Here is a 132,016-nt window from a genome sequence, read left to right as displayed (position 1 = left end):
CCAGACGGACGTGGATTCCTGTAGAAAAACCTGTCCAGTAACCTGGCCGGACATGCTATCTTAATTGTTTCCTGACGAATGTGAGAGCATGTGTTAGTACCTGATATGCAGAGTTGTCTGAATTCCTTTCATATTTTGCGCGCGAAAGTGAGAGAGCGAGCAGACGACAGTGTATCGGCAATATTGGGAACAGACAAGGTGAAAAGGTATTGGGAGGCAAAATTAACCAAAACGCGACAACGCGACATTTCGCCCATTTGCCACATTGTCGCGGTGTCGCATTTTGAATAATATTTTTCTATTCCTCCAAAGGGCGACATAGCGACAATTTTCAAGGTCAAAATATGTCGCGTTGTTGCATTGTCGCCCTATCTAAGATGTGTAGAAAAAGCCTAAAAATTAACTAAAACGCCACATGTCGCGTTGTCGCATTGTCGCGCTTTGGTTTATTTTGCCTCATTTTGCTTGTTTTTGAGAGGGAGACAACGCGACAATGCGACAACGCGACAATGTCCCTTCTCAGAGTCCATAGCTAAGAGACATAACTCAAGGGAAGTCCCCTCAATGATCATCTCTCACCAGTTAACCATGCCAAGGTTACTCACAGAGTGTGGAGTTAATTAACTACCATGTGATAACTATTCAAGGCCGATTTAATTGGTTGTCTGTGCATCTTGTCGATCGCCAAAGAGTGCTGTTAGCTATCTTTGGTAATAGCAGTTATATCTAATCAGCTAATTATATTGTCTATTAGCTCATGATTTTTGTAATCAGCCATCTTGCCAGTGTTGACAGGGGCTGTGATCCCTCAGATTGCTTGTTGTTTTCAGTCACTGTTATCTGTTAATGATAACACTGTTATCTTTTTTACCACGCCACGGCGGTGGGACAGCAGACTGGTTTAAGCGTCCGCTCGTCACGCCGAAGACCCGGGTTTGATTCCCCACATGGGTACACTGTGTAAATCCCATTTCTGGTGTCCCCCGCCGTGATATTGCTGGAATATTGCTAAAACAAGCGCGGAAAAAATAAACGCACTTACTCAGATTTTTGCGACGCCATGATAGTGCTGGAATATTGCTGTAAGCGGCGTATAACCATACTCACACTATCACTCGAGCTGTCAGACACCATCCAAACATCCACAATACGTCATGGGAATGTATACAAAAGGAATTATCACTGATCCAACACTTGAGGTGGGGACAAAGTATCCATAAGGCCCTCGCATTTTATAAGTGATGCCATACCAATCTCTTAGAATTGAATCTTAGAAATGGAATTCAGCAGTGAGGTAAACCTGGAACCTTTATCAACTTATCAATGTCAAAATTACCGATGCAGTAATTAAACATGGCCGTTCTATTTATAGGTGACATAAGGTCACATGATGCCCAAACATGGACAGAAATTATATCCAAGATGGCAACTGCAAACATGACTAAAGGATCTGAAGTCGGTAATAACTTCAATTCCTGTTTCTATGACTTAAAAAATGACTTTTTTAAAGTATCTACTGCTCAAAGTGTGCTGAAGACCACAATTTTAGAGAGTAATACGTCGATCAGACTGTTTGAATCTGTTGAAACAGATGAATATATTACTTGAAGACATGTTTAATAAACAGTGTCCGCACTATGCCACAAAGAACAGCCTCAGTCACATCACCCGTAGACATTAGAGAATCAATATGTAGTAGCCATAAAATTGCCGAGTCCCGTGCTAGGATTCGAACCACGGACCTTCTGATCCAGAGTCGGACGCCTTGCCCACTTGACTAAAGATGTTAAACCCGTCAGCAATCTGTGAAGACTCCACGTCCTGTTACATGAACAAAACTGAAATATGAGAAAATTCTCAAAAGTATCTTAATTATTAAAAAAAAACAACCAAAAAACTACTCTTAGAAACTGGTATGGTGTCGTGAACAGTCATATCGGTTGAAAGCCTGAAATATCTCCCCTTATCAACACTCCACTTGGGCATGACGATCTGCGAGGACTTGACAGTATCTCGCTGCATCAGTGGAGCCCTGTCCGATTGACGTGCATGCCTGCCTGTGATGTCGCGTCCAGGAGATGCGAACGCCCGTTGTTACTGGAGACCAACCTCACTGAGATGATCACTGTCCGAGTAGACACACAAACGTCTCTGGCGTTCCGTATATAAATTCTGAGTGTGCTGGCAGCCATGAATTGATGAAGTCTTGCTGCAATTAGGAAAAGCTTATATTCCCTCTGTGTGGTGGAACGCTTTCGACCACCAGCATATCGTTTGGTAGCATGCAACGTTGACGTTGTGTTCGCCCAGTGTCTTGCAATTCATCGACTGACATTCGACCGCCTGACCCCTCGACGCTGGAGGGTCATAAGTACTTTCAGATAATTCAAATCTCAGCAGAAAATGTGGTTGTGCGTTCTGATAATGATGTGCAGCGATTCTGTCACGATGCATCTAAACACAAGTAGAACATGCTTTTCTTCGTGTCCTTGACTGCAGTCTTCTGTCCGTTCGTCTTTTCAGGAGTATCCATTCATTGTGTACCAGAATATTTCAAGTGATAACCTTTGGGACTATTTTTGATGTCAACAAAACTGGATCATCAGCAATCGTTGAGCAGTATGTGTCATCCCAATACCATACATCATGAAATTTTGTATCCCAGTGATGTTGACCCGTGAAGATCCGGGCTAGAATTGATCTTCAGCAACCCGTGCTTGTCGTATACGTAATAGGCGGCTAACGGGATCGGGTGGTCAGGTTCACCGACTTGGTTGACGTACGTTATCGTATACCATTTGCGTAGATCGATGCTTATGCTGTTGATCACAGGATTGTCTGGTCCAGATTCGATTATTAACAGACCGCCATCATATAGCTGGAATATTGCTGAGTGCGGCGTAAAACAACAAACACCATGATGCTGGAGTGAGTGAGTATTGCTTAACGCCGTATCAGCAGTTCCGCAGCTATTCGCGACGATGTGATGCTGGAATAATGATTAAAATGTATGTGACCTTTATAAAAGGCAAACCTTGATAAAACAGGATCCTGTTACACCAGCGATGTGTCGCCCTGAATATTGTGTTTCCTGATGTCCCGATGGATGTGATCGCTGCTCATGCAGTCTACCACAAGTTTACATCCCCCAAGTTCAATTGACGGAGCGAGGCCTTAGTGCTCGTTGCCACATGTGAAAATGTAGCGTGACATTTCAACTTGGTTCGGGAGCAAGTAAATGTGTACCATTAGCAAAAGAAATCGCTTTTCAAACCAAGAACATTAACCATTCCCCTGAGATGAAACTCTGACGCACTAAAGTCGGAGGAAATCTAACTCACTTATTCAACATCTCGACGGCAGAATTGTATTGACATACAATCACTCTTCCTGAAAATCAGATAAGGAACGACTCCTCTGCCCCTTGGCTAGAATATACCTGCGGCAGGAGGGGACAAGTATAGAAAGTCTCTTTTCTGTCCGCTGAATGTTTCAGTTCAGAAGATGCATGAAGTTGGTTAAATTTGTGTGAATTTCTTCCACTCAGACGTTTCTGGAATCCCCTGAACTATCATTAAAACTACTGAACAGCGCACATGATATTATTGCAATTCTCTCCCATCTACTCTCTGTCTGTCTCAAAGCAATTCTCTCTCTCTCTCTCTCTCTCTCTCTCTCTCTCTCTCTCTCTCTCTCTCTCTCTCTCTGTGCCTCTCTTTCTCTCTCCCCCCGTGTCTCTCTCTCTGTGCGTGCGTGCGTGCGTATATGCAGACAGGAGCAGTTTAAATCCTCCGTTTCTGGTTCAAAAGACATAGCAAGTACCTCCCCCCCCTCTCTATCTCCCTGTGAGAGAGTGTGTGTGTGTGTGTGTGTGTGTGCGCGCGCGTACATGCGTACATGTACTATGTTCATGGTTTAAAAGACGTACCAATTACAATTATCTAATAGTATCTATCCATCCATCCATCCATCCATTCATTCACCCACCCATCCATCCATCCATCAATGTATCTATCAGTCTATCTGTCTGTCTAGCTATCTATCAAACTATTTTTGTCAGTAAGATTGAGATATTATGTTTCACATAAGCAGGGTACAGAGGATTACGATGCACTTGTACAAAGATGCAAGCCCCATCTCCCATGTTATGTTAAGTACTGACCATGACTCTATCTGACTGGAGGAATGTACTAAGTTGGTTGAAAATCAAAATCACACGGTTCACACAGCGTAAATCCGTACACCAATTATCCAACGTGCTTACTTCATCTCATCTTTATCATGAATAACGTCGTACGTGCTGTGTACCGTCTTAATGTCTTTTCTCCATGTCTTTTCTCCACGTAACGTTAAACTTATAAGTTTGCAGACAGACAGATGCATCTATAATAAACACGACAAATCCGATTCGGTTCCGCTCAAGTCTTTGTAGTGTTGTATGACAGATACTTCCGACCGTGAACCGGATACGGTAATCGGATCATCACTGAATGAATGTCACGGAGACACATGGCCATTGCCGCCAGAGGGCCAAGTCATGTGATTGGTGAAGCCTTCGATTCCAATCAGACGGTTTCTTGTGCAATTATAGAGTTCACTGATGATAACTGTATGGATAGAAGTATCGACAGCGCCTTGGTAACCCCGAGAGAAAACCAGGTCATGTCACGTTTTGGTCGACGTAAAAATATAACGGTCACTAAAATAGACATAACGGAACTCTGGTTCGGAAGCTGGCATCCGGTTCTACAGAACAACTGTCTGTGAACTAGAATAAATGCCTATTTTGGATGTGGCGGAATATATTTCTTTACTCGATGTTGATTTATCCTTGACATTCTGTTGTGACGTTACGTCATTCGACATCAGTAGATTTTACTAAGGCCAATGTCTTCATGAAGTTACTTTATCCATGAATCAAACTAGATTTTTTCCACTTAACTTTACAAATTGTATCAATGATATTTATATATTTGTTTGCCAATGGTTATTTTATTGTTGCTTCTTTGAATTCCATGTGTGTATCAACGAATAGAGAAGTGAAAACATTAAAGTTTAAATTTTATTGAAATTTGACAATGGAAGACGTTATCGAGAACAAGGTATGCGGTGTTTATAACCACTGTGCTTGAATGCCTGCAACAGTGAGAACAAACTACATGCGCGTATACTGTGTTAATCCGTGTTACGTTGAATGTTCAGAACGTTGAGATAACAAATACTTGTATTCTTCAGTGATGAGGTGAGGTGAGGTGAAATTTGGTTAACGTCGCGCTGGAGAATATTTCGCTCATATGACGACGTGCATGCGTGTGTATGTGTATGTGGGGCTGCTTGAACTAGCCCAGACTTAAGCTGGTTTTATAGTGCTAGCTCACTGAGATACCATGCCGCAGTGAAGCATGAATACCCGACTCAGACACATTATACTAACTCCGAGCGGACCAGTCCTTGTTGTACCCATTGATGCCGAGCGCCAGGCAGGGACCAACAAGTACCATATTTTAACGTCTTTATGGTATGACGCGGTCGGGGATCGAACCCGCGACCTTCCGCTCTCCGGGCGGACGCTCTAACCCTCTTCAGTGATGACCGTAACATTGAATGGTTGCAATGTTGAAAACAAACGACCCCGATATACTTTGTTAATCACTGTTACAATGAACTTTTGCGCCGTTAGAAAAAAAATACCTTGTTAAACACCGTAACCTGGAAAGCATTCGCTTAATGAACACGATTTCCAAATAACGAATTATGCAGGAACCATGTTCTGGACAATGCTACTACCATTGAGTGAATATGTTTTACGTCGCTTTTGGCATTATACAGCAGCGCCATGAGATTCAAAATCGGGTCTTCGGCGTGACAGGTGACACCACAAATGGGCTTCACACATTGTACCCATGTGGGGAATTGAACCCGGTGTGACGAGCGAACGCTTTAACCACTAGGCTACCCACCGCCCCAAATAGATGAATAGACAGCGTTTTTTCTTCAAGTAAGGTAAATCATCTTCGAATATCTTTGGAATGAGGGGCGTAGGTGGTAAAGGCGTTCGCTCGTCTCGCTGAAGACCCGAGTTCAATTCCACACAATAGATTTAATGTTTGAAGCCCATTTCTGGTTTCCATCGCCGTGATATTGCTGGAATATTACTTAAAGCGGCTTAAAACCCCACTCACTCACTCGTGTTGTCTCTGTCCATCTTCAGTGCAGCGACATGCGTTAGGAACGGATCCACTTGGTCAATGTGCTTATTTCCACGTTGTCGAGTGTCACAAGATGGAGACTTCAAAGTGACTCAACAACCATCCAAGGAGGTCTTGTCTTCTCTTCTTGTCCACACTATATTTGTAGCCATCAAATTAATATCTTTGACCACCACGTACATCCCTAGTTAAATTAATCCTGATTAGCGCAGCTGCCATCTGGCACTGGCTTCAAAATTGTTTCTAAGGATAGTCAAGACTCTTTTGCTCCGACGCTCTGTATTCACAAGCACAAGGAACAAAGAAGGGAAATTAAATACAGGAATGTCCTTATAGTGATAAAGGATTATCTTGTGACAAAGATTAATTCACCGACACAGCAAAAGAGTAGAGGAATCATTCGCTTCAAATTATGTACCGAATTGTGGATCATCAGCTGAGATGAGTGAGATAAGTTATACGCTGCTTTTAGCAAGATTCCACCAATATCACAGCTGGGGACAGCAGAAATGAGCTTCACGCATTATACCCATGTGGGGAATCGAACCCGGGTCTTCGACGTGATGAGCGAACGCTTTAACCACTAGGCTACCCCACCGCCCCCATCTGATATGAGGCCTCGCTGAGGTAACTGTACCAAATATGGCGGAGATTAACACCATTAAGCTTCCAGTGATTCTGCTTTGTTTCCATTCTGGTACCCCACAGTTTGTGTCTTTGGCTGCGCGACCCGTGAAGATCCGGGGTAGAATAGGTCTTCAGCAACCCATGCTTGCCTCAAAAGGCGACTTTGCTTGTCGTAAGAGGCGACTAACGGGATCGGGTGGTCAGGTTCGCTGATTTGGTTGACACATATCATCGGTTCCCAATTGCGCAGATCGATGCTCATGCTGTTGATCAGTGGATTGTCTGGTCCAGACTCGATCTGGTACAGACCGCCGCCATATAGCTGGAATATTGCTGAGTGGGGCGTAAAACTAAACTCACTCACTCACTTTGTCTGCGCTCTGGCAATGTCTAAAATGTCTGACCGACCCCCCAACTCTACCTTACACCTCAAACCAACAAGGTCAGGTCAAGTTGACTGATAACCACATACAGATGACACATGTACAAGTTTCTCGAATGAGAAATTCTAAATCTACTTTCACCGAAGGGCTCTATCCGCCTTCTGTTCAATTTTACAATCATCATCACAGATCTGCCAATCAATAAAGTTAACCTATTTGCGACGAATTCATCACCCAGTTCCAATGATCGCCCATCTTCCGAATATGTGTCATCGTCGTGTGTTGGTAATGTGTCGTTGGAGAAGAAACTTTTACAATACATTAAATACATCGATAGTAAAACTTACATTTTCTTTGGTCTGGCCTCTTCTCTAGTGATTGCGACGCAACGAGATCTCCTCCAAGATGAAGTGAGTGAGTGAGTTGGGTTTACCGCCGCTTTGAAGGGTATTCAAAGCTATCAAACTTAGAAAAATAATCGGCTGCACAGGGATTCAAACCTGTGTGTCGTGCCCAAGAAACTCAACACTTAACAGTGAATTGCGTCCTCGAGAACTACCCGCGCCGCCCTTACCGTTGAATACTTATAGTCAAGTCTTTTGTTTAGTATTTTCACCGTGAGTCCGAGAATGTAAATTAAAGTTCACACTCATCCAAAGTCCAGTGCCATGCACATGTGGTATCATTGACTTACTACAAACAGCAGAGTTTCAGGCTTAGTAGCTTCACACAAAACTGGAATACTGCTGAGTACGGCGGATGCCACAAACACACAATTCACACGAACTAATAAAGATACCTTTGGTCAGCTGTATGTATGGTGAGATGCAAGTCGCACTCCAACTAAGCTAAATGTCAGCTATATATATGGTGAGATGCAAGTCGCTCTCCAACTAAGCTAAATGGCAGCTATATGTATGGTGAGATGCAAGTCGCACTTCAACTGAGCTAAATGTCAGCTATATGTATGGTGAGATGCAAGTCGTTCTCCAACTAAGCTAAATGGCAGCTATATGTATGGTGAGATGCAAGTCGCACTCCAACTAAGCTAAATGTCAGCTATATGTATGGTGAGATGCAAGTCGCTCTCCAACTAAGCTAAATGGCAGCTATATGTATGGTGAGATGCAAGTCGCACTCCAACTGAGCTAAATGTCAGCTATATGTATGGTGAGATGCAAGTCGCTCTCCAACTAAGCTAAATGTCAGCTATATGTATGGTGAGATGCAAGTCGCACTCCAACTGAGCTAAATGTCAGCTATATGTATGGTGAGATGCAAGTCGCTCTCCAACTAAGCTAAATGTCAGCTATATGTATGGTGAGATGCAAGTCGCACTCCAACTGAGCTAAATGTCAGCTATATGTATGGTGAGATGCAAGTCGCTCTCCAACTAAGCTAAATGGCAGCTATATGTATGGTGAGATGCAAGTCGCACTCCAACTGAGCTAAATGTCAGCTATATGTATGGTGAGATGCAAGTCGCTCTCCAACTAAGCTAAATGTCAGCTATATGTATGGTGAGATGCAAGTCGCACTCCAACTGAGCTAAATGTCAGCTATATGTATGGTGAGATGCAAGTCAGCTGAGCTAAACTGTCAGCTAAATGGTGAGATGCAAGTCGCACTCCAATGCTAAATGTCAGCTATATGTATGGTGAGATGCAAGTCGCTAAACTCCAACTGAGCTAAATGTCAGCTATATGTATGGTGAGATGCAAGTCGCACTCCAACTGAGCTAAATGTCAGCTATATGTATGGTGAGATGCAAGTCGCACTCCAACTGAGCTAAATGTCAGCTATATGTATGGTGAGATGCAAGTCGCACTCCAACTGAGCTAAATGTCAGCTATATGTATGGTGAGATGCAAGTCGCACTCCAACTCAGCTAAATGTCAGCTATATGTATGGTGAGATGCAAGTCGCACTCCAACTGAGCTAAATGTCAGCTATATGTATGGTGAGATGCAAGTCGCACTCCAACTGAGCTAAATGTCAGCTATATGTATGGTGAGATGCAAGTCGCACTCCAACTGAGCTAAATGTCAGCTATATGTATGGTGAGATGCAAGTCGCACTCCAACTGAGCTAAATGTCAGCTATATGTATGGTGAGATGCAAGTCGCACTCCAACTGAGCTAAATGTCAGCTAGCTATATGTATGGTGAGATGCAAGTCGCACTCCAACTAAGCTAAATGTCAGCTATATGTATGGTGAGATGCAAGTCGCACTCCAACTGAGCTAAATGTCAGCTATATGTATGGTGAGATGCAAGTCGCACTCCAACTGAGCTAAATGTCAGCTATATGTATGGTGAGATGCAAGTCGCACTCCAACTAAGCTAAATGTCAGCTATATGTATGGTGAGATGCAAGTCGCACTCCAACTGAGCTAAATGTCAGCTATATGTATGGTGAGATGCAAGTCGCACTCCAACTAAGCTAAATGTCAGCTATATGTATGGTGAGATGCAAGTCGCACTCCAACTAAGCTAAATGTCAGCTATATGTATGGTGAGATGCAAGTCGCACTCCAACTGAGCTAAATGTGAGCTATATGTATGGTGAGATGCAAGTCGCACTCCAACTGAGCTAAATGTCAGCTATATGTATGGTGAGATGCAAGTCGCACTCCAACTAAGCTAAATGTCAGCTATATGTATGGTGAGATGCAAGTCGCACTCCAACTGAGCTAAATGTCAGCTATATGTATGGTGAGATGCAAGTCGCACTCCAACTAAGCTAAATGTCAGCTATATGTATGGTGAGATGCAAGTCGCTCTCCAACTAAGCTAAATGTCAGCTATATGTATGGTGAGATGCAAGTCGCACTCCAACTGGGCTAAATGTGAGCTATATATATGGTGAGATGCAAGTCGCTCTCCAACTAAGCTAAATGGCAGCTATATGTATGGTGAGATGCAAGTCGTTCTCCAACTAAGCTAAATGGCAGCTATATGTATGGTGAGATGCAAGTCGCACTCCAACTAAGCTAAATGGCAGCTATATGTGTGGTGAGATACAAGTCGCACTCCAACTAAGCTAAATGGCAGCTATAAGTATGGTGAGATGCAAGTCGCACTCCAACTAAGCTAAATGTCAGCTATATGTATGGTGAGATGCAAGTCGCTCTCCAACTAAGCTAAATGTCAGCTATATGTATGGTGAGATGCAAGTCGCACTCCAGCTGGGCTAAATGTGAGCTATATATATGGTGAGATGCAAGTCGCACTCCAACTAAGCTAAATGGCAGCTATATGTATGGTGAGATGCAAGTCGCACTCCAACTGGGCTAAATGTCAGCTATATGTATGGTGAGATGCAAGTCGCACTCCAGCTGAGCTAAATGTGAGCTATATATATAGTGAGATGCAAGTCGCACTCCAACTGAGCTAAATGTGATGTTTGTTTTACATCTATTTCCAACATAGGCTCATCCCATGGATCATAAAGCTGATCACTGAAACTACCATTTAACGTTCTGCCCAGTGGGTATATAAATATACTGTAACAAGCACCTGCCTCAGTCTCCCTCTCGTCCTTGAGGGTCATGTCTGTTGGATCAGGGAAATTCGTCCAAACGGCCCCCATCATTATATCTTTCGACAATGGCTCCTGTTGTAGAGCTTCCAATTAGGCCTTCCATACATCAAACACAGGGCACAGCAGAGGCCGTAATAAGTCATGTTCGCATCTTCCCGCGAGATAATCCGAGATGTGGCTGGTCGATAGTTAAAGAATCCACTGTTAGGATAAGAGTTCTGCACAGCACGCATGGAACGGGCGAGTAGGGCTGTACTCCTACCATACAAAGGACATCTGAAGAATGGACTGCACATGTTGTACCCATGTTAGGAGTCGTGTATCAGAATGGGAGATCGAACAGAATCAAAGATTTATATATTTGTGGCTGACGTTGACGATCAGACAAATAGCTGGCTGGAAAAACACAGAATGTGGTGTCTTGACAAAATGAAAAAGATAGGTATGTGTGTGTGTGGATTTGTGAATGCGTGTGCGTGGGTGCGTGCGCGCACGTGTGTAAAGGTGTCCTTCAAAAAACGCCTTTCACGCTCCTTCGTCCACGAACTCCACGGCTATTCACACAAGAACCTATTGTTTTCTTTGATCTAGAAAGTAGGGGGTTTTCTTATATAAAGCAACAGTAATGGGTAGTGTCTACCCTAGACTTAAAGAACAAACATATCCGGCATTAATGCAAAAATGAAACAAATTAAAAATTCTCAACTCAAAGTCCTGACCCGCGTTTGTTTCACTGTCTAGCTGTCTGTATTAAACAGCCGTTCTTGGCTTTAAAATATTATTTGAACAGGGCAGGTTTTGAAAATACCAAGATGGCAACTATCTCTGTATCGGTTGAGCTTTTTTGGAAAAAAATAAATGAATTGTGGTATAAACTTGCGATACGCGATCATCAACACACTTCAAAAGAATCAATGCAAAAAATCTGAAGCATAAGCCTCAGGACCAAAGACCAAGGAACTGAGACTAAACAAATTTACATCATCAGCACCAAATTGATGAACCAGATTCACAAGAATCTCCTGTGTAATAGCTTCTTTTTTAGACAGGATCTAGCTTAGAAACGTCAACAAGTTTCAGCGAGAGATTTTAGAATGTGAAAATTACCAGGGTTATCAAACGTTTGGACGTGTGTTGGGAAGACTTGAGCAGCAAATGAAGCGCTCGCGCTCTGTGGCGAGATTTCCCACCGTGGGAACATGGCCACAGGCAAGATGCAGAGTTACCTGCCTTTAGCAACACATCTGACAGATGACATCATTGGAGAAGTTTCTTGCGGTGTCAGTTTCTAAACGGCTCGCTGTACACGTATAAGAACCACACGGAAAACGGTTTGAATTCAAATTTAATGAAATTCCGACTATGTGTCCCAAACTGACGCAGCTCCTGAAAGGGACGTTTTAGACCTTGGTGAAACCAACGAGCAATAGTTATGTGCTGATTTTCCAAGGATCATAAAATGAGCAAATCTGGAATTCATTCATACGAAACCTGGCACAGCTAAGGGACGTAACCCTGTATGGATCAGGCAACTCAGTGGTTAACAGAAAGACAAATGACTCACTCTGTCGGGCAATGGTGACACACACAAAGTGATTCATCCACAAAGTTAAACCCAGGAATCCACTTTACATCCGGGCGGCGGGGTAGCCTAGGGGTTAAAGTGTTGGCTCGTCACCCCGAAGAACCGGATCCGATTTCCCACGTGGGCTCATTTTTTGAAGCCCCTTCTGGTGTTCTCCGCCGTGACATACCATGAATATTGCTGAACGCGGCGAAAAATCATACTCAGTCCTCAATACATCACAGACAGAATACATTTCCGAGATCGTTCCGCCTTAATACAGTGGAACGTGTTTGCTAATTGGCAGTAGTCGTGCATGAAACCAAGCCGCTATCGGTTCAGCAAAGCTGTGTGTGAAAACATGAAGTCTACCTCGAGCAAGTGCTTTGTTGATAAAGTGTTGATAAAGACACGCAAAAAAACAAATAAACATTCTTTTCAACAACAATATGCATTAGACACAGCACTTTTCTAAGTAGTCTGGTTATGCTAGCGAAAACCAACATCGTAAGGTGCCAAAAGATAAACACGCACTGAGCAAAATGAATTGTTAGTATCTGTGGGTGAGTGAAGGAATGTTATCTGGCCACAGATTGTTACCGGCAAAAACTCATCATGTGGGATCTTCGTGGCGTGGTTGTGTCAGGAGGAGAGGCTGTGGTTGTCGTACAGACCCTGAAGCAAATATATCCAAGAAAGCCCACACAAGTCTAGAAAATGTTTCTAGATTTCCTCAGCATGTGAAAATGAAAAAAGTCTCAGGGCTCCTTTTCATTTTTTTTTTACTATGCTTTTCAGTAAAACATGCCAGGGACTAGTTGTTATCTCACGGCATATGGTGCACTGAGGGATTAGAAACCTCCGACCTTTCCATCGAGGAGGAGATAATTCATCTCTATAAGTTTTGCTTCTTTGAGTAAGTAAGTGGAGTGAGTGAGTAAGTATGGTTTTACGCCGCCTTTATCAATATCACGGCGGGGACACCAGAAATGAGCTCCATACATTGTACCCATGTAGGGAATCAAACCCGGGTCTTCGGCGTGACGAGTCAACGCTTTAACCACAAGGCTACCCCACCGCCCCTTGCTTCTGTTGAACCAGCAACGGAGGATTGATCCTGGTACTGTTTTCACATATATACGATTCCCCCACATGGGTACAATGAATACATATTAGGGGCGGTTGGGTAGCCTAGTGGTCACGCCGAATACCCGGATTCGATTATCCACATGGGTACTATGTGTGAAGCCCGTTTCTGGTGTACCCCGCCGTGATATTGCCGAAATATTGCTAAAAGCGCCGTCAAACCACACCCACTCCCATATATATCGTACCTGTTATTGTTGCAAAACCTCTACTTAACAACTGACATTATTCGAGGCACTATTGATTGGCTGTTCGCTTGCATCAGAACAGAACAGAACTTTATTACACACTTATCATCAGCATTCGGGTTTCAGAGGAAGCGTTGAATGAGTAGAAGGACAACGAACAACGAACCTGCTTGGGCTATTTAAACACGCTATTGCGGTTTGTATTATCCTCGGCGGAAGACCACACTTTCTTTGTTCCGGTTTGGATTTAATTATTCTTGTGCTAATATTTATGTATCACACAAATTGTTAAAACACGCGAGGCGTTGCCTTCTCCACATCACTAAATATTTCACATCTTCTTGCACCCTTCCTCCGCTTGTTCCGCTGTCGCTACAGTCCTGTTCCCTGGAGCAAATCTCCCCGTAGTCAACGTCGTCTGCTGACAACAGCAGCACAGCAACAGCAGCACAGCAGGTGGGGATAATAGCTTCCACTCTCCTAAGGGGCAAATGTGTCAGGAACGCATGGCCGGGATAAGTGAACTTGGCCTGACATGGAGGCTCTTCGTTTTCTTCTGAATCCTTGGAGGGATGGAGCGTCACTTGTGATGAGGACCATTTCACGCCAGCAATACTGACTCATCGTTCCCAAGTTTGCAACGTAAGAACTTGGGAGAGGTGAGGTGGATTTGTGCAGAGCTTCGAACCCCAAGAGAGAAATAAGCTTAAGATGCCTGGGTCCATTGACCGCAGGCCTCGACCTAGACTTGCACAAGTCTCTAAGGTAATAAGTAATAGTTTAAATGAACATTTCTAAAAAAAATATAAATAACAGACTGTCCTCTTATCTAGACTTGACAGAATCACTATACATAGGCTTAGCATTAAGTACAGCTTTGGAGCAAGGCTAACCTCGACCAGGTCCAGGATGGAACCTGGAGGTGGATCAGGTGGGCGAGCTTCAGCTCGATGAAAATGTCTGCTCGGGGGTCTGGGAGACTGAGCATCTCTGGATCCATCAGTCTGCTTCAACAGTTGTGACAATAAGTATATGAATTAGTTCCGCAATATTCCAGCAATGTCACGGTGGGGTCTACCACAAATGGGATTATCAAAATGTACATTTGTGGGGAATCGAAACCTTTTGGGGCCCGATTTGTACGACTTCCAAAATAACCGTTGATGTAATTAACTGTCGTGAGCGAGAGAAATTATGTACTTGGTAAGAGATAGGAGACAAAGATTGTGACGTGACTTCCAGAACAAAACAGTGATGGCACGAGTGGTCTAGTTTTCATTATTTATTTCGGTTTATAATATTTCATGTAAGGCAAGTTAAAGTAGGGCAATTCAAATCACTGAAACACGCGGACGTTTGTTCATTAATATGCCGAGTGTAATAAAACTATCATAACAGACTAATTAGAATTCTCTTGCATATTTTTGTGCCCGGTAGCCGGTGGCTAGTAAAAATCCAGTCGGGCCAGTAAATCTCCATAGTCACTGGCCCGAGTGGCTAGTGAATTTTCATGGGGTCATTTTGTAAAAACATGTATATCACTCTCTCCGACTTGTTAAGTTATAATACACTTTTAAATCATGCAAGATTATGGCCTGATTAAAATGTTCATCATATTAGCAGCTTAATGATGAAACCCGTGGTTACATTCAAATTTCGGGCCAGTGAATAATTTTGTGGGCTAGTAACTTTCAGGCATAGCTAGCCCGTATGGCTAGCAAAATGTGGAAACTATTTCGCACACTGTCACAGATTGAAAATATAATGCAGCAGAGAGAGGTTGGGAGGCACAGTGAAGCTGATGAGGGTCATCATCAGCTCCAGAACGCTTCCCCCTCAACATGCAAAACGTTTAGTATTTCAGATTCTTTTATTTGCGGGGATGGTCGGCTAGACTAATGGTCAGATCTTTCGCTCCTCACACCGAAGACCCGAGTTCGATTCCTAAAATGGCTACAATGGGTGAAGCCCATTTCTGGTGTCCACCGCCGTGATATTGTTCAAATATTCCTAGACTGACGCTTAGTCTCTGAATATATATAATTTTGATTGTAACAAATAAATTGAAAAGGAGCTCCATTCGGATGGGAACCTGAGGGAATCTAGACTTGCTTCATTTAGGGCTTTAGCATTACACGGAGGGCTAAACAGTAGAGAGAATAATGTGGTTCACTGACTGAGACAGACTAGAATACTAAAAGCGACGTAAACATAAACTCACTCACTCACACTGCGAACCGTTGAACAGGTACCAACAACCAAAAATAGTGACTATCGACTCCTTTCAAATCCATATTCAACGACAAAAGAACATCACAGCATGATCGGAAACAAAGCTCTTCGAAATCAAGCTAAATGGGCGAAATAAATTCATAGTGCGTCTGGACAACGAGTTGAGAACGATTAGAAGTAATCCACATGTAGCTGATCTCCATACATGATGGCATGTGTTGCGTTGCACAGTATAATTTGTTGTATTGCCAATAGATGTCAGCGGTAGACACAACATCGAGACTGGGGAAACCGTCTCTGGTAACGAGTCATGTGTTCAAATGAATCCCGATTCAAGAACGAAAGTGTGTCTGGTGGCGCCTTATAATGAACGTTAAGCCAATGTAGGTTATGGTGGAATAGCATTGCTGTGACTGAGCCAACCCCACTCCTTATTGTGGGCAGGTCACTGGACAGTACTTCCGGGACACTTCTTTGTACCGTGTGTATGCCATGTGGGTCTGACCTTTTACTCTTAAGACGACAAAGCCCGTGCTCATCGTGCACGAATCGTCAGTGTTCATCTCCAGCTCCACGACCCCAGACCTTTTCCCCAACTGAGACTTTCGGGACAAAATAATGAGATGTGTGCGTCAACGTAATAGATCGCTGACCACATTGACTGGACTTGGCCTGACGCGGTGGGGTAGTTAAGGCTTTCGCTGGTCACGCCGAAGACCCAGGTTCGATTCCCTACATGGACACATTGTGTTAAGCCCATTTCTGGTGTCCCCCGCCGGAATATTGCTGGAATATTGCTGGAATATTGCTAAAAGCGGCGTAAAACTTAACTCACACGTTGAACATGGCCAGGCACTGCAAGAAGAGTGGGATAGCCTATCCCTAATCGTCATTAGGCGACGCACAGGCAAAACGGTACGCACTACTGATCCAAACACACCATCTTTGAAGTGAGTGAGTGAGTATGGTTTAACGCCGCTTTTAGCAATATTCCAACAATATCACGGCGGGGAACACCAAAAATGGGCTTCACACATTGTACCCATGTGGGGAATCGAACCCGGGCCTTCGGCGTGGCGAGCCAACGCTTTAACCACTAGGCTACCCCACAGCCCCTAATCTGTCTCACAGTCCCTGAACCACATTATTTTCCCCAATGCTTAGCCCTCCCTGCAATGCTAAAGCAAGTCTAGGTGGTCTCACTGGGGCTCCTTTTCAATTTAAAAGGGTTTATTGGCTACTATCAAAATTATATGTAGTCAGGGACTAAACGTTAGTCTACACAGCCCCCATCTTCGCCGTTTAAGATAGTTGTAACAGTTCCTGTCATACATCACTGTCGCTGATTATCATCATACAACTATTGTTATAGTATCCTACACTTTTAAAGTATATAATTACCCTGACGTTTGCAAACATTCATGTATGAATGATCTCAGTGCCCGATATGTAGGTGACACACATGAATGGCGAAGTCATATTTAATAACAAAGGTTATATTCGTGGTATAGTTTTTTATTTCCCTAGCTGCTACTCATAGCAAGGTCAAAGTCACAGCTGATAACATCTTTTGCACCCTATACGCATGTAGATGTACCTAATGGCCGCTATGCGTCATCGTGAACAGCACGGGCTACACGGTATCAAGTAGATAGTTGTCGGAAGACAACTATATTCCCTTGTGCATTGTGGAATATCCAAAAACTCTTTTTCTTTCAAAGACAGTGATTTACTGTTATTTGTTTATTGCAGATTGCAGAGATGGAATTAAATCAAATGAACAAAGGGAGATGACAGGTAAAGGATCAACTTGGGATGTTTGGGTAAGTGTCTTACCTGTATGTGGCAACGCGCACGTGAAAGAGTTCATGTGTCATTTTAGGAATGTGTGATCGAGACGTTTTTAGAAGTTTGGTGGTGAATATACGGAATGTGTGTGAGAGCATTTAGTTTCAGTGTGAGAGCACAGGGTTGCATTCCGAGACAGTGTTTGCAATACTTTAATTTGCCCGTTGGCCATCAGGGCCTGCCGCCGCCTGAAGGCCTTAAAATCTACAGGCCCTGAGTGAAATCTGCAGGCCCATTTTGTTAAAATCAAACCAATAAAAACAAAATAGACTACACTGTACACAGTTTCACACTGTTTCAGTTAGAGAAGCCTATGGCGCTGAGAGAAAATTTTATTTGTTAAAGACTGGTGTTGACAAATCGCTGAAATACCAGGAAGTGAAAGTGGAAATATTGTAACATGATGGATCATGCATGATTCCCGAACGTTAATAATGAAAAACAATATGGGAAATATTCCAGTTGAAATCAACAAAACATTGACAGATAATTTACTGAAGGCCACAAGGGCCTGCAAATATTTGAAACTGCTGGCCCGATACAACAACAACCGGCGTTGGGCCTCCGGGCCGGCGATTATTTCGAACGCTGTTCCGAGGGCAGTGTTACAATGTGTGAACATTGTGAGAATATTGTGCTACAGTATGAGAGCATTGTGAGAACATTGTGCTACAGTATGAGAGCATTGTGATAACATTGTGCTACAGTATGAGGGTAGTGTGATAACATTGTGCTACAGTATGAGGGTAGTGTGATAACATTGTGCTACAGTATGAGAGCATTGTGATAACACTGTGCTACAAAATGAGGGCATTGTGAGAACATTGTGCTACAGTATGAGAGCATTGTGATAACACTGTGCTACAATATGAGAGAATCGTGATAACATTGTGCTACAGTATGAGAGCATTGTGAGAACACTGTGCTACAGTATGAGAGCATTGTGATAACATTGTGCTACAGTATAAGAGCATTGTGATAACACTGTGCTACAATATGAGGGTAGTGTGATAACATTGTGCTACAGTATGAGAGCATTGTGATAACACTGTGCTACAATATGAGAGCATTGTGAGAACATTGTGCTACAGTATGAGAGCATTGTGATAACATTGTGCTACAGTATGAGGGTAGTGTGATAACATTGTGCTACAGTATGAGAGCATTGTGATAACACTGTGCTACAATATGAGGGCATTGTGAGAACATTGTGCTACAGTATGAGAGCATTGTGATAACACTGTGCTACAGTATGAGGGTAGTGTGATAACATTGTGCTACAGTATGAGAGCATTGTGATAACACTGTGCTACAATATGAGAGCATTGTGAGAACATTGTGCTACAGTATAAGAGCATTGTGATAACACTGTGCTACAATATGAGAGAATCGTGATAACATTGTGCTACAGTATGAGAGCATTGTGAGAACACTGTGCTACAGTATGAAAGCATTGTGAGAACATTGTGCTACAGTATAAGAGCATTGTGAGAACATTGTGCTACAGTTTGAGGGCATTGTGAGAACACTGTGCTACAATATGAGGGCATTGTTATGTTGTAGAATATTGTATTACAGTGAAAGAGCATTGTGTTACAGTTTAGGAACCTTGTGTTACTGAGTGGTAAAGTAACATGGCGATAAATTCTGGGAGCAACTGGCTTTCAGTGTGAGAACAATGTGTGTAAGAGAACATTATATTATATTATACGGGCAAAGCATTTCTGTAATCCAGGTACTGAGATAATCTACAAATAATTCGAGACTTCAGTTCCATTTATATATATATACTCTGAAAACATGAGGATCGCTGTTTGGTGACATAAGATCCACAGCCTTGCATTGTCTGTTCCACAACACAGATAGACGTCATGAGAAGAGTTTATGGTGCTGTATGGTTGCAGGAATATTGATACTGACGGTGCCAACATCTGTCGCCATTACCAGAACGCTCCAGTATTACTCCTATATTTACAACACATAACATGAGCATGTGTCACAACACGTGGGCAACAGTTCGGGGGATATGTGTCAGTGGGCTGAGTTTTTTGTCGTCTTATTTCCAGAGGTAACACTGGTTTGGCATCAATGATACATCGAGAAAGCCTCCTGCCATCTGGCCATCTTTTTTTATTCCAATATAGCAGAAGCCTTTCTCTAAGTGTTACCCTGCCGATTATTGTTTTGTAAGACACGTTTCTGTGAAGAGTGTGAGTATGTGTGTATGTTATAAATATTTGTTGGTTGAGTTATAGAAGGGAGAAAAGTGTCTCGGGAATTGGTGGACCTTTTGAAAAAAGAATTATTCAGTTGCCGCGTCATATGAAGCACATTCCGTTGTCCATAAGAAGGTCATTGACAGTTGGTACTGTATTACAGGGCTGAGTTGTTTGTTGGTATTTAAGGTGACAAGAATTCCTAAAAACGTATTACCTTGGTATGAACTACATGTACCCACAACATGTTGCGCTACAGTCCGTATTGACCCTTGAAGGTTATACAGTCAACGGATAGTATTATCTCTGACACTGAGGTCTGCAATTACAAGATAACATTCCTCATTTTAACATAAAAGAGCACTCAAATCAACAGTTCTTTATTCGTCAATGCTATGGTCAAATAATGCAATAATATTATAATATTAATGCTAGGTTCATAAATTTTTCGATTTTCATCTCAAGCAATACGTTTTTTTGTGTTTTTTTGGTGTGTGTGTGTGGGGGGAGGTGTTGTGTTGGTGTGTGTTGGTGTGTTTTTTGGGGTTTGTTTGCAACAGTTTGTTTAATCAGGCCAATTCGAATCCAGTCGCAAAAACGTTGGGATGTCCCCTTCAGGCTTATGATAGTGATATAGGGTCAGCTGCTGACTGTGCCACAGATCCACACAGTTATACACCAAGCTAAGACCAAGTACCAAAAGAACAGATAAGAGCACAGAGTCAATAGTGACCTCGAAATGAAAATTGATTTCTTCGAGTGCCAGGAGAATTGTGAACTTAATTCCTGTAACCGGTTCCCCCTTTTTTCTCAAATGCAAACCTGCCACCAGTTCCGTAACCTAATAACCTGTGAGACACTTCGCTTCTTTTTTTATTCGCTACCATCGATCCAAAATCAACGACAATTATCTATGCAGTCTGTCCACGTCTGGTGCCGGGGTGCATTCATGTCTGCTTATTGGGGACCTAGACGAGCCTTCTAGTCACTGGACAGTGATCAAGAGGCTTCTATACCAGGGCCAGGGCTTCAGTGGTATTTACTCAATAGTTTATATGCTCGATAGATTTAGCGAAATTAAGTTATGCAAAGAGGGACGTGCCAAGGTGATCAGCTGAGTGCATTACTATTGACTGAATGATTCTACACCCAGCACAGCGAACCAGTGAGCAAATCAAATCAGCCTTGGGAAAGGGATCAGGAATAATCAAATAAATTTTAAGAGACAGAGATCTGGATTTGTTGCGATCCGGAAGACAAATACAAGACTATTAATGAAGAAATCCAAGACCGCTACTGTTAATTTGTACAGTTAGCCACGGAACAGTGTCAGCGTAAAAGGGAAAACCAAATAGCCAGGAATACGTCAGACAGTGACAAATTAGGCCTTGTGAGGTGAGGTGAGATGTGTGGATGTGTGGTTGGTGAAAGACAGTTGGTACATGGACTCAATTTGAATTTGTTGTTTGAGCCATTACTTTATCCCTAGATCTTCCTGGGAAATCCGGGGCAGTGTTGGAGTGACACATCTCTCTTTCCCCCCCCCCCTCTCTCTCTCTCCCTCCCTCTCTCTCACTCCCTCTCTCTCTCTCCCTCTCTCTCTCACACACACACATTCATACAGACACACACACACACACACACACACACACACACACACACACACACACACACACACACACACACACACACACACACACACACACACACATACATACATACATACATACGTAATTTAAATTGAGCTCAGAACCAATTTTCTCTCAGTCTATGTAGGCTTGCCTAATCAAATCACTCTAGGACTGTTTTGGATTCAGTTTTTATTTATTCATTTGGGTATGGGAGACAGTCTACCACTGATGTGTCAGAAAAGATATTGTTGGATTGTGGTAGAAAGTGGCGTGTATCATTCTTCACTATTTTTTACCAAAATATCCCAGAGTTTTGTGGCTATTAATTGTCTACCGTTACAGAAACAAAATGATCTACTTATAGAAGGTTCTACATGTACAACAGTGAGTCGTGTTTAACGCATGTAAGAACAATGTTGCAGTTACACCACGAGATGTGGCAGGAAAGCACAAGGTGGCAACTGACGCAGGTATGGTGCTTACACAGAGTGAGTTTAGTTGCATCTCACCATACATATAGCTGACATTTAGCTCAGTTGGAGTGAGTGGGTGAGTTGTATTTTCAGCCTTTTTTAGCAATATTCCTGCAATATTCCTGCGGGAGACACTAGAAATGGGCTTCACACATTGTATCCATATGGGGAATTAAACTCGAGTCTACGGCGTGAAAAGCGAGCGCTTTAACCACCAGGCTACCTCCCTACCCCTGAAAACAATAGAGAGGGCGAGTATGGTTATAGCGGTATTTCAGCACTCTCACGGGAGAACACTACAAAAGTTGAACAAGTGAGTGGAATCGAACCCTGACCTCGACCCCGACCTTGACCTCGAACCTGGTCGTGAGGCGACCCCCATACCCGAAAAGTATAGATGACGTCGCACAAGGCTGTAAGTGCTCTATCTTTGGTTTTCATACCAAAATTCTGAATCTATATCAACATTGCATCAGTTTTGACTGGAATATAAGCAAGAACATTAACGAGAAGTCAGGCCACGTAGTACTTGGGAATTTAAATGAAGCACGTTCACAATTTGAATATTCATCCAATGCCGTGCCAAGTTAATATATTCATAAACATGCATCGAATGGTTTAGGACCGTTGTGACTGACTGTCCACGAACCAGAAAAGTTTCCCTTCCGCCCAGCCCCAACTGTAATTCTATTTATCTATAGTCTAGATTTTACATCGCTTCTTCCATCTCAGTGGGGCTCCTTTTCAAATATGTTGACATTGTTTGTTTCAATCAAATACATTTTCAGGGACTGGGCGATAGTCTGGAGTTATTGTCACTTCGGACACGCGCGCCCGTCACGAACCGGTCGGTCAAGGTCAAGAGGTGGTGTCGCCGCTTTCGCCAAGTGAAGCGATGGATGGAAAGGCATTTGAGGAGCTGGGTAAGCTGTTATGAGTACAAAATAGGCCAATACCGGTTAGGGTTGACAGTAGTGGTGAACGCTGTGGATGGATCACTGCTATGTATTGCACTGAAAGAGGGATCGCGTATCGTCGCCCCACGTGGTTGTGTAGTCTAGGTCGCCATTGTCCGTTTTCTCGGTCTTTGGCGATTTAATAAAAAACATCAAATGCATCCCCACGGAAAGCCCATGTATATGCCTCATACATACATCGGAGATATGGACAAAAGCTTTTGATACTTGTGAGACCTCTAAAATACGATATATTCATTGACGTGTGCGTAATTGTCCGGTTTTCGATCATGTCACCGTATTTCAGTGATGAACCTGTATATATTATATAGTAGGGGGTGTTGATACTAAACCGGGGCCTAGTTTATCGATTTTCTGACCCGCAGTGGGGGCCTGTGGGTTCACCAAGGCATGTAGCTGATGATGATGGTGAAGATGATGATGATTTAACTATATATTTAATTATTTATGTACGTATTGGAGGGGGTCTTGTTTATAAAATATGTTTAAAGGAATTTAGGGTCTAACCCAGTTTGACCGAAAACCTTGGATTGATTGGTCTTGTGGTTAACTAGAATCAGTTACTTGCAGGGACCCGCTCTGTCCATATTTACCTGCGTTGTGTGCAATCTAATATAAACAGACGTGTGCCATTTAAATGTGCCTCATCTTCAACTGCACTCGTTTGTATGTGATTGCGACATATGGCCAATTATACATGGAAACTGAGTGAGTTTAGGTTTACGCCGCACTCAGTAACATTCCAGCTTTATGGCGGTCTGTAAATAATCGAGTTTCGACCAGACAAGCCAGTGATCAACAGCATGAGCATCGATCTACGCAATTGGGACACGATGACATGTGTCAACTAAGTCAGTAAGCTTGACCACGTGATCCCTTTAGTCGCCTCTTACGACAAGTATGGGTTACTGGAGATTAATTCTAACCCAGATCTTCAGGGAGAGGATTCCCCGGAGCAAACATGGGTAGGCTTTACAAGGGTTGGTGTTAGTGGGGTTAGTGGTAAGCTTCCAGTTCTGCGCAAAAGAAGAATTGAAAGTTCAAATCCAAATTTTTAAACATTATATTCCACAGTTTGTAAGGAACGGGGTTCGTTGTGTTTAACGGGTTCAAAGGAACTCCTTTTCATGTAGATGTAGATTTTAGGGCCGCCTCCCTCAATGTCATACCGCCGCGACGGAGCCCAGACTAAATGAGTGGCAAAAATCGTTACGTGACGAGGCTATAGTTAGCCATGCTAATTGTTAAACATGTAAATAGCGGTCGTAGAAATTTATGAATTATTGGATTGGTTGGTTTGTTGTTTAACACCACTCAGCAATATTCCAGCTATGTGGAGGTGGTCTATAAGTAATTGAGTCTGGACCAGGCAATCCAGTGATCAACATCATGAGCATCGATCTACGGATGCGATGACACGTGTCGACCAAGTTGAATTATTGGATGAGTGAGATGTGTCCAGCGCCGATTTAAATAGTATTTCTGAACTCTCTCGGTTTCAAGAAATCGTTATTTACTAATTTATTGCTAATTTTATTAATTTATTTATTTTCAAATAAAATATCTATATTTCTGACTAAATGTCAGTCTTATACTTTTATTTCCAAACTGAAACCAGTCTTCCACTGCTACTTTAAACGGCCATGCTTCCCACTAACCATCAAGCTGACCGCCTCCGTGCTGTAGTAGTTAGAGCGTCCCATCGGAGTGCGGAAGGTCGCGGGTTCGATCCCCGAACGCGTCATAACAAAATACGTTAAAATATGGTAATTGTTGGTCCCTGTCTGGCGCTCGGCATTAATGAGTACAACAAGGACTGGTCGGCTCGGAGTCAGTATAATGTGTCTGAGTGGGGCATTCGTGCTTCACTGCGGCATGGTATCTCAGTGGGCTAGCACTATAAGTCTGGGCTAGTACAAGCAGCCGCACATACACACATGCACGTCGTCATATGAGCGAAATACTCTCAAGCACGACGTTAAACCCAATTTCACCTCACCTCTCCTCATCATCAAGCTCTTCCAGCTATACTGAAGTAAACGATATATATATATATATATATATGGCAGTCATGTACTTCCAGCACTCATTTGAATTAGAGTAAGTGTCAGTGACGACATAGGTCAGATAGGTACCCCTCTGCATATGGTGATGATAAGCCAATTACTGAAAATGTGAACTTCATAATATTTCAAATGGCGATGTACTACTGAAAAGAATTACCCGAACATATCACCAGTAATGTGGCTGTGAGGTTTCATATTTTTTTGAGTAGTTTGCCGGTCAGAGAGTAAGTTCGACAGGCTTACAGGCACACACGTCTTTTCGGCAACCAATTTAGGTTGTTCGGCAATGTATGAGATACAAATAGAGAATACTACACGAGGTCTCATTACATACGAATTATACGAAACGAGGGTCCTTCCTATATCTGACCGAGCGAAAGCGAGGTCAGAAACCATAGGAAGGTCACGAGTTTCGTATAATTCGTATGTAATGAGACCGAGTGTGGTATTTTATTTATTACCCACGTCTTACATGCATTAAATTGACAAAATAGCGTAGTTTTGGTATTGTTGTGGTTTCAAACCGAAACCGGTTTCATAAAGAGGTTGCGGAAGAATTTTGTTCTGACGTACACTTTTGCATGACGTCACACTGTATTGACGTCACTACGCCATTCTCGTCGGTCCCCTTGGTAACCGACGTCACGATACATGTCAGTTGTCATCGCCTCTCGTACAACCTCCTTCAGTAAACTACTCCGTAGCACCCCGTTTTTCGGTTTGCAACTGCTTCACTCGGCTAACATCACTGGTGAAACATTGCGTTTATGTTTTTCGACGGATATAATGTCTCAGTTCGACTCACAATTAAACAGCCACTCTCCTACCCAGAGTTCCATGCGGCAAGCCAGCATAGTATCTCTGCCACAGGCCAGAAAAATGTGACGATTCGTCACATCTTGCAATGTCCATTCAATGTACAGATTTCTTTTACTCTTTTATTTTTGACGAGTCTACACGTCTAACTAAACATCTTTAATATAATGGTTTAGTTTCACTGAGAAAATGTCCAAAAACATGTAACACTATTTCGATTTGCGTGGCGATCCTTTGTTTACATAGGTTGTACGGCTCCACGTGCTGTCATCGAAGCTGATGGAGAGCAAACGATGCAGCCAGTTTGATATCTAAATATGTACTGTCATAGACCTTACTGTCGCAGTTGTGGAAGAATATATGTGTAAAAATGTAAAACATTATGAAGAGAGCGCCGAAAAGCTTTCGCGAGTCCAGTCTCTTCTTATTATGAATATGCGCGTTTGATTACAAACAAGAGAAAAGGCAGGTCACGTGATATGCAAATTAGCCCGTGGCAGTGATTCTATGTTAAGTCATCGCTGTGACGGAGTGTGTTAAACAGCGGCACGGCAACGTTCGCAATGTTTACATTCCCACAATGCATCTAAGTTGTAGAATGAATGAATTCACGTGTTTGTTATGAATGAACAAGTAGTTCCGTCACAACGTGACCTAACTGAGAGGTCATGGGTTATCCAATCAAATCGTTAGAATCTCAGGTCAAGTCGTTACGACATAGGTCAACGCGATACGACACTCGTGTGACGTACGAGATTAGTATGCAAGTACCCATACGTTGACCACGTGGGTAATAAAATGTATTGTTAGGCATCAAGCTTGTCAGGTACGATATGGTGAGTTTGGCAGCAAGATTAGCCGGGTACAAGGCAGTTAGTTCGACAACAAGCTGTCACGTGTGGTGAGCTTGGAAACATGCTTTGTCATATACGATGTCGTTCGTTGGGTAACAGGCTTTGACAGACAGGATGTAATCAGTTCCACAAACGTCTTTTTCTGACACCATATTGTCAGTTCACGACAATTGTAATCACGTTATTTCGGCATTCATGAATCAGATACGATGTTGCGAGTTCGGCAACTCGGTTAGTCAGGAACGATACAGTCAGTTCGGTCACAGTTAGATGAGGAGGTAATAATATCCTTGTTTGATTCCAGATGAGAAACTGCAAGAACTGGTGAACGCTGCCTTTGACGTGAAGAGTTTTGCCCACTGCCCGTACAGTAATTTTCATGTTGGATGTGCAGTGTTGACAGAAAGTGGAGAAATATACGCAGGTAACACGGTAAAATATATAACATGGTAACATAGATAACATTGTAACAAAGATAACATGATAACACAGATAACATGGTAACACAGATAACATGGTAACATAGATAACATGGTAACATAGATAACATGGTAACATAGACATCATGGTAACACAGATAACATGGTAACACAGATAACATGGTTACACAGATAACATGGTAACACAGATAACATGGTAACACAGATAACATGGTTACACAGATAACATGGTAACACAGATAACATGGTTACACAGATAACATAGTAACACAGATAACATGGTAACATAGATAACATGGTAACACAGATAACATGGTTACACAGATAACATGGTAACATAGATAACATGGTAACATAGATAACATGGTAACACAGATAACATTGTAACATAGATAACATGGTAACACAGATAACATGGTAACATAGATAACATGGTAACACAGATAACATGGTTACACAGATAACATGGTAACACAGATAACATTGTAACATAGATAACATGGTAACATAGATAACATGGTAACACAGATAACATGGTAACATAGATAACATGGTAACATAGATAACATGGTAACACAGATAACATGGTAACATAGATAACATGGTAACATAGATAACATTGTAACATAGATAACATGGTAACATAGATAACATGGTAACACAGATAACATGGTAACATAGATAACATGGTAACATAGATAACATGGTAACACATAAGATAACATGGTAACATAGATAACATGGTAACACAGATAACATTGTAACACAGATAACATTGTAACATAGATAACATGGTAACATAGATAACATGGTAACATGGTTACACAGATAACATGGTAACATAGATAACATGATAACACATATAACATGGTAACATAGATAACATGGTAACATAGATAACATGGTAACACAGATAACATGGTTACACAGATAACATGGTAACATAGATAACATGGTAACACAGATAACATGGTAACATAGATAACATGGTAACATGGTTACACAGATAACATGGTAACATAGATAACATGGAACACAGATAACATGGTAACATGGTTACACAGATAACATGGTAACATAGATAACATGATAACACAGATAACATGGTAACACAGATAACATGGTAACACAGATAACATGGTAACACAGATAACATGGTAACACAGATAACATGGTAACATAGATGACATGGTTACACAGATAACATGGTAACATAGATAACATGGTAACACAGATAACATGGTAACATAGATAACATGGTAACATAGTTGACATGTTAACATGGTTACACAGATAACATGATAACACAGATAACATGGTAACATAACATGACATGGTAACAACTGATAACATGGTAACATAGATGATAACATGGTTAACACAGATAACATGGTAACACAGATAACATAACACAGATAACAAATAATAGATTGACATAACATACACAGATAACATGGTAACACAGATAACATGGTAACATAGATAACATGGTAACACAGATAACACATGGTAACATAGATAACATGGTAACATAGATAACATGGTAACATAGATAACATGGTAACACAGATAACAGATAACATGGTAACATAGATAACATGGTAACACAGATAACATGGTTATAGACACATAGATAACATGGTAACACAGATAACATGGTAACATAGATAACATTGTAACATAGATAACATGGTAACACAGATAACATGGTAACAGATAAATATGATAACATAGATAACATGGTAACATAGATAACATGGTAACACAGATAACATGGTAACATAGATAACATGGTAACATAGATAACATATGGTAACATAGATAACATGGTAACATAGATAACATGGTAACATAGATAACATGGTAACATAGATAACATAAATATAACATAGATAACATGATATAACAGACAGATAACATGGTAACATAGATAACATGGAAAACACAGATAACATGGTAACATAGATAACATGGTAACATAGATAACATGGTAACACAGATAACATGATAACATAGATAACATGGTAACACAGATACACATGATAACATAGATAGATAACATGGTAACATAGATAACATGATAACACAGATAACATGGTAACATAGATAACATGGTAACATAGATAACATGGTAACACAGATAACATGGTTACACAGATAACATGGTAACACAGATAACAGATAACATGGTAACACAGATAACATGGTAACATAGATAAATATGGTAACACAGATAACATGGTAAACATAGATAATATATAACACAGATAACATGGTAAACATAGATAACATGGTAACATGATAACATGGATAACACAGATAACACAGATAACATGGTAACATAGATAACATGGTAACACAGATAACATGGTAACATAGATAACATGGTAACACAGATAACATGGTAACACAGATAACATGGTAACACAGATAACATGGTAACACAGATAACATGGTAACACAGATAACATGGTAACACAGATAACATAGATAACATGGTAACATAGATAACATGGTAACACAGATAACATAAACATGGTAACATACAGATAACATGGTAACATAGATAACATGGTAACACAGATAACATGGTAACATGATAATATGGTAACACAGATAACATGGTAACATAGATAACATGGTAACACAGATAACACAGATAACATATAGATAATATATTTATAACACAGATAAATATGGATAACAGATAACATGGTAACACAGATAAAGATGGTAACATAGATAACATGATAATATGGATAACATGGTAACATAGATAACATGGTAACACAGATAACATGGTAACACAGATAACATGGTAACATAGATAACATATGGGTTACAAGATAACATGGTAACATAGATAACATGGTAACACAGATAACATGGTAACATAGATAACATGGTAACATAGATAACATGGTAACATAGATAACATGGTAACATAGATAACATGGTAACACAGATAACATGGTAACACAGATAACATGGTAACACAGATAACATGGTAACACAGATAACATGGTAACATAGATAACATGGTAACATGGTTACACAGATAACATGGTAACATAGATAACATGGTAACACAGATAACAGATAACACAGATAACATGGTACATAGATAACATGGTAACATAGATAACATGGTAACACAGATAACATGGTAACTTACAGATAACATGGTAACATAGATCATAGATAACATGGTAACATAGATAACATGGTAACACAGATAACATGGTAACACAGATAACATGGTAACATAGATAACATGGTAACACAGATAACATGGTAACACAGATAACATGGTAACATAGATAACATGGTAACATAGATAACATGGTAACATAGATAACATGGTAACATAGATAACATGGTAACATAGATAACATGGTAACACAGATAACATGGTAACATAACATGGTAACATAGATAACATGGTAACACAGATAACATGGTAACACAGATAACATGGTAACATAGATAACATGGTAACATAGATAACATGGTAACACAGATAACATGGTAACATAGATAACATGGTAACATAGATAACATGGTAACATAGATAACATGGTAACATAGATAACATAGTTGATAACATGGTTAACATAGATAACATGGTAACATAGATAACATGGTAACATAGATAACATGGTAACACAGATAACATGGTAACATAGATAACATTGGTAACATACACAGATAACATGGTAACATAGATAACATGGTAACATAGATAACATGGTAACACAGATAACATGGTAACATGGTAACATAGATAACATGGTAACACAGATAACATGGTAACATAGATAACATGGTAACATAGATAACATGGTAACACAGATAACATGGTAACACAGATAACATGGTAACATAGATAACATGGTAACATAGATAACATGGTAACATAGATAACATGGTAACATAGATAACATGGTAACATAGATAACATGGTAACACAGATAACATGGTAACATAGATAACATGGTAACATAGATAACATGGTAACACAGATAACATGGTAACTTAGATAACATGGTAACATAGATAACATGGTAACATAGATAACATGGTAACATAGATAACATGGTAGATAACAGATAACATAGATAACATGGTAACACAGATAACATGGTAACACAGATAACATGGTAACATAGATAACATTGTAACATAGATAACATGGTAACACAGATAACATGGTAACATAGATAACATGGTAACAGATAACATGGTAACACAGATAACATGGTAACACAGATAACATGGTAACATAGATAACATGGTAACATAGATAACATGGTAACACAGATAACATGGTAACATAGATAACATGGTAACATAGATAACATGGTAACACAGATAACATGGTAACAGATAACATGGTAACACAGATAACATGGTAACATAGATAACATGGTAACACAGATAACATCGTAACATAAATAACATCATAACATAGTTGACATGGTTACATAGAAAACATGGTAACATAGATAACATGGTAACACAGATAACATGGTAACGCAGATAACATGATAACATAGATAACATGGTATCATAGATAACATTGTAACATAGATAACATGGTAACACAGATAACATGGTAACATAAATAACATCGTAACATAGTTGACATGGTAACATAGTTAACAGAGATAACCATGTAACATCGGTATCATGATAACATGGTTACATCGATAACAGACAACATGGTACATATATAACATGGTAATATAGACAACATGGTACATATATAACATGGTTATGTAGTTAACACGGTAACATACTTGACATGGCAACATAGTTAACACGGATAACATTGTAAGATAGATATCATGATACTATGGTAACATAGATAACATTGTAACATAGATAACATGGTAACACAGATAACATGGTAACATAAATAACATGGTAACATAGTTAACACAGATAACATTGTAACATAGCTATCATGATACTATGGTAACCGATAACTTTGTAACATAGATAACATGGTTACACAGATAACATGGTAACATAAATAACATGGTAACATAGTTGACATGGTAACATAGTTAACAGAGATAACCATGTAACATAGGTATCATGATAACATGGTAACATCGCTAACATAGACAACATGGTACATATATAACATGGTAACATATATAACATGGTAACTTAGATAACATGGTAACATAGATAACATGGTAACATAGATATACCAAAGAATCACGATATTTGGACACAAACTGTAAGACAGTTTCACGAATCGTATTTGTTATCCAAGCATCAGATGGTGTGATGGTACTTCATATCGTGATTATATTTAGTTCCGGTTTTCTATTGATTATGACCTGTGAAGATCCGGGTTGCCGGACCTATTGTTAAGGAATCAGTGTTGACAGATCAGAAGATGTGAGGAAGAGGTTGTGCTGATGTAAGACGGGTGGGAGGTACAACTGATCTTCAGCAACCCATGGTTGTCATACGGAATCATTTGGTCAGACTCCCCTGACTTAGTTGACACGTCATCGCGTCCCAATGACGTAGATTGATGATCATGATGTCAATCACTGGATTGTCTGGTTCAGACAGTTATTTCGATTATTAACAGCCCGCCGACATGTAGCTGGAACAGTGCGGCGTTCAACAACACCCAACCAACCAGTGAGTGAGTGAGTGAGTGAGTGAGTCTTACCCCGCTTTTAGCAATATTCTCCCAATATCACGGAGGAGGACACCGGAAACGGGATCCACACATTGTACCCATGTGGGCAATCGAACCCGGATCTTCGGCGTGACGAGCGAACGCTTTAAAATAACCACCTGGCTACCCTACCGGTGCTGTAGGCAGCATGATGATATACAAGGTGTTACTGTATTGAACATGTTCGGTCACTGTTGCAGGCTGCAATATTGAAAATGCCTCCTACGGTCTGAGCATATGCGCTGAAAGAGTAGCCATGACCAACGCTTTATCCAAGGGTCATCGGAAGTTCAGAGCTGCGGTTGTTTCCTGGTGAGGGTATCGTATTTTATACATTCAGTCATTTGTCAATCACCCACCTTATTTTACCTTCAGACGGGCATGAAATATACAATGCCATTCAGACTGGCAGATTTTCATTTTATTGTATTCAATGTACCCTGCCAGGGGCGTAGCTACCATTGTCAAAAAAAGCCCGGGCTTACACATGATTGTTGCTAAAAAGGTTGGGCAAGTCCTCAATATTATCTTAATAAAAAGCTTTGCAATCTATCGGGCTTACACGAAAAATGACCTTGCTACGCGCCTGCCTGCTAACATGTGAAGTTCGTCTGTCTCACAGTCCCTGAGCCACATTATTTTCCCTACTGCTTAGCCCCCCCTGCAATGCCAAAGCCCTAAATGAGCCAATCTAGATTTCGTCAGAATATTAATCTTCCATCTCCCTGGGGCCCCTTTTCAATTTAAATGGGATTATGTGTCACTATCAAAATTACATATATTCAGAGACTAAGCGTTAGTCCAATTTCAAGTGTTTCTCTTTCGAAAAGACAAACTGCTGGCATCACAATTCAACATACCCACTGCTTTTTTTATCTGGAATTAAATGTAACTTTTCCAAATATTTACGATATTTTCTGAATGAAGTCGATCTATAGAAGGGGGAATAATTTATGAAAAGTATTGAAAATCAAAATGAAATTGTAGTTATGGTAAGGTAGATATGGTTTTGTCTTGAAAAAATTCCTACGCTCCTGACCTACTATATATAGTTAGTGTTAAGTATGGCTTTAGGGACTTGCGCGTGTCCAACCACACTTTTCCATTTTGAGGATCAACTTAGTTATCTCCCCTGACAACACATCGATTAGGTTTCTTGTGTATTGTAAACTCCATTTATGTATTTCAGTGATATAGTGGACTCATTCAAAGGACCATGCGGAGCCTGCCGACAGTTTTTTATTGAGGTATAAAAAAACTTATGGTAACAAAACCTTAATGATTTTAAATTAGCTTGTCAGATAATTAAACGAGTTTTGTTAATGAAATTGGGTCTAAAAAACAATGTACCAATTTAAGTGTCAGGTGAAATTGAGCTGTGCCTTTAAAAAGCTGGACGGTGAATTTTTGTCAGTTTAGATCCTGAGAGTTTCCAAAGTTTGGGTTGTGTGTGAATTGGTATGATTTTTCACCGCATTTGGCAATATTCCAGCAATGTTACGACTGACTGACTGAGTTTAGTTTTACGCCGCTTTTAGCAATTTTCCAGCAATATCACGGCGGGGAACACCAGAAATGGGCTTAACACATTGTGCCCATGTGGGGAATCGAACCCGGGCCTTCGGCGTGACGAGCCAACGCTTTAACCACTAGGCTACCCCACCGCCCAGCAATGTTACCAGGACGGAAATGGGCTTCACACATTGTACCCATGTGGGGAATCGTACCAACATTAACCACTAGCCCATCCAATCCTGCAGGACGCTAGGACATGGTAATGTGACTGTCAAACGATGGCTGAGTGGGTTAGATCGCTGATTTAAGCTTTTTTGTGCTGGTAATTAGGTGACTAACTCTGATAACGTAGGTTCGAACCCGGATGGTACTCAACCTGACAAAAGTACAAGAATCTATACTTTACAGAGAAAGTGAAATCCCAAATATAACATTTGTTGCTGTTAAGCTTCTTGTGCCCCACAGGCAGTTTAGTTTGTATACTCCCCAGGGGGTTGAGAATGGCAATCGTGTGCACACTGATCAATGGACCGGTTAAGTAACCAAGCGCTTTGATCAGGCATCAGGACTTTGAGCTTTATTATCATTGTTGTTCGAGTTTTACTTGGGCGGTGGGGTAGCCTAGTGGTTGAAGCGTTAGCCCGTCATGCCGAACACCCGGGTTCGATTCCCCATATGAATACAATGTGTGAAACCTCTTTCTGGTGTCCCCCGCCGTGATATTGCTGGAATATTCCTAAAAGCGGTGTGAAACAATACTCACGCACTCGAGTTTTACGACAATCCACAGTTAATCGGACTTCATCACAGAAAATACAAAAACAGTCATCTAACCACATAACCTTTGATTTCACAGTTCGGGCTGAACTGGGACCTTTACATGGTCAAACCAGACAAGACCTGGAAAAAGGTGCAGATGGGAGAGTTGGTGCCGTTCGCCTTCACCCCGGACTCGTTGGAAGCGCAGAGAGTCTAATTAGAGTCTAATAATTAGCTACTCTGAATATATCGAACAAGTGTTATCTGGAAGCATCGTACTTCAGTTCCATGTGCACACAGAATATCCTAACTTTCACACAACGGTCTCACCCTACGGCTTGCAATATGGCGATAACTATATTTGACTGGTTACAGTAGGGTGCGCCACCATCGACCACAGACGCCCTGTCGTGAACACGTGTAGCAGCAATTCGGTTATAAAACAAATATCGGAACCCCTAACAAGATATGTTCATAATACTAGTATACCGATATACGTTTTTGACTTTGATATTGAAGTTAAATGTGTTTGAATCTTGAAAATAAAACCTGCTGCAGCAACAGTTTCCGTGCTTTGCAAGGTGCGATTGAAGTAGGTATGTATATTGTTAGACTAATGCTTAGTCTCTGAATATAAATAATTTTGATAGTAACAAAACAAGCCCATTTAAATTGAAAAGGAGCCCCAGGGAGACCAGAGATTCAGAACCTGAGGAAATCTAGACTTGCTTTATTTAGGGCTTTAGCACGGCAGAGAGGCTTGGCAGTAGGGAAAATAACGTGGTTCAGGGACTGTGAGACAGACTAGTATATTGTGTGCAGGGACCAGTATCTCTTTTTATTTGCGCAGCATGCTATGCGCACTTGCTGACAACTGTAGACAGGAGCACCGTTGAAGAGTTCGATCTTAGATGACAATCGCTCTAAGATCGGCTTTGTGCAAGTGGATTAGGGCAATTGTACGGTGATTGTAAAGTTGATTGTAGGGGCCTAAGATTGATTGTAACTAAGATTGCTCTGTGCAAGTGGGCCCTGGGTGTGATTTCCCTGGAATGTCCTTTAAAGATGCCTATCATCGAGATTTGGATTCTGGGCAGAACAGATCTTCAACACACGAGGATTGATATTAGAAACATTTAGATTTGGTCAACCCATGCTTGTCGTAAGAGGCGACTAATGGGATCGGGTGGTCAGGTTCGCTGACTTGGTTGACATACGTCATCGTGTCCCACTCGTGTCACTGGATTGTCTGGTCCAGACTCGATTATTGACAGACCGCCGCCATATAGCTCGAATATTGGTGATTGCAGGTTAAACAACAAATAAACATGAGGAGGATTGGATGGTTGCAATGTCTGTCCCCGTCTCCGACGTTGTAGGTGGTTGTCATGCTGCCAACCAGTTTGTGACTATTACTGAAATATTTTAAGGTCGCTGCGACATTGTTGCAATGTGCCGACTTCAGTGTTCGAAATGTCGCATCACTGGATGAGTGTTAAGGTCTGTGTTTGTAACGTGATATATGCATCGAGTTCTCTTGTCATTTTCATCTCCCGTTCGAGCCCCATTTCAATGTAAGCGTTAGGACAATCGTACGTACGACGCCTCTACCTTACCACACTTGCGAATAATGGAGCACTGCGACCTCTTTGTGAAACTGGCTCCGGCTCCATTCTACGGAAAGATAGCCTGGTTTATTGCTTATCCTCGTACTCCGACAGCGAGGATCGATGCTCGTAATAACAATCACGGGTTTGTTTGACCAATAGTCGTTCAGCAGGAAACCTTCGTGTGGCTAGACTAAAGCTGAATCTTGGGTTACAAACAACTGAGCTGAGCATGCTGAGGCGGTGGGGTAGCCTAGTGGTTAAAGCGCTCGCTCGTCACACCGAAGACCCGGGTTCTATTGCCCACATGGGAACGATGTGTGAAGCCCATTTCTGGTTTCCCCCCGCCGTGATATTGCTGGAATATTTCTAAAAGCGGCGTGAAACTAGACTCACTCACTCACCAAGCATGGTAATATTTTACTAACTTTCGCATCCATCAGGATCAACACCGGTAGCTGGAATATTATTTATCATTTAGTGCATCAAGGGTGTCGACACCCGAATGCTATCATCGTTGTTTTCGTTTCTGGAGAAGTGCATAGCAACCATGCTCAAAGACTAACACTTAGTCTCTGATTATATATAATTTTAGGGCGGTGGGGTAGCCTAATGGTTAAAGCGTCCCTTCGTCACGCCGGGTTCGATTCCCCACATGGGTACAATGTGTGAAGCCCATGTCTGGTGGCCCCCGCCGTGATATTGCTGGAATATTGCTAAAAGGGGAGTAAAACCAAACTCACTCACTCATATATATTTTTGACAGTAACAAATAATCCCATTTAAATCGAAATGGATCCCCGGTGAGATGGGAGATGGGATGGCAGCCTGAGTCTGTTTAGGCTTTAGCATTGTAGGCAGTTGGGAAATAATGAGGTTCAGCGACTGTGAGACAGACTATCATGCACACAAAGTCGGCACGAGCAACAGTGCCGTATATGTGTTCTAAACCCAGTCCCGCAAAGTAGCATGAAATATCGCGGTTCTCTTGTTCAGACAACTGGCAGGCGAGCACGCTATCTAACACATTTAACACACTGGTGTATCTGTGATGCAGCCATGTTTCTGTCCTTGAATTCCAGTACGGGAGAATAATTTATATCAAAGTTAGAACACAGTTTTAGATACAATACAGCCGTCCTCGAACGATTTTACCTACACTGAGAGCTCGGATGATTAAATATAGTTCCTGGGTAAGCTGCGCTAGGACTTCTTTGATTATAGACCCGTGAAGGTCGGGGTTAGAATATTGGCCTTCAGTAACCCATGCTTGTAAGAGGCGACTAACGGGATCGGGTGGTCAGGCTCGCTGACTTGGTTGACACATGTCATCGTTTCCCAATTGCGCAGATCGATGCTCATGCTGTTGCTCACTGGATTGTCTGGTCCAGAGTCGATTATTTACAGACCGCCGCCATATAGCTTGAATATTGCTGAGTGCGACGTAAAACTAAACTCACTCACCCTTTGATTATATTTGGAGATTTTACGTGCGCTTTCTGACATGATGCGTATTTCGGACAGTGGCCTTGCTGATTGCATGCCATCACGGTTCGGCGGCTTGGGACGTTGTTAAACCCGTCCAGTCACTGGTTTCGATTATTTTACAGGTCTCCTTAACAGAGTTGTATTATTGTTGACTACCGCGTAAAAGAGAAACCAGTGTTTTGTGGGTAAAGCGTTCGGATGTCACGTTCATGTTTCACAGAACTATTGATGTTTAGTCAATTTCGATGATTCAGTGAAATCAGAAACTTAATGAGCAGTTCTATTCTGCTCGGGGCGGAGGGGTAGTCAAGTGGTTAACGCGTTCGCTCGTCACCTTGAAGACCCGGGTTCGATTCCCTACATGGTTACAATGTGTGAATCCCATTTCTGGTGTCCCACGTCGTGATATTGATGGAATATTGCCAAAAGCGGCGTAAAACCATATTCACTCACTCACTCACTGCATCAGAAATTCTATGTATGACAAATTTCCTATTTTTGAATTTGGTGTTAATATTTGTAATTAATGGTACTGTAATGAAGAAATGTGTATTTTAAGAAATTTTAAACTTTGCATTTAAAATGTACTTGGTCACGTCGCTGTATAGCTGAAATAATGTTGATGCGACTTAAGAGTTTGACTCACTCACCCACCCTCCCAAATCTTGTGACGGCCTCATCACATGACACGACTGGCCAATCAGGACCAAGTATGGTGATCGGGCCGTCCGTGCATCTTGAGCAGATCTGTCGTCTCTTCTGTCGTGTGTGGTGGTTTTTCGTGCCAGTCGGCAGCCATTCTTGTTAACTCTCACATTTGGTGGCTTGGGAGAAGAAAGTACGAATAAACAACGAAGGAAAACCGAAGAGGTGAGTGAAAAAATAATTTTGTATTTCATTTTCGCATCAGATTTTGTGTTGCTCTGGGAACACCGAACCGTGGTTCACTTTCAGAGGAGTTTTGTTCTACCCGAACCGAAATTTCATCACGTTGTCTGCATAGATTGCAAAAACGAAATTGAAGCTTGGGGATATCGTTTGAACCGACTTTAAAATCGGGTTAATGGTTTGTTCCTCTCGTGAAGGTCCGGGTTAGAATATTGATCTTCAGTAACCCATGCTTGTCGTAAGAGGCGACTAACGGGATAGGGTGGTCAGGCTCACTGACTTGGTTGACACATGCCATCGGTTCCCAAATGCGCAGATCGATGCTGGATTCGGATTGTTACATAGAACCAAACAAAGTGAAGGTACCAGACCACAGTTCCTCCTCGTCTTGTGTGATTCCACATCGATGCTAACGATAATGTAATTTATCCTGACAGTCCCACCTCCACCCCTGGACCAGTACCGAAACAACTGTAGGACTGAACTTTTTTACTCTTTGCACTAAGATTTCTACTGAGGAATCAGCCAGAAAATTCTGTCAGGATAATTATTTACTACCCAATAAGAGTAGGTGCAGAAATTGCAAGGCCGATGTCAGTAAAATACAAAGATGGAAATCGAAAAATCACCGATTCCCACAATTTCGATTTCAGTGCAATAAGAAGAAATGTAAACAATCTAACAAAAACACTATTCCCCTGATAAAAAAACCCGCCTGGTTTGAAGGAAGCAATATTTTCTTGAGAAAATGACTCCTTCTCCTTTATTGGGTCAGAGTTCCGCCCGTAACCCCCGCTTGAAATGTATTCTATTTAATATGTTCATTTCAAAGTGATAGGATTTAGGTTTAGGGTTTAGGTTTAGGGTTATATAAGAACCATATATTCTTACTATGAATCTTAGGCATAGAATGGAAAGAAAAACCGGGGGTTACGGGCGGAAATCTTTTCCTTTATTGTTTCGCGACAAAATGATCTTATGAACAGACTGCCAGAGAGACCTCAATTCCCCACGAGGTAGAGGGCTGTGGCGACAAAACCTCAACAGAAACAATATCGGATTACGTCAATTACATTCGTGAGGTATGTGTCGAGGACATCGAACTTGGTGGATGTACCCAAATAGGGGGACCGGTCACCACTGTCGAGATTGACGAGGCCAAATTTGGTAAATGAAAATACAATCGGGGCTGTGTAGTAGACGGGACATGGGTATTCCGTGGGATCTGCCGAGAATCCCGCAAAATTGTCCTTGTGCCAGTAAAAAAACGAGACAGTTCTACTCTACTACCCATCATAGAACATCATGTTCTCCCCCATACAACAATAATCTCCGATGACTGGGCAGCTAACAGAAGCATAAAAGATTTGGGATTCGAACATTTGACTGTGAATCATTCATCACATTTTGTCTGTAAATATTTATGAATATTGTTAATATTGCCCTTATGATTGAATGATTTGTGGTGATTCAGTTATTGATGTTAAAAATGTAACATAGTTTGCATACACTATGTAATATATATGATTGTGTACTTATTACAGATCCAAGCACTAAGGCGTGCACGAACTTAATAGAAAACAGGTGGTGGTGCATGGAGCGCCAAATCCCAAGCACGCACTCGACCAGACGCAACTTCGTCCTCCACCTGTCGGAATACATCTGGCGCACCTGTGTCGTTGGAGACAATCGATCGTTCGAGTATCTGATACATTCGATTGCCCGACTATACCCTTTGTAGGTAGGTACAAATTCTTTTACTTTGGTTTATCAGAGTATTATTAGTTTTGATACTACTAGTAGTTTTTAGTTATGACGTCACATCCGCCATTTTCAGTTTAATGGCTGACGACATGCACTGGGTAAGGCGAGTTCGTATCTCGGTACTTCAAAGTGTGTATGCACAGTGTCCTTTAAAAAACACTTTTTATGGCTTCTAGACCATTGAAAATACAATTTACATGTATTTATTTTTTTGCGCATAATGAAAATAAAGGGGGGATACGGGCGGAAGTCTTACCAACCCTAAACCTAACCCTAACTTAAATTGTGGACTTTTATTAGTCATTTTGTGACTTCTCAAGTAATTGTTTTTGTTAATAATTTTAGTATATTTCAGTACTATTTGTGATGGGGGAACGGGAGGAACACTTACCTTAGGGTTAGGTTTAGAGTTCGGTTTAGGGTTGGGGAACGGAAGGAACTCTTTCCCCGTTTGGCATATTATAGGCCGATCGGTAGGTTCCCCAACTTAATTGCTGGAACATTGCTAGAAGCGGCTTAAAACTGAACTAATTCACACTCCATTATGGGTCGGGAGACATATTGTTTTTTGGTTGAGTTTCCGTCGGCGTCGGCGTTCCCACCGTTTCCGGAATATAAGTCAAAAACTACTTGAACAATCTTTACCAAATTTGGTATACTGCCTCTACATATCATGTAGATGTGCCTTTGGGGGTTTGAGGGTGTGTTTTTGTTCAGTTTTCATGGCAACAATTTGAAGGTAGAGATTTTGAAATTGCAGGAATGAAATGAATTGTTTGAGGCCTCAACGTTGAATTGGGGGAGACATCTGTTTTTCCGAATAAAAACTCTTTCTAGTTTTTATATGGTATTATTGCGGATGAATTATAGTGTTATGATAACACGCTAGTTTCAAGTCTAAATATGTGATGGTCTAGTTAATTTACTGTCCTTTGTCGACAGGTATGTACATGGTGTGATGTATATTTAAAGAATTAGACGTAGTCACGATATGGCTGAAATCAGGCTGATCGGCCATTATATATCACTCACCGTTGTTGAATTTGAGCATCGTTTGATTTTAAAAGAAGGCATTTCCTTTTCCAAACTAAAATAGAAGAGCTGTGTTTTCTTTTTAAGAGGTCTCTTTGCTGGTATATATTTTAATCTGAAAGATCATTTACAAGTTGTTTACCAACAGGCTAAACTGCCAAAACAGTACAGTACAGTACACTACAGTGACAGTATCTTGCAGAAAGGCAGTTAAGAGTGATTCAATACCATTCTGATACATTTCCGGGCGGTAGAGTATTGGTCAAAGCGTTCGCTCGTCACGCCGAAGACCCGGGTTCGATTCCCCACATGGGCACACAATGTGTGAAGACCATTTCTGGTGTTCCCCCGCCGTGATATTGCTAAAAGCGGCGTGAAACTGAACTCACTCACTGATAAATTTGCAGTTTGTAAATGAAGTGTTAATTTGAAAAAGCTTGTAGTCAAGGGTGGTGATTGCTAGTGTTACTTCAGTCAGTAGGGTCACGTGGTGCGGTCGGTTTCCGTGAGATATGCACCATAAGGGTTTACCAAAGATTCTGTCGTAAGGCGTTAATTTTGGACAACCTGTCTGACCATCAAAAAATGTCGAAATTGCTAGGCTTAGCAAGCACGGTGGTGAATTAGCTTCTTGGCGAAGGCTTTTCAAAGTAGTGTCCAACTTGAGGTATTACGGCAACTCATCAGAGGCCATTGGTTCAGTGTGATGCCTGATGGCGTCTTTGGATTGATTTTCCGTCCTGAGAATGTTCTGTTTGGTTGAGATTAAGTGCTTGAATGTTGTGCTTGGTTGGGATTAAGTGCTGAGAATGTTGTGCTTGGTTAAGATTCAGAACTGAGAATGTTCTGTTTGGTTGAGCCTGGTGAAGGTCCGGGTTAGAATATTGGCCTTCAATAACCCATTCTTGTAACAGGCGACCAACGGGATCGGGTGGCCAGGCTCGCTGACTTGCTTGACACATGTCATCGGTTCCCAATTGCGCAGATCGATGCTCATGCTGTTAATCACTCAATTGTCTGGTTCAGACTTGATTATTTACAGACCATGTCGGTCTGGACTATTGCTGAGTGCGGCGTAAAGCTCAATTCACTCACTTTTGGTGGAGGTCCAGTGCTGAGAATGTTTTGCTAGATTGTGATTAAGAACAGAGAATGTTCTGCTTAGTTGTGATTCAGTGTTGGGTAGGACTGCACGGTATATCGCAATGCGCTTTTCAAACGATAGGTATGGCAATACTTTTTTCTGAGAACGGATATATAAGATTAAGAACATATGAAGTTTTTGTGATTAGGCACTGGTGGTGGTGATGACTTGTTTGGCGCATCATGTGAATGACACCACACACACACACACACCCTGCATGCGTACAAAATGATGACCCCACTACCTCAAAAGAACACAATGTGTGGACCCCTCCCACACACCATAAATGAACGGTCCCTTATCTTTATTGTTTAAATTAAAATCTACACTTTCATTATATTGACAGCAATTGTTCTGGTAGCCTAATGGTTAAAGGGTTGGCTCGTCACGCCGAAGACCCGGGTTCGAATCCCCACATGGGTACAATGTGTGAAGCCCATTTCTGGTGTTCCCTGCCGTGATATAGCCCGCCAGTCAGTCAATTATTCATTGACAAAACGGCATACTATAAGTAGAAGCTGATTGCTGTTATCAGCGGCGTAAAACCATACGTTTAGGGACTATTCACTCTTTGACCCTATCAAACAATTAAGTTCCCAATATATCGTAATACCTTACTGATACCTGAATCACAACAGTGCAATACAGTTATTGGCCAATACATGGGTGGAAATAGCCGGGTCCAGTGTTTTTTTTCTGTCGGGCAAGCAAATTTGTATAGCATGCTGTACCGGTGTCCAGTTGACTTTCCAATGTTAATAAGGTTGTTTATTTAAAAAATCAACAAGAAAACGGCCGGTATAGTGGAAAACTTATCAGGGCAAGTGATTTTACCACAGGAGTACACTAGCAATTTTAAAGTTATTTCCACCCCTGTCTTGTTCTGCTTGATTGCGAGTCAGTACTGAGAATGTTTTGTTCAGTTGAGCTTAGGTAGCCAGGTGGTTAAGGTGTTCGCTCTTTATGCTTAAGACCTGGTTTGATGCAATGTATGAAGCTCATTTCTGGTGTTCCCTTAAATCAAGAAAATGTATGTCATTGGTGTCACATGTCTTTTGTTGGCAGGTTGGGTTTCACAAACGTGGAACTCCATTGCAGATGCATTATATGTATTCTATAACTGAGGTGATGCTTTTGAGTGAGTGTAAGAAATCAGATCAACTTGAATTTGTGATGGGAAGTTATGATAGTAGTTATGTGCTTTTTTATTTCAGCTTCTACGACAATCAGAAGGGTCGGGAGTCACAATGACCAGTCCAGATACAAAGCCTGGATCCCTTGGGAACATGGATGCTCTTAGATGGTTTGTTGACAAACGCATTCATCTTATCGATCCCAAAGTGCCAGGTAAATCAAAATTTATCCTTCGAATGGTTAGTTTCTTTTGTTCAGCTTTTTATCTTGGATTTTAAGCATTTTGTCTACAAGAAACCATGGATATTTTCAGCTAACATCAGTTCAATGCCCCACATACATGTTTTCCCACTTTTTCAGCTCTCCAAGCAAGTTGATGAAAACCAGGGGGATAAATAGTGAGTGCCCACTGTCAAGGTAAAATTCTTAATGGCATTTTCAGATCTTTTCGTAGAATTAGACATTCATGAAATAGCGAGTCTACTATGTATCTGTAAACCATGGTTATCAAAGAGGCTGAACAATATTTCCACTGTACAGTGTGTAAAGCCAGTTTCTGGTGTGATATTGCCCCCGGTGTTTTGTAGATTGTTTGCATGGAACACAGAACCAATTCATATGAACATTTGAGTTTATCCAAAAGATGTGTTTCAGAGTTGGATGCAATAAAAACCAAGAGCCGTCTGCATTGTGGGTGACCTTTCCTTGGATACAGTCGATCACTGAATTGTCTAGATTGCCGTCAACCCAGAATAAAAACTTGTAGGACATTCATGTTTTTGTGTTCTTTACATTGTCACCTACCTGGCTCGTATTATGCTGACCCACATTAACATGCTGTAGACCATGTGCCAGCTGCATTTTACTATTTTGAGCCCTTCAACCAATGAAATATGTTTCAAAAGCCTCCTCAAGGAAGGTGCAAGCCACATGGTCTGCAGTAGAATAAGCATGAAAACACCCAGAATGGCATGTTGTAACATTTATGACAAAATCTTGCAGAATGAACAATCTACACAAGGTCAAGACATCGCTTCATGTATAGTGGTGGACTTAAATCTACAGATTAGCAGAAATATATACAAAGACATTCAAAACCTTTTAGTGGAAATCATGTCATCATTTTTGGTTTGGGAGAAACAAAATTCCAATTTATCAATCAACCAGGGTCTAAAGACCTTGAAAATGAGTAATTTCAATAACTTTTATGTACATAATAGGTGAGTGAAATTTACCTCCGCATTTAACAATATTTCAGTTTTATCACAGTATCGTGGGAAGAGAGCTAACAAACAAGTATGGCACTTACAAACCAACATTTGAATCAATTCAAGGATATTGGGATTGAACTGGGCACATACTCTGCAGGCCAGTCTAAATATCAGCAAGAGCGAATGAGTTTGGTTTTACGCCACTTTTAGCAATATCATAGTATTACCCTGGGATGGGAACACCAGAAATAGGCTTCAAACATTGTACCCATGTGGGGAATTTATCCCAGGTCTGACTCTTTAACCACTAGGCTACCCTATGACACACCCCTTTGCCTCAAGAAAATGCCTTCAACATAAGCACTGATGGAATCATGGAGAGGTCATTTCTTATCTTTAACACAATGTTTCAAAATGCAAATTTTGTCAACCAAAGATTCAAAAGTTATCCATGATTATCATTAAGCTGTATGATTTAATGTTTGTTACCTTTTTCATAATGGTTAATTTGGTTGTAAAATATATGACAGTTTAAAAAATGACCCCTGTGACAGATTTGAAGTCAACAAAGTTTGGAAACTTATTTCCTGAACATGTTTCACACAATTCTTTTTCTGAAGAATGAGTTCAGTGATAAAGACGTCCTCAGTGTGGATTTTCTTAATAAACAACTTCACATCTGCCCCTGGAATAACGACTTTTGAATTTAGCCTTCAGATAATTCAGCACTTCACAGCAGACTAAACTCACTAAACGAAGCAACAGTTTGAATGCTGAAAATATTGTAGTGAGATAGATTTCTAATCACATTGGTAGTATTGTAAAGTTTGAAAGCAAATAATCTTGACACTGAACAAATAACCTCATGTCACTGAATTTTGAATTTTAAACATCATAAGTATTACAAACTAACAAAAACAACCTCAAAGATTCACTTCAAGTCATTCCAGTGTTGCAAGTTGTATACCAGGGGATGCGTAAAGCACGGAATCACACACCACGTCTGCAAGGATGTGACTATCCTTGATTTCTCACTTTTAAATCTCTATGTCCCAAGGCCCTATCCCAGGAGTTCAGGATAGCATCATTTCCAAACTTTGCATCACAAGCAGACGACGCTACACCAGAGGTCCAGCAGGGGCTGGACACTGGATTTGTTGAGTTTCTGGGCTCATGTGAAGATGGCTGGGTCGTCAATGCTGAGTGACTTCACTACACTCTGGAACTCTTCCTCCATCCATCTGCTGGCCGAAACTGGAATTGCTGCATGACTGCTGCTGTCTGGGCTGTGTGAGAAAAGTGTCAGTTATAACTTGCTTGTGTTGTAACTTGTGTTGCAACTTGTATTGTAGCTTGGGTTGTAGCATGTATGCTGCTTTTGTGAATGTTTCATGTGTAATGTTTCATGTGTGATGTTTCATGAATGCTGTTTAGTGAATGTTTCATGAATGCTGCTTTGTGAATGTTTCATGAATGTTTTGAGCATGTTTCATGAAAGCTGTTTTTGTTAATGGTTCATGAATGTCACGTTGAGAATGTTTCATGAATGCTGCTTTGAGAATGTTTTATGAATTTTGTTTTGAGAATGTTTCAAGAAAGCTGTTTAGTGAATGCTGCTTTGTGAGTGCATCATGAATGTTGTTTCGTGAATGTGTAATGAAACCTTTATGAATGTTTCATGAATGCTGCTTTGTGAATGTTACATGAATTTCGTTTTGAGAATGTTTCATGAAAGCTGTTTAATGAATAGTCCATGAAAGCTGCTTTGTGAACGCTTCATGAAACCCTTGTGAATGTTTCATGAATGCTGCTTTGTGAATGTTACATGAATTTCGTTTTGAGAATGTTTCATGAAAGCTGCTTTGTGAACGCTTCATGAAACCCTTGTGAATGTTTCATGAATGTTGTTTTGTGAATGTTTTATGAATATCATTTTGAGAATGTTTCATGAAAGCTGTTTAGTGAATATTTTTTAACAGACAGACACATTCCATCTTCATCACATCAAATCAAACATACCAGTGAATGAAGAACTGAACCAATCAACAAGGAACCTAGACTAACCACCCAATCCTTTTCACACGACCTAACATTATTCATCCATGTGTATCACCACATACAACAGACATTGTGGACATCTAATACCCATTTTAATCACTTCCCATTATATGCACAGATCCAGTGAATCTTGCCATGGTGTTGTGAATGCCTGCAGCAAGCAAAGGCTGAACCTGCTTATTCAACTTGTACAGAAAAATTTACTCATTGCTGTAAATATACAACAGACATTGTGGCCATCCAATGCCCAATGGGGTCACCTCCCTGCATTGACCAGATCCACTGAGAGTCATGCTGCTGAGGGTGGTAGAGTGAGTGAGTGACTGAGTGTAGGTTTACATCACACTCAACAACATTCCAGCTATATGGCAACGGTCTGGAAATAATCGAGTCTGGACCAGCCAGTGATCAACAGCATGAGCATCGATCTACACAGTTAGGATACAATGATATGCGTCAACCAAGTCAGCAAGCCTGACAACCCGATCACGTTAGTCACCAATTACAGGGTAGTAGAGAGGAACCGCATCAAATTCAACTTGTGATATGGGATAACTTACTCAATGCTGACAGGGTCGTTGAAGGTGACGAGGATGTCAGTGGTGTACGTGGGCAGACGGAACAGGCCCATGTGTACGTTGATGAGGTTCTTAGAAGACTCTTTGAACTCCGACACTCTCTGTTGGCCAAGGATGTAGTAAATCTTGTCACATCTGCAACAGAAAGATTCTGTGAATAAGTCCTGATGGACCCATTACGCTTAACCCTTTCAACACTGCAGGCCGCTTAAGTGGCCACAACGTTATGAGTCCCCAGACACCGGAGTCCGATTAAGCGGCCAGGCAGTAGTCACGTCAAAATGAGACATAATTTTAGGAACCTACCTGACTTATGATTCATATATTAAATCTATCACATTTCACAATGTCTGAAAACACTTATTAAATTTCAATTTATCATATATTATCAGCAGAATTAAAATTATAAACTATTTTTCGCAATGTTATTGAAAACAACGATTCTCGGACACATGCTTCGGCAGCGGGTCTACAATAACATTGTGAAAGAGCAAAATAACGATGTTTGAGGAATTCATTAAATAAATTGAATAAACTAATGAATAAAATCAACAACAACATTCATAAAAGTTGTCAAGCGTACATATAAAATTACTATTTCCATCTTTTTGTGCGATCATGTAATGCAAGTCAAGTCACTGACGAGTGACATCTCGGCTCTCGCCGCCTCAATCTTCAGCTTTCGGACCACGATGTTTAATGCGAAAATATATACATGAAGCATTTTTGTCACAGGTCATAACCTAGCGCGATCGTCCAATAAGTTCCATAATTTACATTACAGGTAGCGATTTCTTGCTTAATATGTTCAGAATAGCATTATTTTACCCAAAACTTTTGTCTAAATCTGAAGGTTTTTACGTTTCACGAGGGCCGGTATCCATTGCCGTAATATGATTGGCTGCCTTAGGTCCGTGTCTGATTTTGACCAATCCGACCCTTATAGCAGACTGTATGGCGAAAAAGCGTCATTAGAAACCAATCTTTATCAATAAAATCGCTTCTTACAACTGTGAAAATACTCTTGGCAAGGGTACAGTGATATTGTTGATGTTCAGAGCTTTCGAGCGATGCCCGACATCAAGCGATTAAGCCTCGCATGTTATGCATCTGAAGCTTGAAAGCGGAGGTATTTTCCGTTGTTATGTCATGTTACCGGCGGAAAGCCACAGATATCGGGAAATGGCTGACCATACATATTATTTAAGAAATCTTTTTTATAATAATTTTCTGATGGCGTAAAATGAAAATATAAAAGAAAAGGCACGGGCATGTTATCACATGTCACAAATGGAAAAAATAAGCCATAGTTTTTTGCTTCTTTAAAGTGGTTTATCTGGAGGTTATAAATGTAAGCTTGCATTTTCATTCAAAAATGCATTTATTTAAGTTGTAGTTGTATTATTTGAATAATATTATAAAAATAAACTTCATATTTATCAACAGTAGGATTAGATCTTTTAAATGGTGTATGGGATGTAGTAGCAATAACGTTTTACAAGCTTATAATTTCCTTCATAAACATAGGCTTAATCTATGACCTCAGAGTCTCTGGGAACTCGGTGTCATGGCAGTAAATGCCTCTGGTTGACTGGTGTTGAAAGAGTTAAACACGCTTTAGGATGCCCCTTGTCTGTACTGGAAATGTATGACATTTTCTACAATGGTATTTTAAAGGCCAAAGTCATAAGATATTCAGTGAGTGAGTGAGTTTGGTTTTACGCCGCTTTTAGCAATATTCCAGCAATATCACAGTGGGGGACACCAAAAATGGGCTTCACAAATTGTACCCGTGTGGGGAATCGAACCCCAGTCTTTGGCGTGAAGAGCAAATGCTTCAACCACCAGACTACCCCACCGCCCCATAAGGAATTCAGTGAAAAATAGATTGTGTATGTTAGTTTTGTAACATTCCAGCAATATAAACCAGAATTGGACATCAGATAGTCATTGAGTTTGTTTGTGGTTTAACACCGAACTCAGCAATATTCCAGCTATATGGCAGCGGTCTGAAAATTATTTAATCCCCACCAGACAATCCAGTGATCAATGTCATTTGAGCATTGATCTATGCAATTGGGATACGATGACATGTGTCAACCAAGTGAGTGAGCCTGACCACCCGATCCCCTTAGTCCTTCAGCTCTGTATTAAAGACAAGTCACATGACAATGGCATTGATGGAAAAAACTGTAGAGTCTGTTTACGATTCGCCTGGTTTAGTCAAAACTGCATACTGGACACCTAATGCATTTTAATGATCACTTCAGTTTATGGTTCTGAAATTCTTAGTCAAACAGATTCATTTGCAAGGATTCCTTTATACCACACCATTGCGACATTTGCACATTGAAATTTGAAATGGCGCAAGCCAGATCAATAACTGAGCCTGTCAGGTGCATTTTAATGCTAAATGGTGCACATATAAAAACACTGTGCACCTCTGCTTATTCCTTGGGTAAATTCTTAAGGTTAGTGCTAGTACAAAACAAATGTTTCCAATAAACGTAACACGGAAGTAAACTAAACCAGTTTCGTTTAACCGTTCAAAACTGGATGATTATCGAGTTTAACAATCAGAGAGACATCATTTTTCATTCGGAAATATATCGTTTCTCATTCTGAAGCCACATGAATGCACCTGAATGTTTCACTTCTGTCTGGACAATGCCACCAAACAAGCAAGCAGAGCTTTCATTTCAAAACAGTTCACTAAATTCACGATCCTTAAAATTACCGAAAAGGAAACTGGAGATGGTTGTACTGAGGAAAAGGAAACTGGAGATGGTTGTACTGAGGAAAAGGAAACTGGAGATGGTTGTACTGAGGAAAAGGAAACTGGAGATGGTTGTACTGAGGAATAGAAACCAAACATAAATTCCAATCTAATTGGCTATGATCTTGACGGTAACAAAATGTTTTGCCTTGTGTGCAGATCCATCAGTGCATCAAACACACTGTTTGCTTCAAAATGAACAGTTGAACTTAATTTGCTTGTCATACTTTTGATTTATCCTGTAGTATTTAAATTTTGATACCTCATAAAGTCTCACAAATTTCAGGTAAAGATTCTTTTTCATTAAGTATTTTCACCCTAAAAACTGAACTTATTTTGGAGCAATTAAGGATGAATATTGGGCTTGGAAAGGCTCTCAGATGTCACCATTTCACCTCAAAATTCTTCTGAATTTACTCACACTGTACACATAGTAATGTATTTTTTCTTGGGCTGCTTCTAAAGTATGTTCAGGACAGTGTTTTGTTAGCAGTCCAAACATATATACATCACTAGTCAATAGTGATATTTATCGATAATCAGTGATTATTTATTGAACGATTATGATCTGTATCGATAGCCAGCAATGTGATGCAAGACAGTTTCAAGTTCAAAATGATGGATGGATAATGGCAGGCCAGTGAGTGAAAGTGACCCTCCAATAAACTCTGTAAATTTCAGTCTTAGCGAGCTCACGTTTCGGATTTTCTTTTGCATAATTTGTGCCCTTGAGTCAAACAACTCACTCTGACATTCTGGTCTGTGACTTGTCAACCTGCTCGGTGTGCTGCAGTGTATTGTCCTCGTTGCTGGATGCCCCATTGCTGTCTGCAACATCATCGAAGTGGGTTCTGAAACGAAATAAAAACTATGTTACTCTGGAAATACAAAGAAAAACTGAAATCAAGCCACACAGAAGGATCAGACTGGTGAATAATCATGAAAAGCCCATACACAGATTCTTGGTTACAACAGGTCCCTTTACCCTACGTTATCTATGTGTGGAGTCCCGATTAGAACAGGTCCCCCTGTACCATGAACTTTTTTCCCATGACTTTTTTTCCCTACATTCTTTGAAAACACCTCCCAAAATTGATGAGTTAATAAGTGCATCAGGGGCCCGATCCACAAAGCGGTCGTAACGTTACGACCTGTCGTAACGCTATAGTTTATCATAGGCTTACGAATGTCGTAGCGCTACGAACGCTTTGTGGATCGGGACCCAGAAGGGGACTGTGTTTGGATGGATGGATATTAGCAGCTGATTAGTGGGGGCAATGCCCAACACTTTTTAGGGGGGGTTGGGGGTGGAAAGCAGTGTTTTTCTAACGATTACTGATCATAAGTTGAGAAATTACATCTGAATGAACTTCCTACATTCAACTGAGACTTTGAGATGTTCGGGTGAAGGGATTTAGAATATGAAATGAATGATAACACTCATTCAACATCTGACTGTAAACAATATGGAAATAAAATAAAAATGCGTTGTAACACTGCGTTTACGTCAATGAGATGTTTTCATTACACATGTATTATATATACTATGATCGTTAAAGCCTGCTATCTAGAAACAACAACAAACAGGAAGGTGGGCAAATGACCGACCAGATATATATTTGGGTTGGGTACTGTCCGGGTGGGGAATTGACTTGGTGAGGAAATGACCGGCCAGATATATATTTGGGTGGGGTACTGTCTGGGTGGGAAATTGTCTTGGTGGGGAATTGACTGGCCAGTTATATATTTGGGTGGGGCACTGTCTGGATGGGGAATTGACTTGGTGGGGAAATGATCGACCAGATATATATTTGGATGGGGTACTGTCTGGGTGGGGAATTGACTGGCCAGATATATATTTGGGTGGGGTACTGTCTGGGTGGGGAATTGACTTAGTGGGGAAATGACCGGCCAGATATATATTTGGGTGGGGAATTGACTTGGTGGGGGAAATGACCGGCCAGATATATATTTGGGTGGGGTACTGTCTGGGTGGGGAATTGACTTGGTGGGGAAATGAATGCAGTCAAATCCCGATGAGTGGAATGCATTAGTCTCGAATATTCTGCATAACTTGAAGTACCTGTCATACGTGTCATCATTTGATTTCCGGTTACACGAATTCGTCTCATAAATACACACGATGACTCGAGAAGGAAATTTGGTCCCATGAGTTTCAGACAACAGCAATCTTGTATACCGTATATGACCGTCTATAATTAAACACGCAGCTTTAGGATGCCCCTTGTCTGTACTGGAAATGTATGACATTTTCTACAATGGTATTTTAAAGGCCAAAGTCATAAGATATTCAGTGAGTGAGTGAGTTTGGTTTTACACGCTTTTAGCAATATTCCAGCAATATCACAGTGGGGACACCAAAAATGGGCTTCACAAATTGTACCCGTGTGGGGAATCGAACCCCAGTCTTTGGCGTGAAGAGCAAATGCTTCAACCACCAGACTACCCCACCGCCCCATAAGGAATTCAGTGAAAAATAGATTGTGTATGTTAGTTTTGTAACATTCCAGCAATATAAACCAGAATTGGACATCAGATAGTCATTGAGTTTGTTTGTGGTTTAACACCGAACTCAGCAATATTCCAGCTATATGGCAGCGGTCTGAAAATTATTTAATCCCCACCAGACAATCCAGTGATCAATGTCATTTGAGCATTGATCTATGCAATTGGGATACGATGACATGTGTCAACCAAGTGAGTGAGCCTGACCACCCGATCCCCTTAGTCCTTCAGCTCTGTATTAAAGACAAGTCACATGACAATGGCATTGATGGAAAAAACTGTAGAGTCTGTTTACGATTCGCCTGGTTTAGTCAAAACTGCATACTGGACACCTAATGCATTTTAATGATCACTTCAGTTTATGGTTCTGAAATTCTTAGTCAAACAGATTCATTTGCAAGGATTCCTTTATACCACACCATTGCGACATTTGCACATTGAAATTTGAAATGGCGCAAGCCAGATCAATAACTGCGCCTGTCAGGTGCATTTTAATGCTAAATGGTGCACATATAAAAACACTGTGCACCTCTGCTTATTCCTTGGGTAAATTCTTAAGGTTAGTGCTAGTACAAAACAAATGTTTCCAATAAACGTAACACGGAAGTAAACTAAACCAGTTTCGTTTAACCGTTCAAAACTGGATGATTATCGAGTTTAACAATCAGAGAGACATCATTTTTCATTCGGAAATATATCGTTTCTCATTCTGAAGCCACATGAATGCACCTGAATGTTTCACTTCTGTCTGGACAATGCCACCAAACAAGCAAGCAGAGCTTTCATTTCAAAACAGTTCACTAAATTACGATCCTTAAAGTACCGAAAAGGAAACTGGAGATGGTTGTACTGAGGAAAAGGAAACTGGAGATGGTTGTACTGAGGAAAAGGAAACTGGAGATGGTTGTACTGAGGAAAAGGAAACTGGAGATGGTTGTACTGAGGAATAGAAACCAAACATAAATTCCAATCTAATTGGCTATGATGCGAACGGTAACAAAATGTTTTGCCTTGTGTGCAGATCCATCAGTGCATCAAACACACTGTTTGCTTCAAAATGAACAGTTGAACTTAATTTGCTTGTCATACTTTTGATTTATCCTGTAGTATTTAAATTTTGATACCTCATAAAGTCTCACAAATTTCAGGTAAAGATTCTTTTTCATTAAGTATTTTCACCCTAAAAACTGAACTTATTTTGGAGCAATTAAGGATGAATATTGGGCTTGGAAAGGCTCTCAGATGTCACCATTTCACCTCAAAATTCTTCTGAATTTACTCACACTGTACACATAGTAATGTATTTTTCTTAGGGCTGCTTCACTAGTCAAAGTATGTTCAGGACAGTGTTTTGTTAGCAGTCCAAACATATATGGACCAGACAACATCACTAGTCAATAGTGATATTTATCGATAATCAGTGATTATTTATTGAACGATTATGATCTGTATCGATAGCCAGCAATGTGATGCAAGACAGTTTCAAGTTCAAAATGATGGATGGATAATGGCAGGCCAGTGAGTGAAAGTGACCCTCCAATAAACTCTGTAAATTTCAGTCTTAGCGAGCTCACGTTTCGGATTTTCTTTTGCATAATTTGTGCCCTTGAGTCAAACAACTCACTCTGACATTCTGGTCTGTGACTTGTCAACCTGCTCGGTGTGCTGCAGTGTATTGTCCTCGTTGCTGGATGCCCCATTGCTGTCTGCAACATCATCGAAGTGGGTTCTGAAACGAAATAAAAACTATGTTACTCTGGAAATACAAAGAAAAACTGAAATCAAGCCACACAGAAGGATCAGACTGGTGAATAATCATGAAAAGCCCATACACAGATTCTTGGTTACAACAGGTCCCTTTACCCTACGTTATCTATGTGTGGAGTCCCGATTAGAACAGGTCCCCCTGTACCATGAACTTTTTTCCCATGACTTTTTTTCCCTACATTCTTTGAAAACACCTCCCAAAATTGATGAGTTAATAAGTGCATCAGGGGCCCGATCCACAAAGCGGTCGTAACGTTACGACCTGTCGTAGCGCTATAGTTTATCATAGGAAACTACGAATGTACGTCGTAAGCGCTACTGAGCGCTTTGTGGATCGGGACCCAGAAGGGACTGTGTTTGGATGGATGGATATTAGCAGCTGATTAGTGGGGCAATGCCCAACACTTTTAGGGGTGGGGGTGGAAAGCAGTGTTTTTCTAACGATTACTGATCATAAGTTGAGAAATTACATCTGAATGAACTTCCTACATTCAACTGAGACTTTGAGATGTTCGGGTGAAGGGATTTAGAATATGAAATGAATGATAACACTCATTCAACATCTGACTGTAAACAATATGGAAATAAAATAAAAATGCGTTGTAACACTGCGTTTACGTCAATGAGATGTTTTCATTACACATGTATTATATATACTATGATCGTTTAAGCCTGCTATTACACAAAAGCCTGCTATCTAGAAACAACAACAAACAGGAAGGTGGGCAAATGACCGACCAGATATATATTTGGGTTGGGTACTGTCCAGGTGGGGAATTGACTTGGTGAGGAAATATTTGGGCCAGATATATATTTGGGTGGGGTACTGTCTGGGTGGGAAATTGTCTTGGTGGGGAATTGACTGGCCAGTTATATATTTGGGTGGGGCACTGTCTGGATGGGGAATTGACTTGGTGGGGAAATGATCGACCAGATATATATTTGGATGGGGTACTGTCTGGGTGGGGAATTGACTGGCCAGATATATATTTGGGTGGGGTACTGTCTGGGTGGGGAATTGACTTAGTGGGGAAATGACCGGCCAGATATATATTTGGGTGGGGAATTGACTTGGTGGGGGAAATGACCGGCCAGATATATATTTGGGTGGGGTACTGTCTGGGTGGGGAATTGACTTGGTGGGGAAATGAATGCAGTCAAATCCCGATGAGTGGAATGCATTAGTCTCGAATATTCTGCATAACTTGAAGTACCTGTCATACGTGTCATCATTTGATTTCCGGTTACACGAATTCGTCTCATAAATACACACGATGACTCGAGAAGGAAATTTGGTCCCATGAGTTTCAGACAACAGCAATCTTGTATACCGTATATGACCGTCTATAAGCAGAAATTTGAGGACCAAAAAAAGGAGTCTGTAGAAGGGGGTTGTCTTATCCATGGGTTACGCTTTCGTCAAACTTTTTTCCAGGGGTAAGAAAACTACATCGTATCACTTCGCATGAACAAACAACAGAAGACGACTTTGTCAGTAGAGACGTCAAATTTGCAGTTAAACATCACTAGATTATTTACCTTTTAAGTTCTAAGTTGTTTTTGCTGGGCATTGTATTATTTGCAGGGATTAAGATTACCGTGTGTATCTCAGCCGGAAATAGCAATCAGCTGTGCACGTTTCCCAGCGATCAAGTTCAAACATGTACAATAATATAACGGGACGAATTCTGATGCAGTCATCAGTAAAATATAATACAGAATACTATTATTTAACCCAAAGAAATATATCCTAGCATTGAGTAATTTTAATTACAGTTTTTGCTCTATAAATTAATTAAGATTAAGATTACCGTGTGTATTTGAGCCGGAAATAGCAATCAGCAGCGAACAAGTTCAAATATGCACAATAATATAACGGGACGAATTCTGACGCAGTCGTCAGTAAAATATAATACAGAGTACTATTATTTAACCCACAGAAATATAACCTAGCATTGTGTAACTTTAATTACAGCTTTTATGTAAACTATATAACTAAGGTTATACGGACCCTCATGAACGTGGTAAGCAGAAGTTGTACGCACATGGAATGGGGTAAAATACGGAAGCCATTTAAATTCACACATTTTTACCGATGTTACTGTAAACTAGCAGTGTAAGGAAAACGAGGCGGTAATCATGAATGATTGTTGAATGGGGTAAAATAAGCAAGCCAGTTTGTTGCTACAATAAATATGTAATTTTCTGACTAAAATTGATATTTTATACTTATCCTGACTCATGCTTATTGCCTTTTTCTCCCTTTCCTTCCGAATGCTAGTGGAACACTTGAATCCCGTTTTCAAGCTCCCTTCAAAAAAGCGGACGTAAAATCACTTACCAGGAGTCCCCTTCCTTGCCAGGTTTTGGCGGGAACGGCGCCACCCGTCTGCCATGCTCTTCACTCTTTCCGTATTATAACCTGACACACTGGTTTACTGGGAAATCCAGAGTGCCTTGAGGGGAGGTTGGGAGGGCTTACCTCATGAGTCAGGATAAGTATAAAATATCAATTTTAGTCAGAAAATTACATATTTTTCCTTATCCTGACTCATGCTTATTGCTTGTAGAATCCGACAGTATAGGTGGTGGGTCAAGCCACCTCTGGATTCCTTAGTGATGAATTTACGTCCTATATACCCCCATGGGAACTTTAAATGGCACTGCTGCTGTTGATCCATATGTCGAAATAATTTGGTAATTCGGGGGGACCACAACATATCAAACTCTTCTGTAACCGTACATGTGGATTTAAATAACTCCAACTCTTGATGGTCGTATCAAGTGGAGTAGTGACCCTATCCATGTACAAGTAATTCCTTACTAGTACAGGGTCCAATATTCATGCTAGTCTGTTCTAGACGTGTACATGGACTATAAGCTCTATTCCTTGGAGTACAAGCTTTGCATGACATGCGGTAAAAGGGCGAGATACATCTCAGCGCCTTTGAGGGACCGTCAGCTGTTGAGCTACAACCAGAGGTCCAAACTGGTGGATACCGGAGACGTCCTCGGTAGCGAAGTCTCTGAGGAAGTGGTTAACAAATACTGTCTCCGATTTCCAAAAACACCCTTCCATGATAGTGGATATTGAGCAGTTTCCATGTAGAGCGAGTGTAGATGCCAGTGCTCTAACTCCGTGCGGATTGGAGGCTCGAGGAGGCTCAAGTCCTGCTGCCTTGTAGGCTCGTAGTTTGATTGCTCTCATCCAACCAAACTGATATCGTAGTACGTGAGATCTCTGTGGGTGTCTCCGACGATATGGGGATGAAAAGGCGTTTGAATTTTCGTCTCCTGGTTTTAGACTTCTGTAGATATATTTTCAGTGCTCTGACTGGACATAGGGATAAATCTTGTATATCCTGTGAACCAAGGATTGTAGATAATGCTGGGATGTGGAATTGTCTGTCCGGTTGACCTGGCAGTTGATTCTTAGCTATGAAATCCCACCTCAATCCTAGATGAACCGTGTTGTGACGTGTGTCAAAACGTATCTGTTCAAAGTCCAGCGCATGTATTTCTGACATATGTGCCGCTGTTGCCAAGGCGATCAGAAATAGCGTTTTCTGTGCAAGAAATTCGCAAGAAGTTCTTTCTAGTGGTTCGTACACATCACTGGTGAGATGTCGTAATACCACGTTGAGATCCCAAGCCGGGGCTTTAAATTTCATTTGTTGGTCTTCCAGTTAAAAAGAGCGTAGCAAGGCCAGTAACTCTGGCACCTTCGTCAGTTTCACACCTGTCTTCATAGTGATAACTGAGCTGAGAGCCGCTAGGTATGTAGATAATGTCGAACCTTTTAATTTCCTCATTTGTCTGAGATGACAAAGATATTCCGCCACTTGAGGATGTGTTGCTTTCACTGCAGTGAAACCTTTCCTCAATGCATATTTCTCAAAGCTTTGCCACTTGCCAGAGTAGATCTGCGTAAAGCTAGTGCAACTGCTTTTGCTGCTCTGGCGGAGTATCTTCTTTTCGACAAGCAATCCGTGATACGTTCCATACGTGTAGGTGGAACAATCTGGGATACTTGTGAACTTGCTTGGTGTGAGGATGAATTAGTAGGTTCGACCAAACTAGAAGTTGTATTGTTGGTTTTCCGATTTCTTGTAAAAGAACGGGAAGCCACGTTATTGCTGGCCAGTAAGGAGCGACCAAAATCAGTTGTAGTTTGTCTGCCTGATTTTCTGTAATACCTGTGGTATTAACGCTGGCGGAGGGAACGCGTACGCGTTTAGCCATTCCGATGGGATGCTTAGAGCATCTGTCGCCCATGCTTGCGGATCGGGAATTGGAGAGACGAAGCGTTGCCAGTTGATTGTTGAATCTCGTGGCGAATAGGTCTACGAGTGGAGATCCTATCGTCTGTATGATGCATCTGAGCGGCTTGTGGATGTAACATCCATTCTGTTGGGGATGGTTGATGTGGTCGAGATAGCGCATCTGCTATTACATTCCTGGTTCCCGGAATGTGACATGCTTTCACATAAATGTTGAGATTGTCTATAATGTTGAATAGTTGAAAGCTGAGGTCTAGAAGATTGCAAGATCTTGTTGATCCTTGTTTGTTTATGTAGAACGCCACTGTTGAGTTGTCCGTATGGATCATCAATTTTGCATTCCTTAGTACTTTGGACCAATGTAGTAGGGCATTTACTACTGCTTTCATCTCAAGCATGTTGATATGCAGATTCATTTCTTGTTTCGACCATTTCCCGGCAACCACTTCGTTGTCGAGGTGTGCTCCCCAACCGTGCAGTGATGCGTCTGTGTAGAGGTGGACGCTGCACTCCGGCTCTATTAAGTAGTTTCCGTCGCAAACATTCGACTTCTGAGTCCACCATAGTAGGTATGGTTTTAGCCTGTCTGGTATTTCGAACGGGATCCAGACTGTAAGTGGGCGTTCACCAATCTCTGTAGTGAACACAGTTGTAGTCTCCCTCTGTGCGTCATGTCTTGAGCTGACGTGAGGAGACCTAATAGGCTCTGCCATTCTCGTAGTGGTAACGGAGAGAGTAGTGCTTGAGATACCATGACTTGTATCTAGACCCAACGATCCTCTGAGACGACCTTGTCATTCTGTGGTGAGATGAAACATCTTCCAGAAACTGCTCATGTTCTATGTTGTAAGTAAGTAGACAGTGGAACCCTTGCCATGTCCGTAGAGGAAGCGAAGCAACGTCCGGATCTGGGGCTGCCATCGTTGTGAAGACTATATATAGTAGACAGGCTGCCGCGAGCAAATTTCGTCAAACGAATGTTGTTGCAATTCACCGGAAAAACAGTCTTCAATCTGCTGACAGGGAAGGTCTCTAAATCCCGTAAGACAGTCAAATCACGCTGTATCCTGCTAACTGGACTGTAAATGAAGTCCTCCTCCCACGTTGAAATGTTGTTCACAATCTGTAGACAACTTCCTGACATGTGAGCGATGTCCGACTTCTGCGCAGGGCGTTGTCTCTCATGGACCAATCAAAATGCAGTATTTTGATTCCTTTCAGATTCCCGCGATGTGACGTCACCGGTGTTGCCGGAAAAAGATCCTTGTAGAACCTTGTGCTGTCGTTGATTTCTTCATCAACACTCGGCCTTGTCCGTAACCTCCCGAAGTTACACGAGTGACCACGTGTATAGAGGGCTGAATGGTAAACGCGCAAAAGATTTCGCCGCATAATACCGATGTAGGTAGATTGACTCCCTGGCTGCTGTGACTGTTCCTTCGTTCCTGAAGATAATGCAGTCGTCATCTTATACAGATGATCAGCTGAAATTCCATACTTGCTTAACGCTGTTACTTGTAGACTGTATTCATCGGTATCAATGAAGCGTCGTAAAATACCCCCTTTGTGTTGAATACACAAAGGTGTTTGTAGAGTTGATACTTGCAACTTCATTGTAAGATTTACAACGGGAGTCGTTGATGATCTTTCAGTTCACATCAATCTCTGGAGCCTTCATGAAGGGTTGTGTGTGAAGTAGTGGGAAATCCCTGGCTTGGACGTCAGGGATATGTTGACTGTGGAACTTCATAGCCTTACCAAGGCTGCGCTGAAATTCTCCGGTAGTATCTATCAAGTCATTAGCTCTGAACCGCGATGACTTGACTGCCTGAAGATCTGCCCGTAGGTGAATGATATGTATCTGGACATGAGTCCCTCCTGGATTCTTAAGAAACATCTTTAACACCCTGGCTGCCATTTGGACATATATGTCCCTACACAAAACGCAGTTGGTGTGCCAGAGGGACATATATGTCCTTTTGTAACAACATGGTAAAAGAAGTTAAATTATTAGAAATAAACACAACCCCAAGTCCAAAACAATGCAACATTTAAAAGTATAGTAAATTTCCAACAATTGTGCGTAATTTTTATAACTGTACCATACATACAAATTGTATATGGAGGTAGTCAAAATCACCTTGTCTCACTAACGATCAAACTTGACGCCATTGGAATATTTTAAGATTTGGAGCACACTCCACTATCTGATTGGAAAAAAACATTGTAATTCACAGTTACAGATCTGACAGAAATTATTGCTTAAAAGTTGGAAAAGGATCAAATGTCTACAGTTCTATATAAGAATAAGCTTCTGGAACCAACAAATACCTTGTATATCGATGGTGTAATGTGCGTAATGTTTCTCCTCAATGTTTTCATGCTATGCATCGCTTTTCACTTCAGCTACCAACGTATATTTGAAATCATGCAGACAGTAATACATACCCATTGACATCTGTTAAGAACTTTACTTGTGGAACACTGCCACTTTTCATAATGGTGTGTATACTCAGATATTCCATTATGTCCCCTCATACCTCATATTTAGGAAAAATACAGAAAGGGTATTGCGAAACTCATTCGCCGGAAGTTGACACAAAATGGCTTACCCGAAGTTGAAGGTCGCTGACAGTACTTTCCACGAGAAGAAATAGCGGCACCTACGGTTCTCAGATGACAAAGAAATGCAGGCAAGATAGCCTGTGATATCTCCTAGTGGGGACTGTGTTGTTTATTTCTTCGAACGACCGCGTGTTAGTAATTGTTTTAGAATATTATAGATGTTTAACTTTCTGAATAGACGTTGAAAAGTACACATTGGTAACAACACCAAAAGCTTATATTTAATAATGCACTAATCGCTGTTTTGATTATCCTGAATTAATAGGTTATTTCTTATTTCAACACGAACTTTGTGTAAGTGTGATTTACCACGGAATGAATACGTTTTTGTTTTGTAATGATATACATCATAAGTTGTAGCACGGTTGCTCATTAAGCTGACTATCATAAAGCTTGTCATCTAATTGTTGTTGTTTCTGTTTCAGTGCGTAAAAATACACTCATACTGGCTGTATGCATTTGTTGGATACCCTGTTATTATTTAGATTCCTATTTCTTATTTTGAAGAATATGTGTGTATCTGTTTCTATTGACACTTTCTAAATTTCCACCGCGCAGACCGCTTCCATAATATTGGCGAGGTGGGCGGTTAATTCGCGATTGTTCGTCTGGAACAAAATACCGTGACACGCGACCTTTGACATGCCAGCGTCACAGAGGTTACCGCTGCCCGAGTCAAAACAATAAAGTTCTACGTTTCAATCGCTAACGTTGATCGTGTAGATGAATGAAATGTGATTAAAGATACTAATGCGCTACAATAGTTCATCCTTGTTTTGTTTGAGAAATCAGCACAAGGGATGCTCACGGAAATATATAAAAAGGTTGCCTCCCGCCAAGAGTATGAATATTCATGAGTGTAAATATAGCCCCATGTGACAGGCGACAACATATCATCGTTGGAACATGGACGGCAGTGGGAGTGGGTGATGATTACGATTTGGGGAGTCGGACTTTGAGTCGGACATATCCGTCGATTCTCTCGATTCGACTCAGAGTCTGACTCCCAATCAGGAGAAATGAGCGGTAAGTAAAATTATCTGTCATTTTCAAGTCAAATAGACTAAACTGAGTATATCGTGTATGGCTATTGTCAGTGACAATGTACATGGCGGAATATATGAATTATGACTGATTTGCAAGTTTAGTAATTTTAACATATTGGTGCAATTTTGACTTTTCAAATGTTAGACATTTACCATGCAATTATTGATACCAAGAGAAACAATACATTCCTATATGAGTTTTATTTGAAATAAATAAATCCTCATTTGACTGTGAAGTACAAATATTATGCAAATTGAAAATTTCAACATGTCCATATGTGGGCAACACTTATTTTTAATAAATCGTAGGAATTGTAGCACTATTCACACAGTAAAAAAAAGAGAATGTGTATTCTGAAATAGTGTCAACATAAGTACTCAATGTAATAAAAATAACATGTGAATTTTTCATATCAATATTGTCTTTGAATGTAATCATGTACTTTTGACATAGAAGAAAATATGTTTTATGTCAGTGAGTACAATTATACAAAAGGCCTTCTTAATTATTAGTACAAGCATTTTGTGACACAGAGAACATACAGCATATTATTATTGACACATATTACAAAATTGAGAAAAGTCCAGTTTTGATAAATTTGGCAACTAGAGTTTAGTGGTGAATAATAATATGGTGCTTGGTCTCATATGTTTGGTAGGTACATGTATATAAATTATTGTATTTGATAATATTCACAAGTAGATGTGATCTGGCAAATAGATGTGGATGTGTTGATGCAATATGTCTGAATTTAAAAATCATAATTAATTACTTGAATTGATGAAACTATAGTTAATACCTAATGTTGTTTTTTTATCTGGGCACATACCATTATTAACAAGGGTTAAGCTTCATTAAGCCTTATGCAACCAACCATAAAATGTGTTGTTTTAAGAGGTCTGTCTGTTGGGAGGTCTTTATTATGGGAAGATACCTGTACAATTAATGTGTACTAATTAACTCATCTCTGAATATACTAGCCTCATATAAATATTTACCTAACTACTCTAACATTGTTAATACAAAAGTTACTGATGGACATTTGTAATTATATTGTTAAATAATAAAAACAGTATCTATATCTATATGATGGACAATATAACATGAAATGCAATTCATCTTAAATATCATCTTTTCAATTAACAAAAGTTATGTTTTGGTATTTGCCATTTTCTACTCTTGAAGTTATGGGAGCACATTCACAATTTTGATACATACTTCCTACACAGAGATATGGAATAGCTTTATGTACATAATATATGAAGCGAACATTGCTTGATATTCAAAAACCTATGTTTACACTGTTTACTGTGCAATATAATGCCTTGAGTTACTTCACAGAGTAAACAGATCAAGTAGGGTTAGCAGGATTAATTACTCCACTCTGCCTAGTAATTTATGTTATTGTAGGGCACAACCAATAAAGTATAATGAACCAAACATAATTTTTTTTATCGTTTCATTAATCATTTAAAATGAATACTTAGAAAATGAAAGTGTTATAAATTTGGGTATAAACTCAGGGCTCCCACAGGTCAGGGAAAAGTCAGGAAATCTGGCATTTCTCTGAAAGTCAGGAAAATTCAGGAATTTTGATATTTCTATGAAGCAGAATTGGTTCGATTTCTGAATTAAACAGTATGAAACATATTTTCTGGGTTAATATAAAAAATTCTTGAAACTGACATAAATTTGACAAGAGCCTTCTTAGCATGTGATTTCAGATGTAATGGGGATATAGTCAACGTCTTGTCTGTCTGTCCGTCCCAGACGTAATCATATTGTTTCGAGCATAACTCGAAAGCGGTTCAATATTTTCAACAAAACTTTGCAGATATATCAAACAGAAAATAAAAAGTGGTGCCTTTGAATATTTACAGATTGTTGTCATTTTATTTTTCTTGGTTGCCATGGAAACGTTTTAGACTTTGTCTAAAAAATGAAGTTCAACTTTAAGTAACTGTCAGATGATTTGCTGTTTCATATTTGTAGGGGCGAGGGGGATTTGTCATCTTTTGATGACTCTTGTTTAGCATGGAAAACACTAGTCCGAGATAGGCATAGTGATTAACAATAGATAATTGTTTGCCATTCAAAACATTTTTCTTTATAGGTCCACCTTGTCTAAAGATAACTATGTTAACTGATAATTTTCCATTCATTTGTATACTTTTCCAAAATATTATAAATAGTATGATGGCTATGGTGGTTTCTTGCAAATTGTGAAAGCCCATTTTGGTCAAAAAATACCCATATAAGTTTCTTTGTTAAAGTACAGTCTAGGTTTACAGGGTTAAAAATACCCCATATATTAGTGTGCCATGGCACAGTAAATATTGAAATGGCACGGCTGAAAAATGCTCTTGGTGCCCTTTTGACCGCCCTAATGTTTTAGAGACATAACTCACATTTAGTCATTTAATCCCCAAACAATTATTTTTCCAAACTGAATAATACCATACATATTTGAATGCCAATAAACCCATATCTTTATTTAACAATAAATTTCAAATGATCATCATCATTGTCATGTATTCTAAAACATGTGGGCATACTTGATTTCTGAAAGGCACACCTAAAATATTTGTCTGGTGCCATAAAGGCACACTTAAAAAAGCGTATTTCTATCCCTGGTTTATAATGTGCCCTATGTTCAGACATTTGCTGTTTATTCACAAAGTTGAAAGTGGTTGAATGGTGTTCATACTCTAGTTGTCATGGTTGTACTGAATGTAAAGTGACATCTTGCATGTTTATTCTTTCCAAATACGCCTTTGATAATTACAACATTTTGTGATAATGAAGAAATGTGTTCCTGACTTTGAATGAAAAAATTCAATTAAATCATTTGTTTCACATTTATGCTCTTTGTCAAATGCCCTTGATATAAAATACAAAGTTTTCAGATGATATATTACTGACATCAAGTGAGAATATATATTTCATGGTCACAGTCAAATGTATCTAATAGTATTATCTTACATTATGGCAGGAGAGTCAAGGAAAAATTAATTCATCCTAAATATCAATGTTTTGGTTAATGTAATAAATTAACAAATACTATGTGTATTTATGATATGTGTGAAGGAAATATCTTAACACGCAAACACGGTGGTTAGGACTGACTGAAAGGGAGGGAGGAGGCCAGTTTTTACACTTACATGGTCAGGAAAATCTATACTTGTCAGGGTAAAGTCAGGAATTTTTACCTGCCATGCCTGTGGGAACCCTGAAACTACCTAAAACAGAATAGCTGTAGGCCACAGCCCAGAGGGGTTTAATAACTATGTGGTCATACCCTTCTTTATTTTTTGTAAATATTTAAGACAATATACTTCTGGTGAATTCAGACTCTTTGCTGAGCTAATTCTCCACTATGACCATCACAACATCATATTAGAAAATCATTAGAAACCACACTGGTGCAATACAGTAGCATCATTATACATCTTTCAGATAATCTGCCAATATAATTTGTATATCTAAGGGAGGTAATACAGTACACAAAGAATTGCATTATCTCCCTCTAACAATATGAAAATCCATCATCCAACACTTGTTGAGCTTTAATTCTCACTGTATGAAGCACTGAGAAATAAATGCTGCAGTATTCAGTACAGTCAAATTATTTTTCAACGAGGAATGACTAGGAGAGTAAAGAATGATAATATTTTTCCCAATGATATTAGGATATCTAATCTGAAAAATCAAAATGGTGTCACATTATATATAGGGTGTATTACCTGCCCCATTAAGAAAATATTGTGAACAATCTGGGAAATGCTTTATATGAGCATGTGTCATAAGCCCATTAATATATTTTCCTGTGTTACTTGCATGAAAACACTCTCTAAATGAAAATAAATCTTTCCTTTAATATTTAATTGAGAACACTGGTACATATTACATTTTTGGTACCCCACTGATGCAAAAATTATCACAACTTTCAGATGAAGAACTTCAAGAAGATGAAGAAGAAAGAGGGGCCCAACCAATGGTTCGTGGCCCCTGGCTGCCTGTGCTGGACACTGACAGCTTTGACCTCGGCAATGACATTGACTTTGCCGGGGACTGCGGCCCTGTCAACCCTCCAGGTAGTCATGTCAACAGTACATTAAACAAATAAATGACATACTAACATACATGATTTATCATAAAATGAATGTATTCATTAATGAACATAGGCAATACAATTCATAAGAAATAACTTAATTGTTATATCCTTCAATTTGGTATGTGGCAAAGTTACACATGTTCAGGTATAAATGTGGATATCAATTGAATACTATTGACATTATGCTGGTATCTATCAAAGATATAGGTATGTATGAATGTTTATGAAAGATTTTGATTGTAGACAAAATGCTGAAGATATGATCAATAATGGTTTGTAATAATGATAAAGGTTTAGATACAAATAATGATATAATTTTCAGGTGAAGATGCCCTCCTATCAAATATTTTGATCAACAACTGGGAGGAGGGGATGGAGGTGTTGATTTGTTCGACCTGCTGGTCAGGGGAGACAAACAGGTATGCAGAGCAGTACCTGCAGGGCCACACTCTATCAGCCAAGAGAGCAGGGCTCGGGCTTGGAGACCCGTTGACCGGGGGGAAGAAATGCGGGCATTTCTTGGACTCTTGTTGGGCATGATTGTCGTCAGGAAGCCAACCATTTCATCCTACTGGAATGAGGGGACAAGAACTGGCTGGCATCAACACCTTCCTTCGCCGGCAACCATGTCGAGGAACCGCTTCCAAATCATCATGCGGTTCCTCCACTGCAATGACAATTCTGCTGCAGTGCCCCGAGGGCAGCCAGGTCATGACCCCCTCCACAAGATCAGGCCGGTCCTTGATCTTGTGAATGGATCCTTCATAAACACTCACCGGTAAGCTATTTTAAATTTTCCAGTTTAAATTTAACAATTTTTAGGATGAAATGTATGACATGGTGTCTAGACATAGTCAATATATCCATGAAAGCCCATCTAAGTAAATGACTACCGGTAAATGAAATTTAATGATGACATGAACCTTATATTGCATAAATATTGAAATGTTTGCATCAAGATCTTTCACATTATTCAGGCTGGCCCAGAGTGTTTGAGTGGATGAAAGGATGGTTGGCTTTAAGGGATGACATCATCTTGTTCAATACATGCCCAACAAGAAAGCACACAGATGGGGAGTGAAGTTGTGGATCCTTGAGGCGTGGTACTGGATACACCCATCAAGTCGGATCCACAAGGGCAGGAACCTTGGAGGACCACCACCCAGGGCAGGCCTTGGGCACAGTGTGGTCATGGACTTGATGGAATCGCATCTCGACAAGGGACACCACATCATCTGTGACAACTTCTTCAGCAGTCCGTCTCTCTGCCATGATCTCTTCGACAGGGAGACGTTCTGCACAGGAGTTGTCGCCGTCCGGAGGAAGGGAATGCCGAGCTCCTTTGTTGGGAAAAGACCACCCAGGGGCTCGACAATTGTGAGAAGACAGGGTCCACTGCTGGCAGTGCTCTTTTTCAGACAGGAGGGTCTTCACAATTTTATCTACCATGGGTAGTCCAAGGTATATAGTATTTTAAACTTTTCAATATCCTGTTTGGCAGTTTAGTCAGTATGATTTCTATTACTTGTGGTTATCTTTCAAGCACATAATATCATGATACAGTTTTATGAGTGTGAAATACCTCAATTTTATTGTGAAGATGTTTTGAATTTACTGACATGATTCTTGAATTCTTAACATGTAATGTTTTCTTTACAGAATGGAAGATGGGCTTAACTCACGGGGCCGGTCTGTCACTCTCCCCTCAGTCGTAAGACTATACAACACCTTGATGGGGGGAGTTGACCTTGGGGATCAACTCATTGCTGTATATGATCCCTCAAGTCCGCTCCATGAAGCTGTGGAAGAAAATTTTAATCAACTTTCTTCTCACAGCTTCAGGTAAGAAAATTTTTCCCATAGAACTCATAATCATCACTCATTGGTATTATACTGTAGTGTCTGCTTATCATCAATAAGGTAAAGTAATGGATCTGTTCATATAATTATTGCTATTGCTCTCAAAGTGTACTTGCTGATGACACAATTTAAAAAAAATAGAGTTATTGAATATTAATTGGTACCACTTCCGATATATTTTGATAATAGTGATTCATCAAGAATGAGCTTTTCCAGTGATTATTCACTATAATTCTTCAATGTTTCTTATCTTTTACGTTACAGTTAATGCCTATCAGACCTTCATGAACACCCATGGTAGGGCTGACCCCCGTCTGGACTTCCACATGTCCCTTCTCCACTCACTTTCGTCGGGAACACTCATGTGACTAGGAGGACTGGCAGACCAAGGACCCAGCCTCCTTCCCGACGACTGACCGGACGCCACTTCATCGAAGTGCTGCCTGGAAGGAAGAGGAAACAGTGTGTCCTCTGTAGAAAGCGACAGAGGACCACAGATGGCTCTGCAGGGAAGGTCAGGACTTGGTGTCCTGACTGCACTGTAGGCCTCTGTGCCCGCTGTTTCAGCCAGTATCACCACACAGCTCACATTGAAGAGTGAACGGCTGTATGTACTGGCATATCATCCCTTCAGGCAGTTTCCCCATCTGTGTGCTTAAGTCCACTGTACATAAATTTTGTGAGAGCATTACTTACGCCGTATTTGCAATATTACAGCAAAATCACGGCCGAATTATTGTACAAATTTATTGTCTGTAAATATCCTTCATATTATTTGATTGCGGTGTATGACTTACGCCATATTTGCAATATTAGAGCAAAATCATGGCGAATTATTGTATATAAATATATATCGATTGTAAATATTCTTGATGTGATTTGAGTGTGAGAGTATGACTTACGCCGTAATTGCAATACTAAAGCAAAGTCGCGAATTATTGTATATAAATATATTGATTGTAAATATTCTTGATGTGATTTGAGTGTGAGAGTATGACTTACGCCGTAATTGCAATACTAAAAAGCAAAGTCGGGCGAATTATTGTATATAAATTTATTGATTGTAAATATTCTTGATGTGATTTGAGTGTGAGAGTATGACTTACGCTGTAATTGCAATACTAAAGCAAAGTCATGGCAAATTTTTGTATATACATTTTTCTGTAAATATCGCCAATATTATTTGATTGTGAGAGTACGACTTACGCCGTAATTGCAATATTAAGGCAAAATCACGGTAATTATTGTATACAAATGTAGTGCCTGTAAATATCCTTAATATTATCTGATTGTGAGAATATGACTTACGCCGTATTTTGCGATATTGAAGCAAAATCACGCGGTAATTATTGTATAATATCTATTTATACCAAATGTCTTTCATGTAAATAAATATGTATATAATGAGAGATTTCTTTTCATTGTCTTATACATCTGATTAGAACTAAAGTTACAAGTTGTGAGAACTTTACTTTTGAATGAACCAGAAAACACATGCCAATCTCAACTGTTACTAAAACATACTTTTAACCCTGAAGGTCCGGGATAGAATGAGCAGGGTTAGAAATCTCTTTGAAAAGTCTACTAGCCATGAGGACTAGTGACTCTCACCAAACTACTAGTCCTCACACAATTTTGGTAGTCCTCAAATTTCAATCTTTTATAAACCAAATAATTAATTTGACTTAGTCAAGCAGTATTGGCAGAGGTGTGGTATCATAACAAACAAACACACAATATGTTTTGGCATAGTTTAATTCAGTCATGACAGATGGATATGATCATATTATTCAAATAACACAACTACAACGTAAATAAGTTCATATTTAATGAAAATGCAAGCTTACACATTTATATTGTCCAGATAAATCTCGAAGGGAGCAAACAATGCAGCGATTTTTTCCATTTGTAACATGTCATAATTATCCCCTTACGTTTTTCTTTTCTATTTTTCATGTTTACTCAATCGGAAAACTATTATAAAGATATTTCTCAAATAATATGTATGGTCGTCTATTTCTATTATTGGAAAATACTTATTGTAATGGATACTTTGTGACAATACATGTAACTTATATTTTTTTTTTAAAATATACTTTGAAAATTGTACTTTACACACAATTTTTTTTTACTTACATTTGAATAACAACCTCATGCAAAGTTTCAAATTACTCAAAAAACCAGGAGTCTGGAACACCCTCAATTACTAATTCCTTGTTCAGTAATGAAATGTTTTTATCTGTAATTTAACAAGTAATATAACTACCCTAATTACATTTCATGTTTGAAACATATACTCATATGAAGTAAAAGAAGTCAATGATAACAATATATTCCAATTTATCTGATTATTCATGTTTGTATTATGGTTCAAAAGTGCACAAGAATATAACAATTTATATACAGGAATAGGAATAAATACAGTTAAGGTGGTCACAGATAATCATAACAAAACCATAACCTGATTTAACTGACACTAATGTTGAAACATTCACTGGATGCTTGGAAGGAGATTGTGATGTTTCAATATACAATAAATATTAACAAGTGTAAATGAAAGTACTGTATTACCTTTATTTTGTATTAATATAGGTGATGACAGGTTTATTTATATATAGTGGATTAATACAATTTCTTAAAATATTTTCACAGAATTTTAGTCTTCTTTCATGGAGTGTCTAAGATATGAGCACTTGTAACCTTTGATACCAATTTCTTGTTATGACTGAAATGTTTTTTATTGCCTTATAACTATTTCCATAATACATAACTACTTATACACATGGCTTGTTGTGGGATTAATAAAGGTGAAATTTTGTATAAATCTTTACTCACTGATATACGATTCAATTTGTGATTTTTTTAAAACAAATACTCAGTAATAGTTATTGGTTTTCATCAGTTTTATCATAACCTATCTAAATGTCACTTTTGAAACTGAAATAACGTAACCCAAATCAATTTGTGTGGTAAATGTCACGAGCAGTAGCGGACCTAAGAGAAGACATCTAATTAGCGGCGAACTATTTTCACGCCCGTTTTTTCAGTAGCGTAAACTTTCGTGTAATTCCTATCAAATCATTTAAACATTAACACGTATGCATAGTTAAACAATAATTTAATTTGATATTGCCCGCTGAAATGATGTCACCATGTCAACTAAGTGTAACGATGGACATAAACAGGTCACAACACGACCATGGATTGAAAGAAATATATCAACAAAATGTTTCACACGGTTCAGACTCAGATCTTCATTTTAGACCAAATTTTCAACATTCACGAAATACCAACTCACAATTAAATCAAATTGACTGCACACATATCAGGTAATACAATAACATTGCGATGTATGCCTTTCTTACTGCATGATAGCAACACAAAGTGACGGGAATTGAAAACTGGAAACCTAACCTAAGCATAACGTCTAGAACGTTGAGGTCACTGGCGCGTTTATCGTTGTACAAAGTACCACAGTATGGCAGATTCCATGCATTACCCAGCCAAATCCCTCACATTTACCCCCGACGATTACGACGACATAAGGTTCTGGCACTTACCTTCTCGGTTGCTGTCGAACTGAATAAAACACTACAGGACCAAATAAAGTAAATCCGAATTCCGACACACCGCTGAACATTGTCGGCGACATTTTTAAATATGCAAAGCTGTCGACAAGACAATAACTCTTTCTGAGTATTTCTGCTTCAAGTAATTTTCTATTTGTTGTGACATTTCTACTTGTGTTTACCATAATGGTTTTAAATGAAAATGAAAATATAAACACGTCTTTCACTAATCATGTAGATACGAGACTAACTCTTTCATTCGTCTGTATGCAAATTTCGTTGACGTGTCCGCCATCGCATACGGTAGGAGTGTTTTGAGCAACGACTTGACAGGGACCGTAATAAATGCTTGTGGGTGCCAAAGAAGTAAAAGAAAAACTATTCATGGGGCATGATTGTTTCAACATTTGATGAAATACCCTTTTAAACATTCAAGTGAATAATGGCCGCTAAGAATATAGATTTACTGCACCGAAAAAATCCAGCAGTGTGTTCAGTTTAGATTCTGAGTTGTTGATTCGATTCCCTCTTCATGAAAAAAGCGTCAATACTGATCTTTCAGATTATGTTTTACGTCAAATTTTATATGATAACGAAGGCAATTAACTGCAGATTTCAGGTATAAGATTTCATTCATATATCACGAACAGTTTTTCCATTTATAAGCGTTTTCCGACAAGACATCCGTGGGAAAACGTTGCAGTGTAACCAATTTACGGGCCAAATGGCGTCATACAAACTTCAACGAATTTGTAATCGACCATTTCGCTGGCTTTATTTCCGCTACATATTTCATTTTCAACATGGTAATTGTGAATCAAACGAGCTTCCATAACATGTTTTCGTTTTGTTTATTACTGCAAATTTACAATCTAGCGAGGAGAGCCGAATGACCCGATCATAATGCACAAAAATGGCTGCCGTGGAAATTCTGTAAAAAATACATATTCTACATTTTTTACGAGCTATTTCTTACGCATAATGAATCCAATGCCATAAAATATTTACATAGACATAACGGGAAATGAACGAACTTTTACAGTGTGGATTTTGAACATTGTGAGTAACGCCGATGCTGTTTGACGTACATTTTAGACGAATGTATGCAGTTTTCATAACGTCTCGCTCAAATAAACTCGGCACAGCGACAACACACGGTTATTTCTATGTGGCAGCCAGGGGGTTAAACTTCATGAATGTGTAGGTTCTCCGAGTCGAGGAGAGTTTTTGTGCAGTTAATCCGGCTAACCTCTTCTGATGTAGATATATCTTTTTTGACGACCCTGAATCCTTTCTGAAGATCAGTCTGAAAATCTGCCTGAAGACCTGCCTGAAGATCTGCATGATCGAGATGAGGGTCTCGTTGATAGCTCTTGACCTGGCTAGGCCGAAGAAGGTTCGTCTGGTTACTGTGTCTGGTTAATGTGAGACAGGGTCGATAGGTGGAATCGTGAGTGTCTATATTATCATTCAACATCAAGTACGAGAGTGCTTCATTGGCCTCCTTAGAGGGTGATGCGAGTTCCAAACCGTTGGCCATCCATGACTTGATTTCAGAGTCAGCAAAGAAATAAATAATTCCGCTGTCATCTTCCGATTTAGCAGTATCATGCTCTGAGGATTTATCTCTTCTAGTGTCTGGAGATCTGTAAGGCGATTTGTATGAAGATCTATGTGGTGATCTGTATGGAGACCTGCGTGGTGAGCTTCGTGGCGAACCATACGTTCACGCGAACCTGCGTTGTAGGTGAACAGCTCTGTCGAGGGTTGGAGTCTTGTGACGAATCTCTGTGCCTTCGCACGGGTGTAGATTCTCTTCTCCTTGGTAACGAACCCTTGCGTGCGGGTTCGTGACGAATGTCCGCATCTGAGGTAGATGACAATCTGCGTGGGTTCGGCGAACGTCTTGTCCTTGAGTGTTTGCCGAACGTAACTGGTGTAGGCTCTACGTTGGTAGGACTGCCAGACCTTCGGACGGACGGTGATTTTCTTCTCCTTGGTAACGAACCGTTGTGGGCAGGTTTGTGACGAACGTCCGTATCTGACGCCGATGATCTGCATGGGTTCGGCAAACGTCTGGTCCTTCCGCCGAACGTAGTTGGTGCGGATTCCATGTTGGTATGGCTGCTAGGTATTCGTGCACGCTGTAGTCGAGCTGGAATCTTCCTGTATGCTCTGCAGGACGTTGGTTCCCAACGGACGTGATGTGCTGCTCAGTTGACCTTCACTCGGGTTCGTCGCAGATGTAGTCTTCGTCTCAGCTCTCTCTCGTGCGAACCGTTGTTCCATCAGGTCTAACATCTGCTGCATAAAGGTGCCCGGGTTGAAGGTCTGCGTTGTGTATTGTACTGACGACGCATCTGAGACAGATGAGGCTTCTTCCGAAGGGCGTTGATCCTTCGTGCCGAACGTCTGCATTGATCGGTTGTCCTGCGTGGTCACTGTAGAAGACGTCTTCGTCTTCTTCTTAGATGTGATCTCAGGGATGAGGATGGGCGGCTCATCATAGACATCTACTTCTTCCAGAGGGACGATCTCAGCTGAAAAGGACCTCGTCTTCTGCGATGCCCCGTGTGGAGACTTCGCCAAAGTCTTCGTTGTAGCTGCCTCCTTCCTCTGGGAAGATGATGCCCTAGTCTTCTTAGACTGCGAAGAGGGTGTCTCAGATGTAGATGACCTCTTCCTCGAGCCAGCGTTGTCTATGGCGGCAACCTCCTCCGTAGACGACCCCGGTAGACCACTGGAATGGTGTATCTGCGTAGACACCAACTCCTCTGCAAGCTTAGCCGGTTTAGACATGTCGTGTAATTCTCGTCTGGACCTGTCCTTTGAACGTCTAGACAGATAATATGAATATTTATAAAATGCAATATCAGACCAGAGGTACAGATAAGCTGCGTATCTGCGTAAATTACGCAAACATTTATGTGAAAACTCAATTCCTTTCACGTGTATTGCGTACAAGTACGCTTGAAGTTTTGTAAATACTCCATAAATATGACCTAACATGTGTACACACAAAGATGTCAAATCCTAGCTTGCGTACTCAACAAACCTACTAGAATTTGAAGTAAGCTGACCCATGCTACAGATGGATGTTATGAAGAAAGATAGAATAACTGACTCAGAGGTATATTTAGAGGTTCTATTTCGGCACATGAACTTGGCAACATGCAGTCTTTCTCATCTTTTCTCATATTACAGATCAAATATAAACAACACACACGTTAACCAACATTTAAACTTTATTCTGTTTTCACAAATAATGGAAAATGGCAAAATACCCAATTGAGTTTGAGTGAGGTGGGTATAATTTATTAGGTTACTCAAAGGAAGATTAGGATACCCAGTTGAGATGAACACAAGCGAGTACATAACTCAATGACCCAAAAAGTTATCTGTAGCTCTGCAGACAGATGAAGACACAACTGACAACGAAGTGTCAGATAAATATATAGGCTTGCAATTAGGACATAGGTTATGAGGATCAACAGCAGACAAACGATACCTACAACCAGAACAAGATTTCATCAATTGTAAACAATGTGAATAATCACGTAAAAACGTGACAAAAACGGAGAAATTTGAGAATTAATTCCGTACAATATTGTAGGTAAATGTAAGCTAAAGCCTTATACAGCTAATTTAGAAGAAAAGCCTAAATAATAAAAGGATATAAAGCCGTATAGGGGACCAGGTGCTCTCACAACCGCCCACTCAGGCGAATCAGGAGAGAGTGAAGAGCATGGCAGACAGGTGGCGCCGTTCCCGCCAAAACCTGGCAAGGGAGGGGACTCCTGGTAAGTGATTTTACGTCCGCTTTTTTGAAGGGAGCTTCAAAAGGGGATTCAAGTGTTCCACTAGCATTCAGAAGGAAAGGGAGACAAGCAATAAGCATGAGTCAGGATAAGGAAAAATATGCATTTTCTGTCAACTACAATTCGTTTCGATCCGTGAGTAGACGCAATATATATGATTGTGAATTCTTTGAATAATGTGGACCAAAGTTATAATTATTGGTAACTGCCAGTTGTCTGTGTTTGCCGCAGACCCCATCGCAGGGGGATCGACTTATGCACGAAACATACCATTTTGACACTGATTTTAAGGGTCAAGTTTGGGGGTCGTCTTATAGACGGTAATATACGGTACATAAGCCGATGTCAGTCAATGAGAAGTTAATTGGTATAGCTAACTGATCCAATCAACAAACCAGCGCGGCTCACGCCTCAAGGTGGCGACATGTATATCTGTCGATTGCCGATAGATTTTGTTCATGGATTTTAAGACGTACATGTATTGTCCGGGTGGTGAATTGACTTGTTGGGGAAATGACCGGGTGGGGAAATGAGTGGAACCCCTGCAGCACATCATCCGAAAGTAAAGTTTTATCCTGCTTTTAGTAATATCATAAAATGGGACCATTGTCTGCATTAACAGAGACCACCAAGCCACTCAATCTAACCTGATTGCTTGTTCATCCGGCTCCTCCACATACTCCAAGATCTCGATGATGAGGCTCTGGTCAGTCATAGGGTGGACAAACACCTCTTGGTTGTCTGGAATCTCTCGCAGTTCACTGAAATGTTCAATAACAGACCTGCTAACATGTGTACTAAATTTAATTTTTGAAAAGTTTGAGTAGAATAATCATATTCCATTCCCGTTCACCCATTCATAATATGTTCAGTGTTCATTCTAGGCCACGTGCTTGCACCCTTCGCCAACTAACATTTCATATGGCGCACTGTACAAGTACACGCAGGTCATGTGAAAAGAATGGCGCCACCTTCCCTCGCTATTTTTGTGTTTTGTCCTCTGAACTAAGCACACTTTAGCACTACATTTCAGGCAACTTAAAACAAACCTCAAAGATGCAATCTAAAGGAAAAATAGCAATCAAAAGATTTTGTTCGGTTTTTAAAAAAAATTAAAAACTGACCTTGTCTTAATAAACTAAAACGTTATTTCATCAGAAATCAGAGTAATTTATACATCATTTTCTTTATGAAGCAATTTTCATAATACTCCATTAATAATTTTTTTCACCAACGATATTTCTGATAGTTTTTTTCAGCCATCCTTAACTCTTTCAACACCAGTCAACCAGAGGCATTTACTGCCATGACACCGAGTTCCCAGAGACTCTGAGGTCATAGATGAAGCCTATGTTTATGAAGGAAATTATAAGCTTGCAAAACGTTATTGCTACTACATCCCATACACCATTTAAAAGATCTAATCCTACTGTTGATAAATATGAAGTTTATTTTTATAATATTATTCAAATAATACAACTACAACTTAGATAAAATTATTTTGAATGCAAACAATGCAAGCTTACATTTATAACGATTTTTCCATTTGTGACCAGATAAACCACTTTTATATTTTCAAGAAGCAAAACTAAAAAAGATTTTTAAATAATTATGGTTTTCCATTTGTGACATGTGATAACATGCCCGTGCCTTTTTCTTTTATATTTTCATTTTTACGTCATCAGCTCTGAACATCAACAACATCACTGAACCCTTGCCGAGAGTATTTTCACAGTTGTAAGAAGCGATTTTATTGGATAAAAATTGGTTTCTAATGGCGCTTTTTTCGCTACAGTCTGCTATAAGGGTCGTGATTGGTCAAAATCAGACACGTGACCTAAGGCAGCCAATCATATTACGGCAATGGATAACGTCCTCGTAAACGAAAACTTTTAGATTTAGACGAAAGTTTTGGGTAAAATAATGCTATTCTGAACATATTAAGCAAGAAATCGCTACCAATACGTAAATTATGGGACTTATTGGACGTATCGTGCTAGGTTATGACCTGTGACAAAAATGCTTCATGCATATATTTTCGCATTAAACATCGTGTCCGAGCGTGAAGATTGAGGCGGCGAGAGCCGAGATGTCACTTGTCAGTGATTTGACTTGCATTACATGATCGCACAAAAAAGATGGAAAAAGTAATTTTTATATGTACGTTTGACAACTTTTATGAATGCTGTTGTTGATTTTATTCAGTAGTTTATTCTATTTATTTAATCATTTCCTCAAAACGTCCTTACTTTGCTCTTTGACAATGTTATTGTGGACCCGCTCCCGAAGCATGTGTCCGAGAATCGTTGTTTTCAATTACCTTGCGCAAAATAGTTTATAATTTTAATTCTGCCGATAATATATGATCAATTGAAATTTAATAAGTGTTTCCAGACATTGTGAAATGTGATGGATTTAATATATGAATCATAAGTCAGGTAAGTTCCTAAAATTATGTCTCATTTTGACGTGACCACTGCCTGGCCGCTTAAGCGGCCTCCGGTGTCTGGGGACTCATAACGTTGTGGCCGCTTAACTCTTTCAACACCAGTCAACCAGAGGCATTTACTGCCATGACACCGAGTTCCCAGAGACTCTGAGGTCATAGATGAAGTCTATGTTTATGAAGGAAATTATAAGCTTGTAAAACGTTATTGCTACTACATCCCATACACCATTTAAAAGATCTAATCCTACTGTTGATAAATATGAAGTTTATTTTTATAATATTATTCAAATAATACAACTACAACTTAGATAAAATTATTTTGAATGAAAATGCAAGCTTACATTTATAACGTCCAGATAAACCACGAAAGGAGCAAAACTATGGCGATTTTTTCCATTTGTGACATGTCGATGCCTTTTTCTTTTATATTTTCGTAATCAGAAAATTATTATAAAAGATTTCTTAAATAATATGTGTAGCCTATTTCCCGATATCTGCGGCTTTCGCTCGGTAAAATGACATAACAACTGAAAATTGAAGCTTCGTATGAATAACATCAAATTTTGATGTCGGGCATCATCGAAAGCTCTGAACATCAACAATATCACTGAACCCTTGCCGAGAGTATTTTCACAGTTGTAAGAAGCGATTTTATTGGATAAAGATTGGTTTCTAATGCTTTATACAGTCTGCTATAAGGGTTGTGATTGGTCAAAATCAGACACACGTGACCTAAGGCAGCCAATCATATTACGGCAATGGATAACGTCCTCAAAAGCGAAAACTTTTAGATTTAGACGAAAGTTTTGGGTAAAATAATGCTATTCTGAACATATTAAGCAAGAAATCGCTACCAATCGTAAATTATGGGACTTATTGGACGTATCGTGCTAGGTTATGACCTGTGACAAAAATGCTTCATGCATATATTTTCGCATTAAACATCGTGTCGGCGTGAAGATTGAGGTGGTGAGCGAGATGTCACTTGTCAGTGATTTGACTTGCATTACATGATCGCACAAAAAGATGGAAATAGTAATTTTATATATGCGTTTGACAACTTTTATGAATGCTGTTGTTGATTTTATTCATTAGTTTATTCTATTTATTTAATCATTTCCTCAAAACGTCGTTACTTTGCTTTTTGACAATGTTATTGTGGACCCGCTGCCGAAGCATGTGTCGAGAATCGTTGTTTTCAATTACCTTGGCGAAAAATAGTTTATAATTTTAATTCTGCCGATAATATATGATCAATTGAAATTTAATAAGTGTTTCCAGACATTGTGAAATGTGATGGATTTAATATATGAATCATAAGTCAGGTAAGTTCCTAAAATTATGTCTCATTTTGGCGTGACCACTGCCTGGCCGCTTAAGCGGCCTCCGGTGTCTGGGGACTCATAACGTTGTGGCCGCTTAACTCTTTCAACACCAGTCAACCAGAGGCATTTACTGCCATGACACCGAGTTCCCAGAGACTCTGAGGTCATAGATGAAGTCTATGTTTATGAAGGAAATTATAAGCTTGTAAAACGTTATTGCTACTACATCCCATACACCATTTAAAAGATCTAATCCTACTGTTGATAAATATGAAGTTTATTTTTATAATATTATTCAAATAATACAACTACAACTTAAATAAATGCATTTTTGAATGAAAATGCAAGCTTACATTTGTAACGTCCAGATAAACCACGAAAGGAGCAAAAACTATGGCGATTTTTTCCATTTGTGACATGTCATAAATTGCCCGTGCCTTTTTTCTTTTATATTTTCATTTTTACGTAATCAGAAAATTATTATAAAAAGATTTCTTAAATAATATGTATGGTCAGCCTATTTCCCGATATCTGCGGCTTTCCGCTCGGTAAAATGACATAACAACTGAAAATACCTCCGTTTTGAAGCTTCCATTATGAATAACATGCGGCGGCAAATCGTTTGATGTCGGGCATCGTTAGAAAGCTCTGAACATCAACAATATCACTGTACCCTTGCCAAGAGTATTTTTCACAGTTGTAAGAAGCGATTTTATTGGATAAAGATTGGTTTCTAATGGGCTTTTTAGCCACAGTCTGCTATAAGGGTTGTGATTGGTCAAAATCAGACACGTGACCTAAGGCAGCCAATCATATTACGGCAATGGATACCGTCCTCCTAATGAGCGAAATCTTTCAGATTTGGACAAAAGTTTTGGGTAAAATAATGCTATTCTGAACATATTAAGCAAGAAATCGCTACCAATACGTAAATTATGGAACTTATTGGACGTATCGTGCTAGGTTATGACCTGTGACAAAAATGCTTCATGTATGTATTTTCGCATTAAACATCGTGTCCGAGCGTGAAGATTGAGGCGGTGAGAGCCGAGATGTCACTTGTCAGTGACTTGACTTGCATTACATGATCGCACAAAAAGATGGAAATAGTAATTTTATATGTACGTTTGACAACTTTTATGAATGCTGTTGTTGATTTTATTCATTAGTTTATTCAATTTATTTAATAATTTCCTCGAAACATCGTTACTTTGCTTTTTGACAATGTTACTGTGGACCCGCTGCCGAAGCATGTGTCCGAGAATCGTTGTTTTCAATAATATTGCGAAAAATAGTTTATAATTTTAATTCTGCTGATAATATATGATAAATTGAAATTTAATAAGTGTTTTCAGACATTGTGAAATGTGATAGATTTGATATATGAATCAAAAGTCAGGTAGGTTCCTAAAATTATGTCTCATTTTGACGTGACTTCTGCCTGGCCGATTATTCGGCCTGCGGTGTTGAATGGGTTAAGCGGCCTGCGGTGTTGAAAGGGTTAACCACCTCACATATCAATACACTTAAGTTTTTATTTTACAGATTAAATTCTAAAACATTTGTAATTATGTTTTACTTAAATTAGGCAAGACCAATTTTATTTCTTGTTTTACAAATTTTTGTCCTCAGAAAACCTAAAGGCAGGAGGGGAAAAAAATAATTAAAAAATCACCAGTCAAAGTAATATTCCTTTTAAATGATGAAAGTATTTTACTCTTGGCAATTTATGAAGTGTATATGTGGCAAAAGACAATCTAAAAAACTTTTTCTTGTAAGTTCACGTTTTTGGCCAATAAAAACATGAGAATTTTACTTTGGAGCAGCGAAAATTATTATATATTTTTTTCTTATTCTTGAAACAATACGACCGGTGGATCCGTAAAACAAGAAATAAAAATGGTCTGGCCTTTATAGCAGATACAAATGTGAGTGTGGTTTTAAGCCGTTTTTTGGGAACAGCAGAAATCGGCTTCACACATTGTACCTATGTGGGGAATCGAACTCAGACCTTTGGCATGACAAGAGGACACTTTAACCACTTGGCTGCCACACCGCCCTGGCACTGAAACAATTGATTGGTGTGTGTCAGTCACATGTTTATATTGCATACTAACAAATAATTTTACCTGACATCTTTGACACCGGGTGGCAAAATAGCTGACAGACATCCTCCAAACAGTTCTCGAACATCTGACATGGTGGTGTCCATGATCACTTTGTCCTTCGACTGAAAAATGGAAAATATCACATTGACATTTGGGATTTCTAAATCCATTATACAATTGTGAACAAATGGCAAACAATCACTCGGTGAGTCCTGAACAACGGACCCTTTCAGACATTTCCTTCACGCTGTTCAATTTATTGATATAACTTAGTCTTGTTTGCTTGCTACCCCACCGTCCCTCCAATAATTTACTCAAAATTTCATTTTTACAACAAGTGAAATATTATTCAGATATTATGAAACTATTAACAGTGTATGAAATAAGGCCCGTCTGACCGCCAGAGACGCTCGATTTCTGCCGGACCAGGGGTGGAAATAACCCATTGCCCAACGTCCGAGTCCAGTGATTTTCTCTGTCGGGCAAGCAAATTTGTATATTACACTGTACCAGTGTCCAGTTGACTTTCCAATGTTAATTATGTTGTTTATTTAAAAAATCAACAAGAAAACGGACGGTATAGTGGAACAATTTTTAGGGCAAGTGATTTTACATGTGCCACTGTACCGGAGTACACTAGCAATTTTAAAGTTATTTCCATCTCTGCGGATGGTCTAATTTTACAGCAAGCCAGCCCGATGGACGGGTGGAAAAAATTATTCGGATAACATGTCCACTGGCACTGTCTATTTAGTATCTAAGAAGGACTGGTTAAATCTCTTCTGGGCTGGTAGGTTTTTGAAGTTACCAGCCCAGATGTTGGGCTGGTTTTTTGGCTTATTTCATACACTGCTACTTGTTTCAAGATGATCAGTAATAGCTTAGAGAAAGAAACCAATCAAAGGTAATAAAACCTGTCTCACAGACATACTGTTCAAAAAGGTATAGGCTATGACAACACAGTTTAAAAGATTCTACAAAAAATAAGTACTCATCTCTAATTTCTTCAACCAACCTTGTTTCACATTATTACAACCTGTTGCCACCATTTATTCAATAAACCAAGGTTTTTCTCTTTAACTGCCCACCAGATAAAACAGCCTCACTGGAAGTTACTGACGTACAACAAGGTAAGTCAATATTGTGTGCAAAATCATATTTTGTGAAGGTTTGGGAACATTTTCTCACACAAAATATTTCCACTTCCCATTCTATCAGGATATAAGTTACACAATAGTTCGTGACAAGAGACAGGCTACCTTCTGTAATGACAACAGAAATCTCTAAATATCTGGGAACAGAGGAAAGAAATTGGGCATTTATCTGAAGAAAGCTAGAGCTTACATTAAGACAGGCTTTCAGAGTGAAAAATATTTTTACAATGAAAAATCAGATGTCAAGAAAATAAGAAACCCCACAGAGTCACTCGACCACAGATACCTTCTGAAGATTTCAAAAAGGAACACTTGGCCTCCATTGAGGACATTCTAAACTATCACTGATACCTTCTGAATAACTGGTATGATAACACTTGGCCTCCATTGTGAGGACATTCTAAACTACCACTGATACCTTCTGAACATTTGGTATAAGAACTGGCCTCCATTGAGGACATCTAAACTATCACTGATACCTTCTGAATAACTGGTATGATTATACTTGGACTCCAATGTGAGGACAATCTAAACTATCACTGATACCTTCTAAATAACTGGTATAAGAACAACTAGCTTCCATTGAGGACATCTAAACTATCACTGATACCTTCTGAATAACTGGTATGATTATACTTGGACTCCAATGTGAGGACAATCTAAACTATCACTGATACCTTCTAAATAACTGGTATAAGAACAACTAGCTTCCATTGAGGACATCTAAACTATCACTGATACCTTCTGAATAACTGGTATGATTATACTTGGACTCCAATGTGAGGACAATCTAAACTATCACTGATACCTTCTAAATAACTGGTATAAGAACAACTAGCTTCCATTGAGGACATCTAAACTATCACTGATACCTTCTGAATAACTGGTATGATTATACTTGGACTCCAATGTGAGGACAATCTAAACTATCACTGATACCTTCTGAATAACTGGTATAAGAACAACTAGCTTCCATTGAGGACAATCTAAACTATCACTGATACCTTCTGAATAACTGGTATAAGAACAACTAGCTTCCATTGAGGACATCTAAACTATCACTGATACCTTCTGAATAACTGGTATGATTATACTTGGAGTCCAATGTGTGGACAATCTAAACTATCACTGATACCTTCTGAATAACTGGTATAAGAACAACTGAAATATTATTCAGATATTATGAAACTATTAACAGTGTATGAAATCAGGCCCGTCCGACGGGCTCGATTTCTGCCGGACCAGGGCTGGAAATAACCCATTGTCCGAGTCCAGTGATTTTTTCTGTCGGGCAAGCAAATTTGTATATCACACTGTACCAGTGTCCAGTTGACTTTCCAATGTTAATTATGTTGTTTATTTAAACTCACAAAAATAACTAAAAGCCCAAACATTAATTACAATATATAGGGTCGAACCATTACAATGCTAAGGGCCCCAGGCACGGTAATGTTAAAAAAAAAATATGGGGGAACAGAAGGAGGTGAGGTGAAATTGTGTTTAACGTCGAGCTGGAGAATATTTCGCTCATATGTGTAGGTGCGGCTGCTTGTACTAGCCCAGACTGAAGCTGGTTTTATAGTGCTAGCCCACTGAGATACCAAGCCGCAGTGAAGCATGAATACCCCACTCAGACACGTTATACTGACTCCGAGCCGACCAGTCCTTGTTGTACCGATTAATGCCGAGCGCCAGGCAGGGACCAACAAGTACCATATTTTAACGTCTTTTGGTATGACGCGGTCGGGGATCCAACCCACGACCTTCCTTTCTCCGGGGGAACAGAAGGAACTCTTTTCCCTACTGATATATTAGCAATAACTGTTACACGGCCATAACTGTTCTCTAGCCAGTATATAAACAATAACACTGTGAAAAGAGGCATATGTGGTGCTCAAAAGAATGAGACTCCCATACATGGACAGCACAGAGTGTGAGAACAAAGTGAGAAGAAATTCAACTAACGTGAATAAAAGTCAGCATCTCACCTGTGTAAAACTGTATTGAGTAGTGTGCAAGTCTTTTTCTTTCTAACTTTGGGGAATTGTTCCGCTGAAATATGAACAGACGTGAACATGACAGAATCATAAAAAAACAACTGGAGTGGTATTTTAGTTGGGCAATACAATAATGACAAATTTTATGGTTAACTGGTGACGTCGCACTCACAAAATAAAAGAAGTCATCCACAAAGTTTGTCAATAAAACCATAAATGTTCCAGTTTTTCTGTCATGACCACATGGTCGACCATCGAGATTCACTCTATTACGTAAATGTTTGAATAAAATTGCGAAAACGAGCACATAAATATGGATGAAGTTGTGATAATACCTTTCAGTGTTCACGGTCAAGTCTTAAGTTGTGAGCAGTATTCTTGTTCTAGGTAGATTTATCTGGTTTCATCCAGAAAGTGCCATGACATCACGTGTTGTGAAATCAAAATGGGCGCCGCCATGTTCACATTTTGACAGCTCCGCGCAGTGACAAAAACACACACACACTGTCGTGAGATTGTGATCAAGTAACGTGTTTGTAAAACCACCGTTGTTGCAAATGATACTGGGGCTATAGCTTCAATGGTATATGACCAGAAATACAAGCGGCTCTTCAGATTTGTCTTGTATGTTTCTTCATATAAAACGAGTCACAGACTGAACACTTTGCTCACCTCCACTTTCAGGAGCACTTCCGGTTAACAATCATCGCTGTGCGACAAGCCTTCGAAGCGCACGTAAAATTCCCAAATCAACACCTGGGCCTAGATTTTCGAAGCGCTCTTAGCGCTAAGATAGTCGTAAGTGCCATACATTAACATGGTTATCTTGTGTTGAGACAATCTCTCAGTTCGAGGGTTTGTTTGTTTCTTGTTTCATTCTACAATCAGCAATATTCCAGATGCATGACTGCTTTTGAAAATAATCAAGCCTGGATCAGACAATCCAGTGACTGACAAAATATTTCATGTATGCATTTGGGATACGATGACATGTAACAACCAAGTCAGCGAGCTTGGCCACCCGATTCCTTTCGTCGTCTCTTACGACCAGTACATTGGTTGCTGAAGACCAATTTCGAAATAGATTCATCACGGTTCCTTGGATTGTTAAGTCGGGTTTCAAACGCCGCCCAAGACACCAGTTCAGTTTGTTTCCGTAATCATTTTTTGATGGGAGTGGAACCCAAAGAGATCCAGGCTTTTGACGTTTTTGACGTTTTTGACGTTAAACCACATGAGTTTGGTTTGGGTTTGGGTATTGTTTAACACCGCACTCAGCAATACTCCAGCAATATTGCAGAATTCTGTAAATAATCGAGTCTGGACCAGACAATCCAGTGATCAATAGCATTGGGGGTGGTTCTACCCATTTGGGATGGAGGCGTGCTGCGAAGCCGACACTTGTACTAAAAAGTGAGTGAGTGAGTTGGGTTTTACGTCGCTTTTAGCAATATTCCAGCAATATCACGGCGGGGAACACCAGAAATGGGCTTCACACATTTTACCCATGTGGGTTGTACCAAATAGACATGAAGAGAGACGTACCAGGATGCTTTGGAAAGAATTTGCGTTCACCGCTTTTATGAATGCTTATTAGTGGACATTTTTCATTGGGATACGATGCAGGGTTTTACGCGACGCTCAAATGTGCGCTAGTTCTCACAAATGAAGAGAATGGACGCAGAAAAAAATATTGTGTCAACTAAGTCAGCGACCCTGACCACCCGATCCCGTTTGCAGACTGTTACTGCAAGCATGGGTGACGTAGATCAGAGTGTACATTAGGCGACAGTCACGTGTGGAAATTTAGATGAATGGATGCTTTCGCACTGGTACAAAATATGACCTGTTGGCACCTGTAGGAGCATGTGTTACAGCAATATCAGAAGAGCCAACTGTTACTGTTCAAAAGTTGAAACCTGTTATTGTCAAAACGTGATGAATATGACTTTACACGTGTCCCTTGCAGTCATCAAGAAACCGATATACACATCATACTTCATGCTGATCATGCCGCAAAACATCGCCATGAAAAGATTGTTTTAATTTGAAATAATTTGAGTGCCTCCATATCTGTAAATGTTCACTATGCATCAGTCAATAAATGTGCAAACATTGGTTTAAACAGGAAAAATATATCTTTAGAAACATGATTTGGTAAATTTAACAGGAAGTGTCGAAGTGTGAGACGCCGTATCAGCTCTTCTAACTAATTTTCTGGGTTACAGTGCAAAATATGAACTCAAACAACAATACGAAGATTGTCAGATTTTGAAGTGTGCGTGACTCATTTTCGTCCAGAATATAAGATCCCTGAATCTTGAAGGGTCTGAAAATCCCATCTTCCCAATGTCGGTCGGCCACTTGCATACAAGTACAATGTTGTACATATTTGGAAATTTCTTTGAGGTGAAGGTCAGGTGAATAAAAATACATACTGTATCTGGAGCGGTGTCAGGTTGTTATCGAACAAAATTCCATTTCCGTACTGGCTAGCGAACAGTTATCGCCAATACCGTGCCGTACCATGTTTTCGGGGTATCTCTTTTTTCCTGTAATTTCTCGCGTACAGTATCACACGTGCGCAGTTCCGGTCAATTACAATTCCGGGATTTTTTCTAACACATCGGTGAATAGCTAATTAAGTATCACAATTAATTCTGTTTCATTAATTTTAACAAACGGCGGAGTAATTTTGTAAATCCCACTAAAATATGGCGATAACTGTTGGCTAGCCAGTATAGTTTTCTAAATTTGCTGGTCATGGCAGCTTTTTCTATGCGAATATATCTTCATGGCTTCCAGCAAAACTATCGTTTATCTCAGAAAATATAAATCGAGAAACAGGAAAAAGAGAAAAAACTGACATCACACCTTTTACGTATCACTAAAGCTCTGCAATATCAAGCCCTTCTTCAGCCATCAGTTCCACAAGTTTGGCTGTTGTTTGTTTGTTGTTTAACCCCGCGCTCAGCAATATTCCAGCTATATGGCTGCAGTGAGCAAATAATCGAGGCTGGACCAGACCATCCAGTGATCTTCCAGTGAGCGTCGATCTACGCAAAAGAGTGTCAACCATGTCAGCGAGCCTGGCCACCCGATCCCGTTAGTCGCCTGGGCTTACGACAAACATGGGTTGCTGAAGACCAATTCTAAGGGTACTCTCACCAGACAATGCACCAAGCAATATTTGTATCATTGGTTCCGAGGAGGTACAACTCCTTTACTAAATTAACAGCTATGTGGCATTGTGAATATGGTGTCCATGAAAAAGAGCATTATGGGTTTGTTTTTATAGTTACAGATTCCAAGCAAAGGCAAGCACCACGAGCAACAGGTTATCAATCCACATGCCTTCCCGAGAGAATGATCCGGGTCGAGTAACGGTGAGCACAATTCCTGAGGACCAGACAATCCAGTGATCAACAGCATGGGCATCGATCTACGCAACTGGGACATGATGACAAGTGTCAACCAAGTCAGCGAGTCTGACCACCCGATCCCGTTAGTCGCCTCTTACGACAAGCATGGGTTACTGAAGATCAATTCTAGCCCGGATCTTCATGGGTCCGGTGCCCTTGTACAAAACAACCTTTACTAAGGTTGAACTTAGTGACTAAGGTAAACCCTAAAGGCAACCTTAGCAAAAATTTACGTCCGTTCCTCAAAGCATACTTTGGTCAACTTTAACTCTGGAAGGATACTTTACTAAGGTTGAAATTTTCAGTGCAAGAGACTCAAACTTGTCCGTAGTTACTTTTGTGAGTTATCTCCCCGCTCGAATAGATAAACAGTTATGGTTGGCTGTGTATGGTAATGTGGACAACACGCGCATCTGTTTGGCATCAAATTAACGTAAATGAATAAGAATATTTCATAACACACAAATATATGTTTCAATGTTTTAGGATAAGACTTTTGTTTATTTATGATCGTGTGTCTATCTCTCTTCATAATCTTACCCGTGAAGATCCGGGTTAGAATTGGTCTTCAGCAACCCATGCTTGTGGTAAGAGGTGAATAACGCGACCGGGTGGTCAGACTCGCTGACTGGGTTGACAAATGTCATTGTATCCCAGTTGCCTGGTTCGATGCTCATGCTGTTGATCCCAGGATTGTCTGGTCCAGATCTGATTATTTAAAGACCGCCGCCATATAGTTGGAATATTGCCGAGTGCGGCGTAAAACTAAACTCACTCACACACTCTCCATAAGGGGCCGTTCATAAATTATGGGTGGTGGTGATTATACTGATATGTATTGAGAAGCATGTACAATGTGATTGACCCCCTTCCCCCCTAAAATCTATGTGCAAAATAAGTGACACCCCCCAACCCCGCATGTCATGTACAAAATTGCTGAACTCCCTTCTAGTATACCCGTGAAGGTCCGGGTTAGAATAATCTTCAGTAACCCATGCTTGTCGTAAGAGGCGACTAACAGGATCGGGTGGTCAGGCTCGCTGACTTGGTTGACACATGTCATCGGTTCCTAATTGCGCAGATCGATGCTCATGCTGTTGATCACTGGATTGCCTGGTCCAGACTCGATTATTTACAGACCGCCGCCATATAGCTGGAACATTGCCGAGAGCGGCGTTAAACTAAATTCACACACTCATTCACTCCCTTGTAGTGCATGTGTTCAAGAGTAATGACCGCCCAACCTCCCCTTAAAATCATCATCATCCCCACATGCCTTAAATTATGAACGGTCCCTAAGTATGCACCGAAAGATGCAGAAAGACACTTTTTTTTGTATGGAAATATCAAAGTAATGAAGTAAAGTTTGGCCACAGGAAGATATGGCATAGTTTGAATTATTTTTTACCATTTCTGTAGAGATATAGTTACAGTTAGACAGTTATTGTTTTCCAATATGAATTGATTCTATTACCAACAACGAGTGAATCGTAAAACGTTTGTGACAAACGCGCCCCTGGCCAATCTTTACACATCATTGTTTCGTCCATAAAACGACATTAACAAATTCAGTGAACAAGACAATTCCTTTAAAAATGTGTGCATATCCAGTTCATAAAATATATCAATCATTTTCATTAAGATTGTCACTTTTACTTCTAAGGTAAAATTAATCACTGTTCATTAACCTATTTATATGAAATAACAATATTGAATTGCACACAGTAAGAACTAAAGTACATGTTGCAGTTACGTCAGCTTTCCATCTTCTAACTCTTGTGTAAAGGCTAAACATGTTGTCACATTGTTCCACTTAAGTCTCAACTAATTAGTTAAAAAAATAGATACAGCAACTCAAAAAATAAGGCTGCTTCTTTTTCCAAAAGGGGCGGGGCGGTGGGGTAGCTTAGTGGTTAAAGCGTTCGCTCGTCACGCCGAAAACCCGGGTTCGATTCCCCACGTGGGTACAATGTGTGAAGCCCATTTCTGGTGTCCCCCACCGTGATATTGCTGGAATATTGGTAAAAGTGTTAAGAGTAATAGAATTATTTATCTGGTACATCGCTTGTACATGCTATTATTTTCAGTTTCAGACGACTCAACAGAAATTAAAGTACTGCCTAGCTTTGCTAATTGCCACAGTAATGTTTGGAACAGCAATGCTTTACTACAATGAGTCCAGTTTGGTGCCGACTGGACTCTGGATAGCGCCACGAACAGATATCCCGGCCAATAACGAAGGAAGAACTACCAATAGCAACGTATTGGAACCTGGGTACAAAATGGCGTTCGGTCCCATAAGTACGTTACCTTATTTCTATAAACCAGTCTCGTTTCATTCTTCGGACTACAGACAGAGGGCATCCTACAGCGTGGATTTCACTCGTGGATACCGTCCAGTAACAAGCACCAAGTCTAAGCTGATACTCTTTCATAATCCCCCAAGATGGTTTACAGGTGACACTCTGAGGAACACTTGTCAACAAGGTATACAAGAGTGTCCACAGAAAAACTGTCAATGTTCATATGATCCCAAGCAAACGGAGAGAGCGGATGCTGTCATCTTCGATGGTGTTGAACTGAAGTATAGAACCCCTCCACTTAAACAAACCAACCAAGTGTGGATCATGTTCGGATTAGAGTGTCCCTATTATTACAACAATCAGTTATATCTATCAGAACAATGGCGTCACGTGTTCAACTGGACCATGACGTATCGTCTCGACTCTGACGTCATCTTGCCTTACAATGTCCTTTATCAGCAGCAGCAACCACCGAAAGTTAATTTTTCTCAAATTGCTCTGAATAAAACGAAGTCGGTCCTCTGGTTTGTCAGTAACTGCAACACACAATCCAAACGGCAACAGTATGTGAAAGAACTACGTAAGCATATCTCTGTGGACATCTATGGAAGATGTGGGCCATTAAAATGTAGAGGACCGAAGTGCGGTTTTTTGTACAACCAATATAGGTTTTATTTATCATTTGAAAATTCATTTTGCGTTGATTACATCACAGAGAAGTTGTTCAAAGTATATGCTCATAACATTGTTCCAGTTGTTCGGGGAGGGGCAGATTATAATTCCCTGGTACCAAATGGAACCTACATTAATGCAGCAGACTTTTCTAGTCCAAAGAACTGGCAACCTATCTTAAGTAAGCTTTAACTTGGTTAAGGTGTGTAGCAGGACGCTCGATTGTATTATATTGCCCTGTATTTGCTATGATTTTTCTTTCGATGTTTAGAGTGTTTGGTATCACCCATGGGAATGGATAAATAAATTAGTATGTTATTAATATATGGGAGACTGGACATTTGTATGTTCTACACCTGATGTGATGGGGATTGATGATTTGTAGTGCTCTGCACGTAGCGTGTATTAGAGTTGGTAAGTTGACATTATTGTTTCGGGGGTGGTACAGGGGGTGGTGCTCTACATGTGTTAAACCGGCCTCAGAAAGTAATTCCAGATGAATCATTGCAAATGTTAAACTAGTTATTCACGAAAAATAAATAAATCCATTCCAATCTTTCCTTCCTGTGTTCAGTTCTTTTCATCTTCATATTTTCCTTCGGCTGTCCTGGGGTCGTGTTGCTCATGTCTCTTCATCTGTGGTCCTGTCATGGACTATGTCCATCCACAGATATTCCATTGTCCGTCCATTACGTATCTGTAAGGTCCTTGTCTGTCCATTCCTGCATCTCTGTCCCATTCCTGGTCCACCATCTCTCTGTGTCCTTGTTTCCTGGGTTTCCATCTCCTCCGTTTGGTCCTCTGTCCTCGTTTGGTCTGTCCTCAGTTCTCCCGGTCCACCATCTCTATTCATTCCATTTTGTCATCTCCTGTCCATTCCTGGTGCCTCCTGTCCCGATTTTCCGTCTCCTCCTGTCATTTCATGGTCATTTTGGTTCCATCCTGTGTTACATCCATCTCCTGTCTGGGCTTCCTGATTCACCATCTCCACTGTGGTCCCTGTGTTCCTGTCCAGTTGTCGTTTGTGTCCTTCCTGTCTGTGTCCTTCTCCCTGTCCATCCTCCTGTGTTCCTTTTCCTGTCTGTTCTCCACTGTCTGTTCCTGTCCGGTGTCCTCCTGTCTGTCTCCATTTTGTTCAGTGCCGTCTCTGTTCCTGGTCTGTCCACAGTTCTGTTCTGTCTGTGTTTCCTGTCTGTTCCTGGTCCATCGTCCTCCATTCCTGTCCTCCTTGGTCCCGGGTCCTGTCCTGTCCGTGTTCCTGGTTTGATCGTCTCCTCCATTCCTGTCTGTGTCTATTCTCCTGTGTCCTGTGGGTTCCATTCCGTCTCCTGTCCTGTCCTCCAGTTGTCACTCCTTCCTGTCTGTTCCTGATTCTGTGTCCTGGGTCCTCCGTTTGTTGGTCGTCTCCTGTCCTTCCTGTGGTCCATTCCTGGTTGTCCCATTCCTGCCTGGTCCTTCCATTCCAGTTGTCCTGTTTGTCATCTCCTTCCTGATCCTCAGCCTGTCCTGGTGTCGTTTTCAGTCTCCTGATCTCCTAGACCACGGTTGTAGTCTCCTGTTCGTTTTGATCCTCCAATGGGTTGATCTGTCCGGTTCTCCCTCGATCTCCCTGTCCTGTCTGATTTGTGATCTCCTGTCCTAGACCATCAGTTTCCTGTGTTCCGATGATCCTAGACCACGGTTACCATCTACCTGTCCTAGACCACGGTCTGCTGTCGTCTCCTAGACTCTGTCAGTTTGATTCCATCCTCTGTCCCCAACCACGGTTTTCGTCTCCATGTCCTCCAGTGGGTTGCGTGATCTCTCTGTCCCCGACCACAGTTACACCATCTCTGTCCCAGACCACAGTTGCCCATTCCATTCCATTCCATCCTCCATTTCCATTCCATTCCATTCCATTCCATTCCATTCCATTCCATTCCATTCCATCCATTCCATTCCATTCCATTCCATTCCATTCCATCCATTCCTTCCATTCCATTCCATTCCATTCCATTCATTCCATTCCATTCATTCCATTCCATTTCCATTCCATTCCATTCCATTCCATTCCATTCCATCCATTCCATCATTCCATTCCATTCCATTCCATTCCATTTCCATTTCATTCCATTCCATTCCATTTCATTCCATTCCATTCATCCATTCATTCCATTCCATTCCATTCCTTCCATTCCATCCATTCCATTCCATTCCATTCCATTTCCATTTCCATTTCCATTCCATTCCATTCATTTTCCTTCCATTCCATTCCATTTCATTCCATTCCATTCCATTCCATTCCATTCCATTCCATTCCATTCCATTCCATTTCATTCCATCCATTCCATTCCATTCCATCCATTCCATTCCATTCCATTTTTCCATTCCATTCCATTCCATTCCATCCATTCCATCCATTCCATTCCATTCCATTCCATTCCATTCCATCCATTCCATTCCATTCCATTCCATTCCATTCCATTCCTTCCCATTCCATTCCATCCATCCATTCCATTCCATTCCTTATTCCATTTCCATTCCATCCATTCCTTCCATTCCATTCCATTCCATCCTCCATTTCCATTCCTTCCATTCCATTCCATTTCCATTCCATTCCATTCCATTCCATTCCTCCTTCCATTCCATTCCATTCCATTCCATTCCATTCCATTCCATTCCATTCCATTCCATTCCATTCTTTCCATTCCATTCCATTCCATTCCATCCATTCCATTTCCATTTCCATTCCATTCCATTCCATTCCATTCCTTCCATTCCATTGTTCCATGTCCATTCCTTCCATTCCTTCCATTCCCTGTTCCTGTCCATTCCCACGGTACACCATCTCCCTGTCCTCAACCACGGTACACCATCTCTCTGTCCCCGACCACGGTACACCATCTCTCTGTCCCCGACCACAGTACACCATCTCCCTGTCCCCGACCACGGTACACCATCTCCCTGTCCTCAACCACGGTACACCATCTCCCTGTCCTCAACCACGGTACACCATCTCCCTGTCCCCGACCACGGTACACCATCTACCTGTCCTCAACCACGGTACACCATCTCCCTGTCCTCAACCACGGTACACCATCTCCCTATCCCCAACCACAGTACACCATCTCCCTATCCCCGACCACGGTACATCATCTCCCTATCCATGACCACGGTACACCATCTCCCTGTCCCCGACCACAGTACACCATCTCCCTATCCATGACCACGGTACACCATCTCCCTATCCCCGACCACGGTACATCATCTCCCTGTCCCCGACCACGGTACACCATCTCCCTGTCCCCGACCACGGTACACCATCTCCCTGTCCTCAACCACGGTACATCGTCTCCCTATCCCCGACCACGCTACACCATCTCCCTGTACCCGACCACGGTACACCATCTCCCTATCCCCGACCACGGTACACCATCTCCCTGTCCCCGACCACGGTACATCATCTCCCTGTCCCCGACCACGGTACATCATCTCCCTGTCCCCGACCACGGTACACCATCTCCCTGTCCTCCAATGTGCATCTTCATGGCTTGGCATTATGGAAATCTGTAAACACACTCGTCCAATGCACATGCATTCAGATTAACATAACTTAATTCGGGAAAGGACACCAATGCATAGGAGGTGTTCTCTTTTTGCCTGCACGTACTGTTTTGAGATTGAAATTACTGGACCGTACTAATCCTTACAACAATGGGGATTAAAGCTATAGTCTGTTGTAGAAAAGCAAGTATGCCAGCGCTTGTTGGTAAACAGTAAAGTTTATCACATTTTGTTTATTGCATATAGCAATAGCAAATATACGAATATGAGTTATTTGAAAATATGGTGACATTTTTAATTTTACTAATATTGCATGTAACATCATATGCATACACAATATTGCATGTATACAAATATACAAAAAATGTCTGGCAAATATGATTAAATTTTAAATCAGCAAATACATAATAAGCGTTAAATGTTACACCAGGAAATATATACTTTTGTGCACTGTGCATTATACATAAATACATACAATTGTATTGCTTGTTTCATATGACACAATAATCACCTTCACAATCCCACCAGATTTTGCAGTTTTATAACCCCATGCCTCGACCATATCATATTTGATTACTTTTAATGACTAAGTTGACTAATCATTATGAACTGTGTTCAGTGTGGTCGGCTAGCGAGCTCGGTGAATGGGTACTGAACTCCACCTTACTTGAACAGACTATAATAGTGCAGGCACTGGACTGTTAACCCTAATCCGCTTATAGCCAAGTGCAGTGCAGGCAAAAAGAGAACACACCATGCATAGACATTGACATCCAACAAAGATGAAGCAGTACAGATCAATATGCAACATACGAGCATGTCGATACAATAACAATTCATGTACCTTCATTGTTGATGTTTTGGATTCAAATAGTATTCAACAAACAATTCAAATTCTCTTTGGAATTTCCACCCTCGGGTTGAATGGTACTGTGTACACGCTCTAGTTAAAACGACCATTTCTTGCAGGAATCAATGCCAGACCAAGGTCCATCACCATCACCATGCCTGTGTGTTGTATTGTGATCTATTGTTTACGTGGAAAACAGATCAATGTCAGAATAGCAACGCGTGAGAAATGCATGTGAAGGAGTAAACTTCACTCAAAACAGGGAAAACATTTCCCCGATATATGCCATCCGCAGACCCCTCACGCAAAAATACCAGGAAGGCTCATTATGGTTCCCAAATATACACCTCACCCAAAATACGTAAAGGAATAACATTTCGCTATGACATGTGCCACCCAAAGACACCTCACCAAAAAATACCAAAAGGGGCATTATGGCGCCCTAAGACCTCTCACTCGAGTAAGGGATAATATTTCCCCCAAAGAGCAGAGCATTATGGCGCCCTAAAATACACCACACTCGAAACAAGTAAGAGAATAACATGTCGCTAAAACATGCCAACCGCAGACCCCTCACGCAAAAATACCAGGAAGGCTCATTATGGTCCCCAAATATACACCTCACCCAAAATAAGTAAAGGAATAACATTTCGCTATAATATGCCACCCAAAGACACCTCACTCAAAAATACCAAAAAGGGGGCATTATGGCGCCCTAAAATATACCTCACTCGATACAAGTAAGGGATAATATTTCCCGAAATGTGCCACCCGAAGACCTCTCACTCAAATATGCCCCCAAAGAGCATTATGGCGCCCTAAAATACACCACACTCGAAACAAGTAAGGGAATAACATTTCCCTAAAATATGCCACCCGAAGGCTTCTCACTCAAAAGTGCCAAAAAGGAGTATTACTTTCCCCTAAAATACCCTCACTCAAAACAAGTAAGGGAATAACATGTCGCTAAAACATGCCACCCGCAGGCGTCTCACTCAAAAATACCAGAAAGGGTCATTATGGCCCCCTAAAGTACACCTTACTCAAAACAAGTAAGGGAATAACCTTTCTTTCAAATTCGTTCCCTCAAATTTGGTTAAAGCGTTCGCTCGCCCCGACCCGGGTTCTATTTCCCACATGGATACAATGTGTGAAGCCCCTTTCTGGTGTCCCTCGCCGTGTTATTGCTGGAATATTTCTAAAAGCGGCGTAAAACTAAATTCACTCACGTATTTGTAAAAAACTCGAGATACACACTGAGAGTTATCAGGAGGGTCGCGCTATGATGTCTGAAGTTACTTAATCCATGAGCCACACACCAGCATGACACTACGACATATTAGTTAATGAGTGAGTGAATATGGTTTTACGCCGCTTTTAGCAATATTCCAGCAATGTCGCGACAGGGAACACCAGAAATGGGCTTCACACATTGATCTTCATGCTTCAGTAACCCATGCTTGTCGTAAGAGGCGACTAACGGGATCGGGTGGTCAGGCTCGCTGGCTTGGCTGACACATGTCGTTTCGTAATTGCGTAGATGGATAGTCATGATATTGATCACTGGATTGTCTGGTCCAGACTCGATTATTTACAGACCGCCGCCATAGAGCTGGAATATTGCTGAGTGTGGTGTAAAACTAAACTGACTTACTCATTTCCTTCAGATCGGAAACCACTCAATCGCTAAGCTCATCCAATGGTTTTCCAATCGATATCTTTGACAGCAACACATTGTCCACGTCTAACTCTGCCATGGTAGAATGGAGACATACATATTTTATTCCCACTGAAAACTTCATCAGTAATATTCCGCGGCCGGTTCCAAAACATCAGACTGGATCGATGTAAACTCCAGATCACCTAGTCCACTGAAGCATAATATGTAGTCAACGACCCATCAATCATTAACATCAATAGCAACACATTGTTTGCGTCGAAGACGGTCATGGCATAATGGAGATAAACATGTGTTATTACCGTAGTGTTTAGCCAGGTTTCAGTTCCTGATTCAGGTAATTTCGGTTAAACCTCCAGGTTACCTGGATCATCATTGTGAATTATGTATGTTTATTATAAAAGTAAATATTTAAACACATCAAGTACAAGTAAAGGCCCATCTTTAAAAAAATGGGTGTCGATATATTTTTTGGAAAAAACCCTGGCTGCAATGTCCCTACAGTGACTTTTACGTCGCTTTTAGCAATATTCCAGCAATATCACAGCGATGGACAACAGAAATGGGTTTCAAATTGTACCCATGGGAGAAATCGAACCAGGGTCTTCAGCGTGACGAGCGAACGCTTCAACCACTGGGCTACGCCACCGCTTCTTCTCTACAGTGAGTGAGTTGGGTTTTACACCGCTTTTAGAAATATCCCAGCAATATCACAGCAGGGACACCAGAAATGGGTTTCAATGTATCCGTGTGGGGAATCGAACTCGGGTCTTCAGTGTGACGAGCGAAGGCTTCAACCACTATCTTACCCCACCGCCTCTTCCCCACAGTGGGTTGTGTATGTGTCGTTATCGGCTATCGGCTATCGTCGTAATTATATTCGTAAAATATATTCATGATAATCTTTATGATTAGATGCCATCATTAACAAAAGGAAGGACCGACAGACAGAGTGCGGTGAACGATCGATACAACGAATATCAATCAAGTTACAATAATCGATATATTTAGTGCAATGCTAAATGAAAAAGATCAAGCTGGAGAAATTTCTGAAATCGAAGTTGTTTTCCATCTCTCAAAACAACGTTTTTCAACAAATCACACACTGCGTTTTACATTTTGCAGTTGTGGTGCATCTACTAAGGTCCACAATGATAATTTTAAAAGCAAAAACATCACGCACTTCTAACTGATTTGAATTACATAAGTATTCGTTACATCTAACACATATATTACGAATCAGCAGACCCGATGATTGATGTTGTAAGCAACGATATCTGACGGCGCTGAGGGGTAGCTTGGTGGTTAAAGTGTTGGCTCCTCACCCAGAAGGTCGAGGTTTGATTCCGGTCAAGGATAGAATGTGCAAAGGCAATTTCTACTATCCCGTCAAGCACATTTGCAGAAGGTGTGGAAGTTGAATGAACAAGACAATTACATCCTTTTCCCATCCTTTTCATACTCAAAACATATCAAAACACTAACACATCAAAACTTTAAAAACCGCTCTGTTCCTCCTCGTGTAAACGCTTTAACCTGTCGATAATACGCTTAACAATTTTTTCAGAATACTTCAACAACGAAACATCCGTTGCTCGGAAGGATCCCCACTCCTTTGGCGGTACAATCCGGTAATGGTGAAGAAGGCACCGAGAATATGGACATATACAAAAACTGTGTCCCTTACGAAATCTTTCAACAGAATGAATACCACCGATTTCAACACCTGTAGGTTTGATGATCAGTTTTGTCCTGTCTCCCGGGTTGTTTCTTTTTAAATGACTTGTGTACAACAGATAAGTAAGATTCAGTCTTCTTGCTTCCTGTTTCAGGGTAAAATTCCCCACATGAGGTTGAAGGTTCAAAGGGAAAAAGGCATTTCGGACAAGCATACCAGAACATGATTGTCGACCTTTCAAGTTGTCAGCGATCATGTCCGATATATTGGAATACACTTTAGGTATGTAGACTTCGTCCGTGTCTCCTGTCAGTATATATTCAGAGACGTGCAAGTTTCTATAAATACACTCTTGAATGGCGGCAAGTTGTGCAAAATAATGAATCTGAGTTCGGTTTACAGGTACATCCCAAGGTAAGATATCTAACACTCCCAAATTACGGTAATGTTTCAAAACATTCATGGCAGATTCGTGTATACTGTAATTGTAAACAATGAAGTGTTCGACACCGAACATGAGACTGATTTCAAGGGTCTGTATCAGCTGCAAAGTGTTGCTGAAATTGGAATGAAGTGCTGAGAAACATCTGGTCAACTGTCTTTTCTTCTTCAAGGGGTAGATAACTCTCAGCATATTATGGGCCTCTGCAGTAATATTCCCACTGATGCTGACTGCTGTTGGTTGGACATCTTTAGGCAGAACACACTTAATAAATCCTGAATGGTATCTGAAAATAAATCATTGAAATATAATATTAATTTTATAGAAATCCTGAATAGTATCCGAAAAAGGCAATAAAAAGGAGATAGTCGATGACCATTCGAGTGACCTTGATGAAGGTCACCACCTGTCCAGTGATGGACTCTAAGGATTGCTATCAAAATATACTTTTTAAAGAAAATAACTAAAGATAGCATATCGCGATATGCATCGAATCGAATCGTATCGTCCAAACTATCGCGATACGTATCGTTTCGTGAAATTTCTGTATCGTCACACCTCTAGACTTAAGTGATTGACTCCAAGGATGGTATATACACAACATCAACACTTCTGGATTCAGTATTTACATGATAATATTAGTTTATTTTGGTGTCATGTGTACTGGATAAAATACTTATACATTCATGTTTAACGCACCGGGCCATTCAGTGGCGCATCCAGGGGGTGGGGTGGGGTGGGGGGTGTTGACCCCTCCCCCCTTTGAAAATGACTAAAGTCCACACTGAAGTTAATGTTAAGCAATGGCGGAGCCAAGGCGGGGTTCAGGGGGGTAAAAATTCAACATTCATTAAATTCAACCAATACAAATATCTTCTTACATACCTCACACTACCTCCAATCACAGACCGACAAACTCTTAACCTCAAGCGTAAGCTCGATCACCATTTCATTCAAGAACATATAAGGAGAAGAAAGTAAGTACAATGTTCCCAGCTTGATACTATTTGTCACACGGTGGGGGCGGTGGGGTTGCCTAGTGGTTAAAGCGTTGGCTCGCCTTGCCGAAGACCCGGGTTCGAATACCCACATGGGTACAATGTGTGAAGCCCATTTCTGGTGTCCCCCGCCGTGATGTTGCTGGAATATTGCTAAAAGCGGCGTAAAACCAAACTCAGTCAGTCAGTCGTCACACGGTGTTTTGAAAGGGTGAAGGGATCTGTAAGGCCCTTATAAAGTTACAATGAGCTTACAGTCCCCTACAACCTTTCAAAACACCGTGTAATGAATTTATTACCCTTAATATTTCTTTATCTAGCTTATCTTTATGAGACCCTAAACGTTTCGCAATGATTTTTCCTGAATTGTCATACAGGGGAGGTTTTCTTAAACAGGTGAGTGAGTTTGTCTTACGCCGCTTTTAGCAATATTCCAGCAATGTCACGGCGGGGGACCCATAAATGGGCTTCACATATTGTACCCATGTGGGGAATGGAACCCTGGTCTACGTCGTGACGAGCGAACGCTTTAACCACAAGGCTATCCCACCGCCTCTGTTAAACGGCAAGTGAAATACAGAAACATTTTTTTTTTAAATATATTTATTTACCCAAACGAATAAGAATTTATGGCAACAATTTTAGTACTCTGTTGATGCTTATAATTGTATACGCCAACTTGAATTGAAGCCGCCACATTCCATCTGAGGTCAAGGGCATTTGTACAACCACTGTAGTGAGTCACGTGGCAAATCCGCCTACATGCATTCGTAACTACTCGCTTCTTTCCGTGACCTACAAGAAGACTCGTACCCCGATCGCACGCCATTATTGCAAAGAATAGTGGCAAACCAATCAAATCGTGCGTAGTAAAACGCATTTCGAAGCATGAAAATGGCGGCACCGTTGAACTTTGAAACTTCGCTAAACTATGCAAAGCACAAAGCACAATTTAAACATAAACTTTGAGCTAATTTAAAGGATCAGCAACTTTAAACACTGAAACATATTTACAAAGGGAATGACTGTATTGCTGTTTTGCCCACGGGAAATAGGATATTCTAGAAGCCATGTTTGGAAATTCAGAGTTATCTTTCCTTGGTAATAGTAGAAGACTATTTTCATCTCCATGCCCGTTTGCGCTTTGACAGGTCCCAGTCGTAAATATGGCCACGAGAAGGTTACGAGACGCCACCCGGCTTGCCGGAATGACACGAGTAGTTACGAATGCGCCTACATGGTTTCGTATGCTTTGGCTATTGACCAAACAGAATTCGACAAATTTATTTTACGGGCAATAAAATGTAATATCACACCATTTTAACACACACACCTGAATAATAACGCACATACAGAATGGCAATGAAGTGTTGTCAGACATGAACAAATGAATGATCAGCTTGCCTGTCCTCGATGGGCAAAACGTGCATACCATTTTGACAGAGTTCGTCAGGCGTCTGACTGGAATTTAGTCAAACTATGGATAACAACTTCTTTATTTCGTGAGTGCGACGTTTCGATACAGATTCTTGTACCGTTGCTTGACCTCTTGGTTGTCTATATAGTACTTCCCAGCTTCTAAAATGCCACTCAAAGAAGATTGGAATATTATTTTTATTCATTGCCATTCATTGAGTCACATGTCTGTCAAAACGTGATTGTTTCATTCAGTACCAGTTATGACCATGTCTGTCAAAACGTGATTACCATTCATTCTGTGACAGTTATGATCATGTCTGTCAAAACATCATTGCCATTCATTCTGTGACAGTTAGGATCATGTCTGTCAAAACGTCATTGCCCATTCATTCAGTACCAGTTAGGATCATGTCTGTCAAAACGTCATTGCCATTCATTCAGTACCAGTTATGATCATGTCTGTCAAAACGTGATTGCCATTCATTCTGTGACAGTTACGATCATGTCTGTCAAAACGTCATTGCCATTCATTCTGTGACAGTTACGATCATGTCTGTCAAAACGTCATTGCCATTCATTCTGTGACAGTTACGATCATGTCTGTCAAAACGTCATTGCCATTCATTCTGTGACAGTTAGGATCATGTCTGTCAAAACGTCATTGCCATTCATTCTGTGACAGTTACGATCATGTCTGTCAAAACGTCATTGCCATTCATTCTGTGACAGTTATGATCATGTCTGTCAAAACGTCATTGCCATTCATTCTGTGACAGTTACGATCATGTCTGCCAAAACGTCATTGCCATTCATTCTGTGACAGTTAGGATCATGTCAGTTAGGATCATGTCTGTCAAAGCGTCATTGCCATTCATTCTGTGACAGTTATGATAATGTCTGTCAAAACGTCATTGCCATTCATTCTGTAACAGCCACGATCATGTCTGTCAAAACGTGATTTTCATTCATTCTGTGACAGTTATGATCATGTCTGTCAAAACGTCATGGCCATTCATTCTGTGACAATTACGATCATGTCTGTCAAAACGTCATGGCCATTCATTCTGTGACAGTTAAGATCATGTCTGCCAAAACGTCATTGCCATTCATTCTGTGACAGTTACGATCATGTCTGTCAAAACGTCATTGCCATTCATTCTGTGACAGTTACGATCATGTCTGCCAAAACGTCATTGCCATTCAGTCTGTGACAGTTAGGATCATGTCTGTCAAAGCGTCATTGCCATTCATTCTGTGACAGTTATGATAATGTCTGTCAAAACGTCATTGCCATTCATTCTGTAACAGCCACGATCATGTCTGTCAAAACGTGATTTTAATTCATTCTGTGACAGTTATGATCATGTCTGTCAAAACGTGATTTTCATTCATTCTGTGACAGTTAGGATCATGTCTGCCAAAACGTCATTGTCATTCATTCTGTGACCGTTAGGATCATGTCTGTCAAACGTCATTGCCATTACTTATGTGACAGTTAAGATCACAATCATCAGCACTTCCTTCCAAATCCTTAAATGACAATTATGGTCATGTCAATCAATATTTCATTGATTTATTTTAGTGATTACCACGATCATGTTCATGACCAATTCATTGCCATTCATTTTGTAACAAGTCTGAACCTTTCATCAAAACCTTTCTCTGAGTGAGTTACAATGAATAGTGATGTTGATGAAGTTTCTGTGAGAAATCACAAATATTGTCTTAATCACTGAAAGTTTTAAGTTTATCAAAATGTAATTTTCTTTAAAGCATAAAAACTGTATTGAACATGTTCACTGAAGGATTTGAAATTAACGAGAACAAAGTTGTCGGCTTTAAATTTATTTAACAGATTTTGAAGAATATATTCCATTGAACTTGTTTCAACATCATATCAGTTATTAAACAACTGATTAATGTAGAGTGATACATAATTATCTGCTCTTTATTCCACAACAATACTTTTCCTATTTTGAATGCATTAAAACTGGAACATTTAAAGACATTTTACGCCTATATTTTGTCACCCTAAGTGCCAAGTCGGCATGTAACCCAATACGTTTAAAGTAAAACCTACCTGTATCCCCATTTGGGCTCTGGTACATACTCTAGTATGCCAGTGTACGTGGCCGGAGAAGCTTGTCCTGAAGCGTTGAAGTATGTGCAAACAAATGTTGGCATTTTCTTAGCATCCCAGAAATGTCTAACCAATGCTATTACTCTGATTATAGGCACAGTAATGTTATCGTATGTTGCTGAATACACGTACGTGTCGAGAGCATCCCCAACTTCCTGGAATCCGGTTTGGGATTCTGAATTGCTCCGCGCATGATGATTTGCATAGAAACGTTGCAAGAATCCTCGAGCTGACTTCATCACAGACAAGCTTTGAGCCAGCTTCCGAAAGTGTGCAGATTGTTGAGAGTAATTTAACATTACAAACACTGATATCAAGCCAAACATCAGCAAGGTTGCCAACAGCTTTCTTATGTTCACTTTCTTCTTCCCTCGTAACTTCCCCCGTCGCATCGTGAACACAGCTAAAGTGACCCAGTTTTTCACAGACAGATGCACCCAGTCTGAACAAAGAGGAGATAAGTCTTATTGATGCCTTCCAAGTTGAATCACCTACAGTGCAATACTAATTCATTGTCCTTGATATCGATTTTACATTCCATTGCCAAGGGAATATTGAATAATTCCACAACAGTTCAATATCACCCGGAGTGTACAAGCAAGCAGAAGTTGAATGTAACAACGATCCACTGTTCTTGCCTGAGAGGACACTTATGTTCATGAAGTCACCAGGATAGCGTAGGAGAGAATCAATACATGTTGTTGAAGATAGGGGTGGCTGAGGTTGGATGTTAAAGCATTCACTCGTCTTGCCAAACCGGATTTGAGTGAGTGAGTTTAGTTTTATGCCGCTTTTAGCAATATTCCCGTAACATCACGACGGGGGACACCAGAAATGGGCAAATAAAAACATGCAATCTGGAGTCAACAAACAAATATGCGACGATGTCCGATGTAGGAACCTAGTTTGGTGTGTACGATGTCAGCTTCGGTCTTTTGTAAACGATTTACTTGCCTCCGCATGTATTTGTGATGACTGTCACCGATGGGTCAGGATACGCCAATTTTAGCAACACCTGGAATCATAGTTTTTGATAGTTATGCATTCATTAATGAGCGAGTGAGTTTAGTTTTACGCCGCTTTACGAAATATTCCAGCAATATCACGACGGGGTACACAAGAAATGGGCTTCATACATTGTACCCATGTGGGGAATCTAACCCTGATCATAGATATGCATGAACGCATATCATACTGATGAAGTCGAAATGTACAATCGATTATTCTGATGAATACACAAATTGTTTATTCGCTTCTATTCTGATGTATGTTAACTCCTGACGACAAAGGTCTACTTCTATCGACCGCTACTCCATTGATAAAACCAACAAAAAAAAACTACCATTGCACGTGAAGAATGTCAATAAATGAGTGCAATAAATAAATGATTAGTGCAAACAGTTATGCATGTTTATTTGCTAAAATCGATTTGAGCATATTGGACAATTGTCTGTAAATATGAATGATCGTGGATTCTGGGAATCCTGTCTGCTCGTGATGACATATATTCTTACAGTTCACATTGACTTTTATACCCACGGCATTTCCATTGTATATAAACCCGAGGAACCCTTTATTGTGCCTCGTGTAGTGTCCCAAAGTGAAGGGGGGACGGATGGGTAGCCTTGCGGTTAAATCGTTGACTAGTCACGCCGATGGCCCGGGTTCGATTCCCCACGTGGGTACAATGTGTGAAGCCCATTTCACGTGCCTTCCATGTCATTCAGGGGCGGTGGGGTAGCCTAGTCGTTCGCCTGTCACGCCGAAGACCCAGGTTCGATTCCCCAAATGGGTACCAAATGTGAAGGCCATTTCTGGTTTTCCCCACCTTGATATTGCTGGAAAAGTGCTTAAAGTGGCGTATCTGGATTCGTATGATAACGTTTACATCACATTCGATTGCGGATGTGTTGATACATTAGACGGAGCTTATTCTAAACATCTCTGCTGTCACCTCTCACCCCCATCAACCCATCAGCAGTAGGGCCCGTAAGTAGGGCACTTCGCGAGACCTTAGTACTTCCGGTGACAAACAACGTTTCATACCTTTTCGAATGGCCTTATGGTTGTCAGTTGACAGTAAGGAACCGATAGTGAGGGCCAAGCATGGTTGTACACTAGGTCCGGTCTAGTAAAGTCATATTTGGCGGTCGCGCAAATTGGAACCAGAACTGGTTCTTGAATATACGCTTGTCACCGGAAATCTGGTACTGGGAGTGAGCTGGGCCCCGTCTCGCATATCGCAAGGGAACCAGCTTAGTACCTGAAGTAGCGACTCGCAAGACTTACGGGGCCTATGACATCTCCCAAAACATAATCTAGATCATCCACGCCGGCCCTGACAACCACAGCCAAGCCAGCACCCACGCCTACCCTCCAACACGTCCAATATTTCGCTCATATGACGACGTGCATGTGTGTGTATGTGTGGCTTCATGTATTAGCCCAGACGTTAGCTGGTTTTATAGTGCTAGCTATAGCTCACTGAGATACCATGCCACAGTTAAGCATGAATACCCCACTCAGACACATTATACTGACTCCAAGCCGACCAGTCCTTGATGTACCCATTGATGCCGAGCGCCAGGCAGGGACCAACAAGTACCATATTTTAACGTCTTTTTGGTATGACGCGGCCGGGGATCGAACCCACGACTTTCCGCTCTCCACTAACCACTACACCACTGAGGCGGTTGTATTACCAAAGAGTGAGTGAGTGGGTGAGTGTGTATGATTTTATGCTGCTTTTAGCAATATTCCAGCAATATCACGACAGGGGACACCAGAAATAGGCTTCACACATTGTACCCATCGACCCTAGAATCGACCCGGGTGTTCAGCGTGACGAGCGGACTCTTTCATCACTAGGCTACCCCACTGCCCCAGAAGGTGTACAAGAAACAAAGGTCAGTTGGTGTAAGTATATCAAGAGGTAATTATTTTATGGCGTGCAAATAGTCTCGGAGGAACTGTCATATAGAAATAGTGAGTGAGTGAGTTTGGTTTTACGCCGCTTTTAGCAATATTCCAGCAATATCACGGCGGGGGACACCGGCAATGGGCTTAACGCATTGCACCCACGTGGGGAATCGAACCCGGGTCTTCGGCGTGACGAGCGAACGCCTTAACCACTAGGCTACCCCACCGCCCCCATATATAGAAAGAGTCGCGTGTTACCATGACAATGTCAAAATTATAGTATATTTTTCTAAGTGAGGCCACATAAAAATATTCTTGTTTCTCATCACTTTTAAAAAAAAAATATAAGTCAGGCTGGCACATTATTGCTCTCACAGCAATAAAGAAATTGTTCATCCATATATTGTTTTCTTTCTTTATGCTCCAACTTCTAATGCCTCTCAGAGAAGTAAAGCTGGGTTTACATTTTATTTTATGTCCACAATCCTTTGATTTCTGTGGAAATGTACATCTTTTCTCTGATAGATAATCAAAAGTTAGAAGCGTGAAAAAATTCATGCACATTTTGAGAGTCAAAGATGCATTTATTATAGTGTAGAAAATATAAAAAAATCTTTGGGGCGGGTTGAATTTTTGGGTTGGGCGGTAATGAGAAACAAGACTATTTTTATATGTGGACTTACTAAGGTTTCATCAAATTCAAATATATTCTACAATATTTTATTTTTACATTCGCAAGACGGAACCTGCATAATTATTCTCAACACTGTAACATTCAAGCTGTCGGAAACGGCCTAATGCCTTCAGTATGTAATTAAATGTCAGGCCAAAATTTCAAGTTTATTTAAATGTAATTCTCTTTAAAGAATAGACATTGTATCGAAAAATTCTTTGGGTAATACCCTTTGAGGAACATAATATACTCTCCCAAAAAGAAACGCATCGTGAAAATAGCAATTTCATGTAGCAATGAATGAAAACGTGATTCATTTTACAAAAGGTTTTGCTCTGTTTATGAGTCCTATGGTGTTTATGTTTTGAAACATCACAACAAAACGCACCATCCGTAAAATACCCGTATTTAACAGCATGATCTTCAATTTCGGCGTGAAGTGTCACAGAATACACAATTCACATGCAATGTACGTAAAAGTTGGGGATCAGATAGTCTCAATGATGGGTATAAAAGGTTGATCGCTGTCTGTCGATTATTCACTGTATTTGGAATATAGTTGACGAACGCAAAATGCCACGTCTAAGTGAAGCCAACCGTCATATCGCCATTGGTTTGCTTGAAGCTGGCCAGTCTCTAAGTGCAGTTGCCCGAAGCATGGATGTTCACCAAAGCACCATTTCACGGCTCTGGGAGAGATATCGCCGGCAGAATGCGATAGCAGATGCCCCTCGTAGTGGGCGACCTCGAGCCACCACTGCGGCGCAGGATCGCTACATCCGGGTACATCACCTGCGTCATCGAACAGCTACGGCAACCACTACCGGATGCCCTGGACAGACGGGTGCGACGCCGTAACCCTCATCCCCAGACACTTCAGCAACTCGCACAGGCACTACAGGCAGAGTGGGCTGCGATTGGGCAACACGAGATTCTGAGACTTATTCGTTCGATGCCGAGGCGATGCCGTGCAGTTCTGGATGCACACGGTGGTCACACGAGGTATTGACTTCAGCGCCAAAACACGTCTCCATGTGACACTCAAACTGACTTTCCTCGAGTTGGTGCCAAAGACGGATAAGTCTGCTTTCCCAGTGTGCAATTTCGCTATATTTCATTGACTCATAAAGCCTACAAGATGTTTCAAAATAAACATAAAAATACAGTTGAAATTCCTATATGCGTTTCTTTTTTGAGAGAGTATATATTCTGGACATCATATCAGTTATTAAATAAAGAAATAATGTAGAGTGATATTATCCCAATTATACAATCGACTCTGCACTAGGAGATTTCTTCTCGATGTGGAAAGGAATTTGTCGCGTCTATATAAACTTCTGCTCTTTTTTCCAAAAACATGTTCTGAATGAATTAAAGATGTTTTCCCTATGTTTTGGCACTCTAAATGCCCAGCCAGTATTTAATCCAACAAGTTTGAAGTAAAACTTACTGTATCCCCAATTAAGCTCTGGTATATACTCCAGTATTCCAGTGTACGTGACCGGAGAAGCTTGTCCAGAAGCACTGAAGTATGTGCACACACATGATGGCAGTTTCAAAGAATCCAGGAAATATCTAACCTATGCTATTACGCTGATCATATGGACATCAATGTCATCGTATGTTGCTGAATACACGTACGTGTTGGGGGTAGCCCCGACTTTCCGGCATCCAGATTCTGAATTTGTCCGCACATGCTGATTTGCCTACATACGTTGCAAGAATCGCTGAAAGCTCTTTGTGACCCAAACAGAAGGCTGCTATCGGTGTGAGCGTGTTGACACTCTCTTTGACTAACATTTTAAAAGTTTATTAGTGGCAATAAAGATAAGATACCGTGTAGTTGCCAACTTGACATGATGTAATCAAGTAGTTACTATGCATCTATAAACCATTTTACCTTTATTACTCTAGATATGGCTGGCCAACCTGAAATAATTATCAAAGCAACCGCACGAACTGTAATATTCTTTATCATCAGTTAGCTAACCATCCAACATTAACATCTAATATCACACTTACATAATATGACCAGTATGTTTGATCTGATTTGATTTGACTCACGTTTAGCGCCGCACTCAGCAATATTTCAGCTATATGGCGGCGGTCTGTAAATAATCGAGTCTGGACCAGACAATCCAGTGATGAACAAACACCATGTGTGTCAATCTACGCAATTGGGATACGATGACATGTGTCAACCATGTCAGAGCCTGACCACTCGATCCCATTTAGTCACCTCTTACGGCAAGCATTGACTGCTGAAGTCCAATTCGAACCCGGATGGTCACTGGTCTGGCCAGTATGTGTTTTGAGTGCTAAAAGTCTAAACAGGTCATTCAAACATTTGGACATATGGTGTACCCCGGGTAGAACTACAAGGTACTGAGATATTCCTACTTTTCTTGACATCATCTCTGTTTGTTTTTGAGGGAAAGTCACTTCTACTATGTTCATTTGTCATTTTGTTACATTTGCTCTAACTGTGTTACTCTGCTAAAACAACGACTTACTGTGACGTTTATTTGAAGTACAGATCGATTTTGAGTACTAACAACTTCGACTTAAGACAATAAAGGCATTGGGGCCAAACTAGCATATTCCAGAACACCCCTACTTTGTTTAATACGGACTTCATCTCTCGGCTTTGTCGAGCTGGCAATCAGTATTTTGTAACTCGTCTGTAAGAAGAGTAAAACAAAGGTTCTTTCTTCAATTTGCCTCCATTAACAACATGCGCGAAGACATTTTATTATGCACAGGGCTTTGGTTGTCTTCTTTGCTGTGCCCATGCTCTTGGTTTGAGAACTAAGTCGTGCTCGAATTGTTTTCCTGCATGATATATTAACGTCCAGAACCGTCGACGTTTGAAATCTACATATCATTTGGCTGCCGGATTTGCACACGTTTATGGAGGTGTTGAAATACACGAACACTCAACTATGTATTTATATATGTTTCATAAGTGTGTCAATCTGGCCATTGTGTTCATGTGTAACAACCGTAAATGCTGTGAATGTAGGACACGCATTTCAATACCCTTTAAATCTCGTATGACCAGGGTTAGGTTTGTCATATATTAGATACCCGCGTAAATAATTGGTTATGAGTAACTGTAGCGTTACAACACTTACACTAATTTTGCAATTGGTCGTAATATAACTGTAACATTGGCAGTGTTCGAAATAGCCACTGGCCCTCTAGCCCGTGGCTAGTAAAAATCCAATCAATTTTCGGGCCAGTGAATAATTTTGTGGGCTAGTAACTTTCAGGCATAGCTAGTCCGTGTGGCTAGCAAAATTTGGAAACTTATTCGCACACTGTAACATCGGGTTCGTTAGCGCGTCCGACCACGCCATATACTGATATACTGAGTGAGTGAGTGAGTTTGCATTTACGCCGCTTATAACAGGTTTCCCAGTAACATCAATGTGGGATGCACCAGAAATGGGCTTCACACATTGTACCCATGTGGGGAATCGAACCCGGGTCTTCGGCGTGACGAGAGAACGCTTTAACCGCTAGGATGGTCTCCTCCCATTTGTGAGAACTACCAGTTGTGAGACAGTGGAGAAGGTAAGTAGCAAAGAAAACACACCTTACTCCCCTATCTGATAGAATGGAATAACCCCAGCTTATTAGGGATTAGCTATTTAACTGAATCTTGTGGAGGTAGCTTAAAAGATAAAGTAATTAACCTACTCAGGTAAATGGCTTTAAAAAATAAACACTTTGTGTAGGTAACTTCGTGATCAATATGAAAAGTGTCAAAATCTCCAAATATGGACCCATGTAAAAAAAGTGTTTTATAATGACACACAATCATCATAATATCGCAAATCATCAAAATGTGTAAATCAAAAATCATAATGAAATTTTTAATGAACTATTTCTTCTGTGTAAATATAATGATAATCTTTTTCAGTATTTCAGTATTTAACTTGTTCTTTATTGAAAACAATAAATGCTCTTTAATGCTCATTTATGAACTATGCCTCCTGTGGGTACTCTTCAGCAACAGGGTTGTTCCCACTTTCATCGTAGGGATGGGGAAGCACCACCTGTGTGCACTGAACCATTAAATAATGTGTCTCACAACTGGGAGTTCTCACAAATGGGAGGACACCACTAGGATTACCCACCGCTCCCATAACGTACTGGGATCAATCGTGACACATGGTGAAGTGATACCCATGACTGAGCACTTACAATTTAAAGGGCGGCACGGAGTATCAACATGTGTGCCTTTATTGACCCATATAAAATGTCACATGGTATTAATTCCACTTGTCTCAAATACTTTCTGTGGATAAAGAGAAAGTCCTTTCATAATAGTATTAAGGATTAAGGTTTATTTTTGAGACAGAGATTTGGTGGCACGTTTTAAAGCTATTTAAGAAGTATAAATCGAATATTTTGTGACGACCTTGGAAGCAGACCTATTTTCATTTGTACCATGGTCCCTTTTTCTTTTTTCCTTTTGCATGAACCGTATGCTCTCGGAATCGAGAGGGTGGGGGGTGGGGCCGTATTACGACGTAAATTGTAATGAAACATAAATTGTAATACTTGCAGCAAATTGTAATAACCCTTAGCGTAAATTGTAATAAAAATTGACGTAAATTGTAATACGCAAATTGTAATAAAAATTGACGTAAATTGTAATAATTTTTGTTGCGGTAAAATGTAATAAATATTTACGTAAATTGTAATAACAGTTTAAATCATTCGTAAATACGCGTGTGTTCGTTTTTCGTTGCATTTCATACATCATATAAGCTTGTTAGGACGATAACTAAAAAAAAATTGACAGATTTTGCTTAAAAGTAGTACCCACGTGCGTTGGGAGGATGTGCGGACACCAGTTGAATAGGGCGACCTTCAGATTGATAAATATACTTATGGAAAATATAATAATAATATTCGTCCTGATATATAATCGATATAAAATCTCCAACTGTCCTCTCGATCATGTTTTTGGGGCAAATATATGTTGAGGTTTTGATATGTAAACATATAGAGAGGGGGTATTCTAACGGGTATATCTAACACACTTAAATGCATGTGGAGTTGTTGTGTGTGTGTGTGTGTGTGTGTGTGTGTGTGTGTGTGTGTGTGTGTGTGTGTGTGTGTGTGTGTGTGTGTGTGTGTGTGTGTGTGTGTGTGTGTGTGTGTGTGCAGCTGTTGTTATGGTTTATTTTTCTACATAGTATCTGTCAACCTCAAGCATATTTGTTTTGCTATGTTCCAGCCTCACGATCCCTATTAGGTTGACTTTTTATCTTGGTATTCCCAAAAACGCAAAATCTGCAATACATGCATCACAAACTTCAGGAAACAAAATGTGCAAGTGAGCGAGTGAGTTAGATCGATGATATAATATTGGACATTGGGGGAGTTAAGAATATATTGCTATCTGTAGATACTACTAAAGCAACAGGTCCTGATAAAATCGGAAACAAAGTATTAAAAACGTGTGCCAACCCACTAGCCCCGATCCTAACTAAATTGTTTAATTTGTCATTAGAACTGTCTAAGTTCCCCACCTTCTGGACAGAAGCGTACGTAATCCCTATCAATAAAACAGGTAATATATACGATTGTTCTTATTATAGAGCGGTAGCATTAACAAGTTGTATTGCTAAAGTATTTGAAAAGTGTATCTTTAAATAGGTATATAATGTTCTGAGAGATAATAGCCTTCTGTCAAATCTCCAATCTGGTTTTTACTCCCGGCGACTCGACAACTAATCGGCTAACCTATCTATATGATTCCAAAGCTAAAGCACTAGACGATGGAGAAGAAGTAAGAGCGGTATTTTGCGATGTTAGCAGAGCGTTTGATAAAGTTTGGCAAAAAAAGGAATCCTGCATAAATTGAAATCCTATGGAATTCAAGGTAACCTACTAAAGTGGTTTGAAAGTTATTTGAATGGTAGAATCCAGCGAGTTGTAATTAATGGACACACATCAAATGCTTGACCAGTATGAGGGGCGCAGTGGGCGAGCTGGCTAAGGCGCCTGGCTAGTGATCCAGCGAGCTTCGAGGTGCCGGGATAACATGTCCACGGGTGTAGAAACCTTGGAGTCAACTTTGTGTGCAGACTCTTTCAATGTTGTCACAACCCCTAGTGTACAGTACACAACCCTGTGCACTTAAAAGAACCCACGAATCCGTTGGTATATGACCAGATGGTGGCCACATGAATACGTGCAAACACCTAGTTGCGGGTACAGCAACGTGCAGTGAACTTGGATAAAGTACCGTGACTATGTGTCCCAGTCAACCCAGCTGTGAATGGGTACCTCGTTAGGATGAGAAAGCCACACTAACTCGGTGCACCTAGTGGCAGCAAGAGTTGTATACTCCCCAGGGAGGAGTTGAGATTGACAATACGATGTGCCGTTGAGATTGACACCAAATGATCGAGGGGAAAAATACCAGCGCCTTCGGCATGCACTAGTTGCTTGGATATGTGCGTTATATAAATATCCTAATAATATTAATTAGCAGGCGTCCCTCAAGGATCAGTCTTAGGACCCCTAATGTTCATAATATATATTAGTGATATTGTAGATGATATTGCTAGTAATATTAGACTTTTTGCAGAGACGACACGTCTCTATATGTTATAATTGATGATCCTGACATTGCTGCAGACTGTTTAAATAATGACTTATTAAGAATTTCAAATTGGGCCAAAGAATGGAAGGTTTCATTCAATCCTAACAAAACAAAACCAATACACTTCAGTAGAAAACTAATTTATCAGCGCAATCAGTTAAATGTAGAACGATGACATATGCCAGATCATTTCTACCTGATACAATAAAACTATGGAATTCCCAAAGTTCTGAAATTCAAAATATTGATACTTTATCACGATTCAAAAACTCGATATTAAGACCAAATAACACAACTATTATCTTTGACCTAAACTATGGACCAAGAAGATGCCAAATTATCCATTCTCGTCTCAGGCTCCGTTGTAGTGATTTGAATGCTGTTTGGTTTGATAGACACATCTTCGACAGCCCCTCGGGCTCATGTGGTCATCCAGTCGAAAATGCTGTGCATTATTTCTTCACATGCAATAAATACACGGAATTGAGACAAAAATCAGATTTCTATTTAAAGGGGTTTAGTATCAACACTGTACTATGGGGATGTACATCCCTCACTAGCAATGATCTACACAAATTATCAAAATCTATTCATGATTACATAATAAGATCTGATCGATTTGATGTTTCATAAATACTTTGATTTTGACTGCTAAACAAACGAATCGATATTCATGCATTATCCTTATCTTGATTGCTGATAAGACTTGTAACAATGTGTCATCTGTTTCTAAATCTGCATTTACTTATACATGTATTTGTTTATGGGAGCGGCCTTCAAATAAGCTCCTCGGAGCTTGTTGGCCAATCCATTCATAATTTCATGAATAAAAATGTTTAAACCAAGAATAAACGTACTTTTCAAAGCGTAAACAAACAATATCCTGTTATTTTTGGATATGCCATGAAAAACTTCAAAATGTAATTAACATTAAAATATTGAAGGCTGTTGCTCGTAAAATATTTCCTTGCGTCAACAGTGAAAATAACTCCATAATGAAAAACAATTAACTTTAATATTCAAAACAAACACAAATAATCTCTGGTAGTTTTAAGACGTGTCACAAATAATTTCACAGCTGGTAGAATTAACATGAAATTATAGAAACCAATAGCTAACACAATTTTGAAAATCCGTAATTTAAAGGTCTTTGTCACAAACACAGCTATTACTTCCTCCACATGTCAACATCTGAATATCACAATAATCCTCTGCGTGACCCTGCAAATTATCTAAACGTTACCGAAACTGTAATCGGATGCCTTGATACAAAAAAGCGAACAAATTCCATCCATTAGTTTGGGGGATATCGCAAGCATGCTCGCTGTGACCTTGAACATTATCCGAAGATCACTGAATTCGACTGGCGTTAGACTATACTCCCAACACATTTTCCTAACATACTTTTAAGCAGAATATATGAATTCTCACTAAAAAGTCAGAAATGTGCAAAACAATACAATTTTCGCTGTAAACTCAAAATGAGCACAAGTTCCCAAATCAACTGGTGTAGGGGGGAATCCCGCCATAACACCTTGATATAAAATTGGATCAAAATCTATTAATTCTTTCTTGAGTTATCGCGCTAACAATCTTTACATTGGCAAATCCCTCAGATGTTTGCTGTGGCCTTGCAAATTATCTCAAGGTCACTCAATTCAACTGGTGTCGGTGAATCTCGCCACGCCACCTTGGTACCAAATTTAAACAAAATCCATCTTTTCTTTCTTGAGTTATCGCCCTAACAAGCTTATATGATGTTTGAAATGCAATGAAAAACGAACATACGCGTATTTACGAACGATTGAAACTGTCATTACAATTTACGTAAATATTTATTACATTTTACCGCAACGAAAATTATTACAATTTACGTCAATGTTTATAACAATTTGCGTATTACAATTTACGTCAATTTTTATTACAATTTACGTTTTTATTACAATTTACGTCAAGGGTTATTACAATTTGCTGCAAGTATTACAATTTACGTTTTTACTACAATTTACGTCGTAACAGGCCGTTTGGCACTGATACCGATGGGGGGGACAGACATTGCTCGCGATTTCGCAAACACCTGTTACCATAGCTATTTCACAGAAATTCATTTGTCAGCATAATTCTATAGTTGCCAATGAAATTAGCTGATATTACATAATGTCAATGGAGACATTTTATCGCACTGCTTAACGCAACGTAACTCATATGTTTTATGTTCTAATTCTCTTCGATCTACCGAACATATAATATTTATTTTGTATAACAAAACACACATCATGGGTTATGTCTACCGCAGCTCGAATGTTGTATCACAGATACTCTGTAAAAGGCATGCATGGAATTATAACATATTTTACGCTTGCACTGTACATGTATAATGAGTGAATGAGTTTAGATTTACGCCGTACTAAGCAATATTCCAACTATATGGCGCCGGTCTGTTAATAATCGAGTCTGGACCAGACAATCCTGATTTACTCGGATTATAGTGAGTGTTTGTCTGTCTGCCTGTCTGTCTGTTGGTGCTCGTCCAGACTTACTCGAATTTATTGTGAGTGTTTGTCTGTCTGCCTATCTATCTGTTGGTGCTCGTCCAGACTTTCTCGAATTTATAGTGAGTGTTGGTCTGTCTGCCTGTCTGTCTGTTGGTGCTCGTCCAGACTTTCTCGAATTTATAGTGAGTGTTTGTCTCTCTGCCTGTCTGTCTGTTGGTGTTCGTCCAGACTTTCTCGAATTTATAGTGAGTGTTTGTCTCTCTGCCTGTCTGTCTGTTGGTGCTCGTCCAGACTTTCTCGAATTTATTGTGAATGTTGGTCTGTCTGCCTGTCTGTTGGTGCTCGTCCAGACTTTCTCGAATTTATGGTGAGTGTTGGTCTGTCTGCCTGTCTGTCTGTTGGTGCTCGTCCAGACTTTCTCGAATTTATAGTGAGTGTTGGTCTGTCTGCCTGTCTGTCTGTTGGTGCTCGTCCAGAATTTATTGTGAGTGTTTGTCTGTCTGCCTGTCTGTCTGTTGGTGCTCGTCCAGTCCAGAGTGTTTGTCTCTCTGCCTGTCTGTCTGTTTCTCGAATTTATTGTGAGTGTTGGTCTGTTGGTCTGTCTGTTGGTGCTCGTCCAGACTTTCTCGAATTTATGGTCTGTCTGCCTGTCTGTCTGTTGGTGCTCGTCGTCTGTCTGTTGGTGCTCGTCCAGACTTTCTCGAATTTATTGTGAGTGTTGGTCTCTCTGCCTGTCTGTCTGTTGGTGCTCGTCCAGACTTTCTCGAATTTATAGTGAGTGTTTGTCTCTCTGCCTGTGTGTCTGTTGGTGTTGAATTTATTGTGAGTCTGTCTCTGTCTGCCTGTCTGTCTGTTGGTGCTCTCGTCCAGACTTTCTCGAATTTATGGTGAGTGTTTGTCTGTCTGCCTGTCTGTCTGTTGGTGCTCGTCCAGACTTACTCGAATTTATAGTGATTGTTTGTCTGTCTGCCTGTCTGTCTGTTGGTGCTCGTCCAGACCTTCTCGAATTTATTGTGAGTGTTGGTCTCTCTGCCTGTCTATCTGTTGGTGCTCGTCCAGACTTTCTCGAATTTATAGTGAGTGTTTGTCTCTCTGCCTGTCTGTCTGTTGGTACTCGTCCAGACTTTCCCGAATTTATTGTGAGTGTTTGTCTCTCTGCCTGCCTGTCTGTCTGTTGGTGCCAGTCCACACTTGCTCGAATTTAATGTGTTTTTTTATCTGTCTGCCTGTCTGTCTGTTGGTTCTCGTCCAGACTTTCTCGAATTTAATGTGGTTTTTTATCTGTCTGCCTGTCTGTCTGTTGGTGCCAGTCCAGACTTTCTCGAATTTAAAGTGGTTTTTTATCTGTCTGCCTGTCTGTCTGTTGGTGCCAGTCCAGACTAACTCGGGGTTTTAGTAACGAAGCAATTTTATGGTCCTAGATACTCAGATTAACAGTGTTTACCCACTCATACATCTTGTCACACTTGTACCTGGACACCCCACGCACTACTATTAACACAAGTCGACCTATCACCTTCTAGCAACAACAACAATAATACAATAATTCCACTTTGTACCATTTTAAAAATTGTTATAAATATGTACATATGTTCTTTTAACTTTTCAAATTAGTTCTCTCTTTTTATCAACTTCATCTTTTAACCTTTTCTATGTTGATCATTATTCACTTAATAAATATGTTTTTAAACAATAACAATAACCGTTTCCAAATCTCTATTACTCTTTACCTATTTCATATTTGTTACCTTTCTAATTCGGCCTCCCGTTTAAAATTCCCTTCATACTCACTTCTTGTTTTTGGGGGGTTGTTTTTTTGTTGTTGTTGTTTTTTGTTTAGTAACACCACACTGTCAAAATTTCTATTTTTTGTTCCCCCTCATTTCTTAATAAGTTTACAACTCCGTCGTCGAAATACCTTAGTTGTGCGTGCGACGCTAAACAAAGCAAATAACTAACTAACTAACCTTCTATAACTTTTACGACAACCGCCATGCACAGTACAACATAAACTCAGGTCAGTCTATAATCCACTGAGTTCAATATTTATTAACACTTTATCTGAACGTTAAACAAGTCCATGGAGTCAACCCGCAGATGTCCCTGTCACTTAAATACACATCATACTTTCAACAAAATGAAAGAGCTATCTTTGTCCCCCGACCGCCTTTGTTGACAAATGCCCGGTAATACCGGCAAGATAGTCACTTTATCATATTAATATTACCCCTGAGGCCGCTAAGAATTTAACACAAACGGAATCCAGTGAGGAATAAAAAAAATCAATCGTTCATACCTACGTCTCCAGTCAACTGACATACCCAGAACATCACCGATCTTTTACATTACATTACGTGGGTATTTATATGGCGCTATAGTCCACCCCACATGCATGCTCAAAGGGCTATCTGCCACTGATAGAATGTAAGGAGGGTCATATGAGGAGTGAAAGTGCCTCAATGTGAATTTACGATGTTATAACACTTCCTCCGAGACAATATATGAGCGTGCTCTTTGAGGATGATATACCTGTCAACACGTGTTATTTATCATCCTGTCTCGTCATTGCGACAAGTCAAAGGCTGAAGATCGGTGGACAGGTGAGGTGAGTGTTTCCTTCTTCGCGTGTAAAAAATATTTTGATATCATTATTTTCATTAATTTGTTGGACTCAGGGGAGCATCTCAGTTTGCTGAAATATTTTTCGTGTAGTATGTTTGCATTTCGAATGACATCGTACACGTTTTGATGTCCATATTACCAGGGTCATGGTTCCGTGTATCCCTCATGTTCGTCCTTGTTCCACTCGAACGCACGCACGAGTAACTCAGCAGGTGAGTGAGTGAATTGGGTTTTATGCCGCTTTTAGCAAAGTAACCTAGCAGGTGCAAGAGCAAGGCACTGACGCATCTTCAGCCACATGACTGTACCAGATCCACATGGTCCAGAGAGTATGGTCCAGAGACATGGTCTCCATAGACGGATCCAGACGGGAGGGGGGGGGAGGGGGGGGGGGGGAGGAGATGCATTCTGAAAGTTTATTAAATGACCATTGAAGCTCTTGTGAAAAAGGGTGAAAATGAACTGTGCAGCCCCTATTTTAAAAAAAACCCTGTTTCTGCCCCTAGTCTCATTGCTACCTACACGCAGTTTCCAGCATCAAGCTGACACACATGCAGATGACTCTTCTTCGGCCTAGTTCAGGCGCATCCCTCACGACTACCTGAAACCGTTACAAATGGGTTCTGTTAACCTTGATTATGACCCTTGCTTGCGGCTTTTCACAAATGCATGAACCAGATTCACTGAATGTCCTGTGGAAACTTTATATCTACTAATAATATGTTCGCTGTGCTTGTTTACCATAGCCTGAAGACATGGGACGTTATATGTGACGTTTGTGATTGATAGAAGTTCTGGTGTTTATGTTGTGTCCGTCAGCCCTGACACGACGTTAGTCTGTCAAGGGTAGCTTAAACAAAACAATGACTATGTCCTTGCTCGATGTATCAGTGTACCACTCGCTTATTGTGTCAGTACACGTTTCTCTCATTAATCACTGCAGTATGTGACATTACAGTGTTGACAAAAGGTGTTCCTGAAACAATGTGACATTTCAGTGTTGACACGAGGTGTTCCTGTAACAATGTGACATCACAGTGTTGACAGAATTGTTCCTGTGTTGACACGAGGTGTTCCTGAAACAATGTGACATCACAGTGTTGACAGAATTGTTCCTGTGTTGACACGAGGTGTTCCTGAAACAATGTGACATCACAGTGTTGACAAAAGGTGTTCCTGAAACAATGTGACATCACAGTGTTGACAGAATTGTTCCTGTGTTGACACGAGGTGTTCCTGAAACAATGTGACATCACAGTGTTGACAGAATTGTTCCTGTGTTGACACGAGGTGTTCCTGAAACAATGTGACATCACAGTGTTGACAGAATTGTTCCTATGCTGACACGAGGTGTTCCTGAAACAATGTGACATCATAGTGTTGACAGAATTGTTCCTATGTTGACACGAGGTGTTCCTGAAACAATGTGACATCACAGTGTTGACAGAATTGTTCCTGTGTTGACACGAGGTGTTACTGAAACAATGTGACATCACAGTGTTGACAGAATTGTTCCTATGTTGACACGAGGTGTTCCTGAAACAATGTGACATCACAGTGTTGACAGAATTGTTCCTGTGTTCACATGAGGTGTTCCTGAAACAATGTGACATCACAGTGTTGACAAAATTGTTCCTATGTTGACACGAGGTGTTCCTGAAACAATGTGACATCACAGTGTTGACACCACGTGTCTTAAAACAATGTGACATTACAGTGTTTGCACGATGTGTTTCACAATGTGATGGGTTTGCACGATGGGTTTCACAATGTGACATTACAATGTTTGCACGTTTCACAATGTGACAGTAGAGTGTTTGCACGATGGGTTTCACAATGTGACATTACAATGTTTGCACGATGGGTTTCACAATGTGACGTTACAGTGTTTGCACGATGGGTTTCACAATGTGACACTACAGTGTTTGCAAGAGTGGGTTTCACAAATGTGACATTACAATGTTTACAGTGTTTGCACGATGGTTTCACAATTGACACACAATGTTTTGCACGATGGGTTTACAATGTGACATTACAGTGTTTGCACGATAGGTTTCACAATGACATTACAGTGTTTGACATTACAATGTTTTGCACACAATGTGACATTAGAGTGTTTGCAAAACACGATGACAGTAGAGTGTTCGATGCGTTTCACAATGTGACATTACAATGTTTGCAAGATGGGTTTCACAATCTGACAAGTGTTTGCACGATGGATTTACAATGTGACATTACATTGTTTGCACGATGGGTTTCACAATGTGACAGTTTACGAGTGTCACAATGTGACACTACAATGTTTGCACGATGGGTTTCACAATGTGACACTACAATGTTTGACAGTACAGTGTTGACTCTAAATGTTCCTGAAACAATATCACAGTATTGAGGAAATCAGTTCAGGAGTCCTGGATTCACTGGTGTTTCGAAAATGAAATACGGCGCAACAACATATTGAGAAACTGCAACAAAGCTGATAATAAACCCGGCCTCGATTCAATAAGACTTCTGAATGCACTGGTGGAGTGAATGTGTGAGTTTAGTTTTACGCAGCTTTTACCAAATATTCCAGCAATATTATGGCGGGGCTTCACGCATTGTGCACATGTGGGAAATCAAACCCGGGTCTTCGGCGTGACGAGCGAACGCTTTGACCACTAGGCTACCCCACCGACCCGGATGCACTGGAGGAACAAAACAAGGGTCACCTTGCCTGGTTATGAGAGGCAGGCCACTAAGTTGGATTCAAACAAACACGCATTTTGAGTCCTTGGATGTCTTCAGTCGAAAAATAAACATATATAAGTAAAGCGTTTTCCTAGTGTCTCCTGCCCTAATAGGGGCGGTGGGGTGGTCTAGTGGTTAAAGCGTTCGCTCGTCACGCCGAAGACCCGGGTTCGATTCCCCACATGGGTACAATGCGTGAAGCCCATTTCTGGGGTCCCCGGCCTTGATATTGCAGGAATATTGCTGAAATCGGCGTAAAACCAAACACACTCACACCCACTCCTGTCGGAATATAGCTGAAATAGTACTTTAAAACGGCGTAAAACAATAATTATAGAAAGCGGATAAATTGGATAAATTGGAAACATCTGAGGTTTGCTGATATTTACCATACAAAATGAACACCAGCTGTAAATTGTGTCATATCTGCATGTATTGGGAGTGATTTGTGTTGGTCAGTCTAAGTAAACTTAGGCTCAGTATTATTCGTTACACTACTATATTGAGTCTTAAGTTTCCTTTGACTGTTGGGCTGGTAGAATGAAGTACGACCAAAAATACCGAAAACGTGGAGGAAGCGCAAAAACGCAACCGTCAACTTGAAATGAATCGTTGGGCTTTGAAAACCATGGGTTTTAATTTGTCTTTCATCACCATTGTAACGCAAGTGAAAATATGCCACGACAGACAGAAGTTCAAAGCAACATCGCCATTGACCTTCCGCAGACGGCTTCGGCCACAGCCCGGTTTTTCAACGTAACACCAAGCACCATTACAAAACTACGAAACCGTTGTCAGTAGGTCTGCAACGATTCGGTTCAATTCATCGAAAATCGAATCTAACACATTAGTTTCGATTTTCGATAATCAATAATACTATTTCGATTCGATTTTTTGAATACCTATTTAAATTATTTCCATACAGCTAGAACGTAATTTTGACTCCAGCTCGGGCAAATAACTCGCTGAAATAAGGCGAAACGTGATTGGTTGACGCCAGTCTAATTATCCAATGAGAATTGTTGTTAGATACCGCCAAGTTGATGGATTTCACGTTAAAAAGCAAAAGCCGACTCGGAGACTTAAAGAAATTGATGTTTTACTTGTTTTCGATGTTTTATCGAATCGAAAATGATCGAATCGAAGGTCCAATATCGAAAATCGATTCGAAGCAAGGTCTGGGTAAATCGTTGCAGCCCTAGTTATCAGACTCGGGTTCGACATATGACCGATGAACAACGTAACTGTAACGCAGGACTGGGTTATACGGGTTCGTCATTTAGGCGAGAGACTCACCACGAAGGCCTCAACAGCTAAAAGCAATGCCAGGATTGCGTACGATTTCAGCCCAGGCAGCGAGGAGCCTCGGTATAGGTATTCGCCCGAAACGGCGAGGTCGAGGCGTCATTTTACGGTAGCGTAGTAGGGCCACGGTGAAAATATTTTGGTCTCACTATCTCCTACGTAGGAGATAGTATGTCGAAATGACGTAGGAGATAGTATGTCCTACGTAGTACTTAATATCTCCTACGTAGGACTTAGTATCTCCCACGTAGAATACTATCTCCCACATAGGACTTCGTATCACCTACGTAGGACTTCGTATTTCCTACGTGGGACTTCGTATCTCCTACGTAGGAGATGAGCGATATAGATTAATATACGTTAATCTGAATTGGTCGACTTAAATGCCCAGACACGCAAACAATGCTCTTACTGCATTTTTGTATATACAAAACTATCGCCAATCGTAGCGACTGAAATTGCAGAACAGGTTTTAGGTTCCTATAATTAAGTATGAGTATTACGCTGAGAAATGTTTGGTCATGCAGGACTGTTGATGGTTTGAAATAATTGCAGTTATGGGGGTTTGGGTATGGTTATGTTTGATCTAATAGTAAATAGTAATAGTAAAGTGTAACAGAAAGTGCAACACATGACAGCAATGTGCACCAATTAGTTGAACACATGACAGCTATGTGCACCAATTAGTTGAACACATGACAGCAATGTGCAACAATTAGTTCAACACATGACAGTAATGTGCAACAATTAGTTCAACACATGACAGTAATGTGCAACAATTAGTTCAACCCATGACAGTAATGTGCAACAATTAGTTCAACAGTGACTGAAACAGGGGATTGTTTAACGTGTCTGGGGATTTAAGTCGACCATTTCAGATTAATGTATGTTAATATATACCGCTCATCTCCTAAGTATTACATATTAGATAGTATGTCGTACGTAGGAGATACTAAAATCCTACGTAGGAGACACTATGTCCTTCGTAGGAGATATTAAGTACTACGTAGATGATAGTATGTCCTAGGCAGGAGATACCATGACCTACGTAGGAGATACTATGACCTACGTAGGACTTAGTATCTCCTACATAGGTGATAATAAGACTATAAAAATTCACCGTGGCCCTACTACGCTCTAATATCATTTTGACTGATTGAATTACAATGATAAGGGCCCCAGGCACGGTAATGTTAAAAAATATGGGGAACAGAAGGTGGTGAGGTGAAATTGGGTTTAACGTCGCGCTCGAGAATATTTAGCTCATATGACGACGTGCATGCGTGTGTATGTGTATGTGCGGCTGCTTGTACTAGCCCAGACTAAAGCTGGTTTTATAGTGCTGGCCCACTGAGCTACCATGCCGCTGTGAAGCATGAATACTCCACTCAGACACCATTATACTGACTCCGAGCCGACCAGTCCTTGTTGTACCCATTAATGCCGAGCGCCAGGCAGGGACCAACAAGTACCATATTTTAACGTCTTTTGGTATGACGCCGTCGGAGATCAAACCCGCGACCTTCCGCTCTCCGGGAGGACGCTCTAACCACTACACCACGGAGGCGGTCTGGACTGATCAGGTTCGTCGGTTGTGATGTCAATGGTTTCAAGGACACAGAAGATATCCACAACAGCGATGGAGAATCACGGGGCTTGTTTGTTTTGTACTTTTGTTTTTCTCTCTGTACAGACGGAAGATGTCGTGTTTACAGTGAGTGAATGAGTGAGTATGGTTTGACGCTGTTAGCAATATTCCAGCAATGTCATGGCGGGGCACCAGGAATGGGCTTCACATTGTACCCAAGTGGGGAATCGAACCCGGTTCTTCGGCGTGACGAGCGAACGCTTTATCCACTAGGCTACTCCACCGCCCCTCGTGTTTACAGACGCCGTTGATGGACGTTATAATTGAAACTGCACACAGGAAGTAGACATGTTCGGTGGCGAGAGTGTAATGATGTGGGTCGCCATCTTCCAGCAAGGTAGAAGAGATTTCGGTACGCGTCCAGGGCAATTTTACGGCACAACATTTCACAGATGAAATTCTTCTGCCACACGTCCTTCCGATTATTCAAAAAGCATATGTCAGTTCAACACGACAACGCCCGATCTCACACGGCAACGGCCTTTCGGGGGAACCAAAACATCAAGGAACTGCCATGGCCCTCAAGGTCTAAAGATCTAAACCCTATGTAACGTTTGTGTATTGCTCTTGATCAACATCTGTGATTACGACGGCAACAGCCACACAACCTCCAATAGTTGGCACAACCACTGCAGGTAGAGTGGGTGAACATTTCCAGGGCCAAATTTTCGTAATCTAATGGATCCCATGGGTACGATTGCCAGGCAGTTCTGGACTCCATGGGAGGCATACAAAATGTTGAGAACAGATGACCTTCACCTTGACACCTTATGTCATGTGTGTCATGATGAACCTCGGTCAGTGACAATAACTTATGCCAAATGTGAACAATTGAATATGGTCTGTTGATTATTTATAAAATACATTACAGAATACATCTGAAACCCACTTTTGCGTTTCTATTTTCGGAGAGTATATATATGAAAATTTGAACTCAGTGGTACCCAGTACATGCCATCTGGCACGTTGAATATACAGCCCCTGCTGAAAAGTTTTTGAGACTCAAGACCCGTGGTACATATGGAATCCTAGAAGGGACATTGTCGCTATCATTGTCGCGGTCAAAAACAAGTGAGGCAAAATAAACCAACACGCGACAGCCCCAAATGGGCGAAATGTCGCGTTGTCGCATGTCGCGTGTCGTGTAAAGTTTAATTTTGCTTGTAATACAAACGCGACAACGCGTCAAGTCCCTTCCAGGATTCCATATATTCATATTATGTGAGTTAACATTCGCTGATCTTTCATTGCAGATGTTAGGACGCATGTGTACAATACGCCGTTGGAAGTTGCGAAGAAAGAACCCACTGGACATCAGGATGCTACTAGTGGTTATGCTGATGGTTGGTTTGATATCAGTGTTCGCCTTGTTGAATTACGCTCAACAGCCTGCACACTTTCGACGAATGTCCCAAAGCCTGTCTATGATGACGTCAGAAGACCTGTCTATGATGACGTCAGAAGACCTGTCTATGATGACGTCAGAAGACCTGTTCTTAAAAAACATCCATGTACATCACCGAACACAGACTCAAAAAATAAGACAAGCCTCAGATAAAAAAGGCAATTCGGAATCCCAAACCGGATTCCAGAGAGTCGGGGATGGTTTCAATACGTACGTGTATTCAGCAATATACGATGACATTGATGTCCCAATAATCAGGGTAATAGCATTGGTTAGACATGTCCGGGATGCTAGGAGACTGCCATCATTTGTTTGCACGTACTTCAACGTTTCTGGTCATCCTTCTCCTGGGATACTGCAGTATGTACCAGAGGCTAACTGGGGATACAGGTGGGTTTTACTTGAAACTTCTTGTATGGACATGTAGGGTGCCAAAACATAGGGAAAACACCCTTTTGAAATACTGATCGCACAAAAATATACAGAACCATTTGTAAAGGTATGCATAATGAGAATGTGAGTGAGTGAGTGAGTTTTTTAGTTTTACGCCTTTTTTAGCAATATCCCGCAAAATCCCGGCAGCGGACACCAGAAATGGGCTTCACAGAGTATACTTATAAGGGAACCGAAGCGGGGTTTTCGGCGTGACGAACGGACACTTTACCCCACCCCCACCCGATCCCGTTAGTAGCAAGCATGGGTTACTGAAGGTTCGTTCTAAGCCGGACCTTCACGGGTCGACAGTAAATGAAATTGTCTCAGTGACATATTGATAATGATTGTGTATTTATTGATGTCATGCATGATTTGTTTGTTTGGTTTGGTTTGTTGTTTAAAGCCGCACTCAGCAATATTCCAGCTATATGGCGGCGGGCTGTAAATAATCGAGTCTGGACCAGACAACCCAGTGATCAACAGCATGAGCATCGATCTACGCAATTGGAACCGATGACACGTGTCAACGAGGTCAACTAGACTGACCACCAGATCCCTTTAGTCGCCTCTTACGACAAGCATGGGTTACTGAAGATCAATTCTAACCCGGATCTTCACGGGTACAAGATCAGATAAGGTAAACTGTAAACACTCACACCCAACGTTCGAATTACCTGCCTGCCCGACCGCCCTTGGACGGGTTATTTTCAACACGGATTGCCAGGTTCTCTTCACCTGCCCGACGGTCGGGTTAAAATTAAGACATGTATATATGAAGATATTTTGTGGGCAGGTAAGTTTTGTTCAGGGCTGGCAAGTTTTACATCTAACCAGCCCTGTTGTCTGGCTGATATTTTTGGGAGTTTCATACCCTGCCACATCCATAGAAAAATCTAACGTTAACTGACACAAGGTACTGCTTTCAAAACCAGATACGGAAACGTATCATCAAAACACATTTTGTCCTTGAGGAGCATTTCCCCCTAACCTGTGGACTTCATGATTTATGAGTCACTGAAATTATTCATCATTGATCATTTGACTTTATGAAAATCATCAAACGCACCAGATGTTTCTTCATCTGACAGAATTATTTCAAGGTTATAGATCAGACAAAGAAGCAACTACATTTAGTGAGACATTTGACTTGCAGCTGTCTGACATACCTTTCAAAACTAATTTTACAATTACCCTTTGAATATTGAATTACCCTTTCTCTTGTGATAATATTGTATTTCAATAATCTACTTTCAGATATCATTCTAGCTTTATCAAGTGCGAGTTACCAAAAGACGCACGACCAACAGCAGTAAAGATCAGTGGGAATGTAACAACAGAGGCCCATAATATGCTGAGAGTTATCTACCCTTTGAAGAAGAAAAGACAGTTGACCAGATGTTTCTCAGCACTTCATTCCAATTTCAGCAACACTTTGCAGCTGATACAGACCCTTGAAATCAGTCTCATGTTCGGTGTCGAACACTTCATTGTTTACAATTACAGTATACACGAATCTGCCATGAATGTTTTGAAACATTACCGTAATTTGGGAGTGTTAGATATCTTACCTTGGGATGTACCTGTAAACCAAACTGAGATTCATTATTTTGCACAACTTGCCGCCATTCAAGAGTGTATTTATAGAAACATGCACGTCTCTGAATATATACTGACGGGAGACACGGACGAAGTCTACATACCTAAAGTGTATTCCAATATATTGGACATGATCGCTGACAACTTGAAAGGTCGACAATCATGTTCTTGTCTGATAGTCCGGAATACCTTTTTCCCTTTGAACCTTCAACCTCATGTGGGGAATTTTACCATGAAGCAAGATGCAAGAAGACTAAATCTCACCTATGTGTTATACACACGTCACTTAAGAATTAACAATCCTGGAGACAGATCTAAACTCATAATCAAACCTACAGGTGTTGAAATTGGTGGTATTCATTCTGTTCAACGATTTCGTAAGGGACACGATGGCTGCATTTGTCCATATTCTCGGTGTCTTCTGCACCATTACCGGATTGTTCCGACAGAGGAGTGGGGCTCTGTCCGAGCGACAGATGTTTCATTGCTGAAATATTCGGATAAAATAGTTGAACGTGTGACTGAGAGAATGGCCCAGTTACACCTGGATAAACTTTGAAGTGTGAATTCCTAATTTATATAACAAAAGATATTTATGATTGAGTTACGATGTCCAAATAGTTCAGCTTCCACAATACAATGGAACCAACTTCAGTGAGTTAGCATGCTCGGATTCTAGAATTTTGGTTTCGGTCATTCAAACGAGTGAGTGCCTTTTTATTCCGCATTTAACAATATTCCAGTAATATCACGGTGGGAGACACCAGAAATGGGTTTCACACATAGTACCAAGTGGGGAATCGAACCCGGGTCTGTGGGCGTGACGAGCGAACGCTTTAACCACTAGGCTACACCGCCGCCCCTCGTTCATTCAAGAATTCGGATCAGTCCATGTCTTTCAGCGTGAGACCCGTGAAGATCGGGGTTAGAATTGATCTTCAGCAAACCATGCTTGTCGTAAGAGACGACTGACGGGATCGACTGGTCAGGTTCGCTGACTTGGTAGGCACATGTAATCGTTTCTGATTGCTGAGTGCGGGCTTAAACAGCAAACAAACAAACAAACAACTCTCAGCATGAAGAGAGAACACTGTAAGCACGCGACCCTTTCACCGTTTGCCTTCATTAATACTCAGAAAAGTTTAATCTTTCGGTGTTTGTCTGCGTGAGTGTGTGTGCACCCCTGTCTGTGCCTGCTTGTGGGGTATGTCTCTCTATCTGTCACCCGTGAAGATCCGGGTTAGAATTGATCTTCAGTAACCCATGCTTGCCGTAAGAGGCGACTAACGGGATCGGGTGGTCTGGCTCGCTGACTAAGTTGACACATGTCATCGTATCCCTATTGTGACGTAGATCGATGTTCATGCTGTTGATCACTGGATTGTCTGGTCCAGACTCGATTATTTATATAGCTGGATTATTGCTGGGTGCGGCGTTAAACAAAAAAAACAAACAAACAAACAAACTCTCTATCTGTTGCTGCACACACCGTCCACGCCGTTGAGAAGGACGATACGCCATCGACCACGCCGCTTTTAGCAATTTTCCAGCAATATCACGGCGGGGGACACCAGAAATAGCCTTCACACATTGTGCCCATGTGGGGAATCGAACCCGGGTCTTCGGCGTGACGAGCGAACCTCTTAACCACTAGACTACCCCCCTTTGAACCGCCCCTTCCTGCTTTGAACAGATATCTTTTTTACTATCACATAAAGACTTGATGGGCCTTGCTATGTGTATCAGTATGGATGCTATATTACTGTGATATTGATATTGGTTTTGGAGGTAAATAATTACACAATTAGGTTTTGCAAAATATTTCAAATAAACATGTCGATATTGAATAAGCCTCTGTTATATATTGACCGTGAAGCTATTTTAAAGTACCTTTTTGTTTTAAGTGTTTGTTTGCTGTTTAATTCCGCTCTCAGCAATATTCCACCTACATGGCGGCGGTCTGTAAGTAAAAACAATCTACGCAAACAGGATACGATGACATGTGTCAACCAAGTCAGCATGCCTGACCTCCCGATCCCGTTAGTGTCCTCTTACGACAAGCAGAGGTTGCAGATGATGAATTGTAACCCGGATCATCATGGGTAAGAAACTTTTAGACAATTTAGACAATTTGCACGTGTGCACAGAGTACACTCATCAGAAGACATTTTCTTATCAAAATATAGTGAGTGAGTGAGTGTTCGTGTGAGTGAGTGAGTTGTTTTTTACGCCGCTTTTAGCAATATTCAAGCACCATCACGGCGGGGGACACCAGAAATGGGCTTCACACATTGTACAAACGAACCCGGGTCTTCGGCGTGACGAGCGAACGCTTTAACCACTAGGCTACCCCACCGCCACTATCAAAATATAAGATGGTACAATATAGGACGAATCTCACAACAATATGTCTCATCTGAAGTAGCTGCAGAAAACATACGACTCTTCTGGACACATTTGATTTACCATTCTGGTTTCTAAGGTACCAATTCCAGAACTAACCAGTATTAAATTCTCTGATTGGCGAAATTCCCAGCTTGAACTATGCATCTCCACATTCATACTTACCTTTGTCTTTTTATATTCAGGTCAGCATGTTGGACAATAATATTATATAGATTTAGTACAATTTTCACCAAGGGTACACATGAGCCATTTGGAACGCAGCAAACATTAAGGAAAGTGAAGAATGGGGACAAGTTTTATGGATATACAACTCCTTTATTCCGTATTGGCGACGTTTCGACTTAGATTCTAATGTCGTTGTCAAGGGAATGGTTAACAACGACATTAGAATCTATGTCGAAACGTCGCCTATACAGAATAAAGAAGTTGTATATTCATAAAAATTGTCCTCATTCTTCATCTCCTCAACTTCTAGAATGCCAATCAAAGAAGTCTCGGGAAG

The 132,016-nt window shown here is 40.5% G+C and overlaps 4 protein-coding genes and 2 long non-coding RNA genes across 8 annotated transcripts; 4 read left to right on the top strand and 2 right to left on the bottom strand.

The window, feature by feature from the left end:
* Positions 1–22,691: 22,691 nt before the first annotated feature.
* On the top strand, positions 22,692–35,752 carry LOC124287210 (cytidine deaminase-like). Of its 2 annotated transcripts, XM_046723708.1 has the most exons (6): positions 22,692–22,741; positions 22,849–22,983; positions 27,078–27,197; positions 33,118–33,229; positions 34,107–34,164; positions 35,289–35,752. In XM_046723708.1, the coding sequence occupies exons 2-6, from the start codon at positions 22,956–22,958 to the stop codon at positions 35,406–35,408; spliced, it is 438 nt and encodes a 145-aa protein (XP_046579664.1). In that variant the 5' UTR covers positions 22,692–22,741; positions 22,849–22,955; the 3' UTR covers positions 35,409–35,752. The 2 variants fall into 2 exon arrangements, with proteins under 2 accessions (XP_046579664.1, XP_046579665.1); XM_046723709.1 differs by lacking the exon at positions 22,692–22,741 and having other exon boundaries at positions 22,835–22,983.
* Positions 35,753–39,023: 3,271 nt separating this feature from the next.
* Positions 39,024–45,018, top strand: LOC124287190. Of its 2 annotated transcripts, XR_006901213.1 has the most exons (4): positions 39,024–39,156; positions 40,719–40,915; positions 44,609–44,665; positions 44,903–45,018. It is a non-coding gene; the product is annotated as an uncharacterized LOC124287190 (long non-coding RNA). The 2 variants fall into 2 exon arrangements; XR_006901212.1 differs by lacking the exon at positions 44,903–45,018 and having other exon boundaries at positions 44,609–44,671.
* A 201-nt stretch (positions 45,019–45,219) lies between these two features.
* Positions 45,220–86,190, bottom strand: LOC124287143 (ran guanine nucleotide release factor-like). The gene is made up of 8 exons (XM_046723627.1): positions 85,846–86,190; positions 85,502–85,565; positions 82,381–82,481; positions 77,125–77,238; positions 55,022–55,126; positions 51,618–51,722; positions 48,078–48,230; positions 45,220–46,745 (listed from the first exon to the last, which is right to left on the bottom strand). The coding sequence occupies exons 3-8, from the start codon at positions 82,461–82,463 to the stop codon at positions 46,631–46,633; spliced, it is 675 nt and encodes a 224-aa protein (XP_046579583.1). The 5' UTR covers positions 82,464–82,481; positions 85,502–85,565; positions 85,846–86,190; the 3' UTR covers positions 45,220–46,630.
* On the top strand, positions 68,443–69,397 carry LOC124287189. The gene is made up of 3 exons (XR_006901211.1): positions 68,443–68,691; positions 68,890–69,072; positions 69,355–69,397. It is a non-coding gene; the product is annotated as an uncharacterized LOC124287189 (long non-coding RNA).
* A 5,024-nt stretch (positions 86,191–91,214) lies between the features above and the next one.
* LOC124287142 (glycoprotein 3-alpha-L-fucosyltransferase A-like) lies at positions 91,215–92,099 on the top strand. The gene has a single exon (XM_046723625.1). It carries the CDS (start codon positions 91,215–91,217, stop codon positions 92,097–92,099), a length of 885 nt encoding a protein of 294 aa, XP_046579581.1.
* Positions 92,100–98,699: 6,600 nt separating this feature from the next.
* On the bottom strand, positions 98,700–109,952 carry LOC124287188. Its single transcript, XM_046723677.1, has 3 exons — positions 109,698–109,952; positions 104,596–105,670; positions 98,700–100,384 (listed from the first exon to the last, which is right to left on the bottom strand). The coding sequence occupies exons 2-3, from the start codon at positions 105,045–105,047 to the stop codon at positions 99,475–99,477; spliced, it is 1,362 nt and encodes a 453-aa protein (XP_046579633.1). The 5' UTR covers positions 105,048–105,670; positions 109,698–109,952; the 3' UTR covers positions 98,700–99,474.
* Between the last annotated feature and the right edge of the window lie 22,064 nt (positions 109,953–132,016).

Source organism: Haliotis rubra, unplaced genomic scaffold (assembly GCF_003918875.1).
Source record: "Haliotis rubra isolate DU_JTF1 unplaced genomic scaffold, ASM391887v1 Scf4, whole genome shotgun sequence".
In the NCBI taxonomy this organism is placed as follows: Eukaryota; Metazoa; Mollusca; class Gastropoda; order Lepetellida; family Haliotidae; genus Haliotis; species Haliotis rubra.
The sequence above is the reverse complement of the archived record's forward strand: the minus strand, read 5'-3'. Positions and strand labels throughout refer to the sequence as shown.

Excerpts from the sequence above, each read along its gene's own strand:
- LOC124287210 (XM_046723708.1), top strand. The coding sequence starts at position 22,956 with ATGGATGGAAAGGCATTTGAGGAGCTGG. Across the intron at positions 33,230-34,106 it reads AGAGCTGCGGTTGTTTCCTG|TGATATAGTGGACTCATTCA; the intron begins GTGAGGGTATCG and ends TATGTATTTCAG. Across the intron at positions 34,165-35,288 it reads GCCGACAGTTTTTTATTGAG|TTCGGGCTGAACTGGGACCT; the intron begins GTATAAAAAAAC and ends TTGATTTCACAG.
- LOC124287143 (XM_046723627.1), bottom strand. The coding sequence starts at position 82,463 with ATGGACACCACCATGTCAGATGTTCGAGAACTGTTTGGAGGATGTCTG. Across the intron at positions 55,127-77,124 it reads CCGGATGAACAAGCAATCAG|AACCCACTTCGATGATGTTG; the intron begins GTTAGATTGAGT and ends ATTTCGTTTCAG. Across the intron at positions 48,231-51,617 it reads TCACAGACCAGAATGTCAGA|ATGTGACAAGATTTACTACA; the intron begins GTGAGTTGTTTG and ends TTTCTGTTGCAG.
- LOC124287142 (XM_046723625.1), top strand. The coding sequence starts at position 91,215 with ATGGCGTTCGGTCCCATAAGTACGTTACCTTATTTCTATAAACCAGTC.
- LOC124287188 (XM_046723677.1), bottom strand. The coding sequence starts at position 105,047 with ATGCGACGGGGGAAGTTACGAGGGAAGAAGAAAGTGAACATAAGAAAG. Across the intron at positions 100,385-104,595 it reads GAGCCCAAATGGGGATACAG|ATACCATTCAGGATTTATTA; the intron begins GTAGGTTTTACT and ends ATTTATTTTCAG.